This window comes from Hyperoodon ampullatus (assembly GCF_949752795.1).
Source record: "Hyperoodon ampullatus genome assembly, chromosome: 8".
Lineage (NCBI taxonomy): Eukaryota > Metazoa > Chordata > Mammalia > Artiodactyla > Ziphiidae > Hyperoodon > Hyperoodon ampullatus.
In genome coordinates, this window is record NC_136921.1 from 65,485,966 (window position 1) to 65,630,144 (window position 144,179).

General features: G+C 34.5%; 1 long non-coding RNA gene across 1 annotated transcript; it reads left to right on the forward strand.

Moving 5' to 3' along the window:
- Window positions 1-16,134: 16,134 nt before the first annotated feature.
- On the forward strand, window positions 16,135-89,666 carry LOC307056988. The gene is made up of 4 exons (XR_013811038.1): window positions 16,135-16,249; window positions 17,819-17,916; window positions 83,475-83,568; window positions 89,067-89,666. It is a non-coding gene; the product is annotated as an uncharacterized lncRNA (long non-coding RNA).
- The last annotated feature ends 54,513 nt before the right edge of the window (window positions 89,667-144,179 follow it).

Below are 144,179 nucleotides of genomic sequence, written 5' to 3' on the forward strand. Positions count from 1 at the left end.
AGACTCTTCTGAATCTTTCTGCTTTCTTTTGTTCTGTAGCCTCATTCTTTTTGGTTGCTGTGTCCTTCCATGCTTCTTTCCTCTTTAAGGAAATACTTTGCCCTTCTTGTGCAATATCAGAGGCATTTTTCATGGATCCTTTAGACTTTGTGAAAGTATAATTTCTTTTCTCTAGTCCTACACCTCTATAGTTTTAGGCTGAAACTGCTCTCTCCAGAACCACTGGAATGTTTATATGACAGGATCTCTCATTATGAAACCTGAATTTTCTGATTCTTGTCACTCATTCAGTGTTTTCTGTGGTATCTTCCCCTTCCTAGAGCACATATCCATCTCCCTGTCAAGCTTCCTTCAAGTCTCTTTATTCCTTTAGACTCTCACAGATTCTCTAAACTCCTCAGGTCTTTGCCATTTTCCTAGGACCACAGCATCTCATTGTTGATGTTCTTCATCTCAGATGGTCATATTTCCCATTATTCAAATTTTGGTCTTTCTATATCTTCTCTGATTGACATTAGCTCATTCATTCACTTATTCATTCACCAGATATTTACGGAGTCACCACCATGCACCAGAGCTGTGCTAGGTATTAGGGTAAGTGGTAAACAATCATTGTCCGAAACCTTACAGAGTTTTCTGTCCAGTTGAAGGATTAAACATTAACCTCATACTTATACAATTGTTATACTTGCATTCCTTAATCTGCATGTGATTTCAGGGGAAGTAAGTTTTTATTACAGAACCGTCTTGTGCATTTGCAACCCAAAAAGGAATAAGATAATCTTACCTTTTTACTGGTAGCCTCGGCATAATTTCAAGACCATTTGGCATGTTTCCAACAAAAAGAGTAGGTTATCCCTTATAAAAATCTTGTTAATAATTGTAACCAATGTTCTTCTTGGCCATTTAGGCATGACTTCCTATGATTCTCACAACAAATTTATGAAGAAATGGGCACAAAGAAGTCAGTGGCCATAGTTATTCAGGCACTCTGTGAGAGAGTGGAGGTTCAAATCCAAGTCTGTTCAGTCCCAGAATCTGAACTCTGTTATTGCTCATATTTGCTGATTTCCACCACAAGTGAAATTAAAAGTCAAATGTATAAAATTTGTGTTGCCCCTTTGCTCTTACTAACCATCCAGTATATCTGCTCTGTAATATGTTAAGGAATTTTGTTTCAAAAATCAAGATACAACCATATTCACAAAGCCACTTTTTGGTTGGTTCATTTTGATTATGAAAGAGATTATGACTTTTGAAACATTGGGAAATACTCTCAAGTGGAAAATATTTTTGTAAAAGGATTGATTGCATATTAGTATTATTTACGATTTTAAATCAACCTCTGCTTGATTGAGAGTCACTAAACATACTTTGTTAAAAATTTTTTAAGTGAGAAGATGAAAAGTTATCATACGTGCTTCCCCCAAGTATATTTTGTATATTTTTCACTTTATAATATTCACTTAACGTATTTCACCCAAAAATTATATAGAGAGCATCCCAAGCAAGGCCCTGTATTCCACCATGCCCTTATTGAAATATTTCTCTTTTTATCCATTGCTTATATCATTTATAAAAAATATTTTTTAATCCTTCACATTTTCGCTATCAGGAAACTTTTTTCTGCTAGATAAAGATTGCATAAAAAAATTGAAAACCTGGCTTAGAAATACTATATAAAGTCTTTTTTTTTTTTGCCTGTTTGCAATTTAATACTTAGTTTCATTTTATAGAATACAGATTTATGTAGTACTTAAAAGCATTGAACTTGAAGTCAAATAACAAGATCTCTGCCTCGTTTTGCCATTAATATTGGGCAAATCACTTAACTACCTAACCTTTTCCATGCTTCTCTTCTCATATAAGATGCCACCAGCTCCCTGTGACATGCCTAACTGAAGCTTCATCTTTATTTTGGGATTATAAAATTCACCCAACTAGAATTTAAAATATTCCCAAAACGAGGACATATAAAACAAAAGATACTATATTATAATAGCCATTGAATAAATAAAACAATTTTGACAGATCTCAGTTAATATTTTCCCTTATTTTCTACCTCTTAAAATATAACTTTTTAAAATATTTAAATATTTCAGTATAATGTTTGTTGATTTCCAAGTCATTATTTCAGTATGTATAAATTTTTCATCATGTTACATTGACCTTTCAGTGGAAACTTGGGCCTGTTAAAGTCTTTGTCTCAGATTAAAAAACAATGTCTTTAATAGTCTGTGTTTTTTGTTTTGTTTTTTAGAACCAAGCGATTAACCTTCACTGTGCAAATATATACTTTTAAGAGTGATTCAAGCTTACCCTATATTGGCTCATCTTCTTTAAGAAAAAATTGTCTTCACTTTAATAAAAATACATCACCTTGAATTCTTTGGAAGAAAGCCATTATGTAAATACAGGTTATCTTGTTACTATTTATAGAATATTTTTGCCATTTAATGGTGGCTGATTTTTTCCCCCGCTGAGGCCTTTTTCTCTCATTCTGAAACAATCCACTCCCCTATCCTCCATCTCCAACTAATAGCATTTTCTTGTTGCCATCATTTTTCCTTATTTATTTGGTTGAGAATTGACACTGTTAATGACAGTGGGTTTTTAAAGAGTTGTATTAAACATTTTTGATTGTCTTTAAATTTGTTCTTATTTTTCTAATACAACGTTTTTGTCTTTTTTCGAAATATTTGGCTAATGGCTTCCATTGTATTTGATTATGGAAGTTGATGGGGAGATCTGTGAAGAAGAGAAAACACAGAAGGAGTACATATTTTATAACTGTAAACCAATACTTTCAGAAGAGTAACAGCATTTCTTTTCCTACCAATGGCACAGGATGTGGCAGGCCAAGAGAGGCCTGGGACCAAAGCTGATTTAGGCTGATAAGAGGTGACAGATAATGAGGGTCTCTGCAAACACAGAGCTTCAAGCAGAAAATTAGCTACCCTGGAGAGAATATAAATTCTCAAATAATAGAAGGTGGAGTCTAATTTTAAGTCAGAGAAGCCCCTGAAAGCAGAAGTGAGTAGGTTCCAGCTACTAAGAAGCTGGCAGAAAAGGGATCAGTAGGGAGGAGGCAGAAGGAAACACTAGGCAGATTGACCCAGGGATGGATCCTCTGTGTCACAAAAATGTATTTGGTCTGAGTAGCCAACAGAGCAGGTCCTGACCACTGAAACAAGGGCGGGGTTAAGAAACACTCCAGGTTCAGGGCATTTCTGCTTGAGTGTGAGGAAACAAGGAATGGCTGGTTTTCTTGGCAGCCAGTGTAAAGCAAGGTTTCCCACATCACTGTTATAATTATTATAGTAATTATTGTTGATTGTGGCAGAGAAGCTAATCTAAATCTCATATTTTTAATAATGGCATTTTCTAACATCCAGTCCAAGAGAAACTGTTGTTACTACCTCAGCCTTTGAAACCTTTGCAAGATTCCTTGGGCACTAGAACAGTTTCTGATATCCAGGGCTTTTAAAAGCTTTTTGGCTATTGTCACATAGTCTTTAGCTAGTTAGGAAGCCCCCCAACTTTTCTTTTTTAAAGGTGACCATGGATCACGTTGAGAGAGTAACATTTACAGATACTGATACGTGTCCATAGTCCCTTATCTATAATTCTGAACTTTAAAAAGTTCAGAGGGGGGAGGGAGGGAACTCACACTTTTTAAATAAAAAATTAACTAGAAGTGTATTTAGTTAAGGCAGCAAAATCTGACTTGAACTTAACTCAGTTGGTCGCAAATCCAGAACTGAGTTTATGTGAGGCTATTTGTAGGCTTTATGTTTCCCATATGTGAATACTGCTATATTTTACTGCAGAAATATTTATGTTTGATTCTCAGGTGCTGCCCCAGTCACCTCTGGGGATGTCACATCATATATACTAAATGCACTCTATTACCTTTCTAAAATTAAAAACAAAACACACATATATCAGTGCTGAAATTCTGCTAGCCCCAATGGTTTTGAGTGAGAGGTATTGTGTCTGTTAGTAGTTTTAGTCATGTGACCCTGGGGTCACATACTTAGTCACCGTTAACTATGATAGACCTCATCATCCTGAAGAGAGTAATACAGGCAGTCTGTAATTTGTATATCAGTTTTTTCACTCAGAATCGCTTTATCATAGAAATGCTGTTTTACCTGGTGGTTATGCTTGGTGGTATTATGTCCCTTTAATCAATCCATAGTGTATTTAAGGCATAATATTAGCAGTGTTTCTATAGAAAATATTTTTAAATTGCACCTATCTCCTTTACTCCATCTTGGCTAGTCCTCAAACATAAACACACCCCTACTGCAGCCTTCATGTGACTTCTGAGTCTCACTTATCCCATCATGCAATGAGAGTAGCAATTCCAACAGGCCCAGACCATTGCTAAAGGCTCCTTTAACCAACAGGATGCAGGGTGGAATGGAGTTCTTTTTGCTTCTTCTGGCTTCCCTATCATTCTTTTCATCTTTAGACTCTAGGAACTGTACTGCCTAATCCTTTTCCATTTATACCATCTGTAATTTTCAAGTTTATTTGGAAGTAATGCGACTATTTTCCCTTCTTTCTTATGTACCACTTTACCTTTGTCTTTAATTTTGAACTATCCACTTAACTCTTCTCTGTCTTTCAATTTTCCTTTCATAAAAAAGTTTTTATTCAAAACTGCATGGTAGGTGAGCTATTAAGTAACTGACACCAGGAAGAAAGAAATATTAGAGCACTACTACCAAGAAGTTAGAAAAGCTAGAAGCATGGCTTCTTGTCCATCATGACCTTTTATTTTCTTGCAGATTATTAGTTTATATGCCAAGTCAGTTTGCTAAGGAATACACCCATTAGTACCTTTTCCTATAAATGATTTCCCAATTTCACTCTGTCCTGTATGTATACACATAATGTACATATTGGTACACTGCTTTTGAACAAATATCCTAGAAATTATCCATGCAAACAAGTATTTTTTCTTAGAAAGTAATCATATGAGAGACTATGTACTTATTTCAGTGCTGTTGCTTTGCTTAAATACTTTTGGAACTCCTTAGGTTGTCTAAACAGTATGACATCATTTTGAATGTTATCTGTATTATCAGTCATTTTTTGAGGGCTAAGTTTGAATTAACAAGCAACTGTCTTTCTGAGTAATGTCTGATAAGCAAAGTTTTGTTTTTGTGCTTTGTTTCTTGGTCAAAAAGAAGTGAAAGTTTAAAATCAGTAGAATTCTGTTGGGCTTTTAAATAGATTCTTACAGTAGTTCTAGAAGAGAAGGTTCAAAGCTATTCAGAACAATGTAGCCCTGTAATCCTATACTTTGTTTTTTGTTTTTTGGGGTTTTTTGGCCACACCCTGTGGCATGTGGATCTTAGTTCCCCAACTAGGGATCTAGGGATCAAACCCATGCCCCCTGCAGTGGGAGCATGGAGTTTTAACCACTGGACCGTGAGGGAAGTCCCTGTAATCCTGTACTTTGAATAGAGCAACATTTATTTGGTGTATAGGTTTTTGTACGTTGATTTAAAATACATGCTATTCTTAGGTTTATTATTTTGTAACATTTAAACATTCAGATACAGACACTAAATGATATGGATTATTAGGAAGTTGAAGCTATGGAAATTCAGATACAAAAGAAAGAGTTTTCTTGAAAACTTAGCATGTTTCAATTCTTCTTTCATTGCTTTGAGCTGATGAATTTATCTGGAAGAGCAGAAGAGACTGATCTGGAATAACATTTTATTAAGTACCCACAAAATAATGGGTAATTACTGGGTATTATATATTCATTATCTTGTTTAATCTTCATAACAGTTTTGGAGATACTTACTCTATTCCCTTTTGTAGATGAGGAAATTGAGATCCAGAGAACTGAAGATTTTACCATGTCCTTGATCACATGGCTTCTGAGCCTCTGACTTTTGTATTTAGCCCTAAATTTTTTACACCATGCCTACTATCCTTTGACCAATTAGTGGTATATTCTATTATTATATAGTGAGACAGTGAGACCTTTTCTTACAGATACAATGCCATCAGATTAATTACAGTATTCATTATTTGTACTCCAATGGCAGAATTTTTCAGTATGGTGTATTGGAGGTCTTCACTTACAGAAAACTCTCCAAACTATTTACCCCATCCCAGATGATACTATGTGATTGACTTGGCCCCTGAGTATCTATCTACCCTCATTTGCAATCCAAATTAACCTATTTCTTTACACACCAAACTTGTTTCTCCTTTAGGACATTTACACAAGTTGTTCCCTCTACCTAGAATGTTCTTCTCTCAGTCTTTCCATAGGTGGCTCTTGTTAGTCAGATCTCAGCTTAAATGTTAACTCCTTAGAAAAGTCTTCTCCAACCACCACCAAATCTAAAGAAATCACTCAAGTCACATTACCTTGTTTTAATTCTGTTTATGGCACTTACTACTATCCTGTATTTTTCTGTTTATTTATGTATTTATTGTCCCCCTAACTAATAGAATGTAAGCTCCATGAGAGCAGGAACCTTGTCTATCTTGTTCACCACTTAATCACCAGAACCTTAAACAGCCTAGCCAAGAAATAGCTGTAAGAATAAATGAATGAATTATGTCTAGAAAATATAACAGACTATTCAGATTACAGAAAACTAGGAATAATGTGGATTTAGAGATATTTGGACCAGTGATTCTCATAGCCTGCTAAAATAACCTGGCTAGCAGCATCAGCATCACCTGGGACTTTGATAGAAAAGCAAATTCCAAGGACCTAGCCAAGAGCTATTGAATCAGAAACTCTGGAGGTGGGACCTCTCAGTCTGTTTTTTATTAAAACAGAGACCAGCTGCTCCAAAGAGTAATTAAATTTTTAATAAGTTGCAGACAAAGCTTGATCAAAGAAATGCATTGGCATTCTAAGGATTAGTATAATCTAGTATCTCCTATAGATCTTAGAAGGAAAATTAAGTACAGAGCCCTGTATTTGAAGCCCATTGCTCTAAACTGAAGGTTTACTCAGGGACATTAAAATATTTTCACAATCCCACTTAAATTTTATCTGTCTTGAAATATTGATTTCTACTCTCATTTTCATATGTACCCATTAAGTAGTGTTCAGCTAAGTTTAGTGGTATGAGTACATATAAAGTAATTCAAAAAAAAGAATGAATCCAGAATGGCATCTGTGTTGATATTTTGAGATATTGATGTTTTTTCTATCAGGCACAGTACCAAAGCCTTATCTTTTTTGATCTAGAAGATAATATTGTAAAAAATAATATGCTTAATTTTCTAAAAGTCTAACCATTTTTGAAGAGGAAGAAATGTATTGTAACTTATGGAATGGCAGCCACAAGCCAGGTACATACAAGTATCAGAGCTAATAGGTATAGAATCTGCTATTCAGAGAGTAAGATAAGTGACTTGACCAAAATTCCATGGGTTCTATGCCAGAGACAGGCTTCAAACCTAAGTGTGTCTATTTCCAAAGCCAGTGCTTTTTCTACCATTGGGTGCTGCCTCATAACGCCAGTGTAAAAGACCAGGTGAATCGTCTTAAAACATTACTGGAAGCTAGCAGGGTATAAATAATAAATGAAAAATAAAATTACCACAAGTTATACTCTTTCTTCACTAAATATAGTTAAAAGGTTAACATTACTCTCAGCATATGCCTAATCACTTGAAAATGTTGGATCACAATTAAGAAATCCAGATTCAACAACTCTTTTTAACAGGTGGGAAAATGTTGTTTGTCATAGAAATGTTCATTTTCAAATTCTTGAAAGAACACAGTGAATATTAAGATAACATTATTTAAAGAAGTATTTGAAAGAACAAATTTCTGCATATTCTATTGCTTTAGAAATTAAAACTACTTCCTTATGTTATTTTTACATTAGATCTTGAAGGGAATACAAAATTAAATGTAATTGCTGGGAAATTATTTATAGCTGACAGCCTGTCATATTTTATATTATTGGTTGCATTATTTAATCCCTTTAATACATATACAATCTATATTTAAGTAAAAAGTACACTTGATTTATTTAGTATTAAAGTGCTTTAGTAATATAGGGTGTATTTTAAGGAAATACCTTTATTTGAAGACTTTATTTTCAGGTGCTTAAAATTTATTCCTTTCTTATGAAAGGTGGGAACATTTAATAATTAGATTTAACATTTATAAAGTGTTTTGAGAGTGTGTAGAATAATATAAATACAAATTACTTATTATGAGCAATATATGTCTCCATGCATAATACTCATTTTTAAATTAATTCCATTAATTTGAGTTAGATTATTTTTGAAGTATTCTTGCTACCTTCAACAGAGTTGGAAAAAAAAAATTCAGAGTGAAGAAGCAGTTTCAGGTGTTTTTCAGTGTTTGCAAGTGTTAAATGTTAATTGGGATCCCTGAGCTATAAAGCCACCATGTGTGGGAGAAGGGAAATTGAAGTACCCTTTTCTTCTTAAAAGAGAATATAGGGGCTTCCCTGGTGGCGCAGTGGTTGAGAGTCCGCCTGCAGATGCAGGGGACACGGGTTCGTGCCCCGGTCCGGGAGGATCCCGCGTGCCGCGGAGCGGCTGGGCCCGTGAGCCATGGCCGCTGAGCCTGCGCGTCCGGAGCCTGTGCTTCGCAATGGGAGAGGCCACAACAGTGAGAGGCCCGCGTACCGCAAAAAAAAAAAAAAGAGAGAGAATATAGAAAGTCATTGAAATATTGTTAAGAGTTAAAAGAGCAATATTATCAAATTTTAATTACCCCAGGACAAATTGTATAATCAGTTTAACATTTACACTTTTCTTTCTTTCTTTGATATGCTTTTGACTATTTAAAAGCTAATTACAAGAGAACAGAGAAGGAAAAGGAAAATGATGCAGACAGACTATGAACATTTAACCTGGTAATTTGTTAGATGTTCTGGAAAAAACGGGGGATAAATTGCTGAAAAAGCTACAGAACTATAAAGTATTGTTCTTTCTTATCTTAAAGCAGTGGTTCTCAACTCCTCATGGCACATTGCACAATGTTTGGAGATGTTTTTGATTGTCCTCACCTGAGAGTAGCAAGATATTACTACTGGCATCTAGTGGGTAGAGGTCAGATATGCTGCGCTAAACATCTTACAGTGCACAAGACAACCCCCAACAACAAAGAGTTATCCAGTCCAAAAATATCAGTAGTGTTAGGCTGAGAAACTCTGATGTAGAAAGAGGCACACCTCTCTCAAAAATAATATAAATACAGAGAGATTATGCATAAGGCCATACAACTACTAAATGAAGTGGCCAGAACTTGAACTTGGATCTTCTGATGCCAGGCATTGTGCTTTCCTTGGCTCTTACTGTCCTTAGAATCAAAATTTCATTTATCTTTGGAGAATTATGGTGGAGTGGAGGAGGAACAAGAGAATCATCAGAGTCAATGCTATGTCTCCATTTCTGTTATGTTCCTCTTACTTGTAGTATAATTGGGTTTACATTTTGCTTTTTTAGATGTCTTATTTATGCAGTTTCTGGTAGTACCCTTTGTTTTGGAATTGATAGCTTCAATTTTTCCCCATTAAAAACTTAATCGATACATACTATCAATGTTTTTTTCAATTCAAGGTATCTAGTAAGGCATACCATAAATGGATAAGAATTTTAAGACAAAATTCTAGCTTTGAGGGAAACTACAGTATAAAAGAAAATGAAACCTTTAAAATGTGAGAGAAATTATTCAAAAGGTGAGTTGAACAAGGATAGAAACTATCTTGCATCTAAAATTGTTTGCAGGAAACTGCCTAAATGTCCATGAACAGGAAATGTTTAGGTACATGACAATATTTAAATATAAAGGATTATTATGTACTCATTATAAATGATGTTTATGATGAATTTGTAATAACAAAGGTACATCCTCATGTTTAGTGAAAAAAATTAAAACAGGATACAAAATATATATAGCTGCTTTTGACGAAAAATAAAAGATATAGAAAAAATACTGGCAGATAAAATATCTGGTATATAGTATTACTTACAAATTCAAACTGGTGGTACTACAGTATTCTACTAAACAAAGTAGGTTATATTGATCCATTCATTCATGTACCAAAATATTTTCTTAATGCCTTGTAAGTTTCAAGCACTATGCTACATTCTAGACATAAGGCAGGAAACAGGAGAAGCACAAAACTTTTCCTTAAAATGCTAAGAGTCTTATCTGGGCAGACAGACAGGTAGGCAATAACAAACTATGCTAGGTAGTAAAGGAGTCCTGTGGGAGTATATAGGCAGAAGCCCTGTATTGTTATTAGTAAATGTAGGCTAGGTTAATCTTGGTAGCAAATTAACCCAGATATCTCAGTAATTTATTACACAAGGAATTTGCTTTTCACACAAGTAATATCCAGTTTATATCAGGCATTTCTCCTCCATCTTGCTTCTTCAGGTGGCTTCTTCAGGTGTCATGACAGACGAAATAGGAAGTAGAGAATTGGACATTTTTAAGGACAATCCTGTAAGTTGTTTACTTCTTTTTCCTCTCATCTTACTGGCCAGAAATCAACCTCATTCCCCCAACCTTACTGGAAGGCATGCTAGAAAATGCAAAGGAGGTACATTTGACTATTTGTTGAGCACCAGCTCTGCCACTGGCCTATACCACAGACTGGACATAGGAAAGGCCTCCCTGGAAGCTGTGGCATTTAAATTGAGACCTGAAAAATAAGTAGTTACGTAGACCAGTAAAGACATGGAAAAATTATTTCAGGTAGGAATAATCTTGTACCAATGCCTAGAGGAGAGAGAAGGATGACCCTTCAAAGAACTGGAAATTCAGTATTTGAGCTTTGAATGTAGGGGGAGGGCAGGCAGGGGCACATTCATGAAGGACTTTATAAGTTGTGTTAAGGTATTTAAAAATTATTCTGAAGGCGAGGAGAAGCCACTGGAAGGTTTAAAGCATGATAAAGTTTGAGCAATGTGAGTAGAGTAATGTAATAAAGTTTGCATTTTAGAAAAGTCATTCTGGTTGCAGTGAAGAGTATGGATTGAAGGAGAGCAAGATTGTAGGTGCGGGGCCAGTTAAGAATCTCCAGTATCAGTCCAGTTAAGCAATGATGGTGACCTGTAGGAAGAATAGGGATAGAAAGTAATAGATTGGAGAGATATTTAAGAGTTATAGTTGTTGGAATTTAGTAGTTCATTGGAAGAACAGTAATAAGTGGGTTATTTGGGGGATGGGGAGTGATTAATTCAGTTTGAGATATTTTGAGTTCAAGACAAACATATAAACCATCAGAGTGTTTCTGTCTGAATGAAAGATTTGAATACATAGATAGGTCTAGAAATCAGAAGAGAGATCTGAGCTGGAGATACAGATTTGGGATTTATCAGCATATAGATCATAACTTAAGCCACAAGAGTAGATGAGTTTGTACATGCATACTGTAAAAAGGAAAGAGGGCCTGTGGCAGAGCCCTGTGGACAACATTTAAGGCAGAGGTTCTTAATTTTCACACTGTGTCTGAATCACCTAATGAGGTTTCTAAAAATATGGTACCTAGGCTCCACACTCCAGGGATTGTGATCCAGTTAGTCTTGATGTGTCCTGAGATATCCTATGTTTCAAAAGCTTCCCCAGTGATTCAGCCAAAGTTGAGAACCATTGATGATGAAGAGAACATAAAGGAGACAAATAGTCAGTGAGATAGGTGGAAAACTATTTGGTGTCTCCAAGACAAAGAAAGAGGTGAGTCAAAAGCTCCTGAGAAGCAATGAAAAATAACGATCAGAAAGTGTCATTGAATTTGCCAATATAAATATTAATCAATGACCTAAATTAATGGTAATGGAAGCCTAGTTGCTGTAATTGAGTAGTAAGTGAGAGGTGGAATAAAGGAGACAGTTGATGTCTCCACTCTTATATGGAGTTTGATTGTAAAAAAGAAGGAGAAAAAAAGGGTACTAGCTGGAAAGAACCTGAGACTGGAGGAGAGCTCTTTTAATAATTGGAGAGGCTTAAGCATGTTTAACTGCTAAGGGTAATAGAGGGACTGAACAAATTAGCAACAGAAATGATAAACAGGTAAGAGGAGTGAGACTAAAAAACCAGAGCATGAAAAGAAATACCTTTGCATACTAAGAGGAGGGAAGAAGAAATGTTGGAAATCTATGAATAGTAGTTTGTAGCATTGGTGGTAGAAAATTGAGGGAGCTGAGTTCTCATCTCATCTAAGGGCAGTGATTTTTTTTTTCCTATTAACCAGCACTTTATATGCTCTGCTGGGAGTGAGGGAAGAGCTGGTAAGGACAGAGTTTTTAGAGAAGTGATGAATGTTTGAAACAATCACTAGGGAGGTTGAGAGAGCTAAAGAGGAAAAGCTAATAGGATTGATTACCAGGCATCATTGAGGCCCAAATTGAGGGTGCTTACCAAGGATTTATCGTGGCCACTATCTGTAGAGTTTTATATTTTGTAATTTTTCTGTTGAAGCACTCAGGAACCCCAGATACAATGGAAGGACAGTGGGGCAGGCGAATTGAATATATTGACAAGGGAGTGGCATAAGTGATGTACAACGCAATAAAAACAGAGTAGGGAAGGCAGTAAAGAGAGAGAACAAAATGTAGAAAGTAACCAATGAAATGGTCTTCAATTTTTTAACACATACCACCGATGTATATATGTATTTATAAATTATATGTATTTCCCTGTATACTCATATACTTTATATAAAGCTTATTAAAAATATATTAAATTACATAAGTATAATAAAATCTACTTTGTATAACCTGCAACCTACTTTATATGTTCTGCAAAAATATAAACTATAAAAATATAAAATATAAATAATGAAAGATTAAAAAGTTCTAAGACTTTCTTCCTGTACTCTACAGGATTGTCTTACACTTGTCTTACAAGTGTATTGTAAGACACTTGTCTTACAATTGTCTTACACTTCCTACTTTGGAGATGACTTGCCTTGAGAATGTATATATATTGGACTGTAATTAGAAGAGAATGCTGGGATGTTGGGAGGTCATGGTCAGAGAGTAGAATGTCTAAATTTATTATTTTGAGGGTAGAGCAGTAATGACATCTGGGACATGTCCATGGGAAAAAAAATGGTTGATTGAATCACTAAGAAAAATCAAGAAATGGAAGATAAGTATGGGGTTATTAATGTAGCATATTGTGGTTACTCTGGTTGATTGCAACTTTGGGATAAAAATAAAAGCCTATGAGCAAGGTGCAAGGGGATAAAAAATGAAAGAAGTTTTTGAAGAGGAAGTTACCTAGTAGGTGACAACGAGGAAGAGGGGTAAATATACAAGTCTGCAAAAGGCATAGACTTGTACTCCGTGAGAGACTTTTTGTATACACTACCTGCAGTAGACAATGAATGCTGAAAGATAGTCCTAACTCAAAAGTAATTCTTTACTGGGTAATTTGTTTAAGGAAACAAGTCCCTCATCTCCCGTTGATAATCCCTGGGGAGGGATAACGTGATTCATACTCTAGAGTTAATTGTTATAATTAAATCGGTACTTAGTTTAAATCAGTACTAAGGAATGGAAGCAAAAACTTCCAAGAATTGGAGCATAATTTTGGAATCTTTAGTCAGATGTCCTTTTTTTCTCTCCAGAAAATTGGGATCCATCTTACACTTTTATCAATTCATGAATGCATTTATATGGTAGTTTTTATAATGATATTATTTCATGTAGATTGATGTTTAGATTAATGAAAAGAAAAAAATGTATGAAATCAGTACTGTCTTGAAAACTGCCAGGTGTATGATCCTAAGTATGGGGCATTTTTAATGGCAGACCTGGATAAATTAGGAGATTTTGAATTTCTGGAGGTTATCATGAGGGTCTACAAACCAAGGTAACATGAGGAAATGAAAGTGTGTGTCAGGAGAGAAAGGTAAGACAAACTGAGGGAGAACTGAGTCTGATTTGCAGAATTTTCTGAAACCAGAATGGAGACTGTTTTGTCTCTGAAATTCATCAGACCCTATGACTTTAGCTGCTAACTTCATTGTGTCTTTGTTCATTCCTGTCTAACCTACTGCAGTTTCTGAATATCTTCTTTCTCCAGCTTTCCAAGGTCTTGCCTTTCAGTCCTTTATAGCAGGGTAGAGGTAGAGAGAAGCATTCATTCATTCATATACTCATTTATCAAGATGATTTTTATTGATCATCCATCACTACTTGATGCTGGGTATGCAGTAGTAAATAAGAAAGTTCATACCCTCAAGGAGCTTACAGGCTAGTAGGATGGAGGGATAAATAACTGGAATATAGTGTGATAAATTCACTATAATCTAATAGAAGGGGCACCTAAATCCATTCCTTAGCAGTCAGATGAGTCTTCTGGGAGAATGTGACATTTCATGTAAGACCTAAGACCTTTAAGGAGAGTAGGAATTTACCAAGTGAAGATCAAAGTGAGTGTTGGGTCACAGGGGAGGATGAATGTTCAGGCTGAGAGAATAGAATAGAATGTCCCTAAGGCAAGAGAAAGCAAGAGCCATATATTGACTGGGAAAATTAGATCAGATGTTAACCCCCCCTGTTTTCCCCATTTCCATCATTAGAGATATACTCAGATTTTCATACAAGTACCAACCTCTACACATAGGCCTCAAATGCCAGAGTCTCAAACTTGCATGTATGGAAGTACCTTATTCCAGTTATCTAATGGTGCATAACAAATTACCCAAAATTAATGGGATAGAACATACATTTATTATACTCACAGATTCTGGGTCAGGATTTCAGACAGGGCATAGTGGGGATGGTTTGTCTCAGTTCCATGATGTTTGGGGTCCAGCTTGAGGATTGGAAGTCTGTGAGAGCTAAAGTCATCTGCATCATTGTTCATTCAACTTTTTAGCAATTAATTTCGGATGTTGGCTTGGGGAATTAATTCTTCTCTAAAAGGACTACTTTGTATGGTCTCCTCATGGGCTAGTTTGAGTTTTCTCATAGCATGGGGACCAGAACCCAAAAGCAAGTGTCTCAAGAAGAAGAAAATTAGGTGGAAGTTTTATATACTTTTTATGATCTAACCTCAGGTGACCTAATCATCTTTACCATATTCTACTTGTTAGAACAGTCATGGGCTCATGTTGAAGGGAAGGGAAAATAACACCTACCTCTCAGTGGGAGGAGTGTCAGTCACATTGTAAGAAGAGAATGTGGGAAAGGACTGATTTATTGATTAGCATCTTTGGAAGGTACAATCTTGCATATTCCTCACTTAAGAATGTTCACAAATAAGATCAAATCTATGTTCCACTGCACCAGTAACAGTCATTAATTTCCCTTTATAGTTCACCTGTCGGTTATTCATCCACGATGTCTTTGACATTACTTTTGAGGGATTTTATAAATGTTAGTAGCTCCATCCTGTCCGATAAGTGCAAAAGCAGAAAAGAAGGCTAGACATGGTTCAAAGAAAAATCAACAAAGTTTTAAAATTAAAACAGAGATAAAACTACAATATAACTAATGCTTGTATGCTGTCACCTTAAACATATAAACATATGAAATTAAATGCACATCCTTTCAGAATCTAAAATAAATGTAAGTAAAGGAACTTCAGTACTACTTTACCGTCTTTATGCTTGCTAGCTAGGTTAGGAGAGTGTTGGGTTTGTTTTTTTAACCTCATTTTATTTCACTATACTGACTACTAGCCTCAGCTATAATATAAACTGAATACTAAACTTTTTAAAAATTGTGTTCTTTCAGTAAAAATAGATGTTAAATTTTAAAGTACAACTCATTACATTTCTCTTTTTCTTTGTTTGGTCCTGATTTTCCCATGCGTAGATTTGTCTTATGTGTGTTTGTGTAAGGTATGTGTGTGTACTCACACATGCGTGTTTATACATACACAAATATGTTGAACAATCTCTATATACATATATAATACATACCCATAAATGCAAATCAAGCTCTTTGTTGTTTCACTTAGCCTATCTTAACCATTCACAGAATCCTCCAATTTAAAGTGATCCAGGTGGGCCTGAATTAAATTAGAAGGAAAATGTTTAAAAGTCATGTATCTAGTCTGGTTTTCAAGTTTGCTGTTCTAATCCATCCCATCCTCCTTTCTTCTGCCTCAAAAATATTGTAGGAACAAGGTTGATCTGGGCATGAAGTTAAACAGGATATTGCTTTCATCTACTTCAGCCAAATCTCAAAGTCACTGACCTAAGAAAGACCTCCCCATCTACTTTGATAAAAAGCAGAGTTGAAAATGGTAATGTCCACTATTTTTTGCTAGTTGCTGTACATTTGTTACCTCATTTAATCCTCTGAAGAGTATATGTTATTCTCTTTATTTCAAGAGAAGAAAGCAAAAGGCTAGAAGAAATGAAGTAGCTTTTCTGCTACACAGCTGTGACATAGTAGTGACAATAAGATTCTAGCCAGATCTAACTCCAAATGCTGAGTTCTTTCAGTTTAGTATCAGTACCTGTAGTTTTTCTGTAATATTTCTCAGCTGAGTATTTTGATTTTGATGTAACATTTATGTGAGTGATCAGAATCGCTTGTTTTATTCAGCTAGCTGAATATATAAACCTAGATTGTTTGTATAAGGCATTTACAAAGCAGAAGACTTATGAGAACAGAACATTGGCCCTACTAGGAGCTCACAGTCTGTTCACTGGCAAATCAAAGAAATTTCAAAGTCAGACAAAAGAAACTATGAAAAGCATAATTTATTATGTTGTATAAGACTAGAACATTCCTACTCACCAAGAGAAGATAGATGGGAAAAATTTAATCAGAATATAAGTTCCTGTAAGAAAATACAGCATTCTGTGGAAAATCAGACTGTTGCCTTAGAATAAATTCCTCATGTATCCATGTAAGCAGCATGAAGAAAATAAAATGTACATTATCAACTTTTTCTTTACTGTACCAAAGCCAAACACAGCCCCAGCTGTGTTGCTACTTACTACTTGATCTTTCTATTATTTTGCTTTCCATCAGTGACTTTTTTCCTCTTCAGAGTAACAGCTATCCCTAATGGTAGAATGCATTTCTTACAGAGATCAAAATTAATGTAATTGAAAACATTATGGCCTTGAAAATACTTTAATATTTAATTTAGTCGTTCATGGGTAAATGTTACTGGAGTCATAGAAAAGTTAAGATAGAAGTAGTGGTATAAGAAACAGTCCCCAAAGCCAATCAGTCCTAGAAGAAGAGCCCAGGATAGTGGCCTTAGTTCAGGAAACCTTTTCAGGAAAACACACAACCTGTTGACGTTCTGATACATGCTGCATACTAAGGTGGCAAGTTAGTACATGGAATAGTTTGGAAAGGTAGCCTCAGAATTCAGTGAAGTGCCCTTTCTTTGTTCTGGACCAGAGATACGTCCAACTTTCCCATCCCATCATATATCCCTTGACTTCTTATAATTTCTAGCTATGTCAGTGCATGGAAAACTGAAACAAGATGGGCATGGTTTTTTTTTTTTTTAATTTCACTGTATTTTAGTTAAACATGGATGTCTAAAGTTTGATTTCAAAATAAATTTAAGGTATCTTGCCAGAGTTAGAATAATTTAAACACATTATATAACTCACATTATTAAAGCCCATTTTTAGCATTATCCAATAGTAAATTTAAAATCCTGTTCTTTATGAAATAATTTTTGTGACAGGTGCCATGCTTGACCAGTGTAATATAACATATGAATGCATGATGAGGTTGTAAGAGGGGGTATGAGGAGCTGTGACAGCAGTGGCCTGAGTTCCCTCCTCCTGGAATGGCCAGCCATCTCCCCCTAGCTAACTCTAATTTCTTCTCTCGTACACAGCTTAGAAGTCATCCCTTCTGCGGACATTCTCCGATCTTTTCATTTTGCATTAGGTGTACCTCCTCTATGAACATCTGTAGTATCCTGTGCATACTCAGGTACTTCTCTTTATATATCTCTCTCTCCTTCACTGGACTGTAAAATTGTTGTGAGCTTCACTGTTTTTCATCTTTGTATCCTCAACATCTAAACTTGTGCCTCATACCTGGTAGGCACTAACATTTTGTTGAATGAAGGCATACGTGAAAAGATGAATTATGAATAGATTTATAGGTATTTTATGAAGCGCACATTCATAGAAGGTTATGTTTCACAAGGAAAAAGCATTAACTCATTACCCATGGAACATTGTCTTGTTATGCTTCTTCATCCCATTCTGCAATATTATTTTTTGTTTCTTTGGATCTTTAGCCTATTGCACTAAACAAAAAATAGTTACTACTTAATCTACATTTTGTAACTTTGTCAGTAAGTTTTTAACACACAATATTGACTATTTGTAAAGGTTACTGTAAATTTTTTCAGCATTTTTAATTTGCAGTTGTATTATTTTGTGGCCAGTTTTCCTCCCAAAGAATGTATCATTAGGTATTTAGTAGATGCAGTAGCAAAATAAGATTTGCCTTTTGGAGAAAATTTAACTTTGTGGAAGATTCTTTGGAATGTGTCTATTTTTAAAGTTATGGGCTTTCTGATTTTAATCTAAAATTGGGTGAATAATATTTATAGTTTTTGTAACACCTTAGAGTTCACAGATTGCCTTATGTACTTTTTTATATAATCTTCAAATTAAGTTGCTTGTGAGATAGTATAATACTTACGAGATAATATGGGATATCATAAATAAGTAAACAAAGAATCATAGAGGTTAAATAACACCTTAGATTGTACAGCTGAATCTGGAATTTTATTTGTGGGGAGATTTTTACTGTTGATTCAATTTCTTTAGTAGTTTTGTTCAGAATTTTCTATTTAATCTTGAATCAGTGGCAGTAAGCTATATTTTTCTAGTGTGTTCATTTCATCTGTCTTCAAATGTATTGGCATGAAGCTGTTTTAATATGCTCTTATTATTTTAATGTCTGCAGCATCTGTAGTTATGTAGTTTCTGACATTAGCTATTTCTGCATGCCTGCCTTCCTCTTTCTCTTCCTCGCTTCCTCCCTCCCTCCCTTTTTTTCTTCCTTTCTTCCTTACAACTTTTTGCTGAATCTATCCAGAGGTTTGAAGCTTTATGCTTTTCAGAGAGTCAACTTTTAGCTTTCCCGTCACCTCTATTTTATCTTTATTTTCTATTTCATTAATTTCTGGGGTTTTATTTTAATTATTTCTTGTCCTTTGCTTTTTTCAACTCCTGTTTTTTTCTCTTTTTTTTAAGTTTATTGTATTTCTTTTATAAAGCCTGTTTTATTGGATTCTCAGGTCACTAATTTTCGTCCTTTTCCATAGTAGGCATTTAAGGTTATAAAATTCTCTTCGATTATTGATTTTCATATATACCACAGGTTTTCATATTAGGTTGTCACTTAGTTCTGAATATTTAGTTCCAATTTCCATTTCGAGTTATTTAGAAGTATGCTGCTTATTTTCAAAACAATTGAATTATTTCTAGTTATCTTTTTGTTATTAAATTCTATCTTAATCTCATTGTTAAAGAATGTGGTTTGTATAATATCAGTTATTTAACTTGCTGAGCCTTATTTTTGTGGCCTAGTTTGTGATCAGCTTTTGAAATGTTCTATTTTGGAAATGTACTTGAAAATAATGTGTATTTTACAACTCTGGGTATCATTTTATACATATGTCCATTAGATAAGGGTAATTGTTCAAATCTTTTATGTTCTTATGACGTTGTCTTCTTGACCTTTCAGTTACTAAGCTAAACTATAAATCTCCCATTTTACATTGTTTGCTTAGTTTTCCTTGTCAAGTTTTGCTTTATGTATTTTGAGATCGTTAGCTGTGTACAACTTTGTTATTGTTATATTTTCCTGAAGAAGTAAACTTTTTATCATTTAACAATGATCCTCTTTATTTCTAGTAATGCTTTTTTCCTTATATTAATATAATTTTGATATTTGTATTAATATGTTTTTCCATTTTGTACTTTTATTTATGTTATGGATGTATCTTTTGAAAAGAGAACAATATAGCTATTGTTACAATATAGCAATATACAATTGAACAATATAGCAATTTTTATCTTTTAACTAGACTATACAGCCCATTTACTTTTATTGTAATTACTGATGTATTTGGGTTTATTTCTGCCATTTAATTTAGTATATTTATTTTCCCATCATTTCTTTGTTTCTCTTTCTTTCTTTTATTGACTTCTTTGTGCATTCTTCATTACTTTTTTCTCATTCATTTTTTTTCCTACTGGTTTGGAGGTTATACTTGCTTACCCTAGAAATGTTATCATGTATACTGTTTAAATCATATACATACCTTTACTCTCTACCCAAACAAAAAGACCTTAGAGAGAATATTTTAACTCAGCTTAACGTTTCCCAATTTTTATATTTTTGCTTATGTTTTTAATTCTGTAAGAAATAAATATCATATTTTATAATGTTAATATTGTTTATATTTACCACTTTTTTTCATGTCATCATTCTTTAGGCATTTCAGAACTTTTGATTGAAAATAAATTCAGTGAGGACATGAGAGTGATAAACCTTCTCAGTCTTTATCTCTAAATGACCTTATTTCACTCTCATTGTTAGAAGAATTTTATTGGGTATAAAATTCTAGGTTACTAGGTTAATTTCTTTTAGCCCATTAAAGTTATTATTTCACTGTCTTGTGGATTCTATTTCTTTCAAAAGTTTAATTTGTCTGTCAGTCCTTTGAATGTAATTTATCTTTTTTTGTTTGCTTTTGATATCTTTTCTTTTTCTTGTATTAACAGTTTCACTCTCTACCTCTTTCTGTCTTTGCTAGAGCTTTAATTCAGATGTACATGAGATCTTTTCGCAATATTTTCCATGCCTCTTTATGTCTCAGGATTGTATTTGGCATAATTTATTCATTTCTCTATTACAGTTCTCTAATTCTCATTTCAACTATATTGAAGTTACTGTTTAACCTATTGATTGACTTCTTTTGCTTTGATTATCATACTTTGCATTTTTAAAAATTCTCTTTTCTCCTTTTTTCACAATTCATCTTTTCTTATATTGTTAAACTTTTTACTTCTTGAAACATATTAAACATACTTATTGTATGTGCAGTAATTCTAATACCTGGCAACTTCTTAGGAGGGATTCTGCCATACGTTGTTGTTTATTTGTTTTACGTATGATGCCTTGTTTTTTAATATATTTAAGTGATTTTTTAAACCTTGAGCTACTCATTTTTCTTTGAATTTTACATGTGAAAGTATTTTGATACCTGTGTTTCAAGGTGTACATTCATTTCTATCAGATGCCTGACAGTATTAGTATGGTACTATTAATATAGGACCACTTTAAAATCTTGGCTTGAGATTTTGTGGAGCAAAAGAGTAGTGAGACTTCAGACTGCAGACTGCAGTGAGGGTTAGCTCGTGGTTACAAATTATCAGAGAGGACTTATTTTTCCCATCCGTCCAGTGTCAAAGTTCTGTATAGGCAATTTCCTTTACATTTCCTCTTAGGGAAGGAAGCAAGAGGGTGGGGGTGTTATGGCATAATGCTTAAGAGCATTGTGCCTAGACCCAGACCATCTGAATTTGCATTTTGGCTCTACTGCTAACCTTGAACAAATTACTTAACCTTTCTGTTCTTCAGTGTCTTGATCTCTAAGATAAAGATTATAATGGTGCCCTTTTTATGGGTTTTCTGAGGATAAAATGAGTTAATATCTTTGAAGCACTTAGAATGCAGTAAGTTCTATAAGTGTTTCCTATTATTATCATGATCATCATTATTGTGTCTAACTAACTCTTATACTAAGTGAGTAGTGCTGTGTGGCCCCAGCACTCTTGGTGGGGGGGGGGGGGTCTGCTGTTAGACATCCTACCTTTTGAGGCCTTAAAAATTAATACTCAACTTCAGCTGATTCAGCAAATATTCTTAAGACAAAAGACAACTCAAGTGCTTACCTTACTACTCTGAATACCAGTCTTCACTTAGTCTTGTCCCCAGAATTCCTTACTTTTTTTCTAACCTCATGGGATCATTTAAGAAGTATTTTTTGTATTTCTTATTTTATTTTAGTTGTTTTCGGGTGATACTTGTGTTACAGGATATAGAAGTCTGTTATACAGCTTGTAAATGGCAAAACCAAGACTAAAGTACCAAACTGACTCTGAGCATGGTGCTTCAAGAAATTTGGACAGCGGACATACACAGACATGAATGTTTCAAACATTTAAAATCATTAGTAATCCAAGAAATACTGATAGAAGGAACTATACAGTACCGTTTTTCTTATCAAATTAGAAAAGTAAAGAAGAAAAGAAAGGAAGAAGGAAGGAAACAGAATTTGAAACCCCAAATTAACAAGCATTCAAAAATCCAGAAACTTTCTTATCTCTTATTGGCAAAGATGTTAATTGCTACAACTCCTGTGCAGAGCAATTTGGCAGTGTATATCCAAGTTAAAAGATTTATATTTATGACACATAAATTTTGCTTCTATGAATTTATAAAAACAATTAAAGGTATGTATAGAGATTTAGCCATAAGAGTGGACATTACATCACTTTACAGAAAATTAAAATATTGAAAACAAACATTTACCTCACAATAAGAGAATGGGTTGAGTTGAGTGTGAAACATCCAAATAATGAAATGCTAAATGCAATTTTAAAAGATTTCTTTGAATGCCATCAGAAGAAGTTTGTGGTAATTTGTTGAGGGGAAACAGAGATGGTTGCAAGTTAAAATATACAATCTAATTTTTAAAAAACAATGGTGTGTATATATATAATCATAATCCATTGCAAAAGTTAAAATTAATAGCTCTTGGGCATGAGGTTTGGGGTGATTTTTAACACATTTTCTTTTTACTTATTTGTAGTTTCTACAGTGATCTAAACACTATTAAAAATAGATAACATGCCATTAAATAAATTCTTAAATAAGAATCATAATTCAAGATGCCAGTACTCTAATAAAATGACTTATATTTTTGTATATTGACTTTTCAATTCTAATGCTTAGGCATATATATTTTTATGTAGTAAAATTATTCTGTACATATATTTTATAATCTGACATTTTCTTTGACAATTTCTAATTATTTTTCCATGTTTCTACATAGCTTTGCAGTGATCAGTTTGATGACCACATCATATTGATATTCTGTTTATTTAATTACTAAAATTTAATGTATTTTCTACAATTATTCAAATATTTACTTTTTTAGCATTTATCTATTATGACTAGCACTTCAATTAAATAATACAAATGATAGTTCTGAAAATAATGGTAACAAATTATCAAATACCTTTTTGGTGTTTCATAAAAGTTATATATAATTCTTAGAACAATTCTATGAGTTAGGCATTATTATTCTCTTATTAAAATGAAGCTAAATAACCCATTGATTACAAAGCTAGTGAGAGGTTGAGCTAGAGTTCAATCCAGGTTTGTCTGATTGTATGTCTGATTTATCTAAGCTTTTTCCATTAGAGTTTGTAAAATTGTGCTCTGTAATAATTAACAGGAAATATTAGCAGGGATGAAAAATAGTTTTAATTCAGTTTCCTGAATCCCATATCTATTTCAGAGTTTTTGAGACCATTATCTTTTAGTTTCTAGTATTGTTGTTAAAAGACCAGTAACCTTTCAGAGTCTCATCTTAGGCACACAGGAGTTCTCCCTGCCCAATCTCTGGAATCTTTTAGAACCTTCTCTTTTTCCTCAGTGCTTTCTACTCTCTTAATGATTCATCTTGTTGTTTGCTCAGTTTTCATCCTTTGACCTGGGTATTCCATTTGAAGATTTTTCGTGTTTTATTTCTTTGATGGTTTCCTGTCTTCTAATTTGCTGTTATTGACCATGTTGTTGTTGTTGTTGTATCCTTGGAACTCCTTTTATTTGGATACCAGACCTCTTAGACTCTTACTGTCATATCTTTTGTTTCCTATTGTTCATTTCTCTATTATTTTGTTTCTACCTTAGGGAAGAGTTTTTAGCTTTATATTTGAATACACTTTAAAACTCTATGCTTTTTTTTTTTTCATTTCTGATCTTTCTTGTTCTCTGAGAGTTTTTTTTATAGCTTCTGATTCTTGCTTCCTGGATACAATATAGTTTCTTATTTCTGTGAGGTTTTTAAATGCATTTTTTGAAGTTTCTTCTGTTCTCTGAATGTTTCTCCACATTCAGTTTTTCTGTTTATGTGGTTTGAATTCCTATCTCTGTGTACTATGAGCAGAGCTTGTTGATTGGAGAGCTTCACTGAGATTTGAATGCACGATGAACTGATCTCTTTGTTGGGAGGTCACCAAATGTCAGTATCTGCAGGTATTTACTCTTAGGCAGGTCAGATTACACAGAGAAGAATTTTCCAGTATCTTGTCTCTGGAGGAAAACCCTGGATGCCAGCATTCTGGGAGGCAATCAGTGGAAAGGGAGGAAAGGGTGTGGTGTAATAAACCTTTACTTAATCCCAGTTGTTAAGTAAGACAAATTATTCCACTCTCATCTCTTCTTGGTGACTAATAATCTAAAGCTTCTTGGTTCAAACTTTTACAGAATAAAACTTCAGTCAACTATTTAAGTAGTCACCTGGCTCCAGAGTAGGGAAGATCAGTTTGGCATCCTCTTTTAAAAAATTGTGAACAAATCTTTCCATTTGAAGCCCTACCTTATTATACCCTTCTATCCAGAAATACAATTCCTTAGCTTTTCTGAAGTTCTGCGATAGAACTGCCTTCTCTCTCTCTCTCTCTCTCTTACCCTCCCTTCCTCCCCTGCTTCCTGCCTACCTCCTTCTCTTTCTCCCTTACCTTTCTCACCCTTTGGGTTATTTTTAATCAACTCAGTTTCCAGTTTCAAAAAGTATATTGATACCTTCTATCTGTTTCGTCTCCTTTCTTTTTTTTTTCTTATAGTATTATAATTTAAAATGTATATATACATTTACTATCTTTTAAATGGTGTTTCAGGAAGGAGTAGAAAGGAGCATATGTTTAATCCACTATGTTTAACTAAAAAACTCATTTTATAATATTATGGCCACCCATTCAAGAATATGTCTCCATTTATTGAAGTCATAGTTTAAATATACTAATTAAGTTTAATGGTTGTCTTCATAGAGATTAAATGCAGCTCTTATTAAATTACATTCTAAATAATGCAGTTTTTCCTCATTATTTGGAATGGAGTCTCTTCTTCCTTTCTATTTTCTACCTAGTTGTAACTTGATCATATTACTTTAGCATGTTTAACTTACATCTGGAAAAATTACTACTCATTAATGCTATAATTTCTGCACTGATTCTTTTAGATTTCATAGTATACATTTCACCAAAATAATATCTTGCTTCTTCCTATGTTATATTAATTACTTATGTTTATTTTTCTGTTGTTTTACATATGTAAAATATATTCAAAACCACTTTGAATAATATTGGTAATAATTAATATCCTTATTTTTATTCCTGAGTTTGGAGGGAGTACTTCTAGTAGAGTTCTATTTGATATAATATTGACTTTTGTTTTGAAATATCATTATTTATAAATGTATTTTGGAACAGGCTCAAAAACTGAAGAGACATGTCCAAAGGGCATAAGAGCTAGCTTTAAGGGGGCTCCCTCTGAACATATTTGAGATAGTTATGTCCCAAATCAAAAGAATAATGATAGAAATGGATTATAACACACTGAATTAAAAACAATAATCCATAAGTCCACACTGATACATAAAAGAAATTAGAGAGAAGAACGGATGAAGGGAAAGTGCCTTTTTACAGAATGCCAGCTAACAAATGCAGAAAGGGTAAAAGAAATGGAAAATCACTTTTCTTTACAACGATTGTAATAATTAAGGCAGCAGTCACCAGTTGATGCTAAAATTATTGGGTAAAAGGACTGCTTGGATATTCACATGGTCTCCAAGTATCACCTCACAGATCACTTATTAATTAGAATATTACCTATAAAATGGAGAAATCTGGCAGCTACCATCTTAACCATACGATTAAACTTCAAAACACCAATAAAGCACAGTGTGGCATCATGTGCCTCCTAATATGTTGCACCTCAGAAGGAAAAGATGCACCTTCATTATAGTCCTGCCAATAATGTTTAACCTAAATCTATTCATGAGGAATTAACCAGACAGATTCAAATCGAGAAATAGTCTGAGAAACAAGTGATCTAGACTTCCAAAATGTCAGTGATGTGAAAAACTAGACAAGATGGGAGAATTGCTCTAGATGAAAGGAGAATGAAGATTGATTGGATCATAATTTGAAAAAAAAAACAAAAACAAAACAGTAAAACCGACAAAAGGCAAATGGCTTGGGAGACAAATGGTAAAATAGAAATATGGATTATAAATTTTATCACATTATCAATGTAAAGTGTCCTGAATGTGATAATTATATTATCACAATTATGTAGAGAGTATCATTATTCTTGGGTGATACATACTGAAGAGTATACATCAATCAAGTACTGCAGTGTGTACAAGTAACTCTCAAATAGTTCAGCAAAAAAAAGTGTATGTATAGATACAGATATGCAGACACACAAGCACATACCCATAAAGGGGGGAGGGCAAATGTGGCAAGTGGTTAAAAATATGTTAAACTAAGTGAAAGTTATTAGGTGTTCTCTGGAGGTACTATTATTGGAACTTTCCTTAAGTTTGCAAGTTTTCAGAGATGTTGGAAAAGCGAAATATAGTTTTGTAACTTTGATGTATAGTGTCACAGAATTTAAATTTAGCTATTCTGTATCTACAACTATATCTCTTTAGTAGTAAAAGAGAACAATTTGTTTCTCTAGCAATTTGTTTTGATTCATTTTTTTTCAGCCTATATAAGAAATTATGTGTGTGTGTGTGTGAGTATGTGTACACATACTCATTTGTGAGAACCTTTAATGTCTCTACTGAAATCCTGTTCTCCAAGGAATCTCCTCAGCATGTATATTTTTTATTGGAGGTTCTGCTCTGTCATAAATATCCTGAACTAAAATGCTCTTTCTTTCTTTAAAAAACTATACCATTTATTAGCTTCTCTTGAATTGTTTTTCTAAACTGGCCTAGCAAACCTTTGCACCAAATACTTTCTACTGGGTGCAAAATGAATGTCTTTATGAATTTTTCACACATTTCAAAATTAAAAAAGCATGAGGAATTATCACATGAGCCTCTTTGTAGTTCGTGGTCTCTAATACTTAATAAAAAGAGTCTAAAGTGCTATTTCTTCTCTTAAAAATTTACAATTTTTAAATGCTTATCATTGAGTCATTATCTACTTTGCCACCCAATTATACTGATTTGTATTTACATCTAATCCCCATGATAATTCTGTTTATGGCTTGTCTATCTCATTTTGTCTATTATTATAGTGCTGAACTTGAAATTTTAAAAATTCTTTCAGTTAGACTCAGAAATCCTTGGAGGCCCAGTTCTGCCTCTGACTAGCTCTAAAATTCAGGTATCTGTTTGGTAATCTAAAAGTTTTATTAGACCAGATATGTAGAAAACAATCACCAATATTACTTCTACTCTAGCTTACAATGAGTTGGACCCTCTATTGTATGGCATCTGCAGCTGTGCATTTTCAAACCATAGCTAAAAATCTTGCTGGTTTTATCACGTTCTCTCCATCTGTAATACCTCAGGTGAGTTTGGGGTTGGTTGAGAAATAGGTGGTATGGCTTTAGAGCGTCTTCTTACTTCTCATAATAATTCTTTCAATGATTGATGCTTCCCTTTTTTTTTTTTTTTTTTTTTTTTGCGGTACGCGGGCCTCTCACTGTTGTGGCCACTCCCGTTGCAGAGCACAGGCTCCGGACGCGCAGGCTCAGCGGCCATGGCTCACGGGCCCAGCCGCCCCGCGGCATGTGGGATCTTCCCAGACCGGGGCACGAACCCGTATCCCCTGCATCGGCAGGCGGACTCTCAACCACTGCGCCACCAGGGAAGCCCGATGCTTCCCTTTTATACATAAATTTTAACTCTTAAAAAATAGGTACATTGTATTTCATCTGCTGGGTATATTACCTTGTGGAAAACTTTCTGATTTATAGTAACTACTCTCAAACTTGTACTATTGATATTTTTGGCATTTACTGTTAACAGCTTCTAATCTCTAATTAAAATGTTGTTGACATCCCCAGTTTTGTTAGAGGATAGAGGAGCTTAAAATGACATGCGTGGAGGACCCATTCACTACTTTCCGTGTTGCAGTGGATTGTGAGTAGCCTGAGTACACCTTATTCTGTTGTGACAGCCAATTTTTAGCATGGAAGTGGCTGCTAGGAAGAGTAGGACAAGATGGTGAACTGGATTAATAAATGATCATCACTTTGCTTTTGTATCCCATTTTTCCCCTCTCTATGAATAATCTGAAGATGACTATATACCATATGGTAAATATAACACAGCACACAATTTTGATTCTTTTCAATTTTTTCAACTACTAATTTTGTTATTACAAATGTAATTTTTTTCTTTTAGAAAATATAGAAGAGGAAAATTAAAATCACATGTAATTACACCATCCAGAGATAATCACTTTGGTGCTTACCCTCCCAGATCTTTCTCTTTAGGGAGTTCTAGTTTTGAAATGAGTTCATGTTGTGTATACCACTTTGTTACTTGAATTTTGTCATTAACAATATACTGTGGACCTCTTTCCAGGTTATTTAATTTTTTCTGCACTATTATTTTATATGGCTGTATAATATTGTGCAGTTATTCCATGACTTATTTAAACAGCTTCCTGTGATTGATTTAAATTTTTTATTATACTAGCACTCTGATGACACTGATGAAATAAATCTTTGGTCACAATTTCTTTTGAATGAAAAATCTAGCTATTGCTAGATCAAAGAGGATTGAAATCTTAAAAATTTTGATACATATTGCTCAACTACTTTTTTTTAAAGTACTCTATCCTGAAATAGCTTAATGGAATTTTTAGAGAAAACCAATAAGGAAAGTGGCTGACTTAAATACTATGAGTACTCTAGATAATATCTTAGCAAGCTATAAAATTGTTGGTTAATTGTTTAGAGGTGAGAATAAGTTAGTTGTTACCTGCTGTCATTAGAAATAACATATCAGAAATTTCCAGTATAAATTGAAGGTAATACCTGTGTAATAGCATAAGACATTTTACCAATATATAAAAGCTATGAGCTTATATAGGAAATGATTTAAATGTAGTTTTCCCTTCTTTTTTTCCCAAAAGGGGGATGTTTTTACTAATTATTCTAAATAATAAAAATAACATGAGATCATACTCTAATTCTGTTTTGCAAGTTGATTTTTAAAAATCTACCAACATATTACTAAAATATTCCCATATTGCTACATAGATTTACCTTATGTTTTTAATTCCTGCATATTACATGGTATGGTGGATATGCTATATGTTAGTAAATAAATTCCTTGTTGATAATTATTCAGATTATTTACTTTTTTCTCAATTATAAATAGTGAGTGCACTTATTGTCTTGTACAGACATCTGTGTACTTGTTATTCCATTAAAGTAAATACACCTGCAGCAGTGACATTGTTACTAGTAGAAAACAGTGATAAAACTCTGAGTTCTGGTATTAGAGCTTGAATCCCAGCCTCCATCACTAACGTGCTGTGTAACTTTGGTGAGCTAATTGACCTTACTATAATACTGATCTGAATTTAGAAGACACTTTGTAGAATTGTTGAGAATTCTATAGCCTCTCCTTAATAACAAAATTCATGTAAGGCAGATGCTATGTACCTATTGCATCTGGCACATAATAAGTGCTAAAATATCCCTATTGTTATATAAATTTTCTTCTTTAGTGAATTTTCTAGTCATTTCTTTTGTTTGTTTTTCTCTTGGATAGTTTCTTCTTTATTAAATTTGTGGGAGAATTTTTTATATTAAGAATATTTACTTGTCCCTTTTGTAAGTTATAAATATGTTTTCCCAATTTATCATATCTACATTTTGGTTTAGTCAAGTGTGTCAATCTTTTCTTTTATGGTTTCTGGTCTTTGTGTCATGATAAGAAAGGAAATCTCTACTGCAAGGTTATGAAATTATCATCCTGTATTCTAGCCTAGAGATCTTTTTATTTTCTACATTTAAGTATTTACCTCTTTTGTATGTGTGTGTGGCTAGTACTGCTCCTTCTCAGCTCCCTTGTATATTCCCCCAAGGGATATATTGGAAATGCTAGGGTCCTTTTTAGGTTATCACCATGATTGAGAAAGGACTACTGGTGGTATTCAGTGGTCAGGAGCCAGGGATGTCGGCCAGACTCCTTTAGTGCACAGAACTTCCCTCAACAAAGAATTCCTGAGTCCTCCTTGACTTAGAAATGCCTTGCCAGACCTCTGAATCTTACCATTGATTTCTGCCAACAACAAACATCTGAAAATTAAACATCTAAGAATTAAAAATAAAAATAACAGTGGATTTAATCGATTGCTTCTCAGGTTGAGTTTAAAAGTAACACCTGAATATGTAGAGAAAATCTGAATTCCATGGACCAGGGGGAGTATGTAGAATAGTACAACCTTTTTTGTTTTTGTTTTATTATTGATTGCTCCTTTTCCGTGGGAGTTTATTCTTGTTTTATTGCCACAATACCCCTCAAATGTAACTGAAAACAAAATTAGAAAATTTCAATCACCTCTCTTGTTTCTTGCATTGTTTCTCTTCATTGAGTGCCATTTGCACAGCTTGTTCACATTGCTCTTCTCTTTTGAGCTGCTGCTTTTTCTTTTATATCCAGTAATTTCTATTTGTGTAGATAGATCTCCATAAATAGTATTATTGTCTCTCTTGGGCTTCTTCAGCACATCGATAGGTCTGGCTGCAGGGGTTCCCTGGCTGGGAAATAGTGAATTTTTATTACTGAATATGGTCAACTTGTAGAATAGAGGTTCAGTCCTTTTCCATAAATTACAGTGGTCAAATAAGTCATTCCTTGTTATTTTATACCTTTTTATATAATATAGATAAGATAACATAGTTTGAGGTTTTAGCCTTCTGGTAGTGAAAGTATAAGAATACTACCTAAAAGTTGAAAAAAAAAACATAGCTTACAAATAATTTTCCATAAATATCATTTCTCTTACTGTTTTTTTAAGTAATTACCCACAAGAGAAGCTGGGGGAAAAAAGGCATTTCTACAATGTGAAAGCATCTTTGGAGATTATGATGAAAAGGTACATGGCTAGAGCATCTACAGAATTTCAATAACAGTGCTTAAATAGATTTCTTATGGCTATTTATTCTCTACTTTTTCAATTAAAAAATGGAGTCTCTGCGAAGGGCAACCATTATCCCCATTTTGTTGATGTAGAAATTAAGGCACAGAGAATCTAAATAACTTTTTCAAGGTCTCATAGCTAGGAAAAAAAAATAGTCATACAGATTAAATTAAAAATTCATGCTTATAGCATGCTGCATCTTTAGTTAAAAGAGAATTTGGGGTCTGCTCCAGGACACAGGAAAAAACTGTTTGAGACCTGGGAAATCTTTACCATAAAGCATAAAACACCACAAAACATCTTGTCCTGCTTATTACTAAAGTAGGCATTACCATTATTCCACCATACCCCTCAAAGAATGGTCACCACTGAATACCCAGCACTTATCACAGTGCCGCCATAATCAGTACTCAGTAAATATTCACAAAAGATGAGTGAACCTATGTAATGTCCCCAGGGACTGACTAAAACAATGGGTGACATAGTCTCATTCTACCAAAGAAGTTAGTTTCAAAAATGTGCCCCCAATTACAGGAATGAATTAATTTGCTGTATTAAATTATTGTTATAAATCAATTGTATTTTCAAGAAAAACTATTAAAAGTTAATCATTTTAGCTTTACAGTCATTAATATTAAACCATTATATCTGATAATAGTTTAATAGTAGAACTGTTCTAGCTTGGTGTTGGTCAAAATAGGCAGCACATGACAAAGAAGATTTTAACCTTTCTCTTTCACAACGGGGGCACCTCCCCAGGTCACCTAAGGTAGGTTTCACTCACAAGTAATTTATATTAAGGTAAAAATATGATATTTAAGTTATTTTAACAGTTTTATTGAGCTGTAACTTATACCAAATACGATAACTCACCCACTAAAAGTGTATGATTCAGTGATTTTTAATATATTCACAGAATAGTGCAATAATCAACACAATCAATTTTTAGCGTATTTTAATTGCCCCCAAAAAAACCCATGTACCCATTAGTGGTCACTCCCTATTCTCCCCACCCTCCAGCTCTAAGAAATCACTAATTTACTCGTTTTTTTCCTATGGATTTGCCTATGCTGGACACTTCATACAAACAGAATCATATAATATGTGGTCTTTTGTGACTTGTTTCTCTCATGTAACATAATGCTTGTCTATGTTACAGTATGTATCCTAATTTCATTCCTTTTCATTAATGAATAGTATTTCAGTATTTGGTTATAACATTTTGTTTATCCATCTATCAATTGATGGACATTTGGGTTGTCCCCTATTAGGTACATGATTTACAGATATTTTCTCCCATTCTGTGGGTTGTCTTTTCACTTTCTTGATGATATTCTATATAACACAAAAGTTCCTAATATTGGTGAAGTGTACCTTTATTTTTCTTTTATTGCTTGTGCTTTTGGTGTCATATCTAAAGAAGGCTTTGCCTGTCCCAAGGTCGCAAACACTTATTCCTATCTTTTTTTTTTTAAGTTTTATAATATATCTCTTACAGCAAACTGTGCGACCCATTTAGAGTTAATGTTTGTGTATGATATAAGGAAGGGGTCCACTTTTTTCTTTTTCATATGGATATTTGATTGCACCCAGCATCGTTTGTTGAAAAGACTATTATTTCCCCATTGAATGGTCCTAGAATCCTTGTCAAAAACCAGTTGACCATAAATGTAAGGATTTATTTCTTGACTCTTAGATCTGTTCCATTAATCTACGCCTGTATTCTTGTGCCATTATCACATTGTTTTCATTATGTGAAGTGTCGGTTCTCTACTTTCTTATTCTTTTTTAAGATTATTTTGGTTATTCTTACATTTCCATGTGAAATCCTAATCAGCTTGTCAGTTCTGCAGAATTTGATAAGATTTTTTATAGTGATTGCATTTATTCTGTAGACAATTTCAGGAATATTACTGTTACTGTCTTAATAATGGTAAGTCTTCTGATTCAGAAGTGTGCCATATTCTTCAACTTATTTACGTTTTCTTTAATATCTTAATATTTTGTAGTTTTAAAAATTTAAAGATTAAGTCTTATACTTTTTAGAAATTTATTTCAAAGTATTTTCTTTTCAGTCTCTTGTAAATAGAATTGTTTTCTTAATTTCACTTTCAGATTATTCATTGCTAGTGTATTGATGAACAGCTGACTTTCGTATATTGGTCTTTTATCCTGGTGTCTTACTGAACTCACTTATTCTACTGGTTTCTATGGTGGATTCCTTAGGATTTTCTACATATTAAAAAAATAATGCCCTCTGTAAATACAGATCAGTTTACTTTTTCCTTTGAAATATGGCTGTCCTTTCTTTTTTTTTTTTTTTTTTCCCTCCTTTTTCTTGCCTAATTGCCCTAGCTAGAAACTCTAGTACCATATTGTATACAAGGGGCAAAAGACTTGTTCCTGATTTGGAGAGAAAGCATGCAGTCTCTCATCATTAAGTATGATGATAGCTGTGGGTTTTTCATGATGCCCTGTATCAAGTTGTGGCAGTTCCCTTCTGTTTCTGGTTTGTTTGGGGCAGTGTTTAAATTGTTGAATTAAAAATACTCAGTACTCCATTTTTACATTGGATTTAACATTTTGCATTTTAGAATTTACATCATATAAAGGCTGCAGTAACTAAAATGTCCTTCAGTTATATTATCAGCTCTTCTACTTTTTATCAAACAGTGCTTCTTCTTTCCAGTTGTGTGAACTTGAGCAACTTTGACTTCTGTGCACCTGAGTTTCCTCATCTGTAAAACTGGGTTTGACTGATTTCATTACCTACCTTATAGAGCTTTTTAAAGACTAGACTATTTACAAGTAAAGCATTCAGAATAGCTGATGTCCCCATGGTAAGCAATAATATATCTCAGTTCTTATTAAAGATATGCATAGTTAATGCCTGAATTAATCCCAATATATTTTTTCACATGTACAGCTTGTTTAGAAGAGATTTCTTTAAAAAAAAATAACATTTCTTTCAGAGCTTTATTTCAATCTCGTTGTTGTTGTTTACAATAATACATATCTCTCATAGTAGAAGAATATTCAAGCAAGCTTTTCTAAGTCTTCATATATAGCACCTACAAAATTAGGCAATGTAAGACTCAGAAACCCTTCTTCAATATTTGGAAAGTTTTTAAGTTAGTTTGGTTTGTTTTTATGTCTTACCTTTTCCTTCAGATGACTTTGGTTCTTCAATCATGTTTCTTTTACAAAGCCATGTACTATGTCTAAAAATACTTGAGAGGCATCTTCCTGGTTTTGATATTTAGTTATTTAGCTAAGCTAATTCCTTAGAGAACATGAATGAAAGCTATGAAAAACAATACACCTTGCCATGAGGGACTAGATTCAACAAGGACATCCTAAATTTTTTTTTTAACATCTTTATTGGAGTGTAATTGCTTTACAATGGTGTGTTAGTTTCTGCTGTATAACAGAGTGAATCATCTATACATATACGTACATCCCCATATCTCCTCCCTCTTGCATCTCCCTCCCACCCTCCCTATCCCACCTCTCTAGGTGGACACAAAGCACCAGGCTGATCTCCCTGTGCTGTGCGGCTGCTTCCCACTAGCTATCTATTTTACATTTGGTAGTGTATATCTGTCCATGCCACTCTCTCACTTCATCCCAGCTTACCCTTCCCCCTCACCGTGTCCTCAAGTCCATTCTCTATGTTTGCATCTTTATTCCTGTCCTGACCCTAAGTTCTTCAGAACAATTTTTTTTTATTCCATATATATGTGTTAGCATATGGAATTTGTTTTTCTCTTTCTGACTTACTTCACTCTGTATGACAGTCTCTAGGTCCATCCACCTCACTACAAATAACTCAATTTCGTTTCTTTTTATGGCTGAGTAATATTCCATTGTATATATGTGCCATTCATCTGTCGATGGACACTTAGGTTGCTTCCATGTCCTGGCTATTGTAAATAGAGCTGCAATGAACATTGTGGTACATGACTCTTTTTGAATTATGGGTTTCTCAGGCTATATGCCCAGTAGTGGGATTGCTGGGTCATATGATGGTTCTATTGTTAGTTTTTTGAGGAATCTCCATACTGTTCTCCATAGTGGCTGTATCAATTTACATTCCCACCAACAATGCAAGAGGTTTCCCTTTTCTCCACACCCTCTCCAGCATTTATTGTTTGTAGCTTTTTAATGATGGTCATTCTGACTGCTGTGAGGTGATACCTCATTGTAGTTTTGACTTGCATTTCTCTAATGATTAGTGATGTTGAGCATCCTTTTGTGTGTTTGTTGGCAATCTGTATATCTTCTTTGGAGAAATGTCTACTTAGGTCTTCTGCCCATTTTTGGATTGGGTTGTTTGTTTTTTTGATATTGACCTGCATGAGCTGCTTGTATATTTTGGAGGTTAATCCTTTGTCAGTTGCTTCATTTGCAAATATTTTCTCCCATTCTGAGGGTTGTCTTTTCATCTTGTTTATGGTTTCCTTTGCTGTGCAAAAGCTTTTAAGTTTCATTGGGTTCCATTTCTTTATTTTTGTTTTTTTTTTCCATTTCTCTAGGAGGTGGGTCAAAAAGGATCTTGCTGTCATGGAGTGTTCTGCCTATGTTTTCCTCAACAGCGTTATAGTGTCTGGCCTTACATTTAGGTCTTTAATCCATTTTGAGTTTATCTTTGTGTATCATGTTAGGGACTGTTCTAATTTCATTCTTTTACATGTAGCTGTCCAGTTTTCCCAGCACCACTTATTGAAGAGACTGTCTTTTCTCCATTGTATATTCTTGCCTCCTTTATCAAAGGTAAGGTGACCATATGTGCGTGGGTTTATCTCTGGTCTTTCTGTCCTGGTCCATTGATCTATATTTCTGCTTTTGTGCCAGTACCATACTGTCTGATTACTGTAGCTTTGTAGTATAGTCTACAAAGTCAAGGAGCCTGATTCCTACAGCTCCGTTTTTCTTTCTCAGGGTTGCTTTGGCTATTTGGGGTCTTTTGTGTTTCCATACAAATTGTGAAACTTTTTGTTCTAGTTCTGTGAAAAATGCCAGTGGTAGTTTGATAGGGATTGCATTGAATCTGTAAATTGCTTTGGGTAGTATAGTCATTTTCACAATGTTGATTCTTCCAATCCAAGAACAAGGTGTATCTCTCCATCTGTTTGTATCATCTTTAATTTCTTTCATCAGTGTCTTACAGTTTTCTGTATACAGGTCTTTTGTCTCCTTAGGTAGGTTTATTCCTAGGTATTTTATTCTTTTTGTTGCAGTGGTAAATGGGAGTGTTTCCTTAATTTATCTTTCAGATTTTTCATCATTAGTGCATAGGAATACAAGAGATTTCTGTGTATTAATTTTGTATCCTGCTACTTTACCAAATTCATTGATAAGCTCTAGTAGTTTTCTGGTAGCATTTTTAGGATTCTCTATGTATAGGATCATGTCATCTGCAGAAAGTGACAGTTTTACTTCTTCTTTGCCGATTTGGATTCCTTTTATTTCTTTTTCTTCTCTATCTGCTGTGACTAAGACTTCCAAATCTATGTTGAATAATAGTGGTGAGAGTGGGCAACCTTGTCTTGTTCCTGATCTTAGAGGGAATGGTTTCTGTTTTTCACCATTGAGAACGATGTTGGCTGTGGGGTTGTCATATAAGGGACATCCTAAAATTTAAAGAACTAAGTTTCCAGGCTTTTTATATCAGAGTAAAAAAAAAATCATTTTGTGTTCTGAGAAGTCCTTTGATGGAAATTGAAAGAAAGGAGACAGATATAATGTTTTCTTATTTCCTGTTATTATGAGTTAGACATACAGATCTAAGAAGTTTCCAAATGAAATTCTTTGCATTTCTTTAGAGTCAACTATGAAAGCATCAGTTTCAACATGTGACTTTCCTTACCTTATGAACAATCATAACATATGATTTACTCTCATCTTTTAATATATGAATACCAACTTAAATTGTTCTTTTAGCTATCTAGAGAAATTCCAAAATTAATGGACCTCTCCACTTTTGATATGAAATAAGTTTTAGTACAAGCAACCATTTGAGTACAACTTCTAATACAGAGATAAAGTAATATAAAAACTCAGAGCATGTAAAGAGTTCTCATGAAGTACTTGTATTAAAGCAGTTTACTTTCTCTTTAGACCCTCAATAACATTATTAAATCTTAACATCATTTTCTAGCTGTCCAGTACAAAAAAGATTAGAAGTAATACCTGAATATAGAGATGTGTAAAAGTATTTGGATGGAAGAGATACAACCTTTATTTAAAGAACAATCTAAAAAAATGAGAGACACAGTAATATTATGACAGTGTGTCATAATAGATGGACTGAAATCATCAAATAAAGTTAAAATCATTCTATATTTTTCTACTTAGCAAGGTAGGAATGTGTATGGTATATTTTAGAATGCTTTTCTTCAAAAGTGGTTAAAGTTTTTTAAAGTTTGACATCTAAGGAGGTAAATATCCGTTCCTTAGAAAATTAATTATGTCAAACATTTCATTTCCTAAAAATTGCATAAATGATATATTTATTTTCTTAACTTTTCCTTAGGATGGCTTGATGAAAATAGCATATACCTTTACCTATTTATTAGGTTGACTCTTTTTTGCCTGTAATAGTAAACTATGCTATGTAATAATCAAAATGTCAAATAAATGGTGAGTAATTATGTTAATGCAGTGGATATGAAAGCAGCTTTTGTAAACTCTAAAATGTTATATGGAGTTCATTCTTGGCCATTTTTATCACCTTTAAGGCTGGCCCTTAAAGAAGAAGGATAGGTGAATATTAGAGGCCATATGTGAGCCAAATGACTTGGCCAAAGGTAGGGTAAACTAAGGGTAGACAGATGGACGTGGGCAATGGTGAGTTGGGTAGAGAGTAGTGATTGCTAAGAGTATGCAACTTTGTGGTCTCATCAAGTGCTGTTCTTCTCCTTAGCTTTTACCTCCAATCCTAATTTTTTTTAAAGTATTTCTCCTGTTTATCACATATATAGGCACATAAAAAGTACTTATTAAAAATTTGTGGAAATATTAGAAACTGAGGAGTTTGAGCTTTATAGTGTGGGAAGCTTTTCAGATTTTCAGATTAGCAGTATTAACTGAATAGACTTTCTACATTTTAGGAAAATGACTTTAATGTGAATTAGCATGGGGAGATTAGAAACAGGGAACTCAGAAAGCTATTATGGGTTGGCCAAAAAGTTCATTCGGGTTATTCTGTGACAGCTTACAGAAAAACCAGAATGAACTTTTCAGCTAACCCAGTATAATCCAAAAGAGAGATGTATGCAAGTTATGGGACTTTGAAAGGGAGAGAATGTTAGAAACAATGTTGGTATAAATTCAACATTGTTTATTAATTACTGACTGGTGACTGCCTATGTTGGGGACTTTGTAACCTTGTAAAAAGGATAGGAATCACAGGTGTTTCTGAGGTTTCTAGAATGAAAGTTTGATTCATTAACCAAGATATGGAGCAATTATCAAAGTAGGATTGAGAATGAATAAGGTGGGTTGTGTTTTGAATATGTTCACTGAGTGTTGACTGTGTGATATCCACTTAGAAAAGTCCCTCAGACAACTGGTAATAAACTATTTCCAACTTTATTTATCTATTATTCACATGTGAGAAGTGAGACCTAAGGAACATAATAGATATGAACTGACACCATTAAATAGGTAAAGTCTCCAAAGGAGGTATCTGTACAGGAAGAAGACTGATGAGAACTGAAACATGGGGGAACAATAAAAGTTGGGCCATAGAAAGGGAACCAGTGAAGGAGATTGGATAGAACACTAAAGCTGGAAGTCAAAAGAGTGAAGTATCCAACAAGACAAAGGATAGATCACTTAAACTATAGAAGTTAAAACAAATGTTCATAGTGATTTTTCTAAGAAATGTTAATTTTAAGAGTAATATGTTAATTTTTTTAATTGCTGAAAGAGTTTTAAAAGGTAGAAAGTGAAAACTTAGTGCCCCTCTCCCCACTGTGTTCTTCCCTAGAGTATTAAATTTTTAATTTCTCCTGCATCTTTCTAATCGTTTTTCTTGCATATGCAAACATTACTGTATTCCTACTGTCTGAAATGCAAATTTTTTCACATTTTAACATTTCTGAAATTAGGATATATCTTACAATAGATATATATGTTAAATTTAATGAATTTTTTTCCAGAAAGGCTGATATTAAATGAATACCATTTGGAAGTCTAGGAATGGAAATAATATAAAATGTAAGTGAATAAAAAATAAAAGTACATGTATATTTATAATATATCAAATCAAGAAAATGTAGTTATCTAAGTAAAAGAAATATATATGTATGTATGTAAAAAATACATAAAATGATATACAATAAAATACATATAAGTATAAACTTGTTTAATGTACAAGTAGAACTAGGAAGATATTTATTTAGAAATGCTTTTTAACTTTGAGATGTTTTTGACATACAAAAATTCATATATATACATAATTTCATATTTCATCAATTCTAAGAGGTACTGTTTTTTACTTTAAGGTCTCTGAATCCAGGTTATATTTTACCATTTCTAGCATCTTAGACTCAAAAATACAGTGATTAAGTCTTTCTCTTGGCTGCATATTTTCCATGGTATGAGTCTTTCATAATTTTCTAACCAGTCCCTTATTTACAAATTAGGGGTTTCTGTTATTGTTCATTATGATTTTTGGTTTTCATTTTGCTTTTAGCTTTTTATTATTACCAAAGATGGCTTAATTAACATTCTTTTTCTACTTTAAATGTTGTGTTTATTTCATTTTATATAAATGCCTATAAGCTATATTGCTAATTTATATACATTATTAAAATGTAATAGTGGTTAACTTTTTGGTTTTTGCCTTTTATCTTTTTTTCATTTATTTTGTTAATTCATATTGGAGTATAGCTGCTTTACAATGTTGTGTTAGTTTCTGCTGTACACAGAAATGAATCAGTTATATGTATACATATATCCACTCTTTTTTAGATTTCCTTCCCATCTAGGTCACCACAGAGCACTGAGTAGAGTTCCCTGTGCTATACAATAGGTTCTCATCAGTTATCTATGTTATATATAATAGTGTATATATGTCAATCCCAATCTCCCAATTCATCCCACCCCCCATTTCCCCCCTTTGTAACCATAAGTTTGTTTTGTACATATGTGACTCTATTTCTGCTTTGCAAATAAGTTCATCTGTACCATTTTTCTAGATTCCACACATAAGCAATATTATACGATGTTTGTCTTTCTCTTTCTGACTTAATTCACTCTGTATGACAATCTCTATGTCCATCCATCTCACTACAAATAACTCAATTTCGTTCCTTTTTATGGCTGAGTAATATTCCATTGCATATATGTGCCACATCTTCTTTATCCATTCATCTGTCCATGGACACTTAGGTTGCTTCCATGTCCTGGCTATTGTAAATAGAGCTGCAGTGAACATTGTGGTACATGATTCTCTTTGAATTACGGTTTTCTTAGGGTATATGCCCAGTAGTGGGATTGCTGGGTCATATGGCAGTTCTATTTTTAGTTTTTTAAGGAACCTCCATACTGTTCTCCATAGTGACTGTACCAATTTACATTCTCACCAACAGTGTAAGAGGGTTCCCTTTTCTCCACACCCTCTCCAGCATCTATTGTTTGTAGATTTTTTGATGATGGCCATTCTGACTGATGTGAGGGATACCTCATTGTAGTTTTGATTTTCATTTCTCTAAGAATTAGCCATGTTGAGTATCTTTTTATGTCTTTGGATAAATATCTATTTATATATTTTGCCCATTTTTTGATTGGGTTTTTGGGGTTTATTTGATATTGAGCTGCATGAGCTGTTTGTATATTTTGGAGATTAATCCCTTGTCAGTTGCTTCATTTTCAAATATTTTCTCCCACTCTGAAGGTTGTTTTTTCATTTTGTTTATGGTTTCCTTTGTTGTGCGAAAGCTTTTACATTTAATTAGGTCCCATTTGTTTATTTCTGTTATTTTCATTACTCTAGGCTGTGGAGGTTTTTGCCTTTTTCTAATTCATTTTCCATATTCTAATCTAGGCCTTTCTAAAAAAGTAAATGTGATTATGACAATTATGTAATATAGTATATAAATTCTTATGATATTCCCTCCACTTGAAATACCCTACCCAAATTTTTGTTTGCCCGTGAAGAATTCAGGACTCAGCCTTGCTGTCATCTTGGAAAACTATCTTCAACCTCAAGAGTGTCTCCAGCATTGCTCAATAGCCCCCTATGCTTAACTCCTTTCAACATTTATCATAATTGTACTGCAGATACCTTATTTATTTTTCTGTCTCTTGTATTCGGCTTCCTTAAGATCTGGGACTGTGTAGCTAGCATAAGGAGTAGCTGCCACTTGATAGGTCAGTAAATATTGAAGGAATGAATAATACTGTGATTGTTTTTAAAGTGTTTCCAAATGTTTTAAAAATATTGGCTATGAAAAGTTTTGTTATGCTGAAAAGGAAAGTAAAAAGAGAAATTTACAAAGCTGTATGACTAGCTTGGAAGGAAATGAAAAATATGTTGGTATTACAAGTACATGCTTTTTTCTGGTTTTAGCCATCTTAAGAGGAAGCAGTAACTAAAATAAAAATGTGTTCAAGAGATCTGTTATCTGCTAGCCAAGGCATTGAGAATTACAGGTCAAGAAGTAGGTACCTTTACAAAAGAAAAATTACTAAAGGCTTTGGATAAAGAACTATAACTTTAGTCATTAGATGGCTAAGTATTACCTTCCATATGTGATAACCAGGATGTTCTTGTTATATTTCACTATATATACTGAGTGCTTACTCCTAAATGCTTCCTTCCCATACTTTACACATACACCAAAGGGAAGAAACAAACAAAGCAATCCTTTGTGCTTACGTTTCTCAGAATCATGTATGAATTACAGCTTTAAGAGGAGGGCTCTAACCTGGGCTATGTTAATAATAGGAACAATGATAATACCATTTTTTCCCCTGTTTATACTGAAATAGAAGTTGGCAATCTCTTACCCAACATGACTACATGATGGGTAGTATTCACATGTACAGCACATTTCTTACTCAGAAAAGCATATCAGAATGCACTTAACTGAAAGAGAGGATATAATTTACAGTTGAACAATAGTATTAAGTATTCCTTAAAGTAAAAATAAATTTTAAATGTTTTGCAAGTTTCAGTACTTAATTATTAATAATTAATTACTGTGACACTTTAGTTGAGAAACTGTACTTTAAAAACCACATCTACATATATTTCTTTACATGCATATAATACAGTACATATATTATTGACCCTTACAATAGACCTGTATTTTGGGTAGTAAAGGTCCTGGTATCCTGAAGGCCAATTACAAACACTTGTCTTTCCAAAGTCACATGTTAATTAGGATTGGAGAAGAAACTAAGTCCCAAGTTTCTTCCTTCATGGGCCTGTCCTTTTTCCGTCATACCACATAGCCATGTATGGACTGAAAACGACAATCAGCACAAAAAGTAGTGTATAAATTTTCATATACAGATACTCAGATATACATATTCATGTATATGCATGTATTGCTAGTGAGTCAGTCTTTAAATATCTGAAAACTGTTTTACCAGCAGCAAATATCTGAAGCTTCACTTCCACCTTTCTCTTAGAAAAACCTTAAAGTTAATAGGTTTCATGTGTATGAAGTGTTTACACTTATTCTTATTCAGTGTACCAGCACAATTCCTGTTTCTTTAAGAAAAAAAAAAAAGTCTGGCATCTAATTGAATGCTCCTATCAGCACAATTGTTAAGATTTGATGCAAAGTTTTGATCTTGTAAGAGTTGAAGCTTTAACTCTATTTTTTTAGGCTATCAATTTCAGACTACTTTTTGTCATTTTTATAATGATCTCCAAAATGCCTTTATCTATCCATTCCCAATTTTGAAGATCTTAAAGTTCAGGAGAATTAAAAGCAGCAAAGAACTGTCAGCAGTCCTGAACAAGAAAACACAAGCTATGGCTGAGGGAAACTTAAGGAACTTCCTAACCAAAATAGTGACTCAGATCATAGTGTTACGTCTTAAAAGATAGGCTCAGTGGAAATACGGCTGACACGTTGTACAAAGAAAGTTGTCACTGGATTGAAAGTCACTGATCATTAAGAAAAAGGAATATTTTGTTGGTAATAAGTTTTAAAAAACTTGGCAATTGATGAAAATATTGAAATTTGGGGGAAGAACTCATTAGTTCTGTATCTCCATAGCTTTTTTGTGGCTGTACACTATAAAAATTGATAATTCAGACATTAAGTATATTTTACTAAATAATTGACAGGACAAATGTAGACTTTGGTATTAATATTTAATTTATTATTAAATAATACAGGACTTTAAATTCTTTTTACTTTATGTACTAACTTCCATCTATAGAATACTTAAACATAATTTAATAGCCTTCTGAAATTTGGACTACCTACCTCCCTGACACTTTCAAAAAGTTTAATTTCCTGTTGTTTAAGTGTATGTGATTCAAATAGTTTTCAAATTTAAGAAATTTTGTGACATCACAGAGATTTTGGTGGCTTCTGTAGGCTTTGAAATAATTCTGTTATGGATGGAGCACAGTCTTTGCTCCATGGATCTACAAGCAAAGTCTCTGAACATTTAGGGAAATAATAGTTTCAAAGCCCATGCATTATTTTCTAAAAGAGAAAACTATAACCATTCTAACTATTTTGAAAAAAAATGTTAATATACTATTTTAAGAAAATGTTAATATAAGTTTTAGGTAAATTGATTAAATAAAGTTCATCTTCTGGTTTTTCTGACAGCTCTCAGCTCTTCCTACATAGTACGTTAGAAACACTGTACTTCTAGAAGTTGACACAGTATAGCAAATGCCTCTAGAATACCATCTTTAAGTGATAAACTAGGTCAATGAAACCATGCACATTATTTTCAATATATTGCTTCCTATAATGGGTATTTCTGTTTGTTACCATACAAACATCTAGAAATAAGTGTGTAGAAAATTTTCATCAAAATTCATCAAATATGAAACGTTTGTTTGAGATTGTCTAACTTGAGATATAAGCTGTATGATAGAAACAAAATTTACTCTGGGAACTGAGGACCTACCTCATAGAACAGTTAAATTATCATACCAAAGAAGTTCTTATGACTCCTGGTCAGGAGAGACAGGGATGTGTATTAACACACTGTACAAGGAGAAAACAGTGGTGTTAACTACAAGTGTCCAAACAAACGTCCAAAGGATGGACCTGCCAAATTGCAGACCTTGATTTGCAATCCAGCTTTTTCTCGTGTAGCATACTCCAGAGTGAGTAGCAGCAAGGATTTACTCACTTAATGATCATTAGTGATTCTCCTGGGCAAGGTTGAGGAGACCAGAGAATATGTAATAAATTTTAGAAAGCTCGCCAAAAGTGATTAGAGTCAAAATAGTTTGGACAGTTATTAAGTGAAGTTTCACTTACCTGAAAACTGCATTCATCCATAACATCTTCTTTCCTCATAGTAAGAGATGAATGAGAAATTCTTAGTCATAAAATGTGGTATAGAGGCCATTCAAAGGACTTATTTTGTTCCTATTTTTAAAGAGGATTTATGGTTCAAGTTATATTATCAACTAATTACAGCAATCACTTGTCCATGTTCAAAAATAGAAATTAATTAGAGCTTATTAGGTGAAAAGACTATTGATTTTGCTGTCTTTAAGAACATTAGACTCAGCTTTTTTAGTTTAGGGACTGTCTGTTGGTCATCTTTATACTATGAACATCTAGATACCCTGTTTGACATATAACGAATGTTCCATAAATCTTTAAGGAAGGAATGAAAGAATAGCCTTCATATGTATGTAATATAGAAAATCTATTTTTATTATTAATTTTTTTTTTTTTGGCTGCATTGAGTCTTTGTTGCTGCATGCAGGCTTTCTCTAGTTGCGACGAGCAAGGGCTACTCTTCGTTGAGGTGCATGGGCTTCTCATTGCGGTGGCTTCTCTTGTTACAGAGCACAGCCTCTAGGCGTGCGGGCTTCAGTAGTTGCAGCATGCGGGCCCTAGAGCACGCGGGCCTCAATAGTTGTGGCACGTGGGCTCAGTAGTTGTGGTGCACGGGCTCTAGGGCATGCGGGCTTCAGTAGTTGTGGCACGCAGGCTCTAGAGCACAGGCTCAGTAGTTCTGGCATGTGGGCTTAGCTGCTCCACAGCATGTGGGATCTTCCCGGACCAGGGATCGAACCCATGTCCCCTGCATTGGCAGGCAGACTCTTAACCACTGCGCACCAGGGAAGTCCCAGAAAATCAATTTTGTCTTAGTGATAAGGGTATCTTGTTTCTAACATAGCTTCCAGTTGTAGCTGTTTATCTTAGACATGAGTTTCTTAGAAATGGAGATTCTCATGCTTAGGCCCCACATTTTCTAATTCAGTAGATCTGGGATAAGGCTGAGGAATCCACATTTTATTAATAAGCACTGTGGATGATTATTTTATGGGTACTAAATGAACCATGCTGAGAGATACTGCACCTAAACCCATACCCAGTTCATACCTGAACTGCCACAGCCATTCTCTTTTCTTTTTCCAATTTGTATCAAACTTTACCTTTCTTTTTTAAAGTATAATATTGATATTTTTTTTACCTCAGTTCCCTGTAATATTGTATTTAACAAAATGTGGATCCTGGACCACCAGCATCAACATCGGCTGGGTGATTTAATAAAGTATTCCCAGGAGAAATTGTTTATCATTCATGTTCATAGTTGTTAGAACATAAAATCTAATTCTGACCAGCATCTAGCACAGTGCCTAGCTCCTAAAATAGCCACACAATATCTGTTGAGTGGATAGAAGAGAGGGAGGATGTTGGAAGGACTAAAAGATCTACTTGTTTTTCTATTTCCCAACCTGCAGTTGTTTAAGGTTTTTTTCTTTTAATGGAATGAGGGGCATATCAGGCAGAGGTAGGCATGCTTGCAGTAGCCAACTAATAAGAAGAAATAGGGAAATGTTAGAAAAGATTTCAGAAGTCAAAAAGTATGGTCACCTGGGTCCTATTACAATAAGGGCAAATAGCACTACTCTCATTGACAGCTAAGGTCACCACTATAATTACAGCACAGTCACTGAATTTTTTTAACCAGAAGAGATTCCAATTTTAATAAGAATAAATTTGCATTATTAAGAAAAGTTATATTATTCTAAAAAGTTTATTCTATTAAGAATATAGGAAAATGTATTATGTGTATTTAGAAAAATGCCCTTAAATATTTTAAATGATGAATAGAGTGCTGTGCTTTAATTATCTGGAAAAATCTCCTTTACTTAAAGTTTCTAAGTCTTTGATGGTTCCAGATGACTGAGATATTATAGTATCTTTTCAGCATGATGACTTCTTCACTTATGGGGTGTGTGTGTGTGTGTGTGTGTGTGTGTGTGTGTGTGTGTGTGTATGAGTATGTATGCATATGTTCCTTTTGGGATACTATTCTCTAATGACTACTTTGCACATTGTCATCTTAGAGTTAAATGTTTTTGATAAATGACTTTTATATTATTTTAGAGGAAAGAGCTTTGAAGTCAGACTTGAGCTATGATTCTGCCCATGTGACCTCTCCAACTTTGTTTCCTCACTAGCAAAATGGGAATAATTTGCTTGCTGCATAGATCTATTGTATTATGGGGATTAAGTGAGATAATTCACTGAGCACAATGCCTCGCACATTGAAAGTTTTCAGTAAATAATCAAATCTATTTTTAGAAGATTGGAAAAAGAGAATTTTATATGTATTGTGGTACTTTTTTGTTTTCTGTTTTTATTTTGCGATACGCGGGCCTCTCACTGTTGTGGCCTCTCCCGTCGCGGAGCACAGACTTGGGATGCGCAGGCTCAGCGGCCATGGCTCACGGGCCCAGCCGCTCCGCGGCATGTGGGATCTTCCTGGACCAGGGCACGAACCCGTGTCCCCTGCATCGGCAGGCGGTCTCTCAACCACTGCGCCACCAGGGAAGCCCTGTGGTGGTGTTTTAGATCTGCTCCTTCGTGCTTTTATTTTTCTGTAGACTAAATCTACTTAGTCTACTGTTCAGAGTCAACTGTTCAAAAACTAGAATGAAAATAAAATACACATAGACAATACATAAATTACTCTCTGTTGCTTTTACCTCTTAGTGTAAACAAAAGTTCTCTAGGCTTTCAATAGGAATGGATCTTTAGTGAAGTACATCCATATGGCAATTCTAAAATATAAAAATGAACTTTTTAATATTGAATAAGCATAAAAATCAAATTATGTTGCTCGAAAAGGAATACTCATACATCTTTTCCCATCTTGCATAACACAAAAATAGCTAACTGCTTTTGCTCATAAAAATCATATTTAGAGGGTGACTAAGCATGAGACAGTTCCCAAACAAATCTTTGAGAAAGTTATGCAGGAGTGAAAGTGAGATTTCAGTTGTAATCAGTTTCTTCATCTAGGTTAGTTCAGTGACGGTAGACTGGTAAATTTCTTAAATCATCTGTTAGCCATACATCATTTTTCAAGATATTTTGTATATCACTGGAATATTAAAACCTAATGTGATTTGTTTTTAACCAGAACCTGGTTTTGTAGGCTCTAGCTACAATGTTCTTCTTTCTTTTACAGGCACATGCATACATTTCCATAAGAATATTTGTTCATTTACATAAAATGCATGAAACAGAGAACACTTATCTGAAGGATGATTTAGTAATCTGTCATCTTATGTATTCATATACTATTGTTGCTACATAAAAATAATTGGATGGTCCATTTATTAACAATAAATTTTTTATTAGAAAGTGGGGATATTGATAGCACCATACCAGAATGTTACTTTAAAAAAAAATTCACAGTTAGTGTCTCAGAAGACATAATTTGAAGGGATTATACAATCATTTATAAAGGAAATAAAAAAAGTTTATCTCTGCTATTCCTGAGGTCCAGTAATATTTTAATTTGTTTCTTCATCTTTTAAAGAAGTGTACATATCATATTTTTAGGACAATCTTTGTATAAGTTTTTCTTATGGTAATCAAATGTCATTTAGGGTAGAATGTGTTTTCTTTTTTCATATTTCAAGAGATTCGGTTTTGTAGTTTACCTTAAAAACCTTATATTTACAAATTATACCATTTCAAGTAAGTTATTCTCAGTACAATATTGAGGTATGAATTTGCCCTTGTTTATCTCCAAGTGTTAACTTTCATTTGGATAAACTTTCCTACTGTGACATTTCTGCCTTTACTTCATTTTCTTCTTTGTTTTTCTTGTCATTTTAATTGTCAAACATAGAAAATAAAATGTATAAGTAAAACCATCCTATTTTCAGAAAAAAGGCAAGTTAAGCATACTATTTTTAACTTATTTTGAAAAGAAAAATAATTGTCTCGAAATTCACACTACATTACGAAAATTTATTTGCAAAGCACGGGTAATGAGGATAGATATGTAAATTGCCATGCATGTCACAAAGAAAATATTCCTCTGGAGTTATCTGGAATGTGAAGAAAATATTTTTCTGCTAAATAGCTGTGTATCATCCAACCTTTGAACAAAATTTGACTTTACTTCTGCTTATCATGCCTAGCTCTTCTTTATCTTAATGGTTAGATAGGGACAGACATATATATATATTTACATTTATATTTTTAAATTCTTAGCAGTGAAACAAGAAAGATATATAGTAATTTCTTTTAAATGTGCTTAATAAATGTGTGTTTTTTTTTAAATATCATATTGCTGAGTTTTACTTTTTAACCCTGTCTGAAACTCCCTCTATTTAAGAGGAATCCTCATATCACTGTGCAGAGTGACAACTGATATACTTCATTGGACTTCTTCCATATTATTTTATGTTCATTATTTATTTTGTTGTTTGCTCTTTTCCCTTTCCTTTCTTTTTACTGATTTGTTCAAATTACTATTAATTTCATTTTTCCATTTGTTATCATTTCCTTTTGTGCCTTGTTAATCTGGAAATAATATGCTTTTTTATTTTAATACTCATTATCTGACTTATATTTCTCCACAGTTATATGAAAATCAGAAACCAAATAAACTTTCCACCAATCCACTCTGTTCCCCTCTTCTAGATGAAAGCTTTAGAATGTTTTAATTCCCCATTCCATTCCCCTTCCCAAATGACCTTTAGAGTGACCTTTTACTTTCCTTTACCCCCTTCCAACTCAGTTTTGCTGACATAATTCAGTACTTTTAGTTCCAGATTTATTACACTTTTCCTTTGCCATATGTCTCCTCTGGTTTTTTTTTTTTGCCGTACGTGGGCCTCCCACTGTTGTGGCATCTCCCATTGTGGAGCACAGGCTCCGGACACGCAGGCTCAGCGGCCACGGCTCACGGGCCCAGCCGCTCCACGGCACGTGGGATCCTCCCGGACCGGGGCACGAACCCGTCTCCCCTGCATCAGCAGGCAGACTCTCAACCACTGCGCCACCAGGGAAGCCCTCCTCTGTTTTAAGAATCCTTACTTCATAGTTACATTACAAATTCCCAGTCAATCATTTTCCATTTAGTTTTAACATATATATTGCAAGGCTATTGCCCTGTTTTCTATTATTCATCATCTTCTGTCTTGGGGTGTCTATTCTGATTCATATGTTGTTTGGTTCAAGTACTTTTTTGAGTATTTTCATTAGATGGTTTAGATGAGTGGTATTATCTCTCATGGTTGGATATCCACAGTTCTTTCTTCTAACCTGCACAATGTATGATATATTTAGTTGGGCATAGAATTGTTTGTTGACAGTCTTTTCCTCAGTATAAGGATGTATAAAACATGTCTAACATTGTGAAAGTCTGTGGAAATGTCTTAACTAGTTTGAACTTTATTTTGCCTAAAGCATTTTAAATTGACAAATCACTTAAAATTAGTGTCAGAATTAATTATAAAATAATTTTTGTAATGTCAGATTAGGTGAATGTATTTATGAAATATCCTTGAAATTGCTATAGGTTTTGTATAGCCTGCTCAAAGTAGCTTCAACCTGTACAGCAAAACAGAGTAAGGAAATAGCACTTTACTCTGGATTCCTCTTGAGTATCTCTTACTCTAAAGAGTAAGAGATCTTCAGATCCTAACATTTGGAGATCCTCCTACAAATAGAACATCTTATCTGATTAAGCTGATTAACTCTCAGTGAAGCCCACAGTTGACAAGTCCTACCCAGACACTTTCTTTTGGTGCTTCATTCTTAATATGAGTGAATGTCCAACAGTTCATTCCAACAGTTTTCCAGTAATTTAAGGAAAGCCTCCAACATGAAAAACATGATAAATCTAAACCAACAGAGGGAACTGACAATGAAGGTAGCCAGATACTTAAAATACAAAAGCAAAAAGAAAAGAAACATACACAAATTAGAGAAAAACAAACTATATCCTCAAAGAGTTAAGAGAAAATATGGAGTCCATTAAATAAGAAAATACAAAATTCATTAAACAAGGTGCTATTTAAATTTTTTAAATTAGAAAAGGCAGAACTCTGAAGTTAAAAATACTATAACATAAATAAAATTTAATTATAAACTTTAATAGGCTGGAAAAGAAAGTATGGTGAGCTCCTAGAAAATAGAACAAGAAGCAAAGAATAAGAAACCAAAAGGCAGAAAATACATGAAATTCAAGGCTTAACTAGGAGCCCCATGATATTGCAAATAGGGCCTCATAAAAGAAGAATAGAAAAAAGTAGAGGGGAAAAGAAATTGTCAATGAAATAAGATATATTATTAAATTTCTCAGAACTGAAGGATGCGAGTCTTCCCACTGAAAAAGCCCACTGAATACCCAGCACAATAAATGAAAAATATTCATACCACAGAAATTTTTCACAAAATTTCAGCATACCAAGGATAAAGGAAAAATGGTAAGAGCTTCCCAAGGGCAAGGAATGGGGATAGTTCACATCCAAAGGAGTATAATGGCATCGGACTTCTCCACAAATACACTGTGGAACAATTTCTTCAAAATTGTAACGGAAACAATTTTATTACGTAGAATTTTATCCCCAGACAAATCAAGTGTGATGGTAGAATAGAAAGAGTACTCCCTCCAACCCCCCAAAAATACTTTCCATGTACTGATTCCTAGGAAATTACTGCAGAATGTGATTTTGCTAGATGATTAAGTAAATTATGATGGAAAAAGACGTAGACAACTGAAAATAAGGGATCCCACTCAGGAGAGGGATAAAGAAAAGTGTCAGCATGGCTGCTATTCAGCAAACCAAAAAGACAACCAGTTAACATTGTACTCTTAAAAGAGAACCTTCAAGAAGGAACTCCCCAGGAAACAAAGGAAAGTGATATGTTTGAGCATATAGAAAAAATATTGATATGCATGTTGCAGTGATGTTGGAAGAGTACATAATAATTGTATTAAGTACCTAGAAGACTAGATTAGTGAAAAAAATGAGGAAATTATTAACTCCAGAGAAAAAAATAGGCATGGACCTAGTTCACTTCTTGCCCTGTAGTGTTTATAAGTCATGTTATGTAAACATTGGCTATTCAATTAACCCAAAATTATAACATTATTTTGGCATCAGAGATGTATAGAAATGTGGGATAAGTGTACAGAAGAGTTAAGTCTTCATATATGATTGGGAATCAACCAATAGTGTTTAAAATTGACAAGTGAAGAAATAGAAGAATAAGAATATCATTTAGAAATATATAGGTTAATCCCAAAGGAAAAAGCCAGAAGAGTTGAGCATGATTGCCTCTGGGGACATAGAATAGAAAGGTATGTGGCAGAAGAATGCTGTTTTTCACTAGAAGTCTTTTAATATTATTTTACTTTATAAACTACATATGTATGTTACCTTGATAAAAATAAAATCAATTTTAAAAATACAATATCCTACTTTTTGTGAAAGTAAGAGTTAATTTTGTGTTGTTTAGCCCTCTTCTATTCATGATTTGACTTGAGATCTTCTTTTTTTTTTTTTTTTTTTTTAAATGCATTTACAGCTATAAACTTCCCTCTGAACACTACTTTCATTGAATCATACTGGTTTTGGTGTATTCTGTTTACATTTTTATTCATTTAAAATATTTTCTGATTTCTCTTGTGTTATCTTATTTGACTCATTGATTATTTAGGAATGTGTCATTTAATTTCCACATATTTGTGAATTTCCATGTACATTTAAGAATGATAGTCTACTGTTGTTGGTTGGAGTGTTCTATAGATCTCTGTTAGGTCCCATTGATTTTTAGTACTCTTTAAGTCTTTTATTTCCTTACTAATTTTCTGCCTAGTCTGTCCATTGTTGAAAAGGGAATAGTGGAGTCTCCAACTATTATTGTTCAATTGTCTATTTTTTCCCTTCAGTTATGTGAGTTTTTGCTTCAAGTATTTTGAGGCTTTTTTGTTAAGTGCATATATGTTTACAATAGTTATGTCTTTCTGATAAACTGACTCATTATTATAAAACGTCCTTCTTTATCTCTAGTAAAAATTTTTGTCTTAAAGTCTCTTTTGTCTCATATTAGTGTATCCATTCCAGCTCTCTTTTGGTTACTGTTTGTATGGCAAATTTTTCATCCTTTAAGTTTCAACCTATTTTTGTCTTTGAATCTAAAGTGTTTCTCTTGTAGACAGTATATAACTGGATCATGTTTTTTAATCCATTCTGCCAGTTTCTGACTTTTGATTGGGGTGTTTGTTTGTCCCATTTATATATAATGTAATAACTGATAAGGTAAGAATTACATCTGCCATTTTGCTACTTGCTGTCTGTGTATTTTATGGTTTTTTCCCCCTCTTTCTTCGTTGTTACCACCTTTTGAGTTTGATAGATTTTTTTTTTTAGTATACCATCTTAATTCTCTTGTTGCTTCTTTTACTGTATTTTTCAGCTATTTTCTTAATGGTTGCCCTGGTGACTATAATTAACATCTTAACCTAAAACAATCTAGTTTAGATTAATACCAACTTAATTTCATTGTAAAAACTTTGCTCCACTATAGTTTCATTCCCTTCTTTACTTTGTACTACTGTTGTCATATAAATTACATTTCTTATACACTATCAGTCCACCAACAAAATTTTAAAATTATGCAGCTGTTTTTTAAATCTTATAGAAGAAAAGAATTACAATAAAAATGTATATTTATACTGTCTCTTATACTTATCTATGTAGTTACCTTTACTGGTGCTTTTTGTAATGTAGATTACAGTTATTGTCTAGTATTAGGCTGAAGGATTCTCTTTTTTATTTCCTGGGCAGAACTGCTAGCAACATATTCCCTCAGTTTTTGTTTTTCTGGAAATATCTTGATTTCTCCTTCATTTTTAAAGAATAGTTTTGCTGGATGTAAGATTCTTTTTTGACTGTTGTTTTCTTTGAGCACTTTGAATATGTCATCCAAGTGCCATTTGGCCTCCATGGCTTCTGATGAGGAGTCAGCCTTTAATCTTACTGAGGGTCCCCGTACACGATGAGTCTATTTTCTATTGCTGTTTTAAAGATTATCTCTTGTCTTTGTTTTTTGACATTTTGACTATGATGTGTTTGAGTGTGAATCTCTTTGAGTTTATTGTATTTCTGTTGAGCTTCTGGTATATTAAGATTAATGTTGCTTTTTTCAGTATATTTGGGGAGTTTTCAGTCATTATTTCTTCAGATATTCTTTCTGCTCCTTTCTCTCTCTCCTCTTCTTCTGGGACTTCTGTTTTGCATTCCCTGGGATGCTGGATGCTGTCCTACTGGTGTCTGTGGCTCAGTTAATTTTTTTAAATTCTTTTTACTTTTTGCTTCTTATATTGGATAATTGCAATTGACCTGTCTTCAAGTTAACTGATACTTTTTTCTGCCAGTTTATATATGCTATTCAAACTTTAGTTATTTTACTTTTCAATGCCAGAATTTGTTTTATTTTTTTTTTAATTTTCTCTCTTTATTGTGATTCAGTAGTTGGTGAAACATCATTTGCATATTTTCATTTAATTCTTGGACTTTTTTTTTTTTAGTTCTTTGAACTTATTTATTATAGGTGATTTAAAATCTTGTCTAATAAGTCTAACTTTGGGGCTTCCTCAGAGACAGTTTCTATTGATTGCTATTTTTCCTATTTATGAGCCATACTTCCTTGTTTGCATATCTCATATTTTTTATTAAAACTTGACATTTTGAATAATTATCAACTCTAGAAATCAGATGCCATCCTCCCTAAGGTTTGTTATTGTTGCTGTCTCTGTTGCTGTTGCTACTTGTTTTTTTTTTTTTTTTTTTTTTTTTTTGCGGTACGCAGGCCTCTCACTGTTGTGGCCTCTCCCGCTGCAGAGCAGAGGCTCCGGACACGCAGGCTCAGCAGCCATGTCTCACGGGCCCAGCCGCTCCATGGCATGTGGGATCCTCCCGGACCGGGGCACGAACCCACATCCCCTGCATCGGCAGGCAGACTCTCAACCACTACGCCACCAGGGAAGCCCCGCTACTTGCTTTTTAAGTGGTTTTTCTATAAAGTCTGTATTATTTGTTATTTTTGATCACTAAAGTCTCTGTTCTGTTACCTTGGTAGCTATCTAATGATTGATGGGAGGTTGAACTAATAAATCTCTTAGCCTTTCCGAGAAGGCTCTGTGTATGTGTTGGGGTATGTTCTCAATGCTCCATCAGGCAGTTTACAACTCTGCCTTAGACTTAGCCTTCACTTTCTCCTTACACAGAGCCTCAAAGTCAGCCAGAGGTGAGAGCTTAGAACCTTCTCAAGTCTTTCATGGTCATGCACAAAGCCCTATGCCTGTTCATGACCCTCCAGGGTATGGTGGACCTTTTCATAGCCCTTTGTGGACATCCCATTCTCCAGTTCTCCCTTTAATTTTTTTGATCAGCCTCTTGTTAGTCCCAACTATCAAAGCCACCTCCAGTAGCTTTAGTGTTAAACAATTGCTGCTGATTGTCCTCAACAAATGCCCTGGGGGAGGACTGTTTTTACAGAGGTAGGTCTGAGTCAAATGAAATGAAGTTCAAAATGGAACCATGTAATGACCTGCAAGATTACTCAAATAGTGACAGTTCTCTGGGGATGGACATTTTGGGGAACTCTAAATCTGTACTAATCCCTTAAGTGGCTGATAAGCTGCAAGTTTATATAGCTACCAGAATTATGTGGCTCTTGGTTTTCAAGGCTACTCCAGAACCTGAGAGGGGAATGGGATTAACAAAAATTAAAATGTCATAAGATTTGCTCTTCTTACCAAGATTCAGCCATTTATCTTGAATAAACAGTCCTTGGATTGTCATTAAGCCTTCAGTTAATTTCCAGAGTTTTGAAAAAGGTGATTTTGATAGTTTTTTCCAGTATTATCATTGCTTTTATGCAGAAGCTATTTTTGGATGTCTTTATTCTACCATTCCAAATATTGATCTCTGTTTTTTAAAAACAATTCAGATAGTACAAATAGAACAAAAGAGTACTGTAAATAAGATTTCTACCCTAAACACCTTTTTTCCCCAGTCCCAACTGGAATATTAACTAGTATTAGCAATTGTGTTCTTCATAAATATATGCCTAGAGAAGCATATATGTGTAAAGAGATAAGATCTATGTTTCCTTTTATACATATAGAAATATACTGTATACTATAGTCTATTGCATTTTCTTTGCACTTGATAATTTACCTTAGGTATTGGTCCATATTGATCTATATTGATGAAGCTATCTCAGTCTGGTTTTGCTCTTGTTGTAGTTGTTTGGTATTCCATGATGGATAGTCCATTATTTATGCATTTTCTAGTATCAGATATTCGGGTTGGTCTACTGTTTTGTTATTTCAAACAACGATGGAGTGAACATTATTGCATTTACATCTTGACCGTGTGTGCTGACATCACTATTGGATAAATCCCTACCTATGTAATGTAAGATGTATTTGTTTTTAAATTTTGATGGATGTTGATAAATTGCTGCTTCAGTGATGTTTCATCAGTTTATACTTCTGTCCCTGGTAAAAGAGAATGCTGTTTCTCCTCACCCTTGCCACATTGTATTACAAAATACATTTTGCCAATTTCGAAGATGGAAAAAATATCATTTTAATTTTCTTCTCTAATACCTTTTTACATATTTGTAAATCTTCCTCCACCACCACACACCACCCTTAAGAGTGCCTCTTTTCATATCCTTCATTCATTTTTTTTTAAGCGAGTTTTTGATTTGTAATAGATCTTTGTGAGTTAGGGTGATTAGACTTTAGGTCTGTTTTATGTATTACAAATATTCCTATCTCTAGTTGATTATTTATCATTTGGCATAGTTTACAGTATTTTTTTTCTTAATTTTTTAAAAATAGTCAAATTTTTCAGTCTTCTTCCTGTGGTTTTATGTCTTTTTAGAAAGGTCTTTGCTTTTTCTAAGTTTATGAAAATTCAAACAATTTCTTCCAAGAACTTATTGTTCCATTTATTCATTTCACTGGTTCATTGTTTGTGAGTGCTAATGAGTTGTCTCTGCACCATTCCCCTTGATTTAAAATGCCACTCCTTTTGGATACTACATTCTTTTATGTATAAAGAATATTTCTGGACTCTTCATTCTTTGCCATTGATGTCTTTGCCAATTTGTCCCTTCTCTAGTGCCAAATTTTAATGTTTATTTTTTCCATGAGACCTTTAGAATCAGCTTGTCTAATTCTGTTTCCTTCTTGAAAAAACAAATCCTGTTGTTACTTTTGTTGATATTACATTAAAAAAAAACAGTGATCTCAAATTTTTTCATGTATCAATCAGGATCATGTGGAAAGTTTGTTAAAACATAGTTTGTTCGACCCTACCTTTAGAGTTCCTGATACACTAAGTCTGGGCTGGGGCTGGGGAATTTGCGTTTCTAAAAAATCCAAGGGTGACATTGATGCTGCTGGTCTGAGGCACCATACTTTGAGAAACACTGCAGTAAATATATTTATACATTAATTTTGGGATAGTTGTTACCCTTCCAGTGTTAACATCATTCTAACAACAAGGTATGTTATGTCATTTTTGTCCTGTTTTCCCAGTAGAATTTCAAAGTTCTCTTTGTATTGATCCTACTTAAGTTTTAAGTTTATTCCTACGCAGTTTATTTTTTGTTGCTTTTGTAATAAAGGTTAGTTTATAGTTTCACTTAATATCAGAGACATCCCTCCTTTATTTGGCAATTTGTGAATTATTGTTTATTTATGGTTAAGAGTTCCTCCTTGTTCAGCTTCTTGCAGTGGAAGTGGGAGTCGTTTTAAGTTACCATCTGGGAAATTGGAGGAAACAGGGAAAGAAAGGAAGGTGAGCTGTGATAAGCAGATGATTCCAAAGCTTTCCCTACTCATGGCTTAAAATGTATTGCCCACATGTGTTTCTACTGCTGGAAAAATTAGTTGGGATAACTAACTTCTAAAATACAGTAAAACCTCTGAAAAGTGTAGTCCTTGCTTAACACTTAAGATGAATTACTAATATTTTTTATTCAAATAGCTTGAGCTCTAAATATATGTATATTTAGAGGGCAAAGGGCAGTCCCAGGCAGGGTGAAAGTCTTTATCAATTCCAAGGGCAAAGAATGAAGGAATGATAACTAACAAAAAGATACTCTTACTTTTACAGAAGGTAAGTACTTTTCAGGACCATAGCAATATGCTGCTAAATATTATTGCCTAGACTGAGGATATCTGAAGATTATTTTTAAGATCTGAAAGATAGATTTTTAAAATTCAGTCTAAACTTTCCTGCCATATAGTATAGTCCAATTTAGTATTTCCCAATCAGGCTAGTATCTCTTTCCTTCTTTTTCTATCGGTAAGAGAAGTAAAAAGAAATGGAAAACACACGTCTCCACCCTGTTCTTCAATAGTAGGATCATATCATACTATGGTTGAGGATTTTCTTGGTTACTGTGGTAGACACAATACCAAAAATGATGCTCCCCAAAGATGTCCATGTTCTAATCTTCAGAACCTGTGAATGTGTTACCTTAAATGGCAAAGGGGAATTAATTAAGGTTGCAGGTGAAGTTGAAGTTGCTAATCAGCCAAACCTTAAAAAAGGGAGAGTATCCTGGATTATGCAGGTGATCCCAGTGTAATCATAAGAATCTTCAAAAGTGAAAGAGGAAGGCAGGAGAGGAGGTGAGAGTGATTTCGTGTGAAAAGGAAAGACTCAACCTGCCCTTGCGGGCTTTAAGAATGGAGGAGGGAAAAACAAGCCAAAGAGTGTGTGAGGCCTCTAGAAGCTGGGAAAGGCAAGGAAACTGATTCTCCTTAAATGCCTCCAGAAAGGAATGCAGCTCTGCCAACACCTTGATATTAGCCCAGTGAGACCCATGCAAGATTACTAACCTACAGAACAACAAGGTAAGTTTGTGGTAATTTATTTTGGCAGCAAATAGGAAATTAATGCAGTTATTAAACGATTAGGACAGAGCACTCACAAATATTGAAGATTTGCTGTGTTGGTAAACATTTAACGGGCGGGTAAAGTTATGCTTAATATGCTACCTGCTTCCATTTTTTTTCTCAAATTGTTAGAACTTGTCCAGAATTCTAAAAGTTTAACTTTTTTTTTCCAGTTAACATTACATTTTCTGGAAATTTAATAACTCAGAGATTATTTAGGGCAATACTTCTTCTATCTGCAATTACTTATCTGGAAATCTGAACTATTTGCAAAGTGACTAAGGACCTCCTTGGAAAATTAGCCTGGAAAACAGCTGAGTCAGAATTAAGACTTTGAGCTTCGGAGTTGGAGGCTCAAACACTTAGAATGTTTGCTAGGACTGGCTGTGTGACATTGGATAAGTTATTTAACCCGTCTATGCCTCTTTTCTCTTATAATAGAACTTAAATTATAAACACGTGGTGAGGACTACATAAAATGACATATGTATAGCAGTTAGCATGGTTCTGGCCCATAGGCAGAAAAATTATGAATTGAAGATACAGATACTCAAATTTAAAAAATCATTGTAGTGCCTTTCATCATAAAAGCAAAAACTCCAGACAACTCAAGAGTTCCCAAAGGCATAAACATAGCCAGTAATAGTCATAATGGTATTCTTGAGTTATCAAGTGTAAGCTTTAAAATTTTTTCTTTTAAAGATTTTTAAAATATGTGAGTATTGGTGCTTAAAGTGGCAAGCTTTTTGTACCTGGAAAATTAATTACACGGAAAATTAATTTATGTGGAATTTATATTGAGTGTCAAATGAACAAAATATTTTTAAGTGTGTTTTCATTATGACTCACACCTTAGCTCCTTCACTTGTTATTCATCTATACAGCTTTGAGCCACTTACCCTTTCTGAGCCTAAGTTTCTTCTATAAAATTTAGGTAATAGAATAGCTACCTGGCAGTGTGGTTGGGAGGATTCGAGATATGGTATATTTTAGCATGAAGCATCTTGCATAGCATATAAGTAGGTGCTCACTAAGTGGTAATTATTCTTGTGGTTATTTTGTGCTCTTCTAAGACTGCATTGCCTCAACACTGACCTAGTTATGAAATCCTATGGATCGTCCTCTTCCTTTATTTTAGCTTCTGTTATATTTGATGCTATTGAACTTCTTGAAATTGTTTCTTTTCCCCTTTTCTAGGGTTCTTCCTACTCCTGTGGGTATTCTTCTTCAGATTTCTTTGCTTGCTCTTCTTCCTTTGCCCACTACTTAAATACTGGTGTTTCCCAATTTCCATAGGTCTTTATAATTTCCTTTTTCCTCTACACATTGTCTCTGGGTATGAAATGCTTCACGGCACCAGCTGAAAGCTTTTCCCTGAGCACCAGTTGGGATATCCCACAGATGTCTCCTAATGAAGTATATCTAAGAATGAACTTACAATCATCTCCTGCATACTTTTTCTTTCTTCTCTCTGCCCATATGGACAACACTGTTCATTCATTCAATCAATTAATTCAGTATTCATTGAGTGCCTACTCTGTTCTAAGCCCTGGGGATACAGTAGTGAAGTAAACAAATTACAAATCCTTACCCCTCAGGGAACCTATTTCTAGTGGGAGGCAAAGAAAATAAAATATGTTGTGTGTCTGATATTGATAAATTCTGTGGAGAAAAATAAAGCAGGGAAGAGAACTAAGGAAAGCCAAGATGAGGATAAAGGTTGCAATTCTAAGTAGGATTTGGCAGGGAGTCAATCACTAAAAAGGTGCCATTTGAGCAAAGATCTGAGAAGGTGAGGGAGCAAGCCATGTGGATATCTGGAGGAAGATTATTTCAGGATGGGGAAGTAGCAGCTGCACACTGTGAGGCAAGGGTGTGCCTGGCATTTTGAGGAAACAACAAGGTAGCCATTGTGCCTGGCTTGTGTGAGGGAGAGAGCAGTAGGAGAGAGGTCAGAGAGTTATAGGAAACATGATTCTATTGGTCCTGTCTATACTTTTCTTAAAAATAGGGAACTAGCCTTCACTACTTAATCTATCATTCTCCTTTCATTTCCTCCTCTTACATCTAGTAACTCACCAAGTTTTACGGATTACAACTCCTATATTACACTCCTGTCTATCCTCTTCATTCTCACTGCTTTTGCCTTAGTTCAAGCCTTTATTATTGATCAGCTAACTGACCTGCTGCTAGCCTCACACTTTATGTTCATCACTCATTCAAGAGATTGTTTTGAACAACTTCCGTGTTCCAGGCCCTGCGCTAGGTATTGTGGATATAATGGTCATCAAGCTAGACATGACCATTGTCCTTAACAAAATTCACAGTAATTGGAGAGAAAATCATACGGGCAGTTAGTAACATGACTGTGTAATAAGTGATTTGAGATTGGAAGTTCTAGCAGTCTTAGTACTTAGTGGTGGGTGGGCAACTCTGATTTATGAGGGTTAGTGTAAGCTTTCCAGGAGAAATTATCTTCCAGTTGAGATCTAAAAGATAAGTGGGAGGGCTTCCCTGGTGGCGCAGTGGTTGAGAGTCCGCCTGCCGATGCAGGGGACACAGGTTCGTGCCCCGGTCTGGGAGGATCCCACATGCCGCGGAGCGGCTGGGCCCGTGAGCCATGGCCGCTGAGCCTGTGCGTCCGGAGCCTGTGCTCCGCAAGAGGCGGGGCCACGACAGTGAGAGGCCCACGTAAAAAAAATAAATAAATAAAAATAAAAGATAAGTGGGAGTTAGACCCTCAAAGTGGGAGTTAGACCTTTCCAAGCTAAGGGACCACTTGTGTGAATGCCCAGAAAATAGAACTGAATGTAGCATAATGTGACCTTCTAGAGGACAGAGGAGAGTAGCTCAGACTCAAGCTGGAGAGGTACAAAGAGCCAGATCATGTCTAGTATCTTCAGGTCCTTTTAAAATGTTCAGTTAATTCATTTGTTACCAAAATGATCATTTTTATGACTTGAATATAGTAATTTATCTCCCAGAATTAACACCCACCAATGACTTCCTATTGGCTTTATGTTAAATTCAAGTTCTATAATATAGCACACATTCTGTTTTATTTATTTATTTTTTATTTGAGGTAACACTGATTTATAACATAAGTTTCATATGTACAACATATTTCCACTTCTGTATACCCTACAGAGTGCTCACCACCAAAAATTTAATTTCCCTTCATCACCATCTGGTTGATCCCCTTTACCCATTTCACACACCCCCACCATGCACTCCTTACCCTTGGGTAACCACTACTGTGTTCTCTGTATCTACATGTTTGTTTTTGTTTGATTTGGTTTGTTCATTTATTTTGTTTGTGTTTCAGATTCCCCATATGAGTAAAATAATACGATATTTGTCTTTCTCCATCTGACTTATTTCACTTAGCAGAATACCCTCAAGGTCCATCCATGTTGTCACAAACGGCAGATTTCATCCATTTTTACGGCTGAGTAGTATTCCATATACTTGTATGTGTGTATATATATATATATAAATATAAATATAAACAAATATATATATATTTTTCACATCTTCTTTATCCATTTGTTGATGGGCACTTAGGTTGTTTCCATATTTTGGCAATTGTAAATAATGCTGTGAAGAACATAGAGATGTATATATCTCTTCAAATTAGAGTTTTTGGATTCTTTGGACAAATACCCAGAAGTGGGATAGCTGGATCACATGGTAGCTCAATTATTAATATTTTGTGAAATCTCCATACTGTTTCCCATAGTGGTTGCACCAATTTACATTCCCAGCAGCAGAGTGTGCGGGTTCCCTTTTCAACACACAGGGTTCATTAATCTGCCTTTTGCCTCTTCAGTGTCAGCTCCCTAAGACCCCACTTTTACGTTTATGTACTAGTAGTGTGGAACTGCTTGTAATTACCCTCCAGAACACAGAAATTTTAAGTCTCCAGGCCTTAGCAAATACTTGGAATATTCTTTGGCCCTTGCCAACTTCATGAATTCATTTTTGCTTTCAAAATTAATCTCAAATGTCTTCTTCTCTAAGAATCTTTCCCTGAAAACTCAAAGCTAATCATTTCCTCTTCTTTGCTACCACCCACTTCTATGTGATCTTTTCATTGCAATTATCTCAATCTGTAACAGTTTGTTTATATGTTGAACTTCTCCACTAGTGTGAATTCGTTGAAGGTCTATGGGTTTTTTGTTTTTGTTTTCATCTGTGTATCCTTAGCCCCAGTATAGTGCATGGCACTTAGCCACACTTAACAAATGTTTAGTGAATTTAATATAATAAATTCTTAGAGCTATAATTCTCAGAGACTATCCCACCCAAATCGATCTCATGTATGAATCTGAGTTGCATCTTTTTAAAGAATCTAAAGGCATTACATTCTTAATTTAGCATTATCTTTAGTTTTGACTTTCAAAACTTGCAGAAATTTCCCTATCATACTTGTGCACTCTTAATCATTTTTAGTAATTTTAGAATTCCTTTACTTTTAGCCACAGAGTGATAGGCTCACTGTTAAATATTTAAATCATTTTCTAAATTAATATTTGAATGAAAATATTTGTCATTTTTGTTTTCTTATAATAATGCTTTATATTTTTCATCTCTGCTTACTATTTTTTAAAAACTTAGTGTTTTATCATAGACAATGGAATGATTTCGCCAATGTAGGTATGTAAGTATCCCAAAACACAAAACTAACCTTCCTGGCACTTCCAGAGACCTTGAATAATTTCAAGTTTAACCTCATCCGAGCCCATGTATCCCTTACATAGGAACCTTTAAAGCATCCATTGTAAAAACTACTGCAGATGCCTCATAGAATCTCAGAATTGTCTCATTACTATTAGACAGTTCTGAAAAGAAGGAACGTAGATGGCAAGTAAATATTTTAAAAATCAAAGCCTTACTGTTAATCACTGAAAATGAAGAAAGATATTTTGTAAAACCTTTCTCGGTGTCAAGGTTTTTTACTTTTTAATATACTTGGAAATAAGTGTACTATGAAATGGGTTCTCTCAGATACTGCTGATGAAAATATAAATTGGCCTACTTTTTGAAGGCAGTTTAACAGTATATATTGAATTTTTTTTAATGTTCATTCTTATTAATACCTCAAAATATTCATCCTGATGGAAATGTTTCAGAAGTAATGGTGGTGGTTGCACAACATTGTGAATGTACAAAATGCCACTGAATTGTTCACTTTAAAACAGTTAATTTTATGTTATGTGAATTTTACCTCAATAAATTATGTTTTAGAATATTCATCCTAAGGAAATAATATAGAAATGTTAATGAATAAGGATATTCCATTCAGCATTATTTATAATAGCAAAAATTTATAAACAAAATCAGGGCTTCCCTGGTGATGCAGTGGTTAAGAATCCTCCTGCCAATGCAGGGGACACGGGTTTGAGCCCTGGTCCGGGAAAATCCCACATGCCGCGGAGCAACTAAGCCCATGCACCACAACTACTGAGCCTGTGCTCTAGAGCCTGGGAGCCACAGCTACTGAAGCCCACGCGCCTAGAGCCCGTGTTCTGCAACAAGAGAAGCCGTGACAATGAGAAGCCCGTGCACCGCAACGAAGAGTAGCCCCCGCTCACTGCAACTAGAGAAAGCCCGCGCATGGCAATGAAGACCCAACACAGCCAAAAATAAAAACAAATAGATAAATAAATTTATTAAGAAAAAAAATTTATAAACAGAATCAAAGCCTAACAGAAAGGGAGCAATTATATATGATACATCTTTATGCTAGTCAACTATTCAGCCATCGCAGATAATATTTGTAAAGAATTTTTAACGAAATGGGGAAATGCTCGAGAATATGTCATATGAAGAACATTGAATACAAAATTATACCTTTGGACAGTTTTGTAAAACAAGTGTACATAGAAAAAGATGGGAAGAAAATTGTGAGTATTCCTTGAGCTCCTTTAAGTACATGAAGCCCTTGTCCTTGGGTTTAAATGGCAGGCTTTCCATTCGAGTCTCTTGCAGTTGACTCTGTTAAGATCATCAGTCCTGGGGGCTCCAATTTTGTCAGTGGTCTGTTCATTATATCCAGAACCTTAACCATCATGGTACAAAGAGCCAGAATAGAGAAAATGTTATTAACATACTAAATTGGGAGGTTAGACTTGGCAGTTTTTATTATCTTTTAGCTTTAAATAGGTTAAATAGGATTGGGGGGCTCACATGGGGGGAACATCAAATTTATTGAATATTTACCATGTGTCCAACTATATACTAAATACATTCACATTCATCATCTCATGTAATCACAGAAACATTGCAGAGTTAAAACTTTATATACCCACTTTACAGAGAGGAGAACAAAAAGTTGAATGTTCTGCTCTGGTTTATACAGAGCAAGTGTAAATTGAGTACAGTTGAGTACTAAATTGAGTAAATTACTAAATTGAGTAGTCAATTGAAGCTCAAACACTAGTACCCTACTTCTAAATCTGTGCTTTTTCTACTACATAACATAGGTTTCATTTTTCTGTGCCACGCTGGACATCACTACCACAAAGCCTCAAATACAAATAGTCCTCAATTTGCAAATAAATTGTGTTCTAAGTATGTTTCTCAGTTAGAAGTGTACATATTAAATGTCTTTTCTCATAGGTATAGCATTAAACTCATTGTTTCAACACCCAAGGGTGTCATTTCTCAGGTCTGAATTGGCAAATACTTAGTACTTAGGATGCCACTCCCATGGCAGTTGCTAATATTTATTGAAATTTTCCACGTGCCAGGCACCGTTCTAAATTCCTTACTTAGTAAAGATTTTATTCATCTCAGCAACCCTAGTAAACACCAGTATTATTCATGTTTTCATATAAGGAAGCTGAACACAAGGTAACACAGGTAATTAATGCCAAAGCCAAGATTTGAATCCAGGCAATCTGAGCTTGACTGGCCCTAGTATCCTTCTTAATACAGTGTTCGTGGCAGCCACTGAGAAATCCAAATTGGCGCTCATGCTATTTAAAATTTGTCTGTGTTGTAAAAATGTGTAATGTACATTAGCTGTCAACCCTGGCTACACATCAGAAATACCTGTGGGGTTTTCTAGGCATACAGAGGCCCAATCCAACTGTGGACAAAATGAATCAGTATCTTCTAGGGTGGGTTATGGATATCTATGTTAAGATGTTCCACAGATGATTTGGGTGTGCAATTATCTCATGTATACACAAAGCAATTGGAATTGTCATGGTATCTCAGGCTCTCATAGGCAAGAGTTTTTTAATATAACATTTACAACAATGTTAAGCAAGGTAGTATTGCTTATTGATTGGTAGTGTGGCCTCTGGAACTAGACTTCCTGACTATAATTTTTTTAATTTTGTTAGTTTTCCGCATGTGACTTAATTTTTGTAAACCTTAGTTTCTTGATGCATGAAATAAAGTTGGTTTTGTTAAGTAGCATGCAGGGTTGTTGTTGAGGATCAACAGGATAAATACAAGTAAAACAGTTCAGCACAGTACCTGACAGTAAAGGTACCAAAGTTTAAGGTAGTTATGTAAGTGTACACTGATATCATAAATAGTAAGTAATGTGGGTAGGGTAGTCATTGCATGTTATAGAGAACAATCACAGCATTTGAGACCAGGTGAGAGAGCTTCCTAGAGTTGATGGCATTTTCAGAGGTCATGTGAAATATAACAAGAAGCTGTTGAGTGGGATCTTTCCAAGACATTGGATCTATTGTGGGAGATATCTTTGAGATGGATAAGCAGAGGAGTTTATGAGATTCGTGTTGAAAGTTATAATTAGGGATAGACTTGCATCTGAGTTCCTTAGTATTAGATTTTGAATCTCAGTCCACCAGAATTTGACTTACTTTATATCTTAATTCTTAAAGAGTTACAAAGGACTTATTACTCCCTCCCACCTCTTAGTTTCCATGGTATTTTATTTGTATCTCTGCTTTTATGGTGGTTTGTGCACATTGATACCTCCAACTCTTTGTACTCCTTAAAACACTCAAGAGCACCTGAAACCGGTCTCACACAGTAGGGTTTCCAAATTTTACTGTATTGAATTAAGAGAGAAGACCCAGTTATGTTCTTTAATGTTAGTTTAATAGAAGAACTATAATGTATATATAATACTAACAACATGCAAGTCTAAAATTATGTATATGTTGAGATATCTACATTGGAATTAATAAATTATTTAAAGCTTCAAGAGCCAGGTCTTATTAACAATCCAGGAAATGCTTTTGGTAGGTGAGCATTTGTTATTTCTTCCAAGATCTATTTTAGTCATAATATTTAAATTTTAGTGTCAAACATAGTGATGCCTATTTATTCCCATAGTCTGTTTGGAGAAGTAAGTCATACCATATCTAATTTCTATCTTTGAAGCAAGAAAGAGAGGGAAGAAAGGAAAGAGGATAGGTGAGGGAAGAAAGGAAAGAGGATAGGTAAGTAGGTGAGCAGAGAGGAGAATTTAAAATGTATATCGTGTGTAATTTTGTCCCCTCACAAGATATTATAGTGGCAGACTTGGAAGTAGAGGACCTGGAATGTCAGATTCTCAGTAAACCACAAAGGACTGCACCTACTCAGAAAACCGAAGTTTGTGCTGAGCAGGAGTATATCATGAGAATGGGACTGAGATGGGGTGGAGTTAAACTTCTTTCCCTTTGCACTTTTTCCACTTATATCAGTCATTTCAGAGGCACATGAATTTAAATACTGACATATAAACTCGACTCTTTACCCTTTAGCCCAGTTGAGGAGTGTGTCAGCTTTCTTTACTCTAATGAGGAATTGGTTATGTCACAATATCCAAAAACATTTATAGGATAAAAGCCAGGCTTGTAAACCTTGTTATACTGTATGCTATTTTTGTGCTGTGTTAAATGGATACACTCTGTTTCTTCCCAGGAGGAAATTGTAGTTTGAATACTAATTAATAAATATTTAATTGAAAAGATGGGTTTGAAATGGACTGCATAGGTGTTTTTCTGGAAAGTGCTAATAACACTTAGGAGAAGTTAGGCTTTGATATCTTCCTTCTATTTTCCATATATAATATGTAATATACCTTCCAGTTTTCATAATATATAATAAGATCAAAACTGGGTATTATACTAATGTAATTTATTGAAATGAGTTTGATCATATTTGAATGATATTTTTTAAAAAGCACTATATTGCTAAAGTAGGTCTTATATATTAATATGTTCCTGTACTGTCATCATAATGATATATAAAAACATTCATTTCCTACAACTCTTTCTTAATCTCAACTTTTCCCACTCATAATTTTTCTTTATCTCAATTTTCTCACTTATTTCCATTTTAATATATGGTACTGGTACTTTATAAGCTATCTCGATCACTTTGTAATAAAACAGACAAATAATTTTAAAATGTAATAAATCTGAATTTTGATACTAACAACTAACAAAACAATGTGGAAAGATGGAGTCAGCACTAGACTTGGACTTGGGTTCTACCACCACAGTTTTTCAATCCAGGGCCAGAGCTTTGTCTTCTCTTAGTCTCTTGGTTTTCTCATCTGCTAAGTGAAGATGAGAACACCTATACCCTAAGGTTTTAATGATGATGAAATCACATTATGTTAGGAAAGTATATAGCATAAACTAGAAGGTTAGTTAAATATTAGTTGAATCCAGATCAGATTTTCACAAGTTGGGAAAAAATATTTTGATTTCTGTTCATTTAAAACCTGTAATTCCTGTGACTGAATTGTTATAGGTTGTCCCATTCACAAGGAATGAGCCTAGGCATTCTGGATTCTGAGCATCTGGTTTGTAAAGATCTAATGAATGCCACGTTTGTGCTGTGCCTAGAGAGCTCCCTTTAGAGAAGAAGCCTTATTCTTTGATCCTCCCATGTTGTCTCTATGCCAGTAGACAACAAGAGGAAGACGTTCTCCAAGCCTCCAAAGCAGGAACCTAAAACACATCTTCTTAGAGAAGTTGTGCTGTAAATAGGATTGATTTGTTTTGGTTTCCCCCCAAAGCTATTTTACTCTTAATATAATTAAACAACTATGCACTTGTGAGAATATAATTTATACTCACTATATTTCTTATTGTAAATGGGCCTTTCCCTCAGGTGCATCTAGACTAGTTATCTTCATGTTGGCCTTCATTCTGAGCCAGCATTTTCTTCAGTCAGGAACTTCTTTCAACCGGTTTCATGTCCAAGCCAAAAAACTCTGTACCCAGATGACTTGTTAATGAAGTAGTACTATATTGTTGATTAAAGACCTTTTATGGATCAATGAAGAGCTGTTAGAAGCACTTTTCTTATTTATGTGTAGTTTTGGAGCAGAGCGAAAAACAATTAAAAAACGTGGGCAGGGGAGAAAAACTTTGAGTTAAAGTGCTGGGATAATTTTTTTTTAATTTACATGTCCACATCTCCCTTTTCCACACTTTGCTTAATTTTAGAAGGTATGACTTTCAGAAAATAGCTCTTTATCTTTTGAGACTGGTGACTTGCTGTAAATTTTAAAAGAATTACAGTAATTCAGATGTATTTCATGTTAATGGAATTGTTAACAGTCAAGGTGTAGTTCTTAATATATAGCTGTACACAAACATCCTTTCACACTGTTAGTAAGAATATAATTAAAAGACATATACAGATTTGAAATATGCTCAAGTTCGGAGGTGGTGCAGTGCTTATAATACTTCCTACAAGTACATATATGAAGAAGGTATTATGTTGTGGAGCACAAATGAAAAGCTCTGCAAATTGCATAAAAACTATGTTAATAGTATTTTAAAGTTTTTTGTAAAATGGACATTTGAGAGGAAATGAGGAGACCTGGATCCTAGCCCTTTTATCGCTGTTATGACCTTCAGCAAGTCAACCTTTTAGCTCTGTTTTCTTTTCTTGAAAATGAAGCAATGTCTGGGAGATTACTAAGGTTTCTTCTAGCTGTAAATTTGTTCTTTTTAAAATGTATTTTATTCAGGTATAGTTGACTTACAATGTTGTGTTAGTTTCTGGTGTACGGCAAGGTGACTCAGTTATACATACATATGTATTCTTTTACATACTCTTTTTCATTGTGGTTTATCACAGGATATTGAATATAGTTCCCTGTGCTATACAGTAGGACCTTGTTGTTTATCCATTCTATATATATAGTTTGCATCTGGTAATCTCAAACTCCTAATCCATCCCTCTTCCACCCTCCCTCCCCCTTGGCAGCCACAATTCTGTTCTCTATGTCTGTGAGTCTGTTTCTGTTTGATAGATAAGTTCATTTGTGTCATATTTTAGATTCTACATATAAGTGATATCATATGGCATTTGTCTGTTTCTTTCTGACTTCATTTAGTATGATAATCTCTAGGCCCGTCCATGTTGCTACCCAGCTATAAATTTCTGTTATTCTTTTTATTAAAATTGAGATGATAAGAAATTAGGTGTATTGTACATAAAATGATTGTTTTACTCAAGAATTATTAATAGTATATAATTTTATATTGCAAACTGGTCTTTTAAAAATATACGAAAGTACAATTTTATTCTTTTTTCCCAAGTTTTTAGTGCTTTATGTGCTATATTTCTTTACCAGACTTCTTCATTTTGAGAAGGAAAATATTTTTCCAAGGTGAATCTCTTACCCTTTTCATTTCCTACTACCTCTCACCCAACCCCACCCCCTCAAAAATACCCACCCCGTGCATTCACACTTTAAAAGTAAGTCTGACAACCACAGAACCCACAGAGTGACAACAGAGGTGCCCTGACAAAGTCTGGGGTGCTACTTTCTGCAGTAGAGATAGACCAATGCTTGGCAACTATGTCGTAAAAATATAATTCAGAGGAAGTAAATGCATGCATAATTGTCCCAAATAGCATGATAAGTAACATGGCACAGTTTAAGGGGAAATGTCATTTCTTTACTTTCACACAGCACTTGCTTTCCACCTTTTTTGTCTGTTCTCTGCAAAAAATCACAACTACAAATCAGTTTCATAGCTACAGTATTGATCTTGCTTGGTACAGATATATAGTTGATATACAGTTATTTTTCTCACTGGTATGTTTAGCTTTTGAAAGATCACCACTCTTTTTTTTTTTTTTTTGCGGTACGTGGGCCTCCCACTATTGTGGCCTCTCCCGTTGCGGAGCGCAGTCTCCGGACGCGCAGGCCCAGCGGCCATGGCTCACGGGCCCAGCCGCTCCGCGGCACGTGGGATCCTCCCAGACCGGGGCACGAACCCACGTCCCCTGCATCGGCAGGCGGACTCTCAACCGCTGCGCCACCAGGGAAGCCCCACCACTCTTTAATAAACCTACATCAGTGGGTAGTATGTGACCAAAGATGCCCCTATATGGCCCACAGAGCTCAAGACAGCCATCCAGTTTGGTTTAGCTATCCAGTTGGCTGTAAGCACTAATCCAAAGTGAGGCATTGAGCAGAGTGAAGATCCAGAAATAGTAATCCATCAGATTTGGCATCACATTGACCACAGGAGCTCTGGCATTATGGTAACACCAGGACCTGGACCTGAGCTCTCCAAGTCAGCAACTATCAACTGACCCCAAGGAACATAAATGCTATCGAATACTCCAAAAGGAGGAGGCTCTAAGATGCACCTCGGATGAATAGTAAGAGGAGCAAAGAAAGACTTTAAAGCTGAGGAATAATTCAAATCTGAGTAAGAGAAATTCTACTTAGGTCAGGGCAGTATTGTCTTCTCGGGAAAAGTGTTTGTGGATCCTCCAAATGACTTTATCCATACTTTGATTTTTTTTTAATAGTATGGGCCTTCAAGTTGCAGTAGGAATGTAGCCATTTATTAGGGACCAGCCAGACTGATTATTTGGTTTGAAGCTTCACATTCTTTGTTCTGATGGGTGTTGGTCCTTGCTATAGTTTGAGACATTATAGGAATCTGTAAGGATTATTTCTCGAAAGAGTTAAATCATAGGCTGGTATTATTCCTTGAACTTATATGTTTCCTAGTGTTTTTGTACCAGGCTCCTATTAGGTTAGCATTTTGAATTGAGAAGTTACAAACTACCTTATTAGTAGTAATATTGGGCTGGCCAAAAAGTTTGTTAGGGTCTTTGTAACATCTTATTGAAAAACCTGAATGAACTTTTTGGACAGCCCAATACTTAGATATTGTCACCAATATCTAATTTCAGCTTCCAGTCAGAACTGGTTTGCCAAAATTTCACCAACATTTTGGGCTAAATTTACTTTATTGGAATGATCACTGTGGTGATTGGGGGCTACATAACAGCTTTAATAGGTAATGTGGTACTCTGTCCATATGCTCTTGTAGCCCTTCACTGTTTTGTACACATCAGCCTTCCAAAGGCCAGCACCTGCATCTAAGCCATAGGATTGCCTTTGAGCTGCTGGAAGCTACTGGGGGAAGACTTTGAGCAATGAGTTTCATTTGAGCAATGAAGGTTTCAGCTTCCTTGTCCTTGGCTTAGGCAGTTCTGAGACATGTATCTTATACCATTTTCCAGGTTCCCCGATTAGATTGTTTCTATTGGCTTCTGTGATAGCTAGCTTAATAATGTACCCTGTATTAGCTGCCTGCCCTTCTCTTATCACCTTGCCCCCTCCCCTGCCAGTTTCGCTGAACCTCACAAATAAATTATGTCCACTCAGTCCTAGTCTCAGGGTCTGCTTCCTTGGAAACCCCACTAAGATAACTAATAAACCCAAAGATGAGAATTCTTCCCATTTTGCTGGTATAATTTATTTTATACTGTTACGATAAATTGTTTAGAGTAAATGGGCAGTTGTAAAGGTTATCTATTAATTGTTTGGGACTGAAAATATTTAGTATGATAGTATTTTGTATGATACAAAACTGTTAAAATTACTAGCTATCAAATACTGGTAAAAATTAGCAAAGTTATGTAAGTAAAAGGATCTTGTATGGTCACCCTTTTATTAAAATTCTAAACATAACTTTAAAATACTAGAATCAATATAAATAGTAAAGTCTGGAAGTAAGAAAAAATGCATTTTAACCAAAAAATTGAATATAGTTCTAACAAAACATTTATTGAAACGTACAGTCTAAATTAAAACAAGCCTTAATACTCTTAAAATGCTCAAATATAAATGTTTAGGGATACCTAAAAATGCTAAGAATTGAAAACAAAATAATAAAGTAATAAGATCCTGAGAGACTAGAAACTAGCATTCAGCGCATTTAATATACCAAATAAATGAATAAAATACTTAACGGCCACCTTGATTCTAGAAGTAAAATGTAATTAATTGCTCAGAGGAAAATATTAAGAGCAATCTAAAAATACTAAGAGTGTTAGAGATAAATCATTTAGCACACCAAGAAGTGAATTTGAAAAGTAACCTTTCAAAGCCAGAAATGGTCACAGAGCATTCAGAGGAGTCTCAAGGGTAAAAGGAAGGCCTAGGTCTAGTTTGAAGATGGGAGTCAGGCAGTGGTTGAGTTTAACCCCCTTAGATCAAATATGCCCATTCTCTTGATCTGAGGGAAAGGTGCCAGGCAAGAGCCTGGTCACTGTTGATAATCCAGTTTTGGGAGCCCAGACCAAAGCCAGTTGCAAACTGTTTGCAGACTATCTTTAAAGGACACTTACCCTGAAAGAGGAGGGAGAAATCAAGCCCGTTTTAGGGACTATAGATTTCCTGCTGGATTTTCCACCCTTTAAGTGTCATTTTGTAAAACCTATGATAGATATGTAAATAAGAAAAGGAAAGATAACTCAGGAAGTTTAACTGTGATGAAGAACCAATGATAACAGCATTTAAAGCCTTTGACAATAGACAAACTTTATATCTCCATAAACCTAATTTGTCTTAGCCTGCTTTTCCTCCAGCCACCAGCATGCAGGATAAATTCAGTGTAGCACTTTTTTCTTCTTTTGCTCAGTTTGACCTGCTTTGTTTATATCACAAATTGAGAAACTACTGTGTATTTCTTCTCAATGTTTTGATTTTTGTAAGTATTTATAGGTTTTATGATTTATATAACTCCAAAGACAATACAGTATAGTGATTAGGAGGAACATAGGCCCTTGGTCAATTCCTGGCTCTGCCACTTAACTAGCTAATGTGACCAAGCACATGTTACTTCACCTTGCCTTGATTTCCTCATTTGTTAAGTAGGCATGATAAGAACATACTACTCCGTAAGAGTTTTTGAGGATTAAATAACTTAAATGTAAAATTCTTAGAATAGTGCTTATCATATATGAATGCCCAATAAATTTTTCATGTATGAGAACAGTGCATTATGGATAAAATTGGAATTTATAAAATTGTTGAGATACATAACTACTTTTATATAATGATTACTATGGGGAAAATTCATTCTAATTCTACTCATTTCAAAAATGAATATTTAAAACATGACCCATTTGTGATAAAAGACTGCAGTTTTTGCTTATTTTTCCATGTAATATTTACTATGTCCCTAGTAAGGTGAGGAGAAAGTAAATGGTATGCCTACCGTGTGCTAATAATAAGCCCTTTATGTCATTTCACATAATCCACAATCAGCCCTACTAGGTAGCTAGTAATAACTTTATTTCAAAAGAAGTTGAAATTCCAGAAAGATCCAGTGATTTGCTTAAATAGCAGAGCTGCTGTAATATAGTCTCTCTGACTCCAAGCTTAAAGCTTGTGCCCTGTCTTATTAATAGAAGAGAGGTTCGAATTATGTAAGGGCTGGTATGGCCCAAGCACCAACCATAGTGGATGCCAGGGTCTTGTAGGCCTTATGCTCTGCCAAGTGTTAGCTCCTTAGGGATTAGAACGTGGAGAACTCTTGGTGGGGGGAGAGGTCCCTCCCCCCACAGGAGAGAGAAGGGGACATATGGAGAGGTTGGAGCAGTGGCTATTTTCCAACAAGTATGGAAGTCTTTTACTAATTAGTATTTAACAACTGGTACAGCCACACTGTTCATTCTGACCAAACATTAGATATATCAAAATACATAATTTTGATACATCTAATATTTGGATAGATATGAAAAGATTTGAATACTGTATTAATTTTTAATGTTTTTTAAGACACATTTATAGAATCAGGCATAACTCAGAATTCCTTCCTTGAGATTTCTGCTAAACTTTTATTGTATGGTCCTTTTCAGTTATATTGATTGATGATTGATCGATCTCCAGTTAACATACATTGCCTTTATTTACAGTCAACAATTCTTTTAAATTATGAACTTGCAATAGTTTGGAAGAAACTTGCAATTTATGGTTCTTTGACCAAAAACTGTATTAAGTTACTGTAAAGACTTTGTCGGTTTGCTTTTCCAAATGTGAATTTGCTCTCTTCTTGTTACATCTTCTTTATCCACATCCAAGAAGAATAAAACAATGATGATTTTTACCTAATAATCTATATAGTGTATGTTCAAATTTGCTAAAAACCTAATCTCTTAATTTCATAATCTGGGAGCAACAGAAAAAGACTGAGAGTATTTATTCTTTCACCTTTTTGTGTGATAGAAAAATTATTTGAAATGCAGATTTCAGTGAATGAATACATTGTTTCTTGGTTTGTATCACAATATTTCATATTTTTTAACTGCTTTGAGATCATTTCTTTCTATTATTTTTACATGAAAGAACTGAATATTTCATTTTATTTTTTGCTTCATTTGCTCTCTGTTGCAACCAGCCAATCAGCAAATATTTTAAATGTTTTATATTTAATTTTTACTGAACATGAACCCACCATATTAAATTTTCCTTCCACATATTAATTTGCAGTTTACTGTACCTAGTTAAAGATCTACTTACTATATATTTATATAGGGTGCATTTTATTATTTCTGTATCTACCGTGGTACCTACAGTTGTATTCTCAGTGCTAAGGAATCATCAGAAGATCACAGCATTATAAATGCTGGCAATGTTGGGAACATTTAATATTCGACTAATTTTAAATAGCATTTAAAGCTATGTGTGAGAGGTGGTATTAAGACAAATCACTCCGAAAAAAATGGCCTATAATGTTGCAGTTTAAACATTCAAGTATTTTTCTGCATAGTCATTCAGCTCATTATAAACACAGAGAAGATGGAACAAATTTCTGGAAAGACTTCACATTTTATATGTATAGCGTTTGACTTGTCACCTTTGAAAGATCTAGAATGATATTCCATTAATTTTTCGTACATCCCACAAAATCTTGACAGGACAACCCTCTAAACCTGAAAAATCTGTAATAAACAGGAGTGACTCAGAAGCTCTTTTTGGTTGCATTTGTGCTCATATTTGGATTTCATTTTTTGATTTCTCAATTATCTTTCACCGAGTCAATAATGACCCCATCTTTGTTTAATCCTAGAGGTAATTTGTGTAATCCAGACATCTTTTTCTGTTTATAAGGAATTTATTCCTTTAGCAGTGTGTTATTTTCTCTAACAAAACTCTTCATTATTTGACAAGTTGGCATAATATTGAGCTGTTCTTGGTAGGATTTGAAATATTGTTTTTGAAATATTGTTCTTTTGGTAAAAGATAGCTGTTTCCAGATGTCATAAAATCAGTCATTACTGCAGCTCACAGAATTTCTTACATAATATGGCTTCTTTTGCTGTTATGAGTGCCAGCACCAAAAATCTGCAGAAGGTCAGAGCCTAGTGGTTCCTCCAAGCACTGGTGGCTTTGATACTTCAGTCACATTAATGTGTTTTTCAGACATCACTAAGGACGATATTCCTGTTCTTCTGTTCATTTATTTGCATTTTCTCTGCTTGTCATTTTATTGTTTCAATGGGTTGACATATGGGGACTTCACCTCCTTGCACAGAGCTCTATCACCTCTCCCTGCTATCTTTTTGTTTCTATTGGAAATTGTGGTAGAATTTGACTTGGTTATGTAGGTAATTTTCATTTTGGTTTTTTTCCCTCCATTTCTTTCTTTTATAACTTTTTAATATTCTCCCAAGATACAACCACTTGTTGCTTTTTTCAGTTATATTGGCTAAAGTCTCTTTTATTAGGATATTACCTTGAGTATTTATTTCCATTAATGAGGAGTGATGATTCATCATTTTGGAGGGCTGTTTTGTTTATAATTTGAAAAGTCACTTTGGCTTTACATGTGTTATATAAACTATGTGTTATATATAAAGTATATGTTATATAAAAAGATTATGCTTTCTTTACATTATCAATGGTATAAATATTGGAAGGAGGGTATTTACATATTAAAGGACGTTTAAAAAGTCTTATAGCATAAATTTGCTGTTTGCCTAGGAGCACTTTTTATGCCAGTTTTAATAATCTATAGCTGTATTGTGAAGCTGCTTATTTAAAAAATATCTACAAGAGAGCAATTTTTAGTCTGCATGCACATACTTTAAATTGTATTTATTTAAAATTTTTCTATAAGTTAATGTAAATATATCTTCCCTCTAATTAGTTTTCTCTCAAATTAGTCTTAATTAACAAGTACTAATTAATGAGTCTAGCATATCTTATTAATTTTTTAACTTACATGATTTTGTCTTTATATAGAGAACATCTTCCAAAAAGACGTTTTCTGAGTTTTGATTCAATATTTTCTGCTAAAGCTCCTATAACACTGTAGTAATTTGTTCAGTTAAATACAGTGGACCTATTATTTTAGACCTGTTTTCTTTGTTACCACCATGTAAATAAAACATTATGGTTCATATTCTGGATCTGGATCTGGATTTCTTTTTAGGCAGTGGACTGGATTTATGATAACTTCATGAAATCTTTCTTCGTAATAGTGTTCTTTGAGATGTCAGTGTCTTTTACGTCAAATGCCCCAAAATGTTGTTGTAGCACCATTAATATACTCGAAAATATGTGAAACTTCTTTAAGGCCTCCTAATTTTTGTGCTCAAAAACAATGGTCTCTCTCTCTCGTGCATGTGCACACGCACACGAGGTCATGGACCTCATCTGTTTCAGCAGCAGCAGAACATCTTTTTTGTTAGGCGAAATTCCAGTTCTTTCATTTGGTGGCATGAAGTTCAGCATCATTCCCCAGGTTTTGGCTTTATTCTTCATGTTGGCTCATGATCAATTTATAATATTTTGTTTGTTTTAACCTTGGGGTTAGTTAAATATGTTAGGTAGTAAATTGCTGACTGGTACAACTAATGCCTGTATTTTGCCATATTGCTTTAGAATTTAAAAAATTAGCGATACTCTGTTAAATGTTCATGAATTTCTGTTGTCTTCCTCCAAAAGGAGGCAGTACAACTTTGACTTGTGAATGCTTTTTTCAAAACATTCTTCTCTTGTTTGCTCATAAAATTTGTTGTGATTCCTAATCATAAATTCAAAGAATCCTGGGGTTGGAAGGGGCCTTCAAGATTACCATGTTTCAGAAGGAATTTAAGCATACCCTCTGATGTTGAAATTCCTTCTTTGATATCCCTGTCTCTTGTCCAGTAATCTCATCTACCCTTTTAGCATAATCCTGAACAGTGAAATCAGTAGTTGTTGTCACTCTTACTTTTCTTCCCTTCTTTTTCCTCTCTATAGAATTTTCCAGCATTGAAAAATACTTCATTTCTGGTGTTCTGGAAATGTAGGCAACTCCTGCTGGTGATGATAATCAGAGAAAGAGGAATATGATGTTTTAGAAAAGAAAACTGAGGCGATGTCAGTGGTAGTGACTTTTTAAGGAAGCCACACACACACACACAAAAAAAGCTAAAGGGGGGATAAACTGCTAGAAATGTGTTGAGAGACTACTGGGACAGGACTCAGGAGGCAAGAGGCAGAACCTGAGAAGATAAGAAGATAGCATCAACATCATCCTAGCTATTTATCCTATAAATAGCTTTATACTGTGTTTCTATAGCACTGCCTCTGAGGAAGTCCTTGAAAATTTCTAACACATGGAAGGATAAACGAAATTATTCCTTTAAAAATTTTTTGTTTTATTGAATGTAAACCTATTAACACAGACCTTCATATTCACTTGATTTCGTTCTCCCAATCCATTTTTGTCAACCTTGAGTTCTCATTCCATAGTAGTTGAGGAATGAGAACCTTATTTTTGAGGTTGAGAGAGACTATATAGAATTATAGTAATAAATGAGCTGCCAACCCATTTACTGGGTCCAACTCTATTAGCTCATTATTTGTCTATCAACAAGCCCAATAGGATAATAAGATTAAAGTTGAATTTAGTATTGCCAGAATATTAATATGTATGTTCTTGGTACTGTATTTGGAAAAATGTTGTACTTAGTTCTTTCTCTCCAGAAAGGTCAGTTCTCAAGGTGTTTGCATATTAGTGTAGCCAAAAAATCACTCACTAGTATTCTCCAAATAACAGATGTAATTAAGGAGGTCTGTCACAACCAAATTGATTATTTATTTTAGCTGAAGAGATACCCTGCCTAGACCAGATGGATGTTTTTAGAGAATGCTAGTAGGGGGAAAAAAAAAAAAAGGCATGGCCATTTTTTCTTTATTTAATGAAAATATATCATTTACTGTGAATACCTTGAATACCCTGGTTATTATCAACTTTCATAGAGAGAACTTCAGTTGCTTTGGACCTTACAGTTTCCTACTGAAGCCAGATCATATGGACAAGTTGCAAGAGGGCTAAAGACAAGGCTTAATTTGGTGGACAGGATTTAGAATAACCTATGGTTGTTTGTTTTTGAAAGTGACTTGGGCATACTCAATAAGGGCCTCTTAGGCTGTTTACCACAAAAAAATAGAATAGCTACAAAAAAAGTATATAAAAGTTATTCCAGGGCTTCCCTGGTGGCGCATTGGTTGAGAGTCCGCCTGCCGATGCAGGGGACACGGGTTCGTGCCCCGGTCCGGGAAGATCCCACATGCCGTGAGTGGCTGGGCCCGTGAGCCATGGCCGCAGAGCCTGCGCGTCCGGAGCCTGTGCTCCACAACGGGAGAGGCCACAGCAGTGAGAGGCCCGCGTACCGCAAAAAAAAAAAAAAAAAAACTGCCATGTTTTAAACTTGGGAGTGCAGTGATATTTTAAGAAGGTAAATTTTGTTGTAGAAAAAATTGAGTTAAAACCGTAAGTTTTATATCCCAGTATTGAACCGTACTTCATGGATTTTAATGTGATTAGGCTTATAGTACATTACATTCAGAAGCAAGACTGAGGTTTTTAGGATACACCCTTTATATCACAGAGGCTTTATTATGTAAATGGTACAGAAATAATAGGAAGCATGTAGCGCTAAATGAGAACTTAGAAATCATCTTATTGTGAGGAAGAAGTGTTGGAAGTAGACCACCATGACATTTTCCTTTCTGTGGGAAACCTGATAAACTGCAAAAGGGTGGAAGGCGTAAGGCAGAAATGATATGAGGATGTATTAGATAAGGCTACCAGAGCTAATGGATGAGGACTTCATGAAATGCTATAGTTAATTGTAGACTGCGTGAGTTGAAAACCCAGCTCTGCCAGTTATTATCTGTGAAACACTGGGCAAGTTACTCTCTCTCTTCCTCAACTTACTTATCTGTAAAATGTAGATGATAAAAGCATTTCTTAGTATTGTTGTGAGGATTAAATTAATTAATGCTACTTAGAATTTAGAAATCAATAAATGTTAGTTCTTACTACTGTATTTAAAAGCAAGGAGGAAGTTTTAGCAACTTATATGACAAATGTTGGAGATACCTAATGTCCATTATCTAGAAGTCTGTATTTTTAATCATTGAAGAGTAATATATATAGGTTGTGAATTCTTTGGTGATGTAGAGTATTGTGTGATTTAGAGTTATTGGTTCTTCTTAAAACAGGTGGTTTTCCTAAGGAAACACTGAACCATGTTTCCTATGACTTCTGTGTTAAGTATATTTAAATAGATTCTAATTTACTGAAAATTGTTCATTCTTGTTAATTTAGTTGCTATTAATACCAGTAATTATTATGCTATTACTCTCATCCAAAATTACCTGGCTTATTAGACATTAAGAGAGTTAGGTGCCATAGTCTTCAGAACAGATGGGAAAGTTCATGCAGCATAGGGAGATTACAATTTTTAAAGCATTCATAGTCATAAAATATACTAAAGAGAAAAGCTGGGTGCCTCACTTAATCACTGTAAAACACTGTACTTAATGACTAGAAAAACATGCTAAATCTTAAATAATAACAAAAGGTAGAAATAAGGGACCACAAGTGAGTACCTGATTAATTAGCTAAGTAATTTGCAATAATGAGTGAAGGAAGTCAGAAGAGAAAGATAGCTTTAGTGTCAGGTTGATGGAAATTTCTGTTAAGGAGCAAGCCGTATCTGAGCTAATTTTTGGTTGACCAAGAGATGAGAGATAAACAGCAAAAGGCAGCTGGGGTCAGATAATAGAAGGTCAAGAGTCTTCTATTAAAAGACACTGGGACTTCATTTCATAGCTGTGAATCACAGAGGCAGACATACAGCCTCTGCTACTGGTTTGAGAGGTGGAATTCCTCCCTTTTTGTGAAGACATTTGGGAATCCATGACTGTTGCCCAGCTGTTAAGCAGCACTAAGCCTGGGAGAAAAAATCGACTTTGGTCACGAACTTAAGATTGATGTTAAGTTAGTAGAAAAACCTAAAGTCTTTAGCGGCACATGCATGTAGGAAGAATACTTTATTAGGAGCTCTTCCATCTTAGGCAGAGAAGAGAAAATATGTATAGTTTTCTTTCAGTGTTTAGTACTTGTTGATTACCATCTTTATCGTGTATAACAGAGACTCCGGTACTTACCTCTGTTTATTAGACTTTTCTTTTTCAGAAAAAATCTAAAGAGTAAGTGATGTTGAATATATTATTTTATTGTGAAGTACTTCTGGACCTGTTTATAAGAATTTTCAAAATTGAAATGTTAACAGCCTATTTCATGTTATTTTTAGTAAGTTATGTTTGTGTGTGTGTTTATGTTTTTGAGGAAAATGAATCAAGATGTTTTCTTGGCTTTGTATTTAAACAGAGCAAATGATATTAGAGTAGCTTTTTCCCCCCACTAAGTTAAGGACAAAAAATTTTAATTTTGAGACATTGAGGACATGTTTCTAGTTATATATGAGGTTTTAGATTAAATTTTCATTATAGAATAAAACCTGATTTTCTCTTTTTTGGGCCACAAGTATTTTACCAATTACCTACACAGTTTATTTAGGAGGATAGCAAAGCTTACAAAATTTATGATCCATAAACATTATTTTAGCTTAACTACATTGATTTATTGCTGAAATCCTATTTACTCTTGTTTAAAGTTACTCTTTACCAGTGGGTTTTAGGATTATCTTTAAAGATTAGAAACGTAACCACAGAATAAACTCAATAAGTTTTTTTATAAATGCTTATAATGAAGTTCTAGTAATAGTCACTATTTATAACTACTTGGAGCACTGTTTTTTTTTGTTTTGTTTTTGGGCGCGCTACACAGCTTGCGGGATCTTAGTTCCCCAACCAGGGATCAAATCTGTGCCCTCGGCAGTGAGAGCACAGAGTCCTACCACTGGACTGTCAGGGAACTCCCTTAGAGCACTGTTTTACAGGAACTGTAGACCTTTTGTATTATGATCACCGGAGATATCTCTAAAAATAGAGACTCCTATTAGCCTAGTTCTTCTGAATCAGAATCTCTGGGCATGGCACCTGGGAATCTACATTTTATTTTAAAGTAGTACCTTTGGTCCTTAAGTGCATTATAGTTTGGGATTCACTACAACCACCATTTATGCCATGCTTGGATCCATGTAATCTAACATATACATTGTTGAGGTAGGTTTATGTGTGTCATGGAAGCTTTGAAGTCATTTTAAATATTGAGTAGTGAGATTAACAAGTATCTTACTATTTTTCATAGACATCTGTAGTAAGTATTTTTTTAAGTTAATGTCTTATAGTTATCTGTAGAAACTAAGTCAAATAGTTGCAGTGAGATTGTTTCTTAACCTGCAGAACAGATATCCTTCCTTAATGCTTTTGAAAAATAGCTAGTTTCTGCCCCCATGTGATACCAATTAAATCAGAATATTTAGGGAAGAGACTGAGTCTCCATACATTTAGAAGTGCCCCAGGTGTTTTTAATGTGTAGCTGCAACTGAAACAGGGATCTGCACTAATGACCGAAAGGAACAATGATGTTCCTAATCAAAAAATTATTGATTGGTTTTGGAATCCATAGTACTGAAAACCACATGCTAAAGGTATGGCACTGTAGCATCCAAATCCTGTTTCCCTAACTGCTTGTCTCAGGCTTATTTTTAAAATCAAAGGAAATCAGAATCAAATTATTTCAACAAAGAGCATTTTCTCTGAATAATCCCAGTTCTCTGTTAGAGGCAATTTCTTTTAAATGACCCCTGCTAAGCTTTACTAGGTTGATGTAAAGCGCTGATTGGGCAGTTGAAGTGATAAGGGGTAAATAATACCTTTTTATGAGGACAGAATATTTAACTAATTGATTTCTATGATTTTGACTTTTATAGGCAACTCAAATGTAATTGAGAATATATTTTTGGTAATTATTCATTCTGAACAAGGAAAGTATTTTCTAAGGTAGGGCTACATTCATGTAGGACATCAGAATCAATGTGTTTAAAATTATATTTCTTTAAAATGTTGATAGAAACTAGGTTAGCAAGATAAAATTAGTACTTATAAAAACTATTAAACTCTATGCCAGGGATCAAAATATATGTTTCACAAAACTTTCTGATCTTCTAAAGGGAAGAATTATTATTACTGTTTAATTACATAAAATATGTCCTATGATACATACCTCCCTTTGCCCACAATTATTAAAGAAATCATAAAGAATAATTTCAAGATCTCCTTTAATATTTAAAATAAGTGGAAAAATATTTATAACCTCAAAGTCATGATATTTTCTTATGTTTCTCTTTTAGATGCTTATTGAAGATAACAGTTTCTGCATATGGGAAGTAGATATTGAAGGGTATATGGTTTACAGACAAGATCTTTAAAAGATAGACACTCAAGGTAAGTAATAAATATAGCCTCATAAATAAGCTAATTTAAATGGTTAGGGCTGCCAAATTATAATTTAATTTGCTAAACTTGCTTACTTTTTGTCACTGGCTCTGTCTAAGAAACCTCACAACCACATTCATTCATATTCGGAAACAAATTTTTATGCCCTAATACCATCTTGACAGGAAGTATCAGATTTCATTTATAATGGGAAGTTGATAAAATTGATGTATTATGGAAGAGTGCAAACCAATTAAGAAGACTGGAGAAGAGATTAAGTAAGCCTCCATCAAAACTGTGTGCATAACTCAGTAGAGTTTAACTTGAAAAAATAATTTTACAGAAACTAGTATCCACTGTATTTTTTAAATGTATTTATGTCCTTAACCATATTAAAAACGTGTTTTTTAACCACTCCAAAAAACACTGTCATAGTTTCAGATACTCAAAGTATTACCTCTGAATACCAAACCTCTTTTTCACTATTTCTTGAGCCCCCAAAGATTTGTTTTGACTTACCATATCATTTCACTTATATTCTGTTCATGTCTCCCATGACCGTTTACGTGCTTATGCTACTAAGTAAATTTCTGAAGACACTTGGTAAAATTTTGAGTGAGATACAAAGAATACAAAATGCAAAAAAGGTACTTTAAATAATTTTGTGCGTCAGGTAGGTACACTGGAACCTTGAAGAATATGTGACCTGTTAATGGGGCACTTCTGTTTAGCTCTAGAATCCTTTCTAAGTGGGAATATTAGACCAGTAAAATCAAATTTTGTTATTTTTTTTTCAGAAGAAACCAGAAATACTTTGAAAAGTCCTAATTTTTCAATATCAGCATAAAATTTTTCCTGTGACAAACTCCACTTCTGCTACTGTGTGAATCAAATAAAACAGTATACAGCCTCTGGTGTGGGAATTTTCTTTTCCTTTGCTCTCTATTTTTCTTCTTTTTGAGTGTAGGTACTTAGAGTCTCTTTTTTCCCCTTAATTTCTGGTTAGCAGCTTAGTGATTTTTGCTAGTTTTCTGTGATGAATATTATTGTCAGAAATGACTTCTCTTGAAAATATAAATATTACTTTTTAAAATTTGTTTCTATAGTTTTATATGGTGAGTTGGTTGCTTAGAAGAGCTATTAAATTGTTTTCTGAATTATAATAATTAGACAATTATTTTTATAGTTCCTTTATCTCCACAGTCTAACATAGATCCTTCTGATTTTAAAAAAAAGGTTTCTTTTTTTTTTTTTTTGCGGTACGCGGGCCTCTCACTGTTGTGGCCTCTCCCGTTGCGGAGCACAGGCTCCGGACGCGCAGGCTCCGTGGCCATGGCTCATGGGCCCAGCCGCTCCGCGGCATGTGGGATCTTCCCGGACCAGGGCACGAACCCGTGTCCCCTGCACTGGCAGGCGGACTCTCAACCACTGCGCCACCGGGGAAGCCCAAGGTTTCCTTTTTACTGTACCTTTTGCATAGAAAATAGAGTTAATCGCATTCCTTAGTTCACATGACACACTATCATCACTGGTCCATGAAAAGCACTTACTTTATTTATTTATATATATATTCTTTTATTCTCATTTCCACTCTCATGCTGCTGACCTGGACTCAGGAAATCATTCTAATGTGATAGTCTAATATCTGTTGCACTGTTCTCTTTTGTTTATATGTATTTTCAGAACATGAGTATTGGTTTACATATATGTATTTTTAAAATATTTTAAGTGGAAAATTTTAAATAAATAAAAAAGAAAAGAGTATAATATCATGAACTTTAATGTGGCCTCCTCTCAGCTTCAGCAGTTATCTCATGGTTGAGCTTGTCTTAACTATATCTTATGCCTTCTCCCCCACTTATGCACATTAAATTTTAATATGCATAAATGGTATTGTGCTGTGTATCTCATTCTCTTTATTACTTTTTCTTTTTACTTATCCTTACATTTTTATCATTTATATATGTTGTTGTGTTTACATTGCTTCTAACTGCTGCATAGTATTCCAAGGTTTGTAGCTATCATGTCTTAACTATCCACATTTCCAGTGATTTCCATCCATATTGCTTCCAATTTTCTCTTGCAACAAACAATGCCCTGACGAACATCCTCATATTTCTCCTAGCATAGAACTTTGCAAGGATTTCTTTGGGATACATACCCAAGAACAGAATTGCTGGGTTTATACTTAATTTGTCTGAGTCCTGCCAGATGCTCTGCCAAATAAATACTTGGACCACACTTTCACCAGTGGTAACCCCCTCCTTCCTGCCAACCCTTGACATTATCTAGCTTTCTAATACTCTCAATTTAATGTGTGTAATTCTGTAGCTCACTGTTTTAATTTGAATTCTTATCACTAACGAGTTTGAGTATCTCTTTCATATTCTTGTTGGCCTTTTGGCTTCCCTCTTCTGAAATTCCTTGCTCATATTCTTTATTTTTCATTTGGGTTCCTATCTGTTGGTTAATGTTCTTTAAGAGTTTATTATATATTTTAGATCTTCATTTCCTATCAGTTTTAGATATTAAAAACAATCTTCCAGTTTTTCAACTTTTTAATTTTATGCATGATGTCCTTTAAGTAGATATTCATGTTTTAAATATTCAATTAAAAATATTTTCTTGAAGTCTACTGCTGGTGTACAGAAATGCTACTGATTTTTTGAAACTTGACCTTGGTTCTAACATTACTGAATTCTCATTCTTAATAACACTGTTGTACTCTCATTCATTTTTATAGGGAGGTGATCATATTATCAACTATACATAATGACGGTTTTATTTCTAATTTCCTCATCCTTACATACCTTTACTTCTTTCTTCTTTCCAATACCTTTGGTCAGTTCCTCTGGAACTATGTTAAATGGTAGTACTGACAGTACCATTCTCATCTTATGCCCAGTCTTAAAGAGAGTATATCTAATTTCTCACTTAAGCATAATGCTTGCTGAAGGTTTTTAATATAAAACCTTTACCAAATTAAGAAAGGTTCTTATTTCTAGCTTGTTATGCATTCTTACCATAAATAACTTTCAAACCCATAAAATGTTTTTTTATGCATCTGTTAAAATAATCATGTGATATTTATCCTGGCATATTAATGTTGTGAATTATATGGATAGAATTTCTAATGTTAAACCATGCCTGCATTGCTAGTTTACACCCTACTTGACCATGGTGCATTATTTTAATACATTACTGTATTTGGTTAGCAAATATTTTATTTAGGATTTTAGAATCTACATTCTTAAGTGGAATGTGCTATACTTTTTTCTTCATTTTCCTTGTCTGGTTTTGCAATTAAGATTACACTGGCCTTATAAAATGAGATGAGCAGCTTTTACTCTTTTTCTGTTTTCTAGAATAACATTATATAATACGAATTTACTGTTTCTTTAATGTATGTTGAAACTCATATGTAAAAGTAGCTGGTTGTGAGATTTCTTTGAATGCTATTTATGTCTTTAATCCCTTTTGATCTATTCAAGTTTTCCCCTCAGCTTCTTCCAGTCCCCCTCCCATGGGTACTGCTAACACCTGATTGTCCTCCCACCTGCAGGTATAATAGGCCAGACCCACTTTCCTTTCAGTCAGGAAATATCTAGACAATCTCAGTGTCCACATCTGAGCCATGTAACAGTCACTCTGTTTTGAGCTAATGTCCTAACGCTGACCAATGGGCTCTGATCTGCCCAATCTTGCTTGACTTAAACTGCCACTGACACATATCTAAATTAATCCTGAACTCCAATAGTTTTCTACTATTCTATAACCAGAAACTTTGGTTAACAATGCTCTGAATTGACTTCTTTACATCTCTTAAAACCTTTGCCATACTGCTGGTTACATGTGTCAAGGTTGTGTAAAAGGTAAATATTTTGACAAAAGGACAAGTAAGGTTATTATATTCAGGGAAGGTTAAGTATTCAGAAAAAATTAGGCAACCATCTGGTCTAATGTCCTGTACAGTATATACCAAATTGTAGTTAACTTTGGAAGATTTTTGCTTTACCTCCAGAGTTTGACACTTTATTGTAACCATTTATTATCAGAAGAATAATTAAAGGTATTTCCATGTACAAAAAGAAAAAAGAGTAGAGAGCACAAGCAGGAAGTTCATAGACCCACTAACAAAAAGAAATGATAAATAAACATATAATAGTTATTATAATTTTTGATGCATTTGAATGTGTTTCTACCATCTTATTTCAGTTTTTCTTACACACTTTCATACTATATCTTTATTTCTTTTTAATTTTCTTACTTAAAAAAACTTTATATATATATATAAAGATATATATATATATAATATATATATATATATATATATATATATATATATATATATATATATATATATATATATATCTCCCCTAAAAAGATTCTTGCAGGGGCAAATTATGTATGGGACTTAGAGGTCTTATTAAGGAATTTAAAGTTTAGGTTTTATTTTAACTGTACAAGAAGCCATTGGTGGGTTTTGAACATAGGATTGATGTGATTTCTGAAATTTAAAACATCTTTGGAAAACATTGGATGATAACTGTGACTTTAGTATTTTGTTTTAAAAGCAACTCTTTAAAAGCCATAAAATAATAGATGTGTAATTTTTTTTATAAAAATTTTAAATAATTAGAAAGATCTATAAATTAACTTAAAAAAGCACTTCAAAACCTAAGAATTAATAGTTAGTAGCTACAACAAGGAAGATGCTGATTTCCTTAATATACAAAGAGTGTCAACAATTCAATATGGAAAAGACAACCCATTTTTATAAAAGACTTGAACATGTAATTTATCAAAGAAGAAATGCAAATGGATAACAAACATGAAAATGTTCCATTTTCCAACCTCTCCCTTGCATTGTAGTAACATTTTTCTAGTGATCAGTTGCTGCCTATCATTATGTTTTGCTATTCTTTTCATTCGCTTAGAGTATCCTTGTTATCAGTGTCGTGCTGGTCCTTTTTTTTATTACTCATGACCGAATGTAATGGTTTTACCTGGCATGTATGTGTGTGTGTGTGTGTGTGTGTGTGTGTGTGTGTGTGTGTGGTTGGAGAGGGTCCAGAGTATTGTTTCCAATTTGCTTTCCAAGGAGCAGTCTTCTCTGCTGCCACAGACACAAAATATTTCCTGTAAAAATGACTTGTTTATGTATTCTTTGTGTAACCCCTACCTTCTTTACTTCTCTAAACCTAACGGAGTCTACTGGATTCTGCTGATAACACAGCTCACCTCTGTTCCCATACCTGTGATTATAAACAAGGCCTGTAACAACATAGGTTGTGTTATGTACCTTCAGGGCATATTTTTTGCCATCATTTTCTGAAATCCACACTGTGGTGTCCTTTACCACTACATTTCTCCAAAACTGCTTCTCTTCACTTACTCTCATGTGGCTACTATCAGGTCTCAGCTGCTTTTGCCTATTTCAGAGTTTGGGGATTACAACTGAATCCTAATATTACTGAAAATATGTTTAAATGTGTTTCTCCATAAAGAAAGAAAAGGAAAGAGAGAGACACGGAGTGATGGATAGAAAGACACAGAGACAGAGAGAGAAGAGAGAAAATGAATAAAGCAATCAACTCTAGGAGCAGAACTGATCCAGAAAGCAAGAACTCTGGGAAACATGTTATAAAATGACAGAAGGTGAATTATGAGCTGGCCAAAACAAATTTAAGAAATACTTACTTCAAAGATGAAGTTGAAAAGAACAGAGAAGAGACTAGACATTATGGAAAGTACTTTTAAGGAATATAAAAGGTTAAAATGAGAAGAATGAACAAAAGAAGCCAAAGAAAGAATAGAATAATTATAGAAAAATTTTGTGTTATGTCTATAAGTATTGATAGATAAATTGAGATAGACACTAAAGAAAAAAAGAACAAATATTTAAGGATAAAATTTAATATCTTTTATAAAATAGAAGGCACATATGGAAAAGGCACACCATGGGCCAGGGAAAATTAACCAAGAACTGTCAATACTGAGACATAGCTTCATGAACTTCCAGACTTTAAACATGAAGAAAGAATGATTAAGTCACTGATTAGAGGGAAGTGGGGAAAAATATTTGCCCTTGTCTCTGATTTATCCACAGTAACATTTAGGGCCAGTTGACAGTGGAGTAACATCTACATGACCATATAAAAAACAAAGTATTTTGTATTTTAAATTCAAAGTGTCTTCAGGTATAAAGACTACAGACAGTTTTGAACTCAAAGATTATCGTTTTGAAAAAAATTCCTAGAAGATGAACTACTGCCATTCATATGGAAATACTGTAAATTACCACAGAAGGATAAGCAGTGAGCATTGAAAGGTTTTAACTGTAAAATAAAGACGAGAACAAAATGTAAACACTATATTCTCTAAAAGTAGAAATTACGCACTACCTTGACCTATTTTCTCCCCTTTTCCTCCTGGGTTTTGTAGTTGTAAGTTTGTGGATTTCCACTTCTTTAATACTTGAAACTCAAAGAATGTCCATTAAAGCTGCAAATAATAAAAGTATTAGAGTTTAACAGTACAGAGAAAAATACTAAAAAGTATTAACTGAAATATGAAGGAAAGAAAGAGCAGGACAGAGTAACAGGAAATATGCTAATATCTTAACTGCTTATAGAAATGAACTAATAGATTTTGAATAGAGAAATAAAAGACAAAGTTGTATAAATTACCTAAGTTAATTTATAAATACAAAGTTGCATAAAGTTATAAAAACATAACTACTGGAACAAAGATATGTACAGAGAAGCTACACATGGAGAGAAACAAGATAACTAATGATAAAATATTTCTTTTTTAAAAAAATCCCTAAAGTAAGTTAAAATAAAAAGAATGAAAAGCGGTTCTATTTATCAGCTGCCCACTGTCAAAATTATCATTTAAGATTATACTGAAGAGAATCAGCCAAGAGAAAAATTAATGTAAATGGGCTTTTAGCTTGTGTTAGTTTTTTAGAAAGTGGATTTCCAACTAAATCACATAGCAAAATGCTATTTTCTGATATATACAAGAAATTGCTTTTAAAATATTGAAAACTAAAGAAGGATAAAAATTAAAATTAAGACAGATAAAGGCAAGCAAATACTTAATGTCAGGCCAGACGAATCATTCCACATAAATATCAAATGAGATGAACAAAGTCATTTTTAATGCAAAAAGTTCAATACACAATGAAGATGTATCAGTTATGAATATCTGCAAACCAAATAACATGGTGCCAACACTTATAAAGCAAAAACAATGTAGGTACACAGGAAAATAGTCAAAAACACACCAGACTTGGAAAGTTTATTAATTCTCTCAGTACAAAACAGATCAGCCAGGCGTGGGGATGAGGGAAGAATGAGGAAACACTGAAAGCATTTGCACAAGTCAGGAACATTGCAAAGATCCCCAGTGTCATGACTATCATTTGACATTGTGATGAGGGGAAAAAGCCAAGAGAAAAATACTAGAACTATAAAAGAAATTTAGAAAGATGAAGTTAAAAGCTCCATGTGCAGATCATATGATTATATACTTGGAACTGCCATCCAGTGGATTTTACTTAATCAACTGAGTGACTACTACAAATAATAGCATTCACTAAGCTATTATAACACAAGATTAATGTATCCGTATGGGCAATTTTCATGTGTAAGAAAATAATTTTAAATTAAGCCCTAGTGCCACATTGTGCTTACGTATATTGTTTGAGTATGTGCCATAAGCCTAAGAATATTATTAGTTTCCTATGGCTTCTATAACAATTACCACACACTTGGTGGTTTAATACAACAGATTTTTTATTCTCTCACAGTTCCAGATGCCAGAAGTCTGAAAGTAGTGTCACTGGGCCAAAATCAAAATCAAGGGCTATTCTCCTTCTAAGGCTCCAGGGAGAATTGTTTCCTCACCTCTTTGAGCTTGTGGTGGCTGCCAGCATTCCTTGGCTTATGGCCACATCCCCACTTCAGTCTTGGGCTCCATGGCCACATTGCCTCCTCCATTTCTGTGTGTGTCTGCTTTTCTCTTATAGGGACTCTTGTGATTGCATTTAGGGCTCACCTGAATAATCCAGGACAATGTCCTCATTTCAGAATCCTTGATTTAATCACATCTGGAGAGACCCTTCTTCCTTATAAGGTAACATTTACAGTTTACAGGGATTAGGACGTGATAACTTTGGGTGGCCATTATTTAGCCAATGTATGTAGTGAATTAACTTCCTATGCATCTAGAATGGTACTATGTACCATTCTTGGGAGAATCAGGAAAGTACTACCCTTGGGATAGTTAAAATTTTATTCACATATTTTTGTAGAATTTAATTCTCTCACAGAAACCTAGTTGGAAACGGCTATATTGGTGTATGAAATAACAGAATGAACAGGATTATAAACTTCAGCAATAGACAATAAATGCAGGAATATTGAAAATAATAAAGATGGCATCTCATATCAGTAGGCAATTGTTTAATACATGTTGGGACAACTGGTTAGCCGTCTGGAAAGAAAAGTTGAATCCATACCTCACACCATACACCAAGATATATTATAAGTGTACCAAATATTTAAATGTAAAATATGAAGCTACAGAGGTTCTCAGTAAACACGGGAGTGTTTTTTTTCTTTTTTTCTTATTTTGACTTTAGAGTAGAAAAACGTCTTCAAAACATGATCTATAAGCTACAAAATGACATGACTAATAAATCTGACCTCATTTTGCAACACACACACACACACAAATACACACACACACAGAAGCAAAACTCAAAAGACAAACTTGAACATAGAAAAAAAAGTTTGCAATTTTTACTGAAGTGACTAAATTTTTTTTTAAAAGTTTTATTGTAGTATAGTTGATTTACAATATTGTGTTTCAGGTATATAGCAAAGTGATTCAGTTATATATATATTCTTTTTCAGATTCTTTTCCATTATAGGTGATTACAAGATACTGAATATAGCTCCCAGTGCTATACATTAGGTCCTTGTCATTTATCTGTTTTATGTATAGTAGGTGGTGTATCTGTTAATCTCAAATGCCTAACTTATCCTTCTCCCTCCTTTCACCTTTGGTAACCATTAGGTTGTTTTCTATGTCTGTGAGTCTGTTTCTGTTTTGTAAATAAGTTCATTTGTATCATGTTTTTAGATTCCACAAATAAGTGGTATCTTATGATATTTGTCTTTCTCTATCTGACTTCACTTAATTTGATAATCTCTAGGTCCATCCCTGTCACTGCAAATGGCATTATTTTGTTCTTTTTTATGGCTGAGTAATATTCCATTGTATATATGTACCACATCTTCTTTATCCATCCTGTGCTGATTGACACTTGGGTTGCTTCTATATCTTGGCTATTGTAAATAGTGCTGCTGTGAACATTGGGTTGCATGTGTCTTTTTGAATTAGAGTTTTCATCTTTTCTAGATATATGCCCAGGAGTGGGATCACTGGATCATATGGTAACTCTATTTTTAGTTTCTTAAGGAACCTACATACTGTTCTCCATAGTGGCTGCACCAATTTATAGTCCCACCAACAGTGTAGGAAGTTTCCTTTTTCTCCATACCCTCTCACACATTTATCATTTGCAGGCTTTTTGATGATGGCCATTCTGAGCAGTGTGAGGTAATACCTCTTTATAGTTTTGATTTGCATTACTCTAATAATTAGTGATTTTGAGCATTGTCTCATGTACCTGTTAGCCATCTGTATGTCTTCTTTGGAGAAATGTCTCTTTAGGTCTTCTGCCCATTTTTTGATTCAGTTGTTTGTTTTTTTAATATTGAGTTGTATGAGCTGTTTGTATGTTTTGAAAATTAAGCCCTTGTGGGTCACATCGTTTGAGATACTTTCTCCCACTCCCTAGGTTGTCTTTTTGTTGTTTATGGTTTCCTTTTCTGTGCAAAAGCTTGTAAGTTTCATTAGGCCCCATTTGTTTATTTTTGCTTTTATTTCTTTTTCCTTGAGAGATTGACCTAAGAAAACATTGCTACAATTTATGTCAGAGACTGTTTTGCCTATGTTCTCTTCTAGGAGTTTTATGGGATCATATCTTTTAAGGCCTTAAGCCATTTTGAGTTTATTTTTGTGTACGATGTGAGGGAGTGTTCTAACTTCATTGATTTACATGCTGCTGTCCAGCTTTCCCAACACCAAAGTGGCTAAATTTTTTAAAATATACCTAAAAAATACAAAATGATAAGTTAAAAGACTAACGTTGCAGTCAGAAAAATGACAAAGTATATGAACAGGCTGTTTACAGAAAAAGAAATACAAATGCCTCATAAGCATATGAAAAGATAATGATATCCATTGGACTTTGTCTTAGCAGAGAAGTAACATGATCTGACAAAGTTTTGAAAAGCTTACTCTGGTTTTACCAATGATAATTGTTACAAATAGACTGATGGGGAGCAAGTGTAAAACCTGGGATGTAATTTGGAAATAATGGTGCCTTAGACCAGAGGAATAGCAGTGGAAGTGGTGAGAAGTCATTGGAGCTTGGATGTAATTTGAAATTAAATCAACTGGATTCCTGACAGACTAGATGTGGAGTGCTAGAGAGAGGACTCAAGGAACAGAAGGTGTGAAGACATTATCTAGGAAAATGAGAGATTGAATGGATTAAGAAATTATACTATGATTGGCTGAGAGTGTTAAGAGCCCACTTGAGTTCTTCATGAATTTAAAAGTGAGACCAGTCAGTATATTTATTGGTTTTTCTCCAGCTGCATTCAGCTGCATGACTTAGGTCTCATCCAGTCTAAACAAGCAGATGTCTGTGGTATAATGGAAGGATACTCTTGCTAAATTTTTTTTAACTGAGTTATAGGACATTATACATAGAATGTTCTCATCTTAATAATTTTAAAAGGAATACATATATGCTTATTTATATTTATACAAAACTTAGATATGTTTCCCCAAGGTTTAGCTGAACATGGTTTTTACATGCTCATTCTAGACATAAATGTACAAGCATCAAATGATCCTTAGTAAACCATGCTTCTTATTCTTACTATATTAGCAGGTGGCAAATATAAGATAGATCTCAATTAAAAAATTGAGGGGGGTGGGGATGGACTGGGAGTTTGGGATTGATGAGTACACAGTGCTGTGCTTAAGAGGGATAACCAACAAGGACTTACTGTATAGCAAAAATAAATAAATAATTTTTTAAAAATTGAGGTGACAGGCAGGTAGTGACCATTTAAGGCAGGAGTGCATTTCAGAGCACTTACATATTTAATCTTTTTACACCTGAGCTTATATTATGCAGTTTTAAAAATGAACATCGTACTTATTTTGAACTTAATATAGTATATAAAATTGTTTATACGGATTTTATGTGTTTCTGATCATTTGTTAACTCAAAATCCTTAAAAGTTTTAGTGTGTAAAAACTTTATGAGACTATGAAACAAATGCTTACAAGATATCAAAGAGTTGGAAGGATTATTAGCCAGATTGAACATCTAGTGAAAACAGCTGGTAAGAGAACATACAGAGGGGGCAAAAAAGAAGTTGGAAATGAAAAGAGGCAAATATCAAAGGCTGAACCAAACATATATAAAAGATATAAATAATTATAACCCACAATCAATAGCAAAGAGGGAATGTGGATGGGATACATCCAGAAGCAATGCAAGGCATGATGTTGCAGTGTTGGAGACAATAGTTAGACATTAAATGAATACACCACATGCCATGTGATAGAGCATTTTCACTTGACCCAACTAACTGAGTTATCTTTTCTGAATTCTCTGTATAAGCTGCTTCTAGGAAATATACACAAATCCAGAAATAACTCAACAATGAGACCCTTTACTAGTGGGTACTAAGTTACTACCTGTATTTAGTGAGAGTCAAATATGTAGTGTTCTTAGATTTCAGTCATTGAATACCATGACTAAGAACAAGATTGTGTTTCATTTATAGTGAAGCATGTGAATGAATTAAAGGACACAATTTATCATTTAGGTATATGGTAATATATTGTGTTTCCATGGGTAGAGTTAATACAGGTCTATAATTGCAATTCTAAAAGGAAAAAGGCTCTGAAATACAAAAGGTTCTTTTTCCCTCAGTACATTTTGGCGGTAAAACCTGACTGACCTAGGAACATTAAGAGCCCACCTGAGTTCACTGAGAATTTAAAAGCTATTTATGACCACACACCAGATAAAAGGTTAATATCCAAAATATATGAAGAACTCGTACAACTCAATAGCCAAAAAGTGAACAATCTGGTTTAAAAATGGGCACAGGGGCCTCCCTGGTGGCGCAGTGGTTGAGAGTCCGCCTGCCGATGCAGGGGATACGGGTTCGTGCCCCGGTCTGGGAGGATCCCATATGCCGCGGAGCGGCTGGGCCCGTGAGCCATGGCTGCTGAGCCTGCGCATCCGGAGCCTGTGCTCCGCAACGGGAGAGGCCACAACAGTGAGAGGCCCGCATACCACAAAAAAAAAAAAAAAAAAAAAAAAAAAAAAAAAAATGGGCACAGGACCTGAATAGACATTTTTCCAAAAAAGACATACAGGTGGCCAACAGGTACCGGGAAAGGAGTTCAGCCTCGCTAATCATCAGGGAAATGCAAATCAAACCACAATGAGATACCACCTCACACCTGTAAGAGTGGCTGTTATCAAAAAATAAATAAACAACATGTGTTGGCAATGGTGTGGAGAAAAGGGAACCCTAAGGGTGAATGTAAATTGGTACATCCATTATGGAAAACATTATGGAAAAAATTAAAAATAGATCTACCATATGGCCCCACATCTGCATATATATATCCCACTTCCGGGAATATATTGGAAGGAAATGAAATCATTATCTCAAAGTGATACCTGCACCCCCATGCTTATTGCAACATTATTCACTATAGCCACAACATGGAAACAACCTAAGTGTCCATTGATGAATGAATGCATAATGAAAATGGGATATATATGTGAAAATGTGATATATACATATCACATATATATTTACATGTGACTGTATATCTATATGTATGTATATATGAATATTATTCAGCCGTAAAAAGAGAAGGAAATCCTCCCATTTGTGACAACATGGATGGACCTTGAGGGCATTATGCTTAGTGAAATATGTCACACAGAGAAAGACAAATACTGCATGATCTCACATATATGTGAAATCTTTAAAAAAAAATCAAACTCATAGAAACAGAGATTAGAAGGGTGATTGCCAAGGGCTGGGAAGTAGGGGAAATGGGGAGATTTTGGTCAAAGTATACAAACTCCCAGTTATAAGAGGAATAAGTTCTTGGGATCTAATATTTAGCATGGTGCCTATAGTTAACAATACTATACTATATACTTGAAAGTTGCAAAGGGAGTAGATCTTAAATGTTCTCACCACAAACACGCCCACACACACACACAAAACTGTAATTAAGTGAGGTGATAGATGGGTTAACTAACCTTACTGAGGTAATCATTTTGCACTATGTGTATCAAATTATCACGTTGTACAGAAATATACCAATTATATCTTAACAAAGCTGAAGGAATAAAACATCCTCTGAGGGAAAAAATAAAAGCTACTTGTTAATATGTGAAATTATTTATGTTCTACGTTTATATCAAAGGGTGAATATTCACTACAGATAACATGAATGTCTTTGATTATGAGCTGCTGGCTGGACACCATTGACTGGTGTTAGTGGTAAAATTCAATAAATGCATGAAATTATCTTTCTAAATCTGAAAAACTCAAGATTCCTAAATACATTTGTCCCCAAGAGTTTCTAAGACAGGTGTATAAAATCTATAGAATGAGATATGAAGGAAATTATAATGGTGTTCATCTGTGGAGAGAGAGATGGGGCTTTTATTTTTCACTTTACAACCTGCAGTGCTCTTTGAATTTTACCAGCATTATGAATTACTTTAATAAATTTTTTAAAATTACCTGAGAAATAAACATACGATGGATTATCTCTGTGCTATGGGAAAAAATCAGTTGGCTTTTTGCTCTGTCTCATGACTTTTAAGTGGGTAGTACTCTCAACCAAGAGTCCAGAGAAAGGGGAGCATACTATGAGCTAGAGTGGGTAGGATGGACTGCATAAATCTGGGTCTTGGGGCTAAGTTTTAAAATGTGAGGGGTTAGAGAACAAGAAAGTCAATGAAGAGCAAACCAGAAGGAAGGGTTATATTATATGAAAATACATATAGTGTATAATTTGTTTGGGGCTTCTTGCTAATTGTACAAATCTGTTTATTTTTACTTTATATTATGCAGTTATACTTTAATCTCTATGTATGGGACTTGAAAATATTCAACAATGTGTAATTAGTAGAACTTTCCTTGCTTTATTCCACATTAGTTAATTAATGGATTTTACATAGCTTGCGTGTCATACAGTTTTGAAGACATGAAATAATGACATTGTACTGTGTTTTTGCTTCACCCAGATAACTACTCTAATAGGCTTAAATTATAAGATTTCATTTCTTCTAAGTGAAATGTGTGACTAGAAACAATTTTGTGATCTTGCTATATACCTACTTCTTGTTTTACATTTTTAGCAGTCAGTTAATTTTTTTAAGTTGCCTATAAGCATCACTTGACTATTAGTTATTTTTATAGATTCTTTTGTCTGTCACTTATATGGACTCTTCATTCCCCAACTTTTCTGTTTAATTACTTGTTTTTCTTAGAAACTTTAAACCAAAACTTTTCATAACAAAGCAAATACTTTCATGAAGTATAAAGTTAATAGAAATAGTGTCACCAAGTGCCTCTCTTCTATAAGTTATAGTAAAAGAATTTATTTAAAGCAAATTAAATTTTAATTAAATGTCTCCAGTAATGCTTCTGCATAGGATTTATTAAACATCTTTTTGTATTTAATGTAAAAAGTTTCCAAATCCAAATGTGATTTTTAACCCTTATTATTACTTCTCTTTTTATTAATATTGGTATAATATATTGTAACTTCTTCATTTGATTTCTCCAAGAATACAGAAGGTTTTTTCTTCCAGGTCTATTGAGATATAATTAACATATAACACTGTATAAGTTTAAAGTGTACAGCATAATGATTTGACTTAAGTACATCATGAAATGATTACCACAATAAGTTTAGTGAACCTCCATCATCTCATATAGGTATAAAATAAAGAAATGTATTTTACTTGTGATGAGAAAGAACGCTTAGGATTCACTTTCCCAACAACTTTCACATATAACATACAGCAGTTTAATCATATTAATCATGTTGTATATTACATCCCTAGTATTTATTTACTTTATAACTGGAAGTTTGTACATTTGACCACCTTCATCCAGTTTCCTCTGTCCTTCCCCTTTCCTCTGTTAGCCACAAATCTGTTCTCTTTTTCTTTGAGTATATTTGGTTGTTTGTTTTTTGAAGTATAATTGACCTACATCACTAGATTAGTACCTGGTGACAACATAGTGATTCCATATTTCTTTTCATTACAAAATGATCACAGTAAATCTAGTTACTATGTCACCATACAAATACATTATTACTCACTATATTTCCCATACTCTCTATTTCATTCCCATGTTTCATTTATTTTGTAACTGGAAGTTTGTACCTCTTAATTTCCCTCACCTATTTCACTCATCCTCCTCCCCTCCTCCCCTCTGGCAACCACCTGTTTGTTCTCTGTATCTAAGACTCTGTTTTGTTTTGTTATGTTTGTTCACTTATTTTGTTTTTTAGATTCCACATATCGGTGAAGTCATATGGTATTTGTCTTTCTCTGTCTAATTCATTTCACTTAACATGATACCCTATGGGTCCATCCATGTTGTGTCAAATGGAAAGATTTCATCCTTCTTTATGGATGAGTAATATTCCACTGTGCATGTGTGTATATATATACCACGTCTTCCTTAGCCATTCATCTGTCAGAGGGCACTTAGGCTACTTCCATATCTTTGCTATTGTGAATAATGCTTCTGTGAACATTATATGTATATAATGTGCATATATCTTTTTGAATTAGTTTTTTTGTTTTCTTTGGGAAAATATCCAGAAGTGGAATTGCTGGATCATATGGTAGTTCTAATTTTTTGAGATAATTCTATACTGTACTCCACAGTGACTACAGCAATTTACATTCTCACCACCAGTGCTTAAGTGTTCCCTTTCCTCCACATTCTAACACTTGTTATTTGTTGTCCTTCTGGTAATAGCCATTTTGACAGGTGTGAGGTGATATCTCATTGTGGTTTACTCATGATTAGTGATGTAGAGCATCTTTTTATGTGCCTGTTGGCCATCTGTATGTCTTCTTTGGAAAATTTTCTATTCAGATTCCCTGCACATTTTTTAATAGGACTTTTTTTTTTCCTATTGAGTTGTATGATTTCATTGTGTATTTTAGATATTAACCCCTTATCATATATATTGCTTGCAAATGTTTTTCTCCCATTCAATATGCAGCTTTTTCATTTTGTTGATAATTTCCATTGCTGTGCAAAAGCTTTTTGGTCTGATATATTTCCATTTGTTTATTTTTGCTTTTGTTTCCCTTGCCTGAGGAGACATGTCCAAAAAAATATTGCTAAGACTGATGGCAAAGAACATACTCTCTTTGTTTTCTTCAAGAATCTTTATGGTTTCAGCTCTTATATTTAAGTCTTTAATCCATTTTGAGCTTATTTTTGTATATGGTGTGAGAAAGGAGTCCAGTTTGATTTTTATGCATATAGCTGTCCAGTTTTCCCAGCACCACTTATTGAAGAGGCTGTCTTTCTCCATTGTATATTCTTGCCTCCTTCATCAAATATAGGGTGACCATATGTGCATAGGTATATCTCTGGGCTTTCTATCCTGTTCCATTGATCTATATTTCTGCTTTTGTGCCAGTACCATACTGTCTTGATTACTGTAGCTTTGTAATATACTCTGAAGTCCAGGAGCCTGATTCCTCCAGCTCCATTTTCCTTTCTCAAGATTGCTTTGGCTATTCGGGGACTTTTGTGTTTCCATACAAATTGTGAAATTTTTTGTTCTAGTTCTGTGAAAAATGCCAGTGGTCATTTCATAGGGATTGCGTTGAATCTGTAGATTGCCTTGGGTAGTATAGTCATTTTCACAATGTTGATTCTTCCAATCCAAGAACATGGTATATCTCTCCATCTCTTTGTATCATCTTTGATTTCTTTCATCAGTGTCTTACAGTTTTCTACATACAGGTCCTTTGTCTCCTTAGGTAGGTTAATTCCTAGGTTTGTTTTTGTTGTCGTTGCAATGGTAAATGGGAGTGTTTCCTTAATTTCTCTTTCAGATTTTTCATCTTTAGTGTATAGGAATGCAAAGATTTCTGTGCGTTAATTTTGCATCCTGCTACTTTACCACATTCATTGATTAGCTCTAGTAGTTTTCTGGTAGCATCTTTAGGATTCTCTTTGTATAGTATCATGTCATCTGCAAAGAGTGACAGTTTTACTTCTTCTTTTCTGATTTGGATTCCTTTTATTTCTATTTCTTCTCTGATTGCTGTGGCTAAAACTTCCAAAACTATGTTGAATAATAGTGGTAACAGTGGACAACCTTATCTTGTTCCTGATCTTAGAGGAAATGGTTTCAGTTTTCACCATTAAGAATGATGTTGGCTCTGGGTTTCTCCTATATGACCTTAATTATGTTAAGGTAAGTTCCCTTTATGACTACTTTCTGGAGGGTTTTTATCTTAAATGGGTGTTGAATTTTGTCTAAAGTTTTTCTGCATATATTGAGATAATCATATGGTTTTTATCCTCCAATTTCTTAACATGGTGTATCACATTGATTGATTTACATATATTGAACAATCCTTGCACTCCTAGGATAAACCCCACTTGATTATACTGTATGATCCTTCTAATGTGCTGTTGGATTCTGTTTGCTAGTATTTTGTTGAGGATTTTTGCATCTATGTTCATCAGTGATATTGGCCTGTAGTTTTCTTTCTTTGTGACATCTTTCTCTGGTTTTGGTATCAGGGTGATGGTGGCCTCGTAGAATGAGTTTGGGAGTGTTCCTCCCTCTGCTATATTTTGGAAGAGTTTGAGAAGGATAAATGTTAGCTCTTCTCTAAATGTTTGATAGAATTCACCTGTGAAGGCATCTGGTCCTGGGCTTTTGTTTATTGGAAGATTTTTAATCACAGTTTCAATTTCAGTGCTTGTGATTGGTCTGTTTATATTTTCTATTTCTTCCTGGTTCACTCTTGGAAGGTTGTGCTTTTCCAAGAATTTGTCCATTTCTTCCAGGTTGTCCATTTTATTGGCATAGAGTTGCTGGTAGTAATCTCTCATGATCCTTTGTATTTCTGCAGTGTCAGTTGTTACTTCTCCGTTTTCATTTCTAATCTTATTGATTTGAGTCTTCTCCCTTTTTTTAATTGATGAGTCTGGCTAATGGTTTATCAATCTAGTTTATCTTCTCAAAGAACCAGCTTTTAGTTTTATTGATGTTTGCTATTGTTTTCTTCATTTCTTTTTCATTTATTTCTGATCTGATCTGTATAATTTCTTTCCTCTGCTATCTTTGAGGGGTTTTTGTTCTTCTTTCTCTAATTGATTTAGGTGTAAGGTTAGGTTGTTTATTTGAGATGTTTCTTGTTTCTTGAGGTATGACTGTATTGCTATAAACTTGACTCTTAGAACTGCTTTTGCTGCATCCCATAGGTTTTGGGTCTTTGTGTTTTCATTGTCATTTCTTTCTAGGTAGTTTTTGATTTCCTCTTTGATTTCTTCAGTGACCTCTTGGCTATTTAGTAGTGTATTGTTTAGCCTCCATGTGTTTATATTTTTTACAGATTTTTTCCTGTAATTGATATCTAGTCTCATAGCATTGTGGTCAGAAAAGATACTTGATATGATTTCAGTTTTCTTAAATTTACCAAGGCTTCATTTGTGACCCAGGATATGATGTATCCTGGAGAATGTTCCATGAGCACTTGAGAAGAAAGTGTATTCTGTTGTTTCTGGATGGAATGTCCTATAATTATCAGTTAAGTCCATCTTCTTTAATGTGTCATTTAAAGCTTGTGTTTCCTTATTTATTTTCATTTTGGATGATCTGTCCATTGGTGAAAGTGGGGTGTTAAATCCCCCTACTATGATTGTGTTACTGTCGATTTCCCCCTTTATGGCTGTTAGCATTTTCCTTATATATTGAGGTACTCCTATGTTAGGTGCATAAATATTTACAATTGTTATATCTTCTTCTTGGATTGCTCCCTTGATCATTATATAGTGTCCTTCTTTGTCTCTTGTAATAGTCTTTATTTCAAAGTCTATTTTGTCATATGAAAATTGCTACTCCAGCTTTCTTTTGATTTCCATTTGCATGTTATATCTTTTTCCGTCCCCTCATTATCAGCCTGTATGTGTCCCTAGGCCTGAAGTGGTCTCTTGTAGACAGCATATATATGGGTCTTGTTTTTTTATCAGTTCAGCCAGTCTATGTCTTTTGGTTGGAGCTTTAATGCATTTACGTTTGAGGTAGTTATCATTATGTTTGTTCCTATTACCATTTTCCTACTTGTTTTGGGTTTGTTTTTGTAGGTCTTTTCCTTCTCTTGTGTTTCCTGCCTAGAGAAGTTCCTTTGGCATTTGTTGTAAAGCTGGTTTGGTGGTGCTGAATTCTGTTATCTTTTGCTTGTCTATAAATGTTTTAATTTCTCTGTCAAATCTGAATGAAATCCTTGCCAGCTAGAGTAATCTTGGTTGTAGGTTTTTCCCTTTCATCACTTTAAATCTGTCCTGCCACTCCCTTCTGGCTTGCAGAGTTTCTGCTGAAAGTTCAGCTGTTAACTTTATGGGGATTCCCTTGTATGTTATTTGTTGTTTTTCCCTTGCTGCTTTTAATATTTTTCTTTGTATTTATTTTTTGATAGTTTGATTAATATGTGTCTTGGCGTGTTTCTCCTTGAATTTTTCCTGTATGGGACTCTCTTTGCTTCCTGGACTTGATTGACTATTTCCTTTCCCGTATTAGAGAAGTTTACAACTATAATCTCTTCAAATATTTTCTCAGTCTCTTTCTTTATCTCTTCTTCTTCTGGGACCCCTATAATTTAAATGTTGGTGCATTTAATGGTGTCCCAGAGGTCTCTGAGGGTGTCCTCAGTTCTTTTCATTCTTTTTTCTTTATTCTGCTCTGTGGTAGTTATTTCCACTATTTTATCTTCTAGGTCACTTATCCTTTCTTCTGCCTCAGTTATTCTGCTATGGATTCCTTCTAGAGAATTTTTAATTTCATTTATTGTGTTGTTCATCATTGTTTGCTCTTTAGTTCTTCTAGCTCCTTGTTAAACGTTTCTTGTATTTTCTCCATTCTATTTCCAAGATTTTGGATCACCTTTACTATCATTACTCTGAATTTTTTTTCAGGTAGACTGCCTAGTTCCTCTTTATTTGTTTGGTTTGATGGGTTTTTACCTTGCTCCTTTATCTGCTGTGTGTTTCTCTGCCTTCTCATTTTGCTTAACTTACTGTGTTTGGGATATCCTTTTCACAGGCTGCAGGTTCATAGTTCCCGTTGTTTTTGGTGTCTTCCCCCTGTGGCTAAAGTTGGTTCAGTGGCTTGTGTAGGCTTTCTCGTGGAGGGGACTGGTGCCTTTTGTTCTGGTGGCTGAGGCTGGATCTTGTCTTTCTGGTGGGCAGGACTGCGTCTGGAGGTGTGTTTTGGGGTGTTTGTGACCGTATTTTGTTTTTAGGCAGCCACTCTGCTAATGGGTCAGGTTGTATTCCTGTCCTGCTAGTTGTGTGGCATAGGGTGTCCAGCACTCTAGCTTTCTGGTCGTTGAGTGGAACTCGGTCTTACCATTGAGATGCAGATCTCTGGGAGAGATTTTGCTGTTTCATATTACATGGAGCCGGGATATCTCTTGTGGACCAGTGTCCTGAAGTTGGCTCTCCCACCTCAGAGGCACAGGCCGGACACCCAGCCAGAGCCCCAAGACCCCTGTCAGCCACGTGGCTCAGAGAGAAAGAAAGAAAGAAAGAAAGAAAGAAAGAAAGAAAGAAAGAAAAGAAAAGAAAGTTATTAAAATAAAAAAATTTTAAATTATTAATAATAAAATCTTGAAAAGTAATTTTAAAAAATAGAAAGAAAGAAGAGAGCAGCGAAACCAAAAAACAAATCCACCAATGATAAGCAGCACTAAAAACTATACACACACACACACAAAAAAAAATGACAGACAGAACCCTAGGACAAATGGTAAAAGCAAAGCTATATAGACAAAGTCACACAAAGAGGCATATACATACACACTCATAAAAAGAGAAAAAGGGAAAATATATTTATATCTATATATTAAAAGGAAGAGAGTAACCAAATCAATAAACAAATCCACCAATCATAATAAACTCTAAGTACTAAACTAAGATAAACATAAAACCAGACACAAATTAGATGCAGAAAGGAAACCCCAAGTCTACAGTTGCTCCCAAAGTTCACCTCCTCAATTTGGGATGATTCGTTGTCTATTCAGGTATTCCACAGATGCAGGGTACATCAAGTTGATTGTGGGGATTTAATCCGCTGCTCCTGGGGCTGCACGGAGAGATTTCCCTTTCTCTTCTTTGTTCGCACAGCTCCTGGGGTTCAGCTTTGGATTTGGCCCCACCTCTACATGTAGGTCACCTGAGGATGTCTTTTCTTCGCTCAGACAGAAGGGGCTTAAAGGAACAGCTGATTCGGGGGCTCTGGCTCACTCAGGCCAGGGGGAGGGAGAGGTACGGAATGCAGGACAAGCCTGTGGTGGCAGAGGCTGGCGTGACGTTGCACCAGCCTGAGGTGCGCTGTGTGTTCTCCTGGGGAAGTTGTCCCTAGATCACGGGACCCTGTCAGTGGCGGGCTGCACAGGCTACCAGGAGAGGAGGTATGGATAGTGACCTGTGCTTGCACACAGGCTTCTTGGTGGCTGCAGCAGCAGCCTTAGTGTTTCATTCCCGTCTCTAGTGTCCACGCTGATAGCCGTGGCTCGCATCCATCTCTGGAGCTCGTTTAGGTGGTGCTCTGAATCTCCTCGCGCACCCCGAAACAATGGTCTCTTGCCTCTTAGGCATTTCCAGACTCCCTCCCGGCTAGCTGTGGTGCACTTGCCCCCTTCAGGCTGTGTTCACACAGTCAACCCCAGTCCTCTCCCTGGCATCTGACCTCCGAAGCTGGAGCCTCAGCTCCCAGCCCCCACCCGCCCTGGCGGGTGAGCAGACAAGCGTCTCGGGCTGGTGAGTGCTGGTCGGCACCTATCCTCTGTCCCAGAATCTCTCCACTTTGCCCTCTGCACCCCTATTGCTGTGCTCTCCTCCATGGCTCCGAAGATTCCCCCTCACCACCCCACATCTCTGCCCATAAAGCGGCTTCCTAGTGTGTGGAAACCTTTCCTCCTTCACAGCTCCCTTCCAGAGGGGCAGGTCCTGCCCTATTCTTTTGTCTCTGTTTTTTCTTTTTTCTTTTGCCCCACCCAACTACGTGGGGAGTTTCTTGCCTTTTGGGAAGTCTGAGGTCTTCTGCCAGCGTTCAGTAGGTGTTCTGTAGGAGTTGTTGCACATGTAGATGTACTTCTGATGTATTTGTGGGGAGGAAGGTGATCTCCAAGTCTCACTCCTCCTCCATCTTGAAGGTCTCCTGATCACAGTATCTTTACATGGGTTTTTTTTGTAAAGATTTTTTTGCTGTAGACCATTTTTAAAGTCTTTATTGAATTTGTTACTGTATTGCTTCTGTTTTATGTTTTTTTTTGGCCACGAGGCATGTGCGATCTTAGCTCCCCAACCAGGTATCAAACACTCACCTCCTGTATTAGAAGGCAAAGTCTTAACCACTGCACCGCCAGGGAAGTCCCTCTTTACGTGTTATTTTAATATAATTTTCATTCCAAAAAGAAAAGTAAAGCTATAAAACTACTTACTTCCAGCTGCAAGCATTAGCCAATTTCTTCATCCTAAACAGGACCTATAGACTGATTTTCATACAAATCAGTTGCTATTGCTATGTTATTGTCACGTATATGTACCTACCCATCATCCCTTTCTATCTCCAATGTTGAGTGTACTACTTATGAAAGAATTCTGAATTCTCTTTTTTCTCATACTTCAAACATACCACATTATTTTATACAAACTATTCAAGAGATAGCAGTTTCTATAAAATGATTGGGAAGCTCATATTTTGCTAAATTACCTAGATCCAATTATATTTTATACTTTATATTATTAAGCTTTCTAGTAATAAACTTATATTATGATCTTAAAAAACCAAAACAAATAAAAGAATTTTTAATAGTGTTGTTGTGATTTACCACATATTAAAGTAAATATTGGGAGCTGCTTGAATTTATCTCATGGTCATTTCCTAGAATCTAGTAATCATATTATTATGTTATATTTATAAATTGAAATTTACTTATTTTACTTATGTTGCCCAATAGGAATAAGACAGAAAGTATAAAAAATATATAACTAAATAAATATTGGTAATTGGGTAAGAATTTTATCCTGTTACAATTTATTTTCTATGAATATTAAAGTGTTTCTTGCTACATATATAAAGCTTTTTGAGTCTTCTTATAAATTTTCAGTATATGTATAAATTTTCATATATATATATGAAGATTATGCAGTTGTAATTTCACTGTAGACTTTCCCAAACCACTGGAGTAAATTTCTCTCTTTACCCGTTGCTGACTAGTTGTGATTTACCAATGGAAGCAGTCATTCAGTTGATCTTAACACCTGAATCATCAAGCCAATTTAAGTATTCTAGATAGTAATATCTTCAGCCCAAGCCTAACTGGAACATCAGTATGGGACCCAAGTAAATGAACATAGATTTTGGTGGACTTTGCTGTCTCTTTTCTTGTTTGTTTTTTGCTCTAAAATTCACCTTTTCTATGTTAAAACTTCAGGTTCAAATTCAGACATTCTAATTTCTTCATTCTTTCATTCTTCTGATTGAATCTTCAATTTTAAATTTATTCCAGTTCCCAAATACCGTTGTTCACAGTGATCCTGTTGTAGTGGTTGTAGATTGGTTTATAAATATTTCCTAACTTAATTTGGAATAAAAAGAATTTGGACTTTGAATTTAGAGGGAAAAAAAATACCAGATTAACTCTTTAGGACTATTTTCAGCATCTGATTGGAATTTTTAATTTTTGTTATGTGTTTGAAGTAAGGACAAACTATAGTCTAAACCAGGTTTAGTCTATCATTTGATTCTTTTCTTATGTTTCTTTACTTATCCATACTAATTATATGTGTTCCATGTTTTAGATTTTTGTGTATGTGCTTAGATTTTTAAACGTGAAGTGTCTGAAGAACTTTATTACTACTTTCTTTTAGCTATATCTTACAAGATCAATGTGGTTATTCACAGTCACAAACAGAAATAGTTCCCTAGGATAGTTCATCTTAGCAGTTTATTTTTAATACTTTAGAGATTGAAAATTCTCTGATAAAATGAGTTCATTCTTCTTCATAGAAAAAAATTGATGACAGCTTTATTAAAATATAATTTGTTATAAATTTCACAATTTTAAATTGTACAATTCAGTGCTTTTTGGTGTATTCAGAATGTTGTACATCAATTACCACTAATTCCAGAACATTTTCATCACCCCAGAAAGAAACCCTGTACCCCTTAGCAGTCACTCTTCATTCCCCTCTACTCCAAGGCCCTGGCAATCATTAATCTTCTTTTTGTCTCTATATATTTGCCTATTCTGGACATTTTATATACATATAATCATACATTATTCTGCTCTTTGTGTCTTGCTCCTTTCACTTAGCATAATGTTTTCAAGTTTCATCCATGTTGTAGCATGTGTCAGAATTTCATTCCTTTTTATGGCCAAATAATATTCCATTGTATGGATGGTACTACATTTTATGTATCTGTTCATCAATTCATGATAGTTTGTTCTTTTTGAATCAGTTATTATCAGCGACAAGAAGCCTAAAATTATCTTTTGGTACAGAGCAGTCTTTGATGTATGTTTTAGGCATTAAAAACTTGTGGTTTTTTTTTTTTAATTTTAGTACATTTTTTAACAGTTATAATGGATTTAAACTTACCTTTCAAAACTAAAAAGTTCTTAATTACAAAACACATCTGACTCCCAAAAGTTTTGAATGAAGGTATTGTGTAAGCTCTCTGGAAATTAAGAGAAAAGGAGAATTTGGTCATCTGTTGAGAATATTTAATTTATCCTTTTTTCTAGATAAACATTCACTAGACCCTGCCTTCCTTGATATCTGTAACTAAAGTGCATCCTTTTTGAAAAGAGTGTCTATCTTCTGTTTTCACCACCAGGAACTGAGTTCATTTTTGTTCTAGATTATAAAGTAGCAGCTTCTTTACATCTGTGAGCACCTTACTTTACATCTATTAAAGAAGTTAACAAACTGAATTTTAACAATCGGTGTACTTGTCACTTTTCTAGCTACCGGACTGTAAGCTCCTTGAAAACAAAAACTGTCAGTTATCTCTTGGCTTTTTTCTACAAGGCTGGCAAAGAGTTTCTACTCATCTGTTTGCTGGAAGAATAATGAATGAATATGTAGAGTGAATAAATATTATCACTTATTTTTCCTATTCTTTGGTACAGTGTTTCTCAACATTTTTTTAATAGGTAAGTGTTAAAACTTTCAAGAAGAATGTCATTGTTATTCAGTTACAAAAACGTTGGGAACCTATATTGTTAAAAATTGGATCACAACCCAAAGCTTTATGAAGGAAGATTACAAATCAAGGGGAAATGGACCTCTATAGTGAACATTCAGAGAAGTAACATTTCTAAATACGACAAGTTGCAAAAACATAAATATTTAGAAAACTGTTTATTGCATAAAACTCCTATGAAGCCTGTAAATCTGCTTGCAAAATCAGCTGATTTTAATTTCTAAATAAGAGAAAATTTTACTTAAGAAAATTTTGAAAATGATCATCACCATATTCTTTTTAATACTGAGTTTTAGAATATTTGAGTCTTTTAGGGGTTCCTTTTGATTAGATAAATGCAACTTACAGATTTGATGACAGTCATCTTAAGGCAGATTTACAGGCTTCATAGAATTTTTATTCTCCTCATTGATTATATGTCACCAAAAGTTTCTTTGTGTTCGCTGTCTTTAACTAGCAATCTGTGTGACAGTAAATTTGAAAATGTAGGACTGGTAGTTAAACAATTTAAACCTCTGTAATAATCACAAACACCATGATGTCAAGGAGGTCATCCGAGTGATCAGCTGCCTGAGTGGCTGAGATGCAAGCATGCTTCTCAGGCCCCTAGGATAGTCATTGACTCCTATGCCTCGGGTGCTCTCAAATCATTCCATTAAATAACTATGCAGTTATTAATTTCTTAAATTAAAAATTTAAACAGATGTTTTTACCACCTTTAACATGAACTCCTTGGAAAACTCTGTGACCTTCTAGATCAGGGATCAGCTAACTTTTTCTGTTAAAGGCCAGATAGATAGTAAATATTTTAGGCTTGACTGACCAGCAGGTCCTCAACTGCTGTTGAGGCATGAAAGAAGTCACAGGTGATACATGAACGAATGAGCATGGCTGTGTTTCAGCTTTATTTATGGACACTTAAATTTGAATTTCATATAATTTTCAGGTGTCATGATGTTTTTTTTTTCTTGTGGTGCTTTCTGAACCACTTAAAATGTAAATACCATTTTTGGCTTGGGGGGGCGCGGGAGGCATACAAAAAACAGGTGGCAAACTGGATTTGTTCGCTGGCTGAAGTTGGCCAACCCTTACTCTACATGGTTAAATCTTCTGGTTGGGAAAAGTCTGCTGTAGTAATACATTCTTAAACTCCTCCACTACCAATTCTATCATGACATCCCAAAGTGATTTGAGCTTATGCCTGAAGACAAAAGATGTTCAATTTGTTACCAGCAGGTTCTGTGTGACCCCAGTAATGTTGCTTCTTTCTCCCACTTCACAAGTAGCTCACAGAAGTAAATAAAAGGAAATTTCAACACTGCCTGCTGTGAAACTAATCGTCTTTTGTTAAGATGATGTAGTGTGGTATAATGGAAAGAAAAGTTGGGAAACTTAGAAACCAGGGTGTCACTACTCAAAGTGGTCAAGTTTCTCAAACTTCTGAGGCTTCATTTTCTCTCCTGCTCATCTGGAAGAAGTACTGAGGTTATATTGTAGTAGTAGATATGAAATCACTGGTAAAGTAAAAAGCATAAAAATCATTGCCATCGTGGTGGTGGTAGTATTGAACGCTTTATTATTTACTCTTACATAAGATTTCTTGCAGGGTTCCCTATATATGCTGATATATTCCTTTTGAAGATTAGGTATAGATTAAGGATTGCTCATAAACTTTCCACAGGCATTTTACCACCACATACTCTCACACTTTCAAGCTACCCTCATCTCCTTACTGTATAGATGTACCAAGTTCATTACTAACAGTACTATGAAATTTTAAAATTATATTCCTCATATTCTTTCTTATTCCTTTATGAGGGCAGAGACTTTGTCTCATCCCTGTTGTATCTTCAGTACCTAAAACAATGTCTGTAATATATTTGAGTCTCATAAATAGTTTCTGAGTGAATCAATGATGAAAATAATCCCATATGTTTACTTGCCTTTCATTATCAAAAGGAATATAGAAAGCTCCTTACAAACAAAATGTATTTAAATACATAAAATACATAGGATTACAAAGGAAATCTACTTTTTGCAACCTTACTAAAATGTAGTTCTATCCACAGATCCCTTAGGGTCCATGAACCCTGGTTTTTAAAGTATGGAAGAATTTTTAACTAGTATCAGGGGACACACAATCCATAACTCTAAACTGCAAAATTACTTTGACAGGATCAAAAAGCAAATGCAAACTTCATTTGGTCTTTTTAAGAAATCCTTCCTCTGCACTTTTAAATTATAACAAAAAGAACAATGGATTTTTTAAAGCCGAGTTTACTTAAGTTTCTTTTGGTTGCAGTAAGAAAAACAGAGTTAGGCAAGCTTATTTTAAAAGGGCATTTGCCTAGGAAGATACTAGAGTATCATGAAATTCACAGGTGGGAAGAAAAGGAACAAGGGTAGCTCTGGGGATTTCACCTTTCTCTAGAGTAGAGCCATTCATGGGGACTCCCACTTACATGTCGAAATTTCAAGCTTCTAAAAGAGAAACCTGGATGATTCAGCTTGGATCACAGATGCATTCCTGAATTGGTCAGCCAAAGTCAGAGGGTAGAATTATGCAGTAGAGCTATGAGCACTGAGGGCCACTGTTCGGTGTCAGGGTGAGCTGGGAAGCTACTTCAAGAGATGTGTAGACTTATTAGTTTGACTCCAGAAAATAGTACATTTATTTTATATATATATATATATATTTTTTTTTTTTTTTTTTTTTTTTTGGCGGTATGCGGGCTTCTCACTGCTGTGGCCTCTCCCGTTGCGGAGCACAGGCTCCGGATACACAGGCTCAGCGGCCATGGCTCACGGGCCCAGCCGCTCCGCGGCATGTGGGATCTTCCCAGACGGGGGCACGAACCCGCGTCCCCTGCATCGGCAGGCGGACTCGCAACCACTGCGCCACCAGGGAAGCCCTATTTTATATTTTTTAATGTCTCAATATGAAACTTTACACTCAAAGCTACAAGACATCTTTGTCCACTGACAATTAGACTACATTTACAATTATGAATTTCAGTATGTGCCAGATCACCCACTGCCGTATTAATAAATGGCTTAATATCTTATAATACAGTATGCCAGTATAATGTAGTGGCAATATAGCATAGGGGCTTAGAGTGTAGGCCCTTGAGCTAGACTTGCATGGCTTCATATCCAGCTCCACCGCTTTATTAGCTGTGAAAGTTTGGACAAATTACTCAATCTCTGACCCTCATTTTTGCTGTCTATAAAAAGGAAGTTTATCAGTGAGCTTTTGCTGCAGTATAAACCACCACAAAAATCTCACTGGCATGTCACAATAAATGCTCAGAAGTCTGGGGGTAAGTAGGAGGAGGTCTGATCCAGGTTGAGCTCAACTGGACGTTGTTCCAAGTGGAGGATGGGCCTAAGTCTGTGCCAAATGTCTCATCTTCCTTGGACCTCTAGCTACCTGAAACATTTTTTTCTCAGAGTAAAAAGCAAGAGTGCAAGGAGGAAGTCCACTTACTAAAGCTACATATTTCAAGGCTCTGCTTGTGTGTTGCTTGCTGTTATCCTATTTGGTCAAAGCAGGTCACGTGGCCAAGCCCAAACTCAAAGAGCAGAGAGGTACACATGCACCTCCCATGAATGTGTGGTGGGGAAAGGGAGGAATAATCTAGTATACCACAGAGACTTAATATTAGTATCTAGCTAATAGAATTGTTGTAAGTTTAATACTATACATACAGAGCTTAGAATAGCACTTGGCACATAGTAAATGCCCAATAAATATTTGTTATTATTAGATATACTGTTATGCAGAAACTCACACAGAAGTTCAGTATTGTTTACCTGTGATATAAAGTAGATATTTTACAATGTGTCACTTCAAAACATTCATGCTTAAATTTAATTAAAAACTTATCTCTAATTTTTAAATTGTAGATTAGATGAACAAGATTATATGTCTTTCAGACTGGCCAGCCAGCTTCTGGGATAGTCAGAGTGGCTACTGCCTCAATTACTTAACTCAGTAAAGTCATAGAACTACTAAAGATTGAGTTCTGCCTTCTCATTTTAGAGATAATGTGTTGGGCCAAGAATGGTGAGGTATCTAAATCAAAGATAAAGAGATAGATGGATGGAAGGTGGATAGATAAATGATAAATAGATAAGTAATTAAATAGAAAATGGGAATGCAAGGAAGCACCTAGATCTCTAGAATTTCAGTTGAAAACTCTTCCCACTATATTACACAGCCCAGGTGTTGTTCCCTGTAGTTTTGTTTTGGGGTTTTTTTTGAATTTTTGAATTTTATTTTTTTATACAGCAGGTTCTTATTAGATATCTATTTTATACATATTAGTGTATACGTATAACCCCAATCTCCCAATTCATCCCACCCCCTGCCACTTTACCCCCTTGGTGTCCATACGTTTGTTCTCTACTTCTATGTCTCTATTTCTGCCCTGCAAACCGGTTCATCTGTACCATTTTTCTAAGTTCAACATATATGCGTTAATATACAATACTTGCTTTTCTCTTTCTGACTTACTTCACCCTGTATGACAGTCTCTAGGTCCATCCACGTCTCTACAAATGACCCAATTTCGGTCCTTTTTATGACTGAGTAATATTATCTAAGTGCTGTTTATCAGATTTTTTTCTTTCAGCAACCCATATAAGAAGAAATAATTTTAAGAAGCTTTTAAAATAATTTTTTCAACTGTTCCTTCAATTGAGAAGAATATTATTATAGGATAGGGTTTACTTATAATGTTAAAAAAAAAAAAACTAATCCTTACAGAAACCTTCACTTACCTACTTAACTAATATTTATTGAGTACTTATCTGTTAGGCACTTGGGCATACAGCAGAATAAGAAAAAAATAGCTGGTCTTGTGAGCATACATTACATAGAGGAGACAGGCAATAAACAAACTAATGCATAGTATATTCAACAATCCTTTATCTGCAATTCCAACATCCAAAAGCTCTAAAACTGAAAGTTTTTGCAATTCATATAATGGTAAAACCTGACCTAATCTTAACTTGTTTAGTAGTAAAACTGATATGAGCTATTTATTGTCTTTTTACAAATACCACTGAGAATGGATATATGTTTTGCTGTAGAGATATTAACATATTTTATTTCAGAGTGCTGTCCCAGACCTCTCAGACTAGGGGGAGAGGCCACATAATTATAGTCCATTTACCATATTACCTTTAAAAACGCAAATAATACTTAATCCCAAAACACATATGGCCCCCTAGGGATTATATTGGGTTGTTTAATATCTAGAAATTATAAATACTGTGACTGGAAATGAAGCACAGATGGGTATAGAAAATGAGGGTCAGTAGGGAGAGGGATGAATGCTGGAGGGTGGGAAAGTTGTTTAGCTAGTAGTAAGAGAAAACCTCTCTGGGAGGTGACATTTGAGCGGATTCTTGAAACATGCAATGGAGCTCTCAGGGAAAAGAACGTTTCAGTCATTGGGAACAGATGGAGAAATATTCCAGTCTGAGGAGGAACCAAGGTCAAAGACCTTACCCAAAAGTGTGCTTAGTATATTTAAGGAAGAACAAGAACAAGAAGACCACTAGGCTGTAGATTACACAGCAAGGGGAAAAATGATAGGATAGGCTCTCAGAGGTAGCCAGAGCCCAATCATCTAAGGCAAGATAAGGCCTTTGGATTTTATCATAGATGTTCTGGGATATCTTTGAAGTGTTTTGATCAAGAGTGTCTAAAATCCAATTTTCTTTTTAAAAATATTGCTCTGTGGATAATAAAAATATCCTTTTTTTGCTGTATGGTTAATAGATTGTTACAGTACCAAAGATTAGAAAAAATAAATGATCATAACTGTTTGAAATTCAGAAATTTAACAGTGATTGGTCATTTTTAATAAAATACTCTTAATTGTACTTTAATAAAATAGTATCTTAGGTGTTCATTGAGCAAGTGCTGTGCTTTGAATTAATAATCTAAATATTACTTAACTATCATGTTTGTTCTATCTTTCTAGATTTTTCTCTAAGCATTAGGGCTGAGAAACTAGCTTGGTCATGATAATGCTATTCCCAGTCTCCCTCCCTTTTCCAGAGAGTCTTCTCTTCTACCTGCTGGGAGATAACTAGAGGAAAGAGCCCTGGATTTGGAATGATAAGAACTGGTTTCTCACGCTGGCTCTGCTACCAGTTGATTGTAACAGTGGTTGAGTTGTTTAACCTGTCTGGATTTCAGTTTCCTATCCTGTAAGATATGGGGATTGAATCATCTGATTTATATAGCTCTTTCTTACCTGGAGTCATAAATTTAGCAAGTCCTGTGTGTAAGACTAAAATTCTATGATTCTTAACGAGAACTCATTAAGAATCTCAAAATGTCCTTAAATGTGAATCTAAAGAAACATAGAATAACTGTCTGTTCAGAATTCACCCTTATTTCCTTTTTAACAGGACCAAGGAAATATATACCAGAAGCCAAGAGCACAGAATATTTTTCTTCATCAATCTGTAGAACTGTGGTACTCCTCTAATTCCATCAAACACAAAGGAATGATCACCTTGACAGATGGCCACAGAGGATGTCAACAATTTTTTGGAGGCAAGCAATGAAATATTTGTGCTATGAGTTTTCTGTTATTAAGTATGTAGAAACAAGTAGAATTATCTTATGTTTTAATGAAAAAATAAAAAGTAGTCTTTAGTATAGCAATTTATATAAGCATAGCTATTTCTTTTTCTTTTTTTTTTTTTTCCTGGGCACTGCTGCATGTCAAAAATTATAGTAAGCTGCTTTTGCCCTTACCTGGAGTACTATATAGTATAGGACTACATTATATCCCTAAATACAAAAAATTTAAATAATAAAAATTAAGTACCCATGTTTGAAAATAGGGCTCTTTGCATCTATCTTGGACACACATATCATATAACTACAAATACTAAATAGTTTGGGAAGTTAGAATTATTTTCTACTTATTTTAAAATTATCCATACCATGTATGAATTTTTTTGTTTAATTTCTACATTTTTTCCCTCACTTATTTTAAACAACTATTCTGAAGTGCTCCAAAATCTTGGGGTGTCATCCCTTTACATCCCTAACAGCTTTATATTTTATGAGAATCATACACCACAAGATCCCATTGAACATTTCGTTACTTTCACAGCAGCTTTTATTGCTCCTGGAAAAATAACTGGCCAAGGATTATGGACCATAGTGCCATCTTTAAAATTGAAATTAATTACATTACCCTTTAAAGGGGGTTTGCTTGGAAAGAAATTGACTGGATTATAAAGAAAAAAATAATAAATGTATGGAATCTGCTTTCTCTACTTTCATGAAAAATAAAGACTTAAGTAGATGAATATAAAATGAAATAAAAGTAAACTCATAAAAATTTGAGTCGAATGCACTAAAGTTGAATTTCTCCAAGCATTTTATACAAACAAAGAAACTGTAGATATGTTCAGAATTTTTAATTTAGTGTTAATTCAACTCATAGGCCTAAGGTCATCCAGCAAATGAGTCTGCTTTTTAAGCTGTACATAAAGGGATGCTTTCTAGGTAAAGGAGACCATAAATGTTTTAAAAAACCCAGTGTAGAGCTTCTGAGTTTTCTTCCAGTAACTAGAGTCAAAATTAGTTCTTGCTTTTCTGTTGGGGAAAATTTCATCTTATTACATTCAAATTATTCTGCAACTTTTTGGACAGCAAATCCTGATCACAAAAGAAAAGAAAAAGCAGCTGTGTTGCCCTTTCCTCGTAGTTATAAGAATAGCATTATTATGCAGTCACTAGGCTTTATAGAACCATAAGTGATTATCCACTGGCGGCTTTCTGGCAGAGAGGCACCTAAGCCTTTCTGAACTGCTGATAATGTATGCCTTCTCTTTTTAAGGATCTTCAGAAAAATAGATTTCATTGCTTCCTTCAGTAAACCAATCTAGTATAACAGCTCTCAGGAGTAGGGAGATCTTTCTTAACCCTTTTATTAAGTGACTGTTTCTAAAACTTCTTTTCTCAGAATTACACTTTAATCATGACTTAAATCTTCTCTTAGTTTGATATACATAATTCACCTATTTAAGAAAATAGTTAAAATTGACCATTGCTAAATTAATGGAACTAGTTCCTATAAACAGTGCTTCTCTGTAAGCAACCTGTAGTCAAATTTCTTCTTTCTCTAATATTTCCTTTTTTAACTCATCCACATGTCATATCTTATTTTGATCTTCAGTTATTCTTTAACCACAGCAACGTATCTTGTGTCAGATAGCTGTAATTTATATTTCTTCCACATTATATTAAGAACCAGCCCTTTGTTCTCTTTGAATTGCATTCTATTTATGACCATGTCATTACTAAGCCACAGATATTTATAATTCTAATCAAAAGTGCTATTTCATTTATTTCCCATATTTTAACATTTATTTGCAAATTATGATTTTAAAAAATTTCAGTAGTTAGAAAGGCAATTAGAACATAGCGGGTATGACTTACAAGCTTGCTATTCAAGAACACAAATTCATAGAACAGATTAAGACTGATTAACCACAACTGTGCCACACCCACCAGCTGTGTGACCTTGAACAAATTGATTCTCTCTGACCCCCAGTTTGTACATCTTTAAATTTGATAATAATAATATAATTGTAAGGATTAAATAGAATGGATAATATAAGTAAAAAGCTTAGCTACCTAGCACTTGTGTAGTACATAATTCAATAAATAGGTGTTGCAATTATTCTGCTTTTTGCAAAATGAATAAAAACAGGTTTCCTCATAGTAGCAAGCTGAACTCTTGCAAAAGCAATAATGAGTTTGTCCATTATACTCATGCCAAATTTCTTTTATCATGTTTGTTGTACTGCTAGTAAATTTTATGCCCATTGAAGTTTCCCAATCAGCAGTTTAAAGTTGATTTTTAAACATGTAAAAATAGTTTATCCAGAAATAACCATTAAAAACCATAATTCTTAAAAAATGGTTGTTAACCTTTTAGTCTCATGAAAACTATGTATATTCCAAATTTTGCAAGAAATTTTACTTGGGTGTTCAAGGACTCACTGCCTATTATAAAATTTAACTTCATATTAACCACTATTATTTGGAAAAATATTCCATGTGCAAGGCAGAATGATCTGAAGAATTTTCTTATTTGGATTAAATATCTTTATGTACACATTGATCAGATATTTATTTAGTCTGAGAAACCGATTTGACATTTCACTAGAAAAATAAAAGTAAACAGGCAGTTTGGTTCTCTTTTAAAGTTTCCTAGGTTTCTGTAACAGATTACCACAAACTGGATGGTTTAAATTAACAAAAATTTATTCACTCACAGTTCTTGAGACTAGAATTCTGAAATCAAATTGTCCATAGGGCCATGTTATTTTGAAGGCATTGGGGAGAATCTGCTCTATGCCTTTTTCTTAACGTATTGGCGACATTCCTTGGCATGCATTGGTTTATAGACTCATCACTCCAATCTCTGCCTCCCTTATCACATGGTTTTCTCCCTGTGTGTCTGTGTCTCTTCTCCTCTTATTGTAAGGACACAGTCATGTTGGATTCAGCATGACTTCATCTTAACTTGATTACAACTGCTAAGGTCCTGTTTCCAAATAAGGTCACATTCATAGGTGTTGAGGGTTAAGATTTGAACAGTGTCTTTTGGGGGAACACAATTCAACAATAACACTGTCTTTTATATATATCTATGTATTTTTTTTAACTGAAAATAAAGTTAGGGAAGAAAAATTGATTTTAAAAACAAAGAGTTTTTTCTCCTAAGAAAGAAGTTTTTACACTTGTGAAAAGGCAAATTTTGCTTATAATGATTTGGCAGTATCTTTTCTTGAACATTGTTTCTTGATACTTTTTCCCATCTCCTCTATAGCTCTATTTCTTAAAATTATATAACAATAGCTATCATTTTATTTGTTTACTTGAGATCAAAGTTCAAATAATAGCATTATTGTTTTATTATCAAAGGCTTGAGTCCATATTACACATATCAACAAATGAAACACCCTAAAGACTGTAAAGATGGTATAGCATTTGCATTTATAATTGTACTGATAGTTGTACTTTGTAAATGAACTGAGTCAGTTTTTCCTTTCCTTTACTTGATTCAAACCAAGGTTACTTTTTATTTCCATGAGTAAGAAATTCGCTTTAAATAAAGTTAAGAAAAATTGATGACCTTTCAAAATGAACATAGCCACTATATATTTTTAACATTAATTCTACGCTTTATTCTAGTCAAGTCTTTCTAACTTATACTTGGTATGTGGTATATAGAGCATCAGTACATTTTTATCATATCTTTTTTTTGCATTCATTTCCCATATATTTAGACAATTGCCACAGATTTTTCATGTAATAAAACTTATACAGGGTGTACACTCTTATTTCAGCACTTCAATAAAAAGATTTTATGTTTATTTTCTTCTCTTTGAGCTTCCGAAAGGAAGGGAAGTAAAGCATTATAAAATCCTATTGTAGGGTCCTTGTGTTTTTCCATTCTTGCATGAAGCACGTGAAGTTTCCAAAACATACTTTTCTTGTGGGTAAAACCTGCTTCAAATTATTTTTTGCATGCAATAGACACTCAGTAAATGTTTTTGAAGTTAATGAAGAAAATTGTAATTAGGCCCTCTGCTGTAGACAGCATCCAGAAGGATTGCTATTGCAAGGTAAGTTAATTCTAAAGCCAACTAAGTTATATACCATTCATGTTAAATATTTTCCTTGAGTTTGGTATAAACGATAAAGAAGAAGCAGGAACTAGAGAATTTGCAGTGCTGAAAAGTGGAGATATGTTCTTTATTTCCCAGAACTTAAGCCTAAAGGATTCCAAACTCTGGTTTATATTTTTATCTACTTTTCCAAAAGAATGTTTAGACTTTGAGGGAAAAAACAAAATGCATGGTTAAATGAATAGTTGACTGTGTATTTAAGGAGTGAGTTTTTCTAAACTATGGATCAAATTAGTAGAGTGGTGGTTCTCCACCCTGACTGTGCTTCAACATAACCTGGAAAGCTTTTTAAAAACACAGATGTTTTGGTCCTGTCTCTACAGGTTAATCTTGATTCTGCCAATTACTAGCTGCATGACTTTGAGCTTTATTTAGTCCACAGAATCAGATTCTCTAAAAGTGGATATGATACAAGAGTAGTAGACTTAACAGACAGAGAAAGACAAGTATCATATGATATCACTTATATGTGAAATCTAAAAAAATTATACAAAGGGATTTATTTACAAAACAGAAATAGACTCACAGACATAGAAAACAAACCAAAGGGGAAAGAAAGAGGAGGGATAAATTAGGGATTTAGGATTAACATATACACACTACTATATATAAAATAGATAAACAACAAGGGCCTATCATATAGCACAGGAATCTATATTCAATACCTTATAATAACCTATAATGGAAAAGAACCTGAAAAAGAATATATATGTTTATATGTGTGTGTATGTGTATAACTGAATCACTTTGCTGTACACCTAAAACACTGTAAATCAACTATACTTCAATCAGTCAAGCAATCAATAAGAATAGTAGACTTTTGGGGACTTCCCTGGTGGTCCAGTGGTAAAGAATCCACCTTGCAATGCAGGGGACGCCGGTTCAATCCCTGGTCAGGGAACTAAGATCCCACATGTCACGGGGCAGCCAAGCTGTGCACCGCAACTACTGAGTTCATGCTGTGGGTGTGTCGTAACTGGCTTTTATTATGTTGAGATATGTTCCTTTTATACCCACTTTGATGTGAGTTTTTATCATGAATGGATGTTGAATTTTGTCAAATGCTTTTTCTGTGTCTATTGAGATGATCACATGATTTTTAACCTTTTATTAATGTGGTGTATCACACTGACTGATTTGTGAATACTGAACAATCCTTATATCCCTAGAATAAATCCCACTTGATCATGCTGTGTGATCCTTTTTATATATTGTTGGATTCAGTTTGCTAATATTTTGCTGGAGACTTTTACGTCTCTATTCATCAAAGATATTGGCCTGTAATTTTCTTTTTTTGTAGTGTCTTTATCTGGTTTTGGTATCAGGGTAATGGTGGCCTTGTAGAATGAATTTGGGAGTAGTCCATCTTCTTCAGTCTTTTGAAGTAGTTTGAAAAGGATAGTTATTAACTCTTCTTTATATGTTTGGTAGAATTCCATTTGAAGCTGTCCACTCCTGGACTTTTGTTTGCTGGGAGTTTTTTTAATTAAAAATTCAGTTTCACTACTAGTGATCAGTCTGTTCAAATTGTCTGTTCTTGATTCAGTCTTGGCAGATTGTATGTTTCTAGAAATTTGTCAATTTCTTCTAGGTTGTCCAATTTATTGCAGAAAAAGTGTCACCTTGATCCGGCATCTTTGAGGAGAAACTTCTTAAAACTCTCTACAATATGCAATATACTCTATCTCAAATTACTCTACTAATGGGTCAGACTCAGATCCTTACATTAATTACTGTCATTGTTCCTTGTCTGCATGCTTCTTTATTGAGCATGCAACTGGTCAAGTTGCTTTTCACGCAGCTATTGCTTGTTAATAACTAGAATCTTGGGCAGAGAGACCAGTTTCCTGGAAGAAAAACTGCTGAGGTTAGAGAAGACGCATCCATAAGAGAGAAGTCTGAGTGTGATAGGCCTTGAAAGGCGAGACTTGATTGATTTTAGAGTCCCAGAAGGAATGAAGAGAAAGGGAGTTCTAGACAAAACTCTCTAGTTCTGACTTTAAAGAACCAAAATGAAAACAGCAATAATCACTTTGTTTTTTCTGCTGTATATTTCAAAAACAATTTAAGGATAAAAAAAGTTCATATGTAAAAGTGTGCTACCTTTATTTAGTAAACTTCCCTTAGTCTAGAGTTTTACTGCTTTTTGTTTGACCAGATTTTACTAAGTCACTCCCTTTTTTTGAAATGTTTCTAATGCCATAATAGAATTCAGCATGTAATGTTGTCAGTGAGTGAGGAGAGGGACTACAGAAATGAATATATTGGTTCAAACAGTCAGCATATTACTGGTGGGGTTCTACAGAAGTAATGTGTTTCTATCAGGTTTTGCTTTTGAATTATAAAAACAATACAACTCATGGTTTTTAAAATAAGAAACAAATAATATGGAAAAGTGTAAAATAAAAAGTAAAATTTGAAACCATCCTGTTTCTACTTCCCACAAGTAACTTCTTAACTTTTTTAATGTATCATTTCAGAATTCTATCCATATACAAGTACATGTATGCACATACATGTGCCACACACATATGCATACACATTTACACACTGCATATACTTTTATATGACTTTTTTTGTACATAAACACAGCAGATCTATTGTTGTTTGCTAGTGGCCTTTCTGCTATTTGTCTCTGTATTATTGATTTCTAAGAGCTCTTTGTATACTAATAAAATATTCCTTTTTCATGCATTTCAAATGTTTAATTTGAACATTAATTCTTTGTTTAATTTTGTCCTTCAACTTGATTTATGGTAGTCTCTTTTTCTCACACTGAAATTTTTAATTTTGGTTTAGTCAAATTATCATTATTTTCTACTATGGCTTCTGGAATTTATGTCCAAGATTATAAAATATATAACACCGTTTTTTCTTCCCTACCTGTATGGCTTAATTTTTGTTAAGATACTTTGTTTTACAGCAGTTTTAGTTTCACAACAAAACTAACAGGTAAGTGCATAGATTTCCCATAGACTCCCTGCCCCCAAATATGCATAACCTCCCATTATCAATATGCCCAACACAGCAGTACATTTGTTACAATTGATACACCTACATTGACACATCATTGCTACCTGGAGTCTATAGTTTACATTAGGGTTCACTATTGATATTGTATATTCTATAGATTTGGACAAATGTATAATGGCACGTATTCACCATCATAGTATCATACGTAATATTTCACTGCCTTAAAAATCTTCTATGTTCTGCCTATTCATCTACCACCACCCCCAATTACTTTATAAAATTTTTTGTGTTTAAATCACCTGGAGTTTTGTTCATGTCCCAGTGGCTTTTATTGAAATAACCTTTTCTTAAAATGTCACTTTTATCATATATTAAAATCTTATATATATTGTAGTGTATTTCAGGATTCTCATTATACATTTTTCCATTTGTCTATTTCTTCTCTAGAACTAAACTCTTTAATTACTGCACCTTTACAATGTTTTTAACATCTGGATGGACTGGTCCTTTCTTTACTCCTCTTTTTTTCAAAATATTCCTAGGTAATGACATGTTTTAGCCATATGAACTTTAGTATCGTCTTTCAAGTTCTCAAAATTAAAAAATTCTATTGGTATTTTAATAAGAATCTTAGTAAAATAATATATTAATTTAGGAGAATCAGCAGTCTTAGAATATTGATATATCCTGAAAACAAATTATATGTCTTGCAGGTATCTGGATTTATTTTGAGTTATTTATTTTTCTAGGGTTTTTCATATTAAATGGGTTTATTTCTAGTTTTTATTTTTTTAACTTGGCTTGTAAGGAGAGTCCTAGATTTCCATATACTAATTGTATAACTAGTTACCTTTCTAAATTCTTTTTTGTCTTAGTTTTTCCATTGATTTTCTTGGAGTTTTCAAGTATACGTGCATGTCATCAGGAAAACTAGGATATAATTGCCTCCTCTTTATTTTCTTGGGTTTATTGAGATATAATTGACAGAAAACATTGTGTAAGTTAAAGGTGTACAATGTAATGATTTGATATGTGTATATACTGCAAATAATTACCACAATGTTAGTTAACACATCCATCACCTCAAATAGCTACTGTGTGTGTATGGTGAGAGCTTTTAAGATATTTTCTCTTAGTAACTTTCAAGTATACAATACAGTATTGTTAACTATCGTCACCATGCTGTACATTAGATCCCCAGAACTTATTTGTCTTATAACCAGAAGTTTGTACCCATTTCCCCAACCTCATCCTCCCCACACCTCTAGCAACCACCAATCTACTCTCTGTTTCTGAGTTCAATTGTTTGTTTTGTTTTTTTGTTTGTTTTTTAAGATTCCATGTATAAGTGAAATCATTCTATAATGCCCTCAGGGTTAATCCATGATGTCTGATGTCACAAATGGCAGAATTTCCTTCTTCTTTACAGATGAGTACTATTCCATTTATTTTTATCAATATATACATTATCATATTTTCTTTATCCATTCATTCATTGGCAAACACAGGTTGTTTACATGCCTTGGCTATTGTAAATGATGCTGCAATGAACATGAAGATGTAGATACCTCTTTGAGATACTGATTTCATTTTCTTCAGCTATGTACCCAGAAGTGAGGAACCTCTATACTGTTTTCCATAGTGGCTATACCAATATACATTTCCACCAACAATCCACAACAGTTCCCTCTTCTTCACATCTTTGCCAGCACTTGTTATCTCTTGGTCTTTTTGATAATAGCCATTCTACCAGGTGTAGAGTGGTATCTCACTGTGGTTTTTATCTGTATTTCCCCAATGATTGATGTTGAGCACCTTTTTATGGAACTGTTAGCCATTTGTATATCTTCTTTGGGAAAAGTGTCTGTTCAGTTCTTTTGCCCAGTTTTTAAAAATCAGTTTTATTTTTTTGCTATTGAGTAGTATGAGTTTCTTATATGTTTTGGATATTAACCCCTTAATCAAAAAATCATGGCCAATACCAATGTCAAGGAGTTTTTTCACTATGTTTTCTTCTAAGAGTTTTATGGTTTCAGGTCTTACATTTAAGTGTTTAATCCAATTAAGGTTAATTATTGTGAGTGGTGTAAGATAGAGGTCCATTTTCATTCTTTAGCATGTGGATATTCAGTTTTCTCAACACTGTTGAAGACACTCTCTTTTCCCTACTGAATTTTCTTGCTTCCCTTGTCAGCTTGGTCCCTTGCTGACCGTATGTGTGGGTTTATTTCTGGGCTCTCGATTCTGTTCCATTGGTCTCTGTGTCTGTTTTATGCCAATACCATACTATACTGATTACTATAGTTTTTTAATATAGTTTGAAATCAGGAAGCGTGATGCCTCCAGCTTTGTTCTTCTTTGTCAAGATTGCTTTGGCTGTTTGGGGCCTTTTGTGTTCTATACAAATTTTTGCATTTTTTTTCTCTGTAAAAAATGCCATTGAAATTTTGATAGGAATTGCATTGAATCTAAAGATGGCTTTCAGTAGTGTGGACATTTTATTTAATATTAATTCTTTCAATCCATTAACATGAGATATCCTCCCACTTATTTGTGTCTTCTTCAGTTTCTTTCATCAGTGTCTTCTGGTTTTCAGTGTAGAGACCTTTCAGCCCCTTGGTCAAATTTATTCCTAAGTATTTTATTTGCTACTATTGTGAATGGGATTGTTTTCTTTATTTCTTTTTCAGATTATTCATTGTTAGCATATAGAAATGCAACTGATTTTTGCATATTGATTTTTCTCCTGCAACTTTACTGAATTCACTTCTTAATTTTAACAGTTTTTTGGTGGAGTCAAGGTTTTCCTATATGTAAGATCATATCCTGTGCAAACAGGGAAAGTTTTACCTCTTCTTTTCCATTTGGATGGCTTTTATTCCTTTTTCTTACCTGATTGCTCTGGTTAGGAATTCCAGTACTGTGTTGAATAAAAGTGGTGAGAGTAGGCATCCTTCTTTTGTTCCTGATCTTAGAGGAAAGGTTTCAGCCTTTCACCATAGGTATAATGTTAGCTGTAGGCTTGTCATATATAGCCTTTATTATGTTGAGGTTTTTGTTGAGAGTTTTTAATCATGAAAGGATGTTGGATTTTGTCAAATGCCTTTTTGGGCATCTGTTGAGATCATTTGATTTTGATCTTCATTCTATTAATGTGATGTATCACACTTATTGGTTTGCATGTACTGAATCATCGTTGCATCCCATGAATGAATCCCACTTGATCATGGTGTATGATCCTTTTAGTGTGCTGTTGAATTCACTTTGCTAATATTTTGTTGAGAATTTCTGCATGTATTTTCATTAGGGATATTGGCCTGTATTTTTCTTTTCTTGTGGTATCCTTATCTGGCTTTGGTATTAGGGTAGGCTGGCCTTGTAAAATGAGTTTAGGAGTGTTCTCTCCTCTTGAGCTTTTTGGAAGAGTTTGTGAAGGACTGGTGTTAATTCTTCTGTAAATGTTTGGTAGAATTCACCAGTGAAACCATCTAAACCTACCTAGCCTTTTGTTTGTTGGGAGGTTTTTTTGTTTGTTTGTTTTTGTTTTGTTTTTTGCAGTACGCGGGCCTCTCACTGTTGTGGCCTCTCCCGTTGCGGAGCACAGGCTCCTGATGCACAGGCTTAGCGGCCATGGCTCACGGGCCCAGCCGCTCCGCGGCATGTGAGATCTTCCCGGACTGGGGCACGAACCCGTGTCCCCCTGCATCAGCAGGTGGACTCTCAACCACTGCGCCACCAGGGAAGCCTGTTGGGAGGTTTTTGATTACTGACTCTGTCTCCTTATTCATTATTGGTCTGTTCATGTTTTCTGTTTCTTCATGATTCAGTCGTGGTAGGTTGCATATTTCTAGAAGTGTGACCATTTTTTAAGTTGTCCAGCGTATTGGTGTGTTATTGTTCATAGTAGTCTCTTATTATCCTTTATATTTCTGTGGTGTCTATTGTAATGTCTCCCGCTTCATTTATAATTTTATTTATTAGAATCCTCTCTCTTTTTTACTTAGTTAGTGTAGCTAAAGTTTTGTCCATTTTGTTTATCTTTTTAAAGAACCAACTCTTAGTTTTGTTAATCTTTTCTATTCTTTTCCTATTCTCTATTTCATTTATTTCTGCTCTGATCTTTATTTTCTTCCTAATGCTAACTTTGGGCTTATTTTGTTCTTTTTCAAGTTCCTTGAGGTATAATGTTAAGTTGTTTATTAGAGATCTTTCTATTATGTATGCATTTATATCTATAAACCTTCCTACTAGAACTGCTTTTGCTGTATCATGCTAGTTTTGGTGTGCTGTTTCCATTTTCATTTGTTTCAACATTTTTTATTCCCCTTCTGAGTTCTTCATTGATCCATTGGTTGTTTAGGAGTGTACACTTTAATTTCAATGTATTTGTGTATTTTCCAGCTTTCCTCCTGTTAGGATTTCTAATTTCATACCATTATGGTTGGAATATATCCTTGATATAATTTCTCTCTTCTTGAATTTGTTGACATTTGTTTTGTGGCCTAATACATGATCTATTCTAGAAAATTTTCCATATATACTTGAAAAGAATGTGTATTCCACTGCTGTTAGATGCAATGTTCTGTACATGTCTCTTAGGTCCATTTGGTCTGTAGTGTTGTTCAAATCCATTATTTCCTTATTTGGTCTCTGTATGGATTGATCTATCCATTGTTGAGAGTGGTACCTTTTCATTCCTAATATTTATATCTTTTATTCTTTTTCTCCTTTCTAATTAGCTAGTATATTCAGAATAATATTAATATAATTGCTTTTAATAGAATTATTATCTCTTTTTTCCTGTGACTACTTTAAGATTTACTCTTTACCTTTGATCTTCAGCAATCTGACATGATGTGCCTAGAGTATGTTTCTTTGTATATTTCCTTCTTGAGTTTTGCTGAGCTGTTTGGATCTGTAGGTTGATTTTTTTCACCAAACATGGGGAATTTTGAAATCTTTTTACTTATTCACATATTTTTTCCTGCCCCATTTTCTCTCTCTTCTCCTTGAGGGGCTCCAAATACATGTACACTAGATTACTTGATATTGTTCAATGGATAGGTACATGGGTCACTGAGACTGTGGATTTTTTTCCTAATATTTTTCTATCTGTCCTTGAGAAATTTCTATTCATCTGTCTTCCAGTTCTCCAGCTGGTTTCTCTGTCATCTCCAATATGCTATTAAGCCTGAACAGTGAATTTTTCATTTTGATGCTGAGCTTTTTATTGCTACAATTTCAATTTGATTCTTTTAAAAAAATGTATTCTGGTAAAATATACATAACAAAATGTATTATTTTAACCATTTTTAAGTATACTCAATTCTTTCTTATTGTTTCTGTTTCCCTGATAAGATCTCTATTTGTGCATTAATTATGATGATATTTTCCTTTATGTTCTTGATAATGTTTATAATAGCTTCCTTAAAATACTTGTGTGAGTCTTCTCAGAGTCTTTTCTATGGGAAGCTTTTTCTATGGACTTTGGGTCACATTTTACTGTTTGTTCATGTTTATTGTATACTGGATAGATATACACATTAGAGATTCTGGATTCTGTCATCTTCCTCTGAAGAGTATTGACTTTCACTAGCTGCTGTCTTTATCTAGTAAAGGCTTGGTTTTATGTTTTGTTAGAGTAGGTCTCTTTGGGATTTGCCCTTAATCCTAGGGTGACTCTTTTAGTACAGGGATATAATCTTTACTCCTAAAATGTTGCCTTTGAGGGATTTCTGTGGAAACCCTGAGTTGTTCACCAAGCTGCTTTAATTTGGTGGGATTCAAACTCCAAACTCTGTCTCACACAGTGAGCAGCAATAGAAATCCCTGTTTCAACCTTCCATCTGTTACTTTTCACTGGGTTCTTTAGAGTCTTCCCCAAAAATGTGCAGTTCAGGGATCAACCCTGGTGGGAGTATACATGCAAATTTTTAAACTCCTTCTCTGTGTTTCCCTTTTTTCTGAAATCCACCTCCCCAAACACTCAATTGTCAACCATTCTCTCAACTTTGAACTCTGGCCTCTGATACCTCACTCAATAAAAGTGTGGCCTTCTGCATTAATTCTAGCTCCTCCCTCATCTTTTTACCTCAAGGGAAACCCATATAAATGTAGATCTTGCCCAGTGATGTTCTCCTCTTTCAAGCATAAAATTCTCTCTGTTTCTGCCTGCTTTTGGTCACTCTCCATTGCGTCTTCAGATAGTTCTTTTTAATTTGTTTGTTTTAGTATTTTTCCGCAGTTTATAATTGTTATCAGTGGGATTACAAGTCTGATTCAAATTACTCCTCAATTACCTAATTGGAATTCCAAAGGATTTTTATTTTCATATTTATCTATGTATTTCATTATTTCGCATTCATGTTTATTATTTTACTTCATGATCAGTTTAGTCACTTAGACCTAGATTTGATTCCTGGCTCTGACATTTATTATGTCATTACTTCAAATTTCTGATCTTTAGTGCGTTTATATGGCCCTTATATGTAAAATGGAAATGAGCCTATGTACCTTAAAAGGTTGGTTGCTTTTGAATATTAAATGTGAAAACATATGTAAAACATAGGCACAGGGCCTAGAACTTCATTGACACTCATAAATGCTGCTACTCTTCTTAACATAAGTATTCTATAAGATTGGAAGGTCAGATATTACTATATGGGATGACTTACCTAAGATCTTACTGCTAGGTAATAGGAGTACAAATCAATTAAATCAATTCTGCAAGATAAGTTTATGCCTCCCAGAGGTTCCTGTGTCAGTATTATCCATATACGAAGGAGAAACTGCCAGATTATAATTCGAAGGAGGAATAGCAAAACGAGGATTACTAACAGTAAGGCTGCATGGTCAACGTTCTGGGCAATGTCCTTTTCTCTTCTTTGAGCATTTAAGAGCCAGCCAACTGACTAGTGGCCAGAAGATGCTACTGTAGCATTTTTTTTTTCCTAACAGAGAATAAAGAGGCTAAGTTTCCAATTTTAGAACCAGCCAGAATATTCAATGAGAATACTTAGGCCCAGTAAAATAAGTGGTCCTCATATATATGGTCAGTAAATAGTATATACCACTATGTAATGAACTCTTCTCTCCTCTTGGTTTACTTGTGACTCACAAATGATTAATTTGTACCCTGGGCAAACGTGGAACTTCAGAAATTGGTTATTGAATGAGCTTTTCTATGAATAGTTAACATCAGTACTTGTTCTGTCTACTGGAATCATGTTATAGATGTGCATATGTATTGTTTGGGGTTATATCTAGGCAATGCATAGGATTTTGTGTGTGGTTTGTTAAAGTATTTTGCTATAGTGGAGCAATTTAATGCTATAGATAAGAGGGGAAACTGGTTGATGTTGCATCAACTCTGTCTCTGGTAAGCATTATTACAGTTACTATTCACATTTATGCCTGTTCAAATAGAAACCCATCAGGCATGTAAACTTAGGGCTAGATTCTGATCTCTAATGCATAGCATGAATTGCCACATATTTTTTTCTACCAAAAAAAAAAAAATCCTTAGTAGCATCTGAGATTAAAATCTGTCCTTTCAAATTGATTTTATTTTTATCTAGACTAAAAAGCAAAATGCAGTGTCAGAAGAGGAAATAAAATAATTCCTGTCAAGCTGTGGGTTCTTTTTTTATATATGATTCTTGTGAAATCAAGTATTCATATATTTCTGTAATCATAATAATGGCTCTGAGAAAAAATAGAAAAAATTTTATTTATTCCTTTTAAAATAGAATCTTTTTATCGTTTTGAAATCATATGCACAAAATTAGATTGTAGGGAAAGGCCATATTATAAAAGGAACATCACCTAAGATTATAATATATGAAAAGCAAGCAAAGCCTGTTTACATAGAACATGAGATTTATAAGAATAGATTTTATATTTATTTCTATGAAAATTTAACAATTTTATTAAAACTCACCGATAAAATATTTAAAAAATAAAACTGTCTCATTTGGGGCATTTATATATATTTTTAAGTATAGAATAATTGCATGGAAGATTTGAAGATAAAATCTTCATCTACATTTTTTCTCAGCCCAGGAAATTTAGTTCAAACTATGTTTATTGAGAACTTTTTATAACATCACACTGTGCCTAGGCATTTTTAGGGAATACAAGAAAGTGAATCTGGTGCCACTCTGCCTCAAAGAAGTATGTAGCTAGTAGGACAAACAAAAGCACACGTGTTACACCTGGATATGAACAGAGTGGGGAAACTTTCAAAGTATAGTTTTCAACAGTAAGGTCTCAGAGAGCAATGTTGTTGTATGCCACTTATTTCAGAATTACAGGTGATCTTTAAGATTGCCCAGCATAGTGCCTGGAGCATAATAGGTATTCAATAAATGTTGAAAGAGTAGATGAACATTCTCTCATGCTTGCGGTTGGGTAGCAGGCTAGATGTATTGTGAGTCTGTGTGTGTGTGTGTATGTCAACTGTCTCTGTGATTAAACTGTTTATTTTAGAATTAGTAATTTTATATGGATTTTACCATCTTTGTGACCTTGGACACCTCCATTTTAAACTCTGTTTTCTTCATCTGTCAAATGTGGTGATAATATCTGTCTCATAAATTTGTTGTAAAGAGTGAATGAGCTAATATATGTCAGGCCTATTTATAGTGGCTATAATAGTTTAGGTTAGAAAAAATTGTTAGATACTCTTACTGTTCTCATTATTTTTACAAATAAAGGATGGGTGAAAGTACCTCATTATGAAACAGAAGTAGTTAAACCATAACATTGACATTGCATTTTATAAGTAGCAGAATTTTAATTCCAAATGGATAGCACTTCATTTTATCTATATTATTTGATTTTTAATTAAGGAAAAATATGTCATGAGTTATAAATAAAATAAGTTTATTATTTGATTTTGTACTTAGTAATTTTGTCTTTGCAGAGTGAAAACTCAATCACTTAGGAATGATTATTTACTCTTTCATCCATTCCACAAATGTCAGCTGAGCATCTAGTGTTCGCAAGGCATTCGTAAGGTAGGCACTGTTGATAGAGCAGTGAACAAGACTGACTCCCTGCTTTCAAGAAGTTTACATTTAGTTGGAGTTCTAGTTCATTGTTCACAGACCTGGATTTACAAGTCCAGCCCTTCAGAGGTGGTTCACAGGTGGTGAGCAGTGTCCTAGGCATAGATGGCATATGAATGAGGGTTTCTTTTTTTGACTCCATGAATTATAACAAGGCCAGACACCATCAGGCTTGAAAAATTACATTATAGCCCACATTCCGTAAAGTTATATTTAATTGTTCTCCTCTGTCATTTTAAGGGAAAGATAAATTTTTGAGCATACTTTAAGAAATTATGAGGACTTAGGTACAAATGAATAACAAAGTTAGGTCAGGAAGTACATGATCCCAGTTGACTCTAACTCTACTATTAGAGTTCTATTAATTCTATTATCTAGGCTACATTAAGTAAAAATAATTAAATTTCTCTCTCTGTCTTTTGAATATTAGAAAACTTTGGGCCTTGGACTGATACCTAGATTCATAGCTATTTTCTGTTTAGAACTTTTCTTCTCTTTTCCCCACCATTAATCACCTTATTGCTAACTATGATGAAAGAACTTATTTATGATTAATGATTTCATCATTATGTATGATGAAAACAGTGTACTAAACCTCAGAAAAGGCTATATGTCCTTGCCTTCTCTGCTTTTCTGTTTATTGTTTGAATGAGACAGAACTATTTTTGAGACAGACTGAGCAAACTAAGCATTTGTAATTTTGTTTCAAGTTTAATTTCTTACCAGTAGGAGGATTTGGGCAAATAGGCTTGTCCTTTTTGCTCAGCTGTAAAGTGCAGATGATAAAGCTCGCCAGAGAGTTATGTGATTCAGATTTCAAAATAAGAATGAGGCTTTAGAAAGTATGCATAAACTTTGATATAGCTAGCTATTGTTTTTATTGGCAAGAAATAATGAATAATTATAGCAGCAACTATTAATTAAGCATTTTCTAGGTGCCATATGCTTCATATAGATTGTTGGTAGTCCTCACAGTAACTCTGCATGATAGGAATAATTATTGCCTAATTATATATAAAAGAATATGGTCTTCAAAAACATTAGCTGGCTTTCCCGCAGGTATTTGAAATAGTCAGTTGCACAGCCAGAATTCAAATGCATGTTTGTGCCGATCTGAATCCAATGCTTGTTGCACCATATTGCCTCTCTATTGCATGCTAAAACGCAGAAGTGGAGTGAGAAAGCATATGCCTTCAATTCCCTGTTATGGCCTTACTCTTTTTACTTCTTTTTTTAAAAATTTACTCGTTATAGGCACATGTTAAATCAAATAGTATTGAGTGTCCCCTCCATAGGAATCCACCTGAAGATAACTGCTTTTAGTTTTTAATTGCTTCAAATGTTCTCAAGTATTTAGCCACCTAATTGTAAATAATGCTATGTCTAGGTTTACCAATATTAGACATTATTTATAGATAGAAATTATAGATAATTTATTTATCATAGGTGATGACTTAGCTCACTTATACCACCTAGTAGCTCTGTGTCCCCCTATCTTACCAATATAGTTTTAAAAATTAATGTTTACCTTATTGATGTTATATAAATATTGTTCACTGCAAAACCAAGTAATATATTATAATTACATTTCCTTTCTTGTACAACGATTTTTATTGCCTAGGGTTTTTCTCTCATTCTCTGTTACAAGCTTTTTACAATCAGAAAGAAACTTTCTTTTCACCTGTTTCTTTTCCTATCTCTATCACTATTCTTTGAAACCATGATTGATATAAATGTTAACTTTTATCCAGTTAGTTTCTTTATTAAACTTGCAACAGGTTTTCTTGTAGACTCTGCAACCCATCCCTGCCAGAAATTCATTTTAATTCTCAAAGAGCCAATGCATTTGATTCCAAAAGTTTGCCAAAATCCACATTTAAAACATCTTCTGATAGACAAAATTTAAACAGAGATCTTTGCTCTTTTTCTCACAATAAATAGCTTCTATGGTAGGAGCAGTATTTTATTTTAATCAGTAAGTACTTTAAGTAAATTAGAATGGGTTTTCAGCACAGCTTAAAAATATGTGTACTGGGGCTTCCCTGGTGGTACACTGGTTGAGAGTCCTCCTGCCGATGTAGGGGACACATGTTCGTTCCCTGGTCCGGGAAGATCCCACATGCCACGGAGCAGCTGGGCCCATGAGCCATGGCCGCTGAGCCTGCGCATCCAGAGCCTGTGCTCCTCAACGGGAGAGGCCACAACAGTAAGAGGCCCGCATACCACACACACACAAAAAAAATGTGTATTGATACCCTCTTGGTTAGTGGACCTCCAAAATATTGAAATGGTAGATGTCATTAACTGGTCATTTGATCCCTCAAAAGAGGTATGCTTTTGCAGCATATAGGAGCAACCAGAGAAGATGGTAGCTCAAAGCCGGTGAGAGTACTGAGTCCCTTTCAGGAATATAACAGCTACTTTAAATCTACTTAGTATCATTTGAAATAAAATTTATGTAGTATATTGAGCATATTGAAAATATTTTGTAATCCCACTATACCTAATGACTTACAAAATCCTAATCCAGGGATGGAATTTTATAAAAAGAAATGAGAATGTCAAGCCTTGAAAATATGTCATGTTGAGTCTATTTAAATTATTTACTAATAAATAGCATAAAGTGAATTGGTGAGTGTGGGTCTCCAAGCAAACATTGCATATTCAATAAAGTATGTTAAAATATACTTTCAGAGTGTCTTTCAGAAAGTAGGATTCTAAATTGAACAAAAGAGAAATAAATTCAAGATTTGCAAGACAGTGTTTTCTTTTGAAAAGGTTCATGAAGAAGAGCTATAATTAATGTGTTAAATTCTACCTGATACAGTGTTTCTTTTTTTAAAACCATGTTAAAGAACAATAGGGAAATATGAGTAGGTATACTATTTTGTATAACAAAATATATAAAATAAAAATATATATCATATGAGAGCAAAGTATTAACAGTGTCTTTGCAATAGGGTTATGTGGAGGTGGGGTGGGGGGCTGTAACTTTTATACTTCCATATCATTTGAGGTTCTTCAAGATGAGTATCTGAGTTTTTGAAAGCAGAAAAATAGAAAAATAGAGACATCTTAAAGAAATAAGTAAAGGGTAGATAAATCTGAAGGAAAAAAATAAAATGTAGCCTTTATGTCTTGTTAGTATGGTGAACTACATACCCGAACGTCTCAGGGTAAACAACTAAAAATGATGTGATAGATATAAAAATAGTGTTTGCATGCAACTGTGAACTGGAAAGGCAGAGTGGAAGATGGTGATGGTTTGTTTAGCCAAAGAGGTTAAAACAAACAAAAACAAATAACAAAAAACCTAGGTAAAAATGTGATCCAGAGAGGTATGCCTTAGAGTATTTGTTGAACCTGGTAAACCCTGGGCTAGGGTTTTCACATGCTCATTCCTTTTTTTTTTTTTTTTTTTTTTTGCGGTACTCAGGCCTCTCACTGTTGTGGCCTCTTCTGTTGCGGAGCACAGGCTCCGGCCGCGCATGCTCAACGGCCATGGCTCACGGGCCCAGCCGCTCCGCGGCATGTGGGATCTTCCGGGACCGGGACACGAACCCGTGTCCCCTGCATCAGCAGGTAGACTCTCAACCACTGCGCCACCAGGGAAGCCCACTCATTCCTTAGTGAAAGAGGAACAGGAAGCAGTCAAACTCTAGGTTCTTCTTTGGTGGAGAGTTTAAACTTCAGGTCCCCTCAGCGTAGACTTCCAAATCTCTGCACCTTCATTGTAAGAGTGCATAATAAAATCAGCCTGTCACCTTCCACAGCACTGCAAAAAAAACTGATTGGCTCAAACCTTAGCACTGAATATAGTGAAAAGAATATCTCCCTGATCACTTGTAACCACAAGCTGGTCTTGTGGGTTTGCTACTGAAATTCACACTACATGGTGTTATAAAAAAGAAAATTAATGCAAGAATTTACGGTGGTCCTAAGTTTAAAATCCCCCCAAGTACCTGGCAGAAGCAAACAAAAATCCCCTCTGAAGGACTCTACCTTCAATGCAGGACTCAAAAAATCCCCACAGGTAAATTTTTTTTTTAAAAACGAGTTTGCAATCAAAAATTACAAAACAAGTTGTCATAAATGAGTATCAGAAACAGTATTCAGGAGAATAAGATTAGTAAACATTTCAGATATTAAAATTATCAAACAATATAAAACAAATGTGTTTAATAAAGAAATAATAGAAGGGATTAAGGTCACAAAAGAAGAATAATAAGGTGGGGAGACTTGACCTACCACATATAAAAATTTGGTATAAAGCTTTACTAATTAATACAGCAATATACTGGTGCAAAGGTAACTGGATTGGCCAGTGAAACAAAATAACCCAGGAATATCTATGTGGGTGGAAACTTACTATATAACAGAGCTAGTGTTATGATAAGGATTGACTTTTCAGTAAATGATATTGGGCTCATTGATTATTCATTATGGGAAAACAAACAGAAAAATGGGCCAAAGAGTTACTATATTTTAATCTGATTTTGCTTTCAGATGATCTTTTATTTCTGATCCTCTTATTTGTCTATCCACCTGCCCACTTATCTAAAGGGGCAAAATCTGCTATTGTGTGTTCCTCAGTTACTGTTTTGGCAAAAAAATTAAGGAGAAAATTTAAATTGTTACACTGGAAAAGTTACCTCTAAGCTGACTCACTCTCACATCTTTGTCTACCCCCACCCAATTCATTGATCCCTTCTCTCAGCTTCTGACCTTTAACACAGTCATTACATTACATTCATTCTTCTTCTGTAGTATCAAATAGATACTACATTATCTACTTAAGGGTTACTGCTGATAGTTTTCCCCAGACATGATTCATATAAACATATCATTTTTGTGTTCATAAATCTTTTTAAATTGTGCCTTTTTTCAACTGTGAATCTTTTGGACAGTATTATTAGTTATCTCACTCTTTTTGTCCCTACCACTGTTAACCATCTAAATCAGTGTTTCTCACCAACGGTGCAAGGGGGTTCCCTTTTCTCCACACACTCGCCAGCATTTATCATTTGTAGATTTTTTGATGCTGGCCATTCTTTTTTTTTTTTTTTTTTTTTTTGCGGTATGCGGGCCTCTCACTGTTGTGGCCTCTCCCGCTGCGGAGCACAGGCTCCGGACGCGCAGGCTCAGTGGCCATGGCTCACGGGCCCAGCCGCTCCGCAGCATGTGGGATATTCCCGGACCGGGGCACAAACCTGTGTCCCCTGCATCGGCAGGCAGACTCTCAATCACTGCGCCACCAGGGAAGCCCCGATGCTGGCCATTCTGACCAGTGCGAGATGATATCTCAGTGTAGTTTTGATTTACATTTCTCTAATGATTAATGATGTTGAGCATTCTTTCATGTGTTTGTTGGCAATCTGGATATCTTCTTTGGAGAAATGTCTGTTTAGGTCTTCTGCCCATTTTTGGATTGGGTTGTTTGTTTTTTTGATATTGAGCTGCATGAGCTGCATGTAAATTTTGGAGATTAATCTTTTGTCAGTTACTTCATTTGCAAATATTTTCTCCCATTCTGAGGGTTGTCTTTTCATCTTGTTTATGGTTTCCTTAGCTGTGCAAAAGCTTTTAAGTTTTGTTAGCTCCCATTTCTTTATTTTTGTTTTTATTTCCATTTCTCTAGGATGTGGTTCAAAAAGGATCTTGCTGTGATTTATGTCACAGAGTGTTCTGCCTATGTTTTCCTCTAAGAGTTTGATGTAAATTGATACAGCCACTATGGAGAACAGTATGGAGGTTCCTTATAAAACTAAAAATAGAACTACCATACGACCCAGCAATCCCACTACTGGGCATATACCCTGAGAAAACCATAATTCAAAAAGGCATTACCACAATGTTTATTGTAGCTCTCTTTACAATAGCCAGGACATGGAAGCAACCTAGGTGTCCATCAACAGATGAATGGATACAGAAGATGTGGCACATATATACAATGGAGTATTACTCAGCCATAACAAGAAACGAAATTGAGTTATTTGTAGTGAGGTGGATGGACCTAGAGTCTGTCATACAGAGTGAAGTAAGTCAGAAAGAGAAAAACAAATACCATATGCTAACACATATATATGGAATCTAAAAAAAAAAAAAAATGGTCATGAAGAACCTAGGGGCAAGACAGGAATAAAGACGCAGACCTACTAGAGAACAGACTTGAGTATACGGGGCAGGGGAAGGGTAACCTGGGACAAAGTGAGAGAGTGGCATGGACATATATACACTACCAAATGTAAAACCGATAGCTAGTGGGAAGCAGCCACATAGCACAGGGAGATCAGCTCGGTGCTTTGTGACAAACTAGAGGGGTGGGAGGGAGGGAGACATAAGAGGGAAGAGATATGGGGATATATGTATATGTGTAACTGATTCACTTTGTTATAAAGCAGAAACTAACACATCATTGTAAAGCAATTATAGTCCAATAAAGATGTTTAAAATAAATAAATAAATAATAAATCAGTGTTTCTCAACCAAGGGTAGTTTTTCTCCCTAAAGAAACATTTGGCAATGTCTGGTGACATTTTGGGTTGTTATGGGTGCAGTGTAATATGAGGCCAGGGATGCTGCTATGCATCCAACAATGCACTGGACAGCCTCCCATAACAAAGAATTACCTCACCCAAAATGTAAATAATGCCAATTTGAGAAGCCCTGCCCCATATAACTGCCTTTTGAGCTAATTTCTTATCATGCTTCTTTCTAATTTTGACTCTTCTGGATGTACCTGCTCTCCTAGGCCACCTTCCTAATGTAATAAAACACTCTGTTCTGAATTCTTTTACTGCAACTAATATCTAGCCATAAGATAGCCTTTTTCTTCACTGAATCCCACAAAATAGTACAGAAAGTGGAGAATGGAGTGGCGGAAATAGGTCTGAATCAAGATAGCTAGGGCTTCCCTGCTCTCCTATATCAGTGTTTTCCCTGCTCTCCTGTATCAGTGTTTTTTCCCCTATAGATTATGAACTTAGGCAAATTAATAAAACACAGATAGTGATCCTGCCTTAGTTTTCATTCCCAGATTATATGGAAGAGAAGCATTTACTGGGTGGCTAGTTATGTGTGCCAATCATTATACTAAGCCAGTGCTTTCAGAGATTTAGCTCAGTGATTCTCAAAACAGCTCTAAGAGAAATCTTATTATTCTTAATTTACAGAAGAGAAAACTGGGACTTAGAAAAAGTAAACATAAATGCCTTTCCCAGTTTCACACAGAAATTGGGATTTGATCCCAAGTTTTCTAATTCAGGGTTAGTGTTCTTTCTACTATCCCACTCAACCACTTTAGACTTTATTACTTGCAGCATGCCTGTTTTATCTAGTCCTTTTTTAAGACTTTATTCTGTTATCCAGAAAAATACTGGATAACCGAATACTATTTGAAAAATACTGTGACTTTTTTAAAAAATAGGTCCTCTTTTTTTGTTTTCCTTCATTTTTTTAAAAGACTATTTTTTAGAGCAGTTTTACATTCACAACAAAATTAAGAGGAAGGTATAGAGATTTCTCATATACTCCTCAACCCCTCACATGTGTAACCTCCTCGATGATCAATATCACTAATCTGAATGGTACATTTTTTACCAAGGCTGAACCTACAATGACACAGCATAATCACTCAGAGTCCTTAGCCTTTACTCTTGGTGCTGTACATTCTGTAGGTTTGACAAAAGTATAATGACATATATCCATCATTATAATATCATACTGTTTTCACTGCCCTAAAAATTGTATGTTCTCTGTTTATTCATCCCTACACCCACCTCCCCCCTGGCAACCACTGATCTTTTTACTGTCTCCATAGTTTTGCCTTTTCCAGATATCATGTAGTTAGAATCATACAGTATGTAGCCTTTCTGATTGGCTACTTTTACTTAATACGTATCTAAGATTCCTCTATGTCATTTCATGACTTAATAGCTCATTTTTTTTTAGCACTGGTTAATATTCTATTGTCCAGATATACCATACTTTATCTGTTCATCTACTAAGGGACATCTTGGTTGCCCCCAAACTTTGACAATTACAAATAAAGCTGCTATAAACGTCCATGTCCAGATTTTTCTGTGAATGTAAGTTTCAACTCCTTGGGTAAATACCAAGGATTTGCTGGGTCATGTGATAAGAGTATGTTTAGTTTTGTAAGAAACCACCAAACTGTCTTCCAAAGTGGCTGTACCATTTTCGATGCCCAGCAACAATGTATGAGAGTTCCCTTTGCTCTATATCCTCCCCAGCATTTGATGTCAGTGTTCAGATTTTGGCCATTCTAATAGTGTAGTGGTATCTCGTTGTTGTTTTAATTTGCATTTCCCCTTTTCTTCCTTTTCCACCCTGCCATAATTCAGAGTGCCTTGTATAGTGCTATGGGTACAAAAATGCTCAATAAATATTCTTTAAAAAGAAAAAAGATACAGGTGGGGGGCAGATGGGTGTAAAGAAGAAAGGTAGGAATGCCTGACTTCTTCAAAACAATGTAAGAAACCTGCCAGAGCAGTTATTTCAAAACAGAAAAGGTTAGGTTTGCATTATAAATTAGGACTTTGTTTATATTTCCTTTTGACTCAAGAAGTACTGTACTTCAGAAGCCCTTATTGCTTGATGTCTTTGAATCGTTTATCTTACTGGTTTGTATCTTCTTGTTGCAGTGAGGTTAAGTGTCATGATGAGTAAAGAAAGGCGAGACCTCCCATGCATTATGGACTTCCTTGTGACTCAGCATTCTTGTTATCATCACAATAAAAGATGATTGGGCTTCACTTTCATAACATTTTTTGTTTGTATGACCATTTTAATGAAAATGACAACAGTCATTTGAAAATATTCAATACCTATGCATAATATTTTTAAAAGTTTTCAGTAGCTTACTATAGCTAATAAGATAGAGGTGTAATTGTCTATATTAATTGATTTAAAGCATACATTTTACATAATTTCTCTTCAATTTAAAGTACCTGTTAGTCATGGTTTTTTAAGAGTTGTGGTCATTTTTCAGAAGAATTATTTCCTAATTTTAATAGGGAGTGCCAAGTTCTGTATGTTTAACTTAAAACTGAGTAAATGTAAAAACATTTCAAAGGTAATATTTTTTAAATGTATACATATTCAACAATTAATACAAATGTTGATTTCTCTTAACGTTTTACTTGTATATGTCAAGAGTACAGGTCATTTTGAGAGGGGAAATACGTAATCATAACCTTCACAACTCCTGCCTTGCTTTCATCAATAGGAAATCAGGGACAAAGTATGTATTAAGTATATTAGAGAAATGAATATATTTTAGAGGTTATGTGAATGATCTTACTGAAAATGATTCTCAACTAAGTGTGATCATTTTCATTCCCCCTCACCCATGCCAGAAAGAGTTTGGATAGGTCTGGAGGCACTGTTGACTCTCACAGTGGTTGGAGGGAGCTGAGCACGACTGGAAGGCTCCAGTAGTGTTAAATTACTTGCAGAGCGTGAAACAGTCCCCGCTAACAAAGATTTTTCTTATCCAACATATCAGATGTCTGCATTAAGAAACACTGAAAGATACTGATTCATATTCTACTTTTATCACCAAGTATAAGACACTAGGCACCTTTATGAGGAATCTCTGAGAGTTAAGGCATCTCCAAGGCAAAATCTTTAAACTGAACAAACCTCTTCCACTCATGAAGATGTTTGTTGTAAAAATAAAGTTTATCCATGTCACATGGCATTAGGTGTTTGAAGAATCTATCCTGAACTGTTCTTAGAAGCATTTTTCTCCAGTGTTAGCCCTTCAGAAAAAGGCCCAGAAATGAAAATAGAGACTTAATCTCTTATTATGAGGAGATTATTAAGGTTGGGGTACTGAAGCTCAGCAATGACAGTTGGTTTAGATTCAGGTAAAAGGGCTCACTAAATGGCCTGGTACTTTATCTGTTAAAGGTCAAGATTCAAAGCAGAGAGAACGCAAGTAGGAGACTGTCATACTACCATCCCCACCATAGACTGAGAAAATTGATAAAGGGAATTTACATATATTGACCACCTACTATTTGCTAGACATTGGGAAAGGCACTATGTATATATTCATTCATTTGTACAATTAAATTTTGCTATGATATACAGTAGGAAAACTGTTGGGGGATATATAGCTCCTGCAATTCAAGAACATCCAGTATGATGAGGGAGACACAGAAGCAGTCAACTGTAACTACATATGATAAGTGCTATGATATGGAGTACATACTGGTACAGTGGAGGCATATACGTTTATTCCTGACTTGGAGAATTGTGAGGTCTGAAAGTGCTTTAACAGAGGATGTGACATCTGGTATGAGTCTCTTTATATCATCTAATATCAAAAAAACTATGTTGGGCTTCCCTGGTGGCGCAGTGGTTGAGAGTCCGCCTGCCAATGCGGGGGACACGGGTTCGTGCCCCGGTCTGGGAAGATCCCACATGCCGCGGAGCGGCTGGGCCCGTGAGCCATGGCTGCTGGGCCTGCGCGTCCACAGCCTGTGCTCCGCAACGGGAGAGGCCACAGCAGTGAGAAGCCCGTGTAATGCAAAAAAAAAAAAAAAAAAACTATGTTGTACATATTATTTCTATTTATAGATGAGACTGAAGTTACAAAAAGGCAATCTAATCTATATAAGGCCATATAATAATAATAACAATTTTTCATATAGCACTTAATCTGCAAGAGTGTTATACTAATTATTGTAATCCTCACAACCACTCTATAATATAGATGCTTTTGTTATTTCAATTTTACAATTAAGAAAACTAAGCCCAACAAGGCTAAATAATTGTTCCAAGATCACGTATTCATAAATGTTGGGATTTGAACCAAAGCAGACAAACCATAGTGTCTGTGTGCTTAATCACTGTAGCATACACTCTCTCTCCTACTTGATCATTAAACCAGGGTTCAGAACTCAGCAGTCAGACTCCAGAACCCAGGCTGTTAAGTGATAGAATGAGATTGGCATTTTAGAAAGGTTGTTTTGACAATAGTATAAACAGTGAACTGAAATGAGACAGATTTGGAGACAGGAAGGTGAAATAGAAGAAAGAATGGCTGCTGGTCTGATCTTGGGTAGTGGCAGCTAATGTGTACAGTAGTGTACAGATTCAAGAGATTTTAACAATTGGAAAGATCAGGACTTGGTGATTAATTAACATGGAATATGAAGGAAATAGGAAAGTCAGGGATCACACGAGGGCTTTTTGTTTGACTAAGTGAGAAGTTGGTAGTTGGGATGGAGAATACAGGAGGGAAAACAAGAATTGGAGAGAAAGTTGTTAAGTTTTTCCATTCTCTTTAAATTTTATGTTGGGAATGCTCTAAGACACCCAAATGAAGATATCCAAAAAGCAGAGGCATTTTTGAATCTGGAATTCAGGAGAAAGGCCTGGGCTGTAAATAAAGAAAAGGACCAAGCAGGGAAATGTAGGATTGCCAAGCATTTTTAAAGACACAGTTGAGGTTTTTAGGTCGAAATATGTCATGGCCCAAATCTATAAAATTGTGGGGGGGGGGGTGAGAGAGAGAGGGGGGAGAATGGGGAGGGAGAGAGAGAGAGAAATGGTGGTGGGCGGAAGATGGAGGGAGAGGAGAAGAAAAAGGAGAAATCTTGGAAGGCACTGGGGAGGATAAAAGATTGTAAATACTTAAAAGTTAATAAATCTTTTCCTGTTTGCCTGCTCAGCTTCGGGGTCAATTCTTGGGCTGTTTTATAATGTTGGAAGGGAGGAGAATTGAAAGAAGCTGAGAAAACTTGATTGATTTACACTAGGAAGTTAGAAGGAGAAAATAATCAATCCAGAAAGACTGGAGGAAGATATATATTGGAGGAAAATGTCATATTGGGTGGAGCTTGGAGAGATAGTTTGAGGAATATTTGCGGGTATGAGATGAGATTCTGGGGCAGCCGTGCTGCTCTGGACAAAAGAGAATTTTAAAATCTTTTACTATGCATTAGCAATGAAATCCTACATTAGTGCTTGTTCATGAGAGTTTAGTAAAGATTTAAAATCTCTTTCTGCTTTTCAGTGCTTTTTGGATATAGGCTGCTGTTTTGTTTGTTTTTATCTGAACATGGTATTATGAGTCTGGCCAAAAGGTAGCTTGGCTTTATATAGGTTACTTCTAAT